The 144179-nt window shown below is 42.6% G+C and overlaps 1 protein-coding gene and 1 pseudogene across 1 annotated transcript; one reads left to right on the forward strand and one right to left on the reverse strand.

Annotated features, from left to right (window-relative positions):
* Positions 1–1854: 1854 nt before the first annotated feature.
* LOC104678040 lies at positions 1855–2354 on the reverse strand (annotated as a pseudogene).
* A 17404-nt stretch (positions 2355–19758) lies between these two features.
* On the forward strand, positions 19759–116016 carry LOC115895506 (laminin subunit alpha-3-like). The gene is made up of 9 exons (XM_030926088.1): positions 19759–20283; positions 42894–43046; positions 86333–86450; positions 87823–87941; positions 89618–89788; positions 92706–92797; positions 97669–97784; positions 101559–101677; positions 115732–116016. The coding sequence occupies exons 1-9, from the start codon at positions 19990–19992 to the stop codon at positions 116014–116016; spliced, it is 1467 nt and encodes a 488-aa protein (XP_030781948.1). The 5' UTR covers positions 19759–19989.
* Positions 116017–144179: the final 28163 nt, after the last annotated feature.

Here is a 144179-nt window from a genome sequence, read left to right on the forward strand (position 1 = left end):
GCAAATTTCATTTTGTTTATGGCAAAAACGGATCTCCCGCCCCCATGGCTGAAATGCAGAAAGTAATATTTTTATTAACATTTGACTTTTGGGACCCTGTTTGGCAATTCTATAGTAATGTCACAAACTATATATAATATACCAGATTACAGTGTACATCTCAAGTGTGGCTGGAGCCTCATTCTTTCAGTGAGGGTTCCTTAGTGGGCTTCTCACAGCTTAGAGGTAATATGGCAGCTTAGAGTTGCAGGAACCTCAGTGGGCTGAACATCAGATGATGAGCCACATGGGGGCAGAAGCTGTGTGTGCCTCCTGTTGGCAGCCGCGATGCCAAGTCCAGAGGCTAGCACGTCGTTGGTGTTCACTGAGCATTTCTGAATAAATGAATCCTCAGAGAGTATCTGAGGATCCACAAACCTCTCAAATATGAAACTAAAGTTTCTGATGCATTTTCTTCTAACGAGATTGGGAGCCTATGATTTTGCGGTTTGTCTCATATTCAGAAATCTAAGGCATGTGGCCACCAGCTTCCAAGTGAGGCCACAGGGCAAGTGACAATAAAGGATATCATCCTATTTTCACAGGAGGAATATTGCCTGGTAGAACAACTATCACAGCTTCACTGAAGGCAGCACCTTCTCCCCTCCACCCCGCAAAGACCTGCCACTATGGGTCCCCAGCATGGGGCTTGGAGGGGCCTGAGGGGCCTGAAAGTACTTGCTAAGGGGCCATGACTCCATCTTTGTGTGTGTCTATGTATGTTTTAAATTAAATGATCACGTGTGTGTGTGTGCGCGCACACACGCGTGTGCATGCGTGTGTGGTGGTGATGGTGAGGGCTCAGGAATTTTGAAGTTGTACAAGGGACCTTGGAATTTTACAGGATGTCTGCTCCCCCTTCCCCCACTGTCCCAGTGATGCAGGTCAAACTAAGCTCAGGCCCCAGCCCTTCAGAGGGCATGATTGGCTTTGAGGCCTTCTATGAAGGTGTAGAATTCTTAGTTCCCCCAGCAAGTAGAATGGGGCTGGAGAAGGAACAAGACGTGGGAAACACTAGGGTAGAAATCCAAGTGATTTCATTGGAAAGAGAAATGTCAGAAGCTCTCAGAAGAGCCACGATCAAACATGCCTTCTGGACGAAAAGGTTCTTAGAACATCCACCTTCAGTCTGGTGCCAGAATTGTGACACAGCGGTAATGTGCTGATCTCAGGGTGGAACGCGTGCCCTGAGTCCTTCCTAGGCAAGTCCTGTGCCTGCTGGGGCTCAGCAGGTGGCCTAAGGGCCAGACTACTCTGCTCAATCATGAGGCTAGTCAGGCTCACTGAGTGGGCAGGGATCTGGGAAGCTTCAAACAGGAAATGAAGAAACCTAAAGTCTGGTTCAGTGTCCCAGGGGGATCTGGGGAAGACAGTAGGGGGAGGGTAATCAAGGCAGACCAACTGGCGAGAAGAGATTAGGGCAGTGACAGCTTCCGTGGAACTCCTGAAAGGCCTTCCAACACCCTGGGGCCCTGGCAAGGTCAAAAAGTGGGAAGCAGTGAGCTATGTCCAGTGCAGGAGGCCAGCAGGTGGAAGTAGAAATGCAATCTCTAAGGACTGATGCAAAGAATGCTTCCAGGTTCTGAGAAATTGGCATCCCAGGCAGGCTCCTGGACAGAAATTCAGACACAATGGGTCAAGACCTGTGTCCAGAACTGCACATAAAGGCAATCACTAGCTTTAATTGGAGGTGTACTATGTATTAGCATTGCATTTGGTCCTTCTAATTATTACTTCCTTCAGTATTCACAAATCTTTTTTTTAATTTTGTTTTTGGCTGTCAATTTATTCAATGCAAAATAATCCTCTCCAGTTTTACTGAGGAGGCTGACCACGTCCACGACCAAATCTGCCCCTGAACTGAAATTCAGTTGCTGACCCAGCCCCCAGCCTCGGCTTTCTTGTCGGCAACCAGGGGGCACAGCACTCTGTCTGTCGGTAACTCTGTTGGCTTGCCCTCTTGTGAGTCTTGCAAGTTGCTCACTCTCCAGGCCTTTAGGCCAAGACCTGCCAGTCTTTGGACAGCTGTGGCATAGGGTGGCAGGAACAATCTCCGGAGGGAGATGAAGGTAATCACAAAGATACTGGATACCCTCATTGGTAAGTTACCAATAGAAATGTCTCCAGGCAAACTGTTCCTTCACATTGCCTTTGGACTTGAGAGACTGCATGGCCTTCATGACACGAAGGTTGGGCACATTTTTGTCTGCCAGCTCTGGGTGCTTAGGCGTGTGGACATCCTTCTTGGTCACCATGACTCCCTCCTTAAAAAGGAATTCATAAATGGCAATCTGGTTCTTCTTAAGCATCAACATCTCGGCAGCTGTAGGGTCTGGGGCCGGGGCTGGAAAGAATATTTACAAATCTTATGCCATGGGCGTTTTGAGGATTTGGGCTGTGCAGGGTGTGCTTTGTTAAACAAGTGCCTGAAGACACTATGCTTGTGAAAAGTCATCACCATTCTCTTAATCTCAAGTACCCAGGGACACGTACACTGCCAAAGGTCGCAGGGACCTCTGCCTAGGAAAGCTAGGTATTGTCCAAGGTTTCTCCCCATGTGATAGTCTGAAATATGGCCTCTGGGAAGGGAAAGACCTGATCGTTCCCCAGCCTGATACCCGTGAAGGGTCTGTGCAGAGGAGGATTATTATAAGAGGAAAGAAGGCCTCTTGGCAGTTGAGATAGAGAAAAACATCTGTCTCCTGACTGTCCCTGGGCAATGGAACATCTCGATGTAAAACTGGATTGTATGTTCTCTTTACTGAGAAAGGAGAAAACTGCCTTAGGGCTGAAGGTGGGACTTGCTAGCGCAATGCTGCTCTTTATGCACTAAAAAGGTGTATGGAGATATTTACATATGCATATCAAGGCACAGCACTTTTCCTTAAACTTCTGTCACAGACATCTGTATTCATATGTCTTACTGCTGACCTTCTCCCTACGATGATCCTATTATCCTGCCACTTCCCTTTTTCTAAGATGGTAAAGATAATGATCAATAAATACTGAGGGAACTCAGAGACCCGTGCTGGCGTGGGTCCTCTGTATGCTGAGCGCTGGTCCCCTGGGCCCACTTTTTCTTTCTCCGTGCTTTGTCTCTGTGTCTCATTTCTTTTCTCAAGTCTCTCATTCCACCTAACGAGAAACGCCCATAGGTGTGGAGGGGCAGGCCACCCCTTCATATCTCTACTAAAAAAAATACAAAAAATTAGCTCGGTGTGGTGGCGTGCACCTCTAGTCCCAGCTCTGGAGGCTGAGGCAGGAGAATTGCTTGAACCCAGGAGGCAGAGGTTGCAGTGAGCCGAGATCACACCACTGCACTCCAGCCTGCAAGACAGAGTGAGACTCCATCTCAAAAAAAAAAAAAAAAAAAAAAAAAAAGAAAGAAAGAAAAGAAAAAGAAAAGAAACTGAGGCTTAAAAAATTAATTGTCAAATAAAGATGTAATATATTAAAGTGCTTTATGTGATGATTTGATATGCGTATACAGTGTGTAGTGATTACTATAGTCAAATTAATCCATGCGTCCATCACCATCCATGCTGTACATGAGATCCCCAGAACTTGTTCCCATGGTAGCTGAACCTTTGCAGCCTTTGATCAACATCTCTCCATTTCCTGCACCCCCTGGTCCCTGGCAACCACCATTCTACTCTGGTGGTAGGTCCAGCCCTGCAGCAGACACTTTCCCATACATAATATCATTTAACCTTCACAATATCTTTATCATCATTTTTTATTTCAGGTGAAGGATTGGAAGCATAGAGAGACTGAGTGACTTGCCTCAACTCACACAGGAAGGAAGCAATAACCCAATTAATGGGACCGGGACACGTGTCAGAGCAAACCAGCAGCAAGACTGCCCTGAAGCTGATGTTCCATGGGAGAGCAAGAGACCTAAGCATTAAGGATGTAATACTTGCTATATGCTTTTAGTCCTCCTTAGCCTAAAACCTGAGTTAGTGACGATCTCGTAAGACGGAGAGAAATTTTGAAGACATACAACTTCAAGGAGTGTGGCTTACGTACTAAGTGCTGGGAGTAGCTTTCACCTGAAATAACCCAAAGATGCATTTGTTCTTCATAATGCATGAGTCACGGATCTAGACCGTACATTGAGTTCATATTATTAAAACAACCACCTTACACTCATGTCTCCGTGCAGAGGCAGCTAAATCAGTAGGTGCTATTGTGGAGTAAGTGAAATGAATTTTAACTTTAGCATATGTGTCATTTCTTTTGAGTTGTCTAAACTTGGGTGCAATTACTCATACTGAGCCAAGAGAAAGAAGCAGGTTATTTCATGCCCTTTTAAAAAAGGCTGTAAAACTCTGATTTTTTTTTTTTTTTTTGAGACAGAGTCTTGTTCTATCATCCAGGCTGGAGTGCACTAATGAGACCATGGCTCACTGCAGCCTTGACTTCCCAGGCTCAACCCATCCTCTTGCTTCAGCCTCCCTAGTAGCTGGGAATATAGGCGCAAGCCATCACCCCTAGCTAATTTTTGTACTTTTTGTAGAGATAGGGTCTAGTCATGTTGCCCAGGCTTGTTTCAAACTCCTGGGCTCAATAATCCTCTTGTCTTAGGCTCCCTAAGTGCTGGAATTATAAGTGTGAGCCACCGCACCTGGCCCAATTCTGATATTTTGTATTTCTTATATGTACAGTTGAATGAATAGTAAAGATTTAACATAGTATTAGAGCATCATAAGGTTAGAAACTATCAAGTAATAATAATCAACAAATGATTAAAACATTTTTTTTTTCTTACAGAGTCTCTCTCTGTTGCCCAGGCTGGAGTACAGTAGCGCAATCTTGGCTCACTGCAAATTCTGCCTCCTGGGTTCAAGAGATTCTCCCGCCTCAGCTTCCCAAGTAGCTGGGATTACAGGCGCCTGCCACCATGCCTGGCTAATTTTTGTATTTTTAGTAGAGATGGGGTTTCACTATGTTGGCCAAGCTTGTCTCAAACTCCTGACCTCAAGTGATCCTCCTGCCTCGGCCTCTGAATGCAGTCAAAGTGAATTGACCAATATTTTATAATATGCAATACAACTGGGTTATGAGAAAGATGATCACATAGTTGGATGTCATGGCCATATGAAATTGCTAAAAAAGTTTATAAACACTTTCAGTTTTTGTGTTTTTCGTTGCAGCAACAAACAGTTCATCCACTGGCACTGATTGAGAGATCATACTTTATTTTAAATAGGCAGGACCACTCTGAAACCATCTCAACAGCTGAAAAACTAACTTTTGTGGCTTTTATTCCTTTTTAAATTCTTTTTGCTTATCAATGTTAGTGAACTTTTCAATACCCAATGAGAGGATTAAATAAACTTCTTCATTCAAGGTAAACCACACTTTTTCCAATTTAGACATAAGGGAGAAATGATTTCTTCTAAGATCAACCTATAGAAGGTACATAAAGAATGAAAAGAGAAAATATAAAATATAACCCATAGCCAAGGGGAAAAATGAGGTCAATGCTATGCTTAAAAGGAAGATTCATCCTGGTGCTACTTAAAGAAAAAAAATTGTAAAAACAAAAAAGTAAGATTCATAAATGGTCAAAACCCACTTTCAGAGAAAACTATGAACTATGACTCTCATAAGATAGCTACAAAGTATCTGACTTGTAGAATTCTCGTAGGTGCAGACTGAAGACTCTCATAAGATAGCTACAAAGTATCTGACTTGTAGAATTCTCATAGGTGCAGACTGAAGACTCTCATAAGATAGCTACAAAGTATCTGACTTGTAGAATTCTCATAGATGCAGACTGAAGACATCTATTTTTGTAGAATTGTTCTTTCTGGCACTATTCTTGATGCTTTGGCAAAAAGCATATTCACACAAAGTTTTTTTAAACTTGGGATGAAGTTAATGGAACATTTTGGCAAATGCAAAAAACAGGGCATGAGACTCAAGAGATCAAATTTTACTTTTCCCTAGATACTTACTAAGGAGCAAAAGCCAAAAAATAAGAAAGAAAAAAAAAAAAAGAATTAGAGACAAACTTAATTTTGTCTTCTTGAAGACACTAACTACATAGAAAAAAAAAGTCAGATTCTAAAAGCTCAATTTCCCAGAAATGTCTGAAAGTAAACTATTCCTTAGTCAAATCGGAAATAATATTTTGTATTTCACTTACGATGCATTAAATCATTTAAAAATGGAACCTACACATAGGTGACATTAATCAGCTCATGTTGGTGATTAGGAAGAAGAGGCAAGACTTTTTTCTTTTTTGAGGCAGAGTCTCACTCCGTCACCCAGGCTGGAGTGCAGTGGAGTGATCATAGCTCACTGTAGCCTTGACCTCTTGGGCTCAAGCAATCAAGATTCTGAGTGTTTTGGTTGTCTATTGTGGTATAATAGACCACCTTCAAAACCAGTGGCTTAACACAGTAAGTATTCATTTGCTCATGACTCAGCAATCTAGGCAGCTGGGCAGTTCTGCTGGTCTTGCCTGGAAGTCTGTCATACAGGTACTATCATCTGAGGGCTTGAATGGGACTGTAACATCCAAGACGGCTTTACTCTGCCACGTCTTGTGTGGTCTCACATACTCCAGGACCACTTTCTACATACCTTTTTTCCTCTAGCAGTAGTTGGACTTCCTCACAGCATGGAATCTGAGTTCCAAAAGTGAGGTTTTGTTTTTTTGTTTTGTTTTTTTTTTTAGACAGAGTTTCGCTCTTGTTGCCCAGGCTGGAGTGCAGTGGCGCAATCTCGGCTCACTGCAACCTCCGCCTCCTGGATTCAAGCGATTCTCCTGCCTCAGCCTCCCGAGTAGCTGAGATTACAGCCTCCTGCCACCATGCCTGGCTAACAAAAGGGAGGTTTCTAAGAGGACTAGAGCTTTTCAAACCTCTGCTTGCATCATGCTAGCTAACATCCCATTTGCCAAAGCAAGTCATATGACCAAGGCCTGCCTCGGTGTGAGAAGGAACAACACAAGCGTATGAACTCTAACGGGCATTGTTCATTGGGGCAAACAATGTTAGCAGTCTATCACACTAATAGGGAAATGTTGAAGGTTATATAAATGCAAGTTCGGTTTTTCTGAATAAGGCAGAATCCGATTACCCAGAAAACTATTTGATGTTTCAGAGTTGTGTAAAACAGCACCAGTCTTTGGGAATGTTCTTAATCGTTTGTGGGGCTATACAAACTCACAGATTAGACCAATCAAGCCAATTGATCAACCTATCCATATTTATTAAGCACCGACTGGGTAATTATCACTATGCAAAGTAGTGTGGAAGATGCATTTTTCTTGCATGCAGGGTACCTACAATGGAGGTGGAGAATATAAATAGTAAAATTAATATTGGAAATACTGTAAGACAGAATACAACAAAGTGCTAAATTAGATCGTATAGAATGTAAAGTAGTAAAGAATTTCAGACTTCTAGTCATGACCTATTCTGATGAGGCCTTCAACACATGGAGACATGGTCTAAGAGATGTAATAAGGCATTAATAATCCAAATCTGAGCATATACACTTGACTACAGCAACCATCTGGCTCTTCTGGTCCTTCTCTCAGGGACAGAAGACAATGGCTTCATGAACACAGAGATCAAGGGAAATCAGCTGCTTAAACAAAGGTGGTTAGACTTTCTCAAGCCTGATCCTTGTTCTTGGAGAAGACAGGGCTCTTGTAACTCAATTTTTCAGTATCTCCCTGGTCTTCCTTGTCTTTTGTAACCAACAATGTGGCCATGGGCAACAATCAACTGCACTGGGAGAGGATGACAGCTGAAGAGTTGTGCAGAATGGGAGGAGAAGTAATGGCATTTGGAGCAGCAAATCCTCCCAGATGTGAGGTACTGAAGACCAGGGAAGAAAGAACACCGCCTCTTTTCTAGGCTACGCCGCTTCTTTCATACCATAAATATTTAAGTAGCTACTTGTGTGCTAGACATTCTGCTAGATCACAGGGCTACAAAATAAATGAAACATGGTGCCTGCCCCAAAGAGTTCATGGTCTAGTAAGTAGACAGATAAAAGCACTACCAGGGAGGCCTGAATAATATGTTATGTGAGCACAATGGCAGGAGTGGCCAACTCTGAGAATGAGGGGAGAGTCTGGGGCAGGGCCAGGGAGAGCCTACTGTATTAGTCAGGGTTCTCCAGAGAAACAGAAGTGTGTGTATGTGTGTGCACATGTATGTGTGTGTGTATATATATATATACTCTTCTGTATAAAAATAATAAACCTATCTATCTAAATCCACATATATGGATTTATTACAGGAATTGGCTCATGCATTATGGAGATCAGAAAGTTCCTCAATATGCTACCTGCAAGCTGGAGAACCAGGGAAGCTAATGTGTGATTCAGTCCAAGTCCAAATTTCTGAGAACCAGGGGAGCCAACTGTGTAACTCTCTTCAAGACCAAAAGCCTGAGAATAGGGTGAGGGTGAGGAGTCACTGGTGTAAATCCTGGAGTCTGAAGGTTGCAGAACCAGGAGCTCTGATGTCGGAAGGTAGAAGAGCATGGATGACCCAGCTCAAGAAGAGACAGCATGGTCACCTTTCTTTTGCATTTCTGTTCTATCTGGGCCCTCAATGCATTGGATGGTGCCTGCTCACATGCGTGAGGGCAGATCTTTACTCAGTCTACTGTTTTAAACATGAACCTCTTCCAGAACCATCCTCACAGACACACCCAGAAATAAGGCTTTACCAGCTGTCTGGGCATCCCTTAGCCCAGTCAAGCTGACATGTAAAATTCACCATCATATCTGCCAAATGAGGCAATGCCTGAAGTGAATTTGGGAGAATGGTTTGGGGTGATACGAGTAGCCAAAATGGAGAAGGGCAACCCTAGCAGAGGCATGGCCATGTGCAAAGTCATGATGGCACATTGTGGGATGGGGAATAGTTTGGTAAAACTGGAAAATAGGGTACAATGCAGGCAGATGAAGGATATAGGGCAGAAGAAGGCTAAAGTCAACATATGAACCCTTCAACTAAAACGACTTTATTCTAAGTGGAAGAAACATTAAATGGTGTTAGCCACAGGAGAGAGATGATCAAATTTACATTATAGAAAAGCACTGTTCCATAGAACTTTCAGCAATGATAAAATGTTCTGTAATCTTTTCTATTGAACATGATAACCAATAAACACATGAGGCTGCTGAGCACTTGAGATGTAGCCAGTGTGACAGAGGAACGGAATTTTTAAATTTTTAAATTTAAATTTAGATATCCAGATGTGGCTCTTGGCTGTCATATTGGACAGGTTGACTCTAGAAAAATCCCTCTGGCAGCCATATGGAAAATGGATTGGATGAGGACAAGACCAGAAGAAGATAGAAGACTTGGTAACAATTCAGGTGAGAATTAGTATCAAATTAAAGCTGAAGCCATGAGAATGGAGTTGAGAAGACTAACTTGAGAACTACTTAGGAAATGAAAGGGACAGAATTTGATATCTCATTTGACACGAGGAGGCAGCCCTGATCATGAGAAGAAGAGTGGTATCAGGGGTAGGGACAAAGAAGTATACTGAGGAGGATGAGGAGGCCAAATCTACAGGTTGCAAAAGCCAAGCAGTCGAACTTGGATTGACATGGTAGGTGGGAGGAGGAGGTGGCAACACATACATCTTTGTCTGGCATATCACGCTGCTCTTTCTTTAATGCGCAGGACGGATTGTAAGGAAGAGACAATGGAGGCAGAGAAAGCAGTAGGGAAGCTATAGAGATAATTCTGGCGTGGTTGAGTGTGGTCTGGACTAAGGTAGTGGTAGCAGGAGGGTAGATACCTGGGTGAATTCAGGCTAATGGTAAACAATGTCATTTGAGCATAAAGGATTATGGAAAGAGAACAGTCAATGAGAAATCCATGTTTCTAATCTGATAGGTGAAAGGAAAAGGAAAAGTGAATTAATGATTGTTAAGAGCCTGCGAATTAGGCACTGTGCTGGATACTTTCACAAAAGTGTCGTCTTTGGGATACTGGACAAATTGGTGGTGTCACTGATGGAAATGGATAGGCCCAAAAGGGAGCATGGTTAGGAAGTTCCACTGAATATATTTTTTGCATTTTATTTATTTATTTTTTCATTGAAAGATACTCAGATATTTTCTGTATTTTAAATTAAATCAAATTTTTTTAGAGACAGGGTTTTATTATGTTGCCTAGGTTGGTCTCGAACTCCTGGACTCAAGCGATCCCTTCAGCCTACTCCCTGCTTCCCAGAGTGCTAGGATTACAAGCATGAGCCAGTGTGTCCAGTCCTGGTCTCTCTCTCACTCTTTTTCTTTTTTTTTTAAAAAGGAGTTTTGTTCTTGCCACCCAGGCTGGAGTGCAACTTCTGTCTCCCGGATTCAAGCTAGTCTCCTGCCTCAGCCTCCCTAATAGCTGGTATTACAGGTGCATGGCACCTTGCCCAGTTAATTTTTACATTTTTAGTAGAGACGGGGTTTCACCATGTTGGTCAGGCTGGTCTTGAACTCCTGATCTCAGGTGGTCTGCCACCTCAGCCTCCCAGAGTGCTGGAATTACAGGTGTGAGCCACTGCAGCTGTCCAGCCCTGATGACTTTTCATTGACTCAAAACTTAGTCATATGACTAAGTTACTTAGATGCAGTAACTACTTAGATGCAGGTAGTACTGGGAAATGTAGTCTTAGAGCAGGCAGCCATCTCTCAGGAACTCTGTACTGCACCAATCCTTGCTGGGTATACCTTTGATTCTGTCCCATTCCCATTTACTCCACCTCTTCAGGGCCACACATGTAGCATATTCATATTTTCCAGTTGTTTTACATGCTGGGAGCAACCATGCCCTGGCTATCTAAACAGCTACCCTCAAAGTCTTCTGAAATTTACTTCTAGAAAAAACACATTGAATGAGATAAAGAAATAAATAACAAGTCCCATAGACTAATTAGGTCATCAATAAATCAAGAGTAAAAATGTAGAGAAATGGGGAAGTTGGATCTACATTGCCTTTTTTTTTTTTTTTTTTTTTTTTTTTTTGAGACGGAGTCTCGCTGTCGCCCAGGCTGGAGTGCAGTGGCCAGATCTCAGCTCACTGCAAGCTCTGCCTCCCGGGTTTATGCCATTCTCCTGCCTCAGCCTCCCGAGTAGCTGGGACTACAGGCGCCCGCCACCTCGCCTGGCTAGTTTTTTGTATTTTCTAGTAGAGACGGGGTTTCACCATGTTAGCCAGGATGGTCTCGATCTCCTGACCTCGTGATCCGCCCGTCTCGGCCTCCCAAAGTGCTAGGATTACAGGCTTGAGCCACCACGCCTGGCCTACATGGCCTTATTAAGAAGTGTGTGTTGAAGGAGGCACCTCTATTTGTTCTTTGAACTGCTCAGTATGATGTGGGCTGTTACAAAGCATGAAATGGTAAGAGATTTCAGTTGTATGGTCTACAAAATTGCCTATTAGCCCAATATTCCAAGACTCAAGTGAAATTAATTCAATCTGAATTCTGACAGATATTTACCAACCTGCTGCGTTGTATAAGGTGCTTCTATGGAAATCTTAAAGGAGAAAAAGAAAAAGAAAAAATCCCGGGTCAGCCCTTGTCCTCAAAGAGTCTAGAGCTTTTATTGTTAAATAGACCTTTATTGAGCCTGTTTTTGTCGAATTCTTACAAAATGCATGTCTCTGAAGCGATGTATTTTGGACATAGAAACAATGTGCAGTGTAGGCCAGGGTGTGGTGACTGATACCTGCAATCCCAGCACTTTGGGAGGCCAAGGAAGGAGAATTGCTTGAAGCCAGGAGTTCAAGACAAGCCCTGGCAACATAGCAAGACCCTGTCTCTAAAATAAATAAATAAAATAAAATAAAATAAAATATTAGCTGGGCATGGCGGTGCATACCTTTAGTCCCAGTTACTTGGGAGGATTGCTTGAGCCCAGGAGTTTGAGGCTGCAGTGAGCCATGATCACACTCCTGTACTCTATCTAGCCTGGACAACACAGCAAGACTCTGTCAGAGAGAAAGAAGGAAAGAGAGAAAGAGAGAAAGAGAGAAAGAGAGAAAGAGAGAAAGAAAGAAAGAAAAGAAAGAAAGAAAGAAAGAAAGAAAGAAAGAAAGAAAGAAAGAAAGAAAGGGAAAGAGAGGGAGGGAGGGAGAGAGAGAGAGAAAGAAGGAAATAAAGGAGAATGTGAGAGAAAGAAAGAAGGAGCAAAAGAAGGAAAGAAGAGAGAGAGAAAGAAAGAAAGAAAAAGAAAGAAAGAAAGAAAGAGAAAGAAAGAAAAAGAAAGACAGGCAATGCAGTGTGGTTGAGCACTAGGTGTTGACATATTTTTACCCTGCTAACAGTGCTACCTCCTGTGGACTCGAATTCTTAAACTTAGGGCAACTAAAGAGGGGAAAATGTGAAAATAATGCAAAAAGATATTTTACAGACTGATTTCTAATTTTCTTTTTTTTTTTTTTTTTTTTTTTTTTTTGAGACGGAATCTCGCTCTGTCACCCAGGCTGGAGTGCTGTGGCCGGATCTCAGCTCACTGCAAGCTCCGCCTCCCGGGTTCACGCCATTCTCCTGTCTCAGCCTCCCGAGTAGCTGGGACTACAGGCGCCGCCACGTCGCCCGGCTAGTTTTTTTTGTAGTTTTTAGTAGAGACGGGGTTTCACCGTGTTAGCCAGGATGGTCTCGATCTCCTGACCTCGTGATCCGCCCGACTCGGCCTCCCAAAGTGCTGGGATTACAGGCTTGAGCCACCGCGCCCGGCCTAATGATTTCTAATTTTCAGTCAAAAATCTCTGCCAGATTTTGAGTCAGAGTTCATGTCGAGAGAGTGAGGTCTCTATGCCTTAAATCTCCACTAAGGCTGAAGCAAGATGATTGAATTATGCACTACTTTATTTTTGCTCATTTGCAAAATGAGAATAATGGCTTTCAACCACTTACCATGCAGGGTAGCTCTGGGCTGACAGAAAAAAAAAGGCATTGTAAAGACAAGGTACTATTACTTAGGTGTAGGCTTTCCTTTATCCTAGAACTACTGCTAGTAGTAACAGACACCTGGGGTGGGAAAAAAAAATCCTCCTTAATAACAAATGTATAAAATAACTTGCTCTGCCCAGCTGTGTCTTTCACAGAAAGGCCAAATGGGACTGTGTGAAACAAGAGCTGATGAGAAAATTCATGCAACTAGAATGTGAATTTTCGAAGCTTTTTAATTTAACAGCTATAAAATAAAAATAGAAATGGTGTCTTGCTATGTTGGCCAGGTTGGTGTTGAATTCCTGGCCTCAAGCAGTCCTTCCATTTTGGCCTCCCACAGTGCTAGGATTACAGGTGTGAACCACCTCACCCAGCCTGGAATGTGAATTCTTCATAGGGAGTTTGGCAGAGTTAACTATCAGGGAGTGCCCTAACAGGAAGTACCATTGTCAAGGTTCTGATGAAAGCTGGAATCTGCTTGCAGTGAGCAAAAACACTTGGTATAATCAGGCTGAGAATTCTACTCTGGTTTGGTTAACACTGGGGTTTCTGAGCTCAGAAGATAAACCAGACAGAGGCCATGGGCCAAGTGAGTATCCCTACTTTACAAGAAGTCCTTAGATCAGGGGACCTGGAACAGGGAGGTCCACACTTTAAAGAGAGGTGGAGATGTGCTCTAATCCCAGGCAGGCACATAGCTGGGTTCTGGACACCATCTCATGGTAATGAGGGCTGAGCAAGTGAACAAGTCCTTAACCTTGACTGTCTTGTCTAGAAACAAAAGTGGGTGATCTTAGATTTGTGTTTCCTGATGCCCAGGGGTCTAGGGGTAATTCTCAGTTTTCAAAATGATTAATAGAAACCTTGCCTTTATTTAGAATCTGACAACATAGGCTAAAGCAACCACACTATCTTCACTCTGAACTGAATGATTTCAGCTCTGTGTAGTCATGCTAATTGTTTCATGTTAACCAAAAGCCTACATTTCCACAATTACATAGATATTTAATAACATAGAAAAATGCTTGTTAAGAAATACCCTTGGTGAAACTTTCTTTTTTTTTTTTTTGGAGACGGACTCTCACTCTGTCACCCAGGCTGGAGTACAGTGGTGCGATCTAGGTTCACTGCAACCTATGCCTCCTGGGTTCAGAATTGTTGAGGCAGCAGTTCTCCTGCCTCAGCCTCCCGAGTTTCTGGGACAACAGGCGCACGCCACCACACCCAGCTAATTTTTTGTATTTTTAGTAGATATAGGGTTTCACTGTGTTGCCCAGGCTGATCTCAAACTCCTGAGCTCAGGCAACCCGCCCTCCTCGGTCTCCCAAAGTGCTTGGATTACAGGCATGAGCCACTGTAGAAGAGTAACCAAAAAAAAAAAAAAAAATTTTTTTTTTCTTGGATGGTAGAATTGCAGGGTTCCAAAAGATGCTTTCCATCCTAGGGTTTGCAATGATGCTAACAAATTGGGCGGCAGAACTTTACTCATTGTCTAGTTTCCTCTGGTTTTCTACGTACCTTGCTGGGTGTGTGTCATGACAATAAGTAGAAATGCCTTTAGTCTTTTGGTTTTGTTTGTATTCTTTTGGTTGCTGTTGGTGATCCACACACTGCTATTGGCTCAGAACGATGTTATTGTTTTCTCTGTTAAATGATGATGACACAGGTTAATTTCTGCAACCTGACTGATTATTAAGTGAAACCAAGCCAGTAACAAGTCATAGTTTAACCATGCAATTTAAAAAAGAATGGTAATAATGAGCAGGACCCAGGGTTTCTGATCCCAGTTCACATTCCTAGGAGAAATTGAGAGGAGAGACGGGAAGAGCTGCCATACTGGGGAGCGAGTAGAAAAGGAGGAGAAAACCTATGTTTTGACTAAAAGGAAGAGTAGCCACGAGTATAATGTTAGGTCAATCACTGTATGAAAGGGACATTATTGCGTTTGTTATGCCGTTGTAAGACACAATGCGTTTATCACCCATGCCTGTCTAGGTTCTTGGCTCTAAGGACATTCTTTTTAACAATGGCATGCATGGCAAGTTCCACTTCCATCTTAAGATTTGAAGGATGTAGCTCTGCATGAATCACTTCTGAAGTACTGGGATGTCAGCCAAACCCCAAAATCACTTGTGTGAGTTTGGATTTGTTTGCACCCAACAATGCACGTATGTCCCACCCTCCCTTTTAGGGTGAAGTAAACCTCTTGTGCTTGGGACACATCTGTAGCCTTCACACCACAGATGGGCCTCACGCAGGTGTTTTCCTTTTGTCCTCTCAGAGTCCTCCTAGAAGCACAACTGAGAATCAGATGTCTTGGGTCCAGCTGATTATTCCTGTTTTTCTTAAAATATGGGTAAGTCATTTACTTTCTTTAAGCATTCTCTTTCTACATTAAAACTTGACAGCCCCAGCCAGGTGCAGTGGCTCATGCCTGTAATCCCAGCACTTTAGGAGGCCAAGGCAGGTAGATCGCTTGAGTCCAGGAGTTTGAGACTGGCCTGGGTAGCGTGGCAAAACCGTGTCTCTACCCAAAATACAAAAAGTTATCTGGGTATGGTTGTGCGCACCTGTAGTACCAGCTACTTGGAAGGCTGAGGCCAGAGGATCACTTGAGTCCGGGAGGTGGAGGTTGCAGGGAGCTGAGATTGCACCACTGTACTCCAGCCTGGACGACGGAGTGAGACCCTATCTCAAAAACAACAATAAAAACAAAAACATGACAACCCCATTTTGCCTTAAAAATATGTGTGCCTTATATTTGCTGCTTTAATGTCTCAAAGCGCTTGCTCATAACATTCCTTCATTTAAACTTCGGAACAGTCTTCCTCCTCCCACCCACCAAAGTGTCCTCATTCTCATTACTCATCTTTATATCTCTGGTATCCAGGCCTGTGGAGTGTAGTTGTTTCCTGGATGTTTGCTTTAGACATATAATCTTTAGAGAGATGACTCTACTAGCAAATATTAACTTTAGATATGTAGCTTTTATTTGATCATCTTTATAGCTGTTCTCAGTGCGCAAGTACACTTATTGTACTTTGACATCACAAAGTTATTTTTAAACTGCAATGACAACATGAAGTCATTGATATCACTTATACTCTGACTAGGGAATGTAATAAAACACACTAAAGAGAAATACTGTCATTGTACAGTACAATAAATTTATATGTCATGCTGTTAAGTGTTGCCGTTTATAGCAAAATATGAAGCCCTGTAAGGACAAAGGCTTGATTTGAATCCAGGGATGGTCATAGCTGCTGCCGAAGTTTCTGAGAGCATCACAACATCTCAGCAAAAGGACTTGGCAGTGTTGAAGAGTTACTGGCCAGGGCAGAAAACAGCTTTTTACATTTAGACTTTGCTTTCACTTTCACATGTTAATAAAGTAGTTTTTGAATCTTAGCCATTTGTTGAATGCTTTCCTACAAATAATCTTGTCTGAGAGGACTTTAAAAATTATATAAAATCTTTCTCACTTTTTTTTTTTTTTGAGTCGGAGTCTCACTCTGTCACCCAGGCTGGAGTGCAGTGGCGCGATCTTGGCTCACTGCAAGCTCCGCCTCCTGGGTTCTGGCCATTCTCCTGTGTCAGCCTCCCAAGTAGCTGGGACTACAGGCGCCCACCACCATGCCCGGCTATTTTTTTGTATTTTTAGTAGAGACGGGGTTTCACTGTGTTAGCCAGGATGGTCTCGATCTCCTGACCTCGTGATCCGCCTGCCTTGGCCTCCCAGAGTGTTGGGATTACAGGTGTGGGTCACCACGCCTGGCCACATTTCTTACGTTTAGTAGATATTTCAGTTCTGCAAAAATTCTTAATAACAGCTTTAAGATACAATTTACATACGATAAATTCATAAAGTGCACCATTCTGTGGTTTTTAGTATATTCACACAATTGGTGATGTGATAGTGGTGATGCATAACCATCACCACTATCTAATTCCAGAACATTTTTCTCCAAAAAGAAACCTCATGTCCAATAGCTGTCACTCCCCATACAATATGTGGTCTTTTTGGTCTGACTTCTTTCACCTACTATAATGTTTTCAAGGTTCATCCATGTTGTAAGCATGGATCAGAACTTCATTTGTTTTTATGTGTGATAGATATTCCATTGTATGGATATACCAAATTTTGTCTATCCATTCATCAGTTGGTGAACATTGGGTTGTATTCATATTTTGATTATATGACTAATGCTGCTATGAACATTTATGTACAAGTTTTTGTGTGGATCTATGTTTTTTGTTCTCTTGAGCATGTTCTTAGGATTGGAATTGCCAGATCACATGGTCATGTTACGTTTAAGTTTTTGAGGGATTGCCAAAGTGTCTGCACCATTTTACATTCCCATCAGTAAACTGTGAGAGTTCCAACTTCTCCACATCCTCACAAATACTTGTTATTATCTATCTTTTTGATTATAACTATCCCAGTCTGTGTGAAGTAGTATCTCATTGTGGTTTTGGTTTGCATTTTCCTGATGGCTAATGATGGTGAGCATCTTTCCATGGTCATCCTTATCGACCATTTTTATATTTGCCCACTACTTTTTAAAAAATGGTTGAGTTGTAAGAGTTTATTCTGGATATGAATTTCTAATTAGAAATATGATTTGCAAATATTTTCTTCTATTTTGGAGATTGTCTTCTACTTTTTTTTTTTTTTTGAAATGGATTCTCACTCTGTCTCCCAGGTTGGAGTGCAGTGGCACAATCTCAACTCACTGCAACCTCTGCCTCCTGGGTTCAAGCGATTCTCCTTCCTCAGCCTCCCTAGTAGCTGGGATTTCAGGTGTGCACCACCATTCCCAGCTAATTTTTGTATTTTTAGTAGAACATTTTGCCATGTTGGCCAGGCTGGTCTTGAACTCCTGACCTCAGATGATCAACCCACCTTAGCCTCCCAAAGTGCTGGGATTACAGGCATAAGCCACTGTGCCTGGCCATCTTTCACTTTCTTGAGGGTGCCTTGGAAGCACAAAAGTTTTAAAATTTGATAAGCTTCAAATGACCTTTTTCTGGTTTTGTTTTGTTGTGTGTGTGTGTGTGTGTGTGTGTGTGTGTGTGTGTGTGTGTGTTTTGAGACAGATTTTCGCTCTGTCGCCCAGGCTGGAGTGCAGGGCCATGATCTTGGCTCACTGCAACCTCTGCCTCTGGGATTCAAGCAATTCTCTTGCCTTGGCCTCCAGAGTAGCTGGGATTACAGGCATGTGCCACCATGTCCTGCTAAGTTTTGTATTTTTAGTAGAGATGGGGTTTCACCGTGTTCCCCAGGCTGGTCTTGAACTCCTGACCTCAGGTGATCCACCCACCTTGGCCTCCCAAAGTACTAGGATTACAGGCATGAGCCACTGCGCCCAGCCCAATTTATCTTTTTCTTTTGTTGCTTGTGCTTTTGATATCATAGCTAAGACAGCATTGCTAATCCAAAGTCATGAAGATTTACTCCTGTTTTTCCCTTAGAATTTTATAGTTTTATAGTTTAGCTCTCTATATGTAAAATTTAGAGATCTTAAATCCATTTTGAGTTAATTTTTGTATATAGTATGAGGTGAGGATCCTACTCAATTCTTTTGGGATATCCAGTTTTCCCAGCAGCATTTATTAAAAATATTATTCTTTTCCCATTGAATAGTCTTGGCACCCTGTTGAAAATCCAGTGACCATAAATGTAAGGGTTTATTTCTGAGCCTTCAATTCTAGTCCATTGATCTATGTTTATCCTTATGCTGGTACTACACTGTCTTGATAACTGTAGTTTTGTATTAAGTTTTAAAACTAGGAAGCATGAGTCCACTGACTTCATTCTTTTTCAGAACTTTTTTGGCTTTTCTAGGTCTCTTGCATTTCCACGTGAATTTTAGAATCAGCTTGTCAATTTCTGCAAAAAAAAAAAAAAAAAAAAAAAAGTTGGGATTTTGATCCCTATCAAAATCCATTGTGTTGAACTGTAGGTTGCTTTAGGAAATATTGCCATCTTCACAATATTGTCTCCTAATCCATGAACATGGGATACTTTTCCACTTATTTAGGTCTTTTAACATTTCTTTCAAAGAGGTTTTGCAATTTTTATTGTACAAATATTGCATTCCTCTAATAACTTAGAGGGCCTAAGTGGGTTCTGTTTTAGTAGGGTGTTCTCCATGTAAGACCAAACATCAGTCTGGGGAGACCGGGCGGGGGTGGGGTGGTCTCCTCTGTTCTGAGGTCAGCACGGCAGGTGGCGTACCTCACTCAATCTCTCTTAGCTTATCTGTAAAATTTAGCAGATTAGCCATCTAAAGGATTTCCTCTAAGGTTCGTTTCCAGGTTGGCAAATTACAACTCGCATTATTGGCTGTCTTTTAAAGATGTACGTTCCACCACTCCCAGTTCCCTGGCTCAGCCTGTGCCTGCAGTGCCACAGGGATCCTAGGTGCATAGTGTTGAGGAGTTGATGGATCAACACTTGGCTGGGAAATCGAAATGTCTTTGATGTGAGTTCTGTAGGTAGTGGCAGTTTCCTCTGCTCTCAACCGAATTCATTTGCAAGCCTCCTTTACTCCTAGGTCACAGGTGGCTTTTCTGGCTTTGACCTGAGCGGTGAGTATCCAGAGAGGAGAACGATCTAATTAATTTCTGTCCTGGCGCCTGGAGGGTTCGAAGATCCCAGGCTCCCGCTCTGGCCGCCTGGGTGGGAGCCCGGGAACGCCTCTCCCATTCCCCGCCCGCGAAGTTTGCAGCGCGCCTCGCGCGGGAGAGACGCCGTCTGCTGGCCCGCGGCTGAGCGCTGTCAGTTCCTGATCCGGCGGGTGCCCGCTCCAGCCGCGGCAGGTTCCCGAGCTGAGCGGCTACCCCCACGCCGCGGGCTTCCAGCGCGTGGAGCAAGGGGAGCGGCCCCGGCGCAGTCCATACCCGCGGCTGCGCTAGTCCCGGCGCTGTAGGTCGGGGAGGCGCGGGCGGAGAGCGGCGGTGCCCCCGAGCCCCTCTGCGGACGGCGCAGGCGGGAGGATCCTGCGCGGCGGGATGGCGGCGGCCGCGCGGCCTCGGGGTCGGGCACCGGGGCCAGTCCTGCCGCCGACGCCGCTGCTGCTGCTGCTGCTGCTAGTGCTGCCAGCCTGGGGGGCGACCGCTCGGGATCCCGGGGCCGCGGTCGGGCTCAGCCTTCACCCTCCTTACTTCAACCTGGCCGAGGCAGCGAGGATTTGGGCCACCGCCACCTGCGGGGAGAGGGGACCCGGCGAGAGGAGGCCCCGGCCCGAGCTCTACTGCAAGTTGGTCGGGGGCCCCACCGCCCCAGGCAGCGGCCACACCATCCAGGTGAGGGCGCCTCGGAGAGAGCCGGGGTGGGCGCGCCTTCTCCTTCCCGCGCCGGCCAGACACCCGGAGAAGGGAACGGGCCCCTTCCCCACGCGCGCTAGTGGTTCCGAGCGACCGGGGAGGGCAGCCCCCATCCCCGCGCGCGAGGGCCCACAACCCAGGAGCGATCCCGAGAAGCACCGCCTCGGCACCACCCGCCCAAGGCCAGGAGGGGGAAGCACGCGAGGTGACCGGAGGCTGTGGTCAGGTTCGGGCAGGTGGAGGGGAAAGTGTGAGGCTGCGCTCTAAGAGATGCAGGCGCCTCGGCCCTTCCCGCCTCCGTTATCCACGGAGCGTGCCGCCAGGCTTGAGTCCCCGAGGGTTCAGGGGCGCCTCCTGCCCCACCTCCCATACCTTATTCGGAGGAGCTGGTAGCAGTTACCTTCTGTGTTGTATTTTGAGAGAGAATTGTTAGGTTATAACAGCGGTATCACTCTGATGTTACTGAAAAGATTCACTTCACCGCACTGCCTGAAGTGCCACCATCCACTGGGGGCGAATGAGACCTTAGGCGGGCAAAGATAGAAATGGCTCTCGGAGATCCGAGCCTCACCGCGAACAGCTGGGGCAAACGACATTGAGGTGCAGCTTAAGCAGCATCTTGCAGTGCCTGGCCCTTACTCACAGGTCTCACTCTGTGGCCACGCTGGAGTGCAGTGGTGCGATCACGGCTCCCTGCAGTCTCGAACTCCTGGGCTCAAGGGATCCTCCCGCCTCAGCCTTGGGCGTAACTGGGACTACAGGAGTGCAATTGCCTGGCATTTTTTTTTTTTTTTCTTGAGACAGAGTCTCCCACTGTCACCAGGGCTGAAATGCAATGGTGTGATCTCGGCTCACTGCAATCTCCGGCCTGGCAAATATTTATTTATTTATTTATTTTTCTGTAGAGACAGAGTCTGGCTATTTGGCCCAAGCTGGTCTCAAACTCTTAGCCTCAAGCTGTCCTTCTGCCTTGACCTCCCAAAGGGTCAGCAGAATTTGAATCTAGTCCTGACTTCAAATCCTCGACACTAAGCCCAAATTGCCTTCTTCTTTTGCAAAGTATTGTTGAGGATGTTGAGGAATAGGAAGTGTAGTGGGAAGAGGGAGTGATTTTGGAGCTTGGGTTCCAAAAAAGCAAGGCTGTCATTGGGTGACTAGATTAGTGCTTTAGAAACTCTTTTGACCATGCACTTCCATAAATGACAAGTTCTTGAACATGTAGTGCCATATGTGCTTACTTATAAACTATATGCATGTATTAACATATTGATATGTGTTGCACATATTTTAAAATATGCAAAAAGAGAAATCTAAAAGATACAATAACAATGATGAAAATACTTTTTACCATATTTCTATATTATGTATATTATAAAACATGCAAGAAATGAAACTAAAAATATAAAATAACAATGATGAAAATACTTTTAATTTTATCAGTCCCAAATAATTTTGCTTTCTCTATTTTATGAGTGTGTGTTTATAAACACACAAATATGCAAATGTAATTGTGTGTATAATTATTTTTGAGAAATTTAGTTTAGCTCTTATAACAATTCAGTTTTTATTTTTATTTTTATTTTATTTTATTTTATTTTTTTTTGAGACAGAGTCTCGCTCTGTCGCCCGGGCTGGAGTGCAGTGGCCGGATCTCAGCTCACTGCAATCTCCGCCTCCCAGGTTTATGCCATTCTCCTGCCTCAGCCCCCCGAGTAGCTGGGACTACAGGCGCCCGCCACCTCCCCCGCCTAGTTTTTTTTGTATTTTTTAGTAGAGACGGGGTTTCACCGTGTTAGCCAGGATGGTCTCGATCTCCTGACCTCGTGATCCGCCCATCTCGGCCTCCCAAAGTGCTGGGATTACAGGCTTGAGCCACCGTGCCCGGCCCAGTTTTTAATTTAATTTTAGTTTTGAGACAGGGTCTCAGTCTGTCACCCAGGGTGGAGTACAGTGGTGTTATCTTGGCTCACTGCAGCCTCCACCTCCCGGGCCCAGGTAATCCTCCCACCTCAGCCTCCCAAGTAACTGGGACTACAGGCACACACCACCACGTGTGGCTAATTTTTGTATCTTTTGTAGAGACAAAGTTTTGCCATGTTGGCCAAACTGGGCTTGAACCCCTGGGCTCAAGCGATCTGCCCACCTTGGCTTCCCAAAGTGCTGGGATTATAGGCATGAGCCACTGCACCCAGTCTGATTTTATGTTATACTTGATTTTAGTGGTTGTTATAGCTGAAAAGATACCTCAAAAAATATGTAGATTCAAATGGAAGAACTGCATTGACCAATCACATAATTTACAGAGTTCAGTGCAAAGTGGAAATGTAGAACCCTCGTTAAAAAATTATTTTAAGTATCAACATGGTGACAGCACAGCATTGAAGTGAGGGGCCCTTCAAAGTGTAGGGCTCCATGTGACTGTACAGGTCTTTTGCTGTCTAAGCTCACTAAATCATGGTACTATAGCTCTAGCTCTGCCCCATCCTTCAGTTAGCTAAACATTTTTAAAAGTAGAAACTTGGCCGGTAATTGTTCACTTCCAAGTTGTATTCAGCACTTCCTAGTAGAAAAGTATTACATTTTGATTTTTTTTTTTTTTTTTTGAGGTAAAGTCTCGTCTCTCCCAGGTTGTAGTGCGGTGGCGCGGTCTCGGCTCACTGCAACCTCCACCTCCTGGGTTCAAGCAATTCTCCTGCCTCAGCCTCCCAAGTAGCTGGGATTACAGGCACCTGCCACCATGCCCGGCTAATTTTTGTATTTTTAGTAGAGACGGGGTTTCACCATGTTGGCCAGGCTTGTCTCAAACTCCTGACCTCAGGTGATCCACCCGCCTTGGCCTCCCAAAATGCTAGGATTACAGGCATGAGCCACTGCACCCAGCCTGTTTTGATGTTTTAAGCAATAGATTCAAGACTCGTTGTAAATCTTTTGTTGGAAAATATTAATGTTAGAATTTTTTTTTCCATGAGAAAAGACTTATTTCTGTCATTCTGATGCTTGTTTTCTATATGCCTTATATATTTTTTGGCTACTCTCAATTCTTCTATTATTGTCTTCTGGTTTAATTGATTTTTACCATTTTGATTCTCTCCTCATTTCCTTTTCTATATATATTTAAGTTTTTTTAGTACTTAGTCTGAGGATTACAATTAATATCCTAAATATATAACAATCCAGTTTGAATTGATACTAGCCTAACTTCGATAGCATCCCAAATTTTGCTTCTATATAACTCTGTCCTTTATGTTATTGTTGCAAATTACATCTTTATACATTGTTGTTCATTATTATAAATTTATAATTATTGTTATTATATATGCATTTGTCTTCTAAATAATATACAAAAACCAGTTAAGAACCAAAAATATGGTGAGGCATGGTGGCTCACGCCTGTGATCCCAGCACTTTGGGAGGCCGAGTCGGGCAGATCGCCTGAGGTTGGGAGTTCAAGACCAGCTTGACCAGCATGGTGAAACCCCGTTTCTGCTGAAAATACAAAAATTGGCCTGGTGTGGTACAGGAGCCTGTAATCCCAGCTACTCGGGAAGGTGAGGCAGGAGATTCGCTTGAACCCGGGAGGCAGAGTTTGCAGTGAGCTGAGATCGCGCCATTGCACTCCAGCCTGGGCAACAAAGCAAGACTCCATCTCAAAAACAAAACAAAACAACCCCAAAATACAGTAATACTGGTCTTTATGTTTACATATGTAGTTACCCATACTGCTGTTCTTTCTTAGTATGGCTTTGCATTACTGTCTAGTGTCTTTTCATTTCATCTTGAATGACTCCTTTTAGCATTTCTTGTAGAGTAGATCTGCTAGCAGGATTCCCTCAGCTCTTGAGAGTGAGACTCTGTCTCAAGAAAAAAAAAGAAAAAAGAAATGTACAGTGCATTATATACTGAACACATTTGGCATGCTAAACAGTCCACTGGGACACAGACTTCTGTAGCCTTTTATATTACAGAAATAGTAACTTGTTATAGTACTGTTTTCATAACTAGATATTATTTGTTTAAAGATACTTTTTTATCAGCTCAAATAACATTTTGGGGGGAGATTTTAATTTTTAAGGGTAATTTAGTGGCAATAATACATTTTTCCAGATCATATATTTATTCCTGGTTGTAATTTAGGCATTTATGAAACCTGTGTTAACCTCAGCATTCTGGAACCATTTGCCTAGTTAGGAAAAGATTTACTAAGTGGCACCTGACTGGTCTAAGTCAATGGAACTGCCTATGGTTGTGCTATATACATGGATTCCTGGTCAAGTGCGTGAGTGGGGCTGCCCGGGCAGGGCTGCATCTGCTCACAAGCAGGGAGTCTTTTTCTGCTTTGCAGTAAAGAACTGTTTGAATGAGGTAGTAGGGCACTGATTAGATCCCTCATGTCAACAGGGTGGAAACTGCCCTGAGGAAAGCCAGCTTCTTGAGTCCCATGTGTCCTGCCAGTTTCTTAGCGTCAAAAACATATTGTATTCCCTCAGTGGTTTTCCCATCCTAGAAGCTCAGAAAATACATGTGGAGTTAATACATGAATATTAACTGGAGAGAAATACGGGTTTAAAGTGATTATGCATATCTTAATTGTGAGAGGTGGGAAATAGAAGTGAGTTCTCCGTTACTTTCAAATTACACCATATATTGTGCATACTGTGTATAGGAGTGATACCAAATACAGGGGACAGAACGGCAAGAAGGAGGAATGGTCTAGTAACGAGGGGCTCTTCTCCTCTGCTGAATGTGGGGTATTGATTTAACACACACAGACAGCACTTACTGATGCTTGGCACAGGTCTAAAGCATATTACACATTGACTTCTTGATTGTCACAACAATTTATGAATGTATGAAGGAGGTACAATTAGCATGCTCCTTTTACAAATGAGGAAACTGAAGCACACGGAAGTTAAGTGATGTGTCCAAGATCATACAGCTAGTATGTGGTAAAGCCAGATTTAAACCCAGGTACTCTGGTTGCAGAATTCACGCTCTTACCTGCTATACTGTGCTGTCACAGACGTGCTGACTACTTCCTCTGAGTTCCAGGTAAAGTTTGCATTGCCTTGCTAATTCCACTCATCACCTTGGAGCCATTCATTTTCAAGTCTGTCTCCTTATTAGGATCATGAGCTTCCTGAGGGTGGGGCCCTGTCTTCCTGTTCATGTCTGGACAGAGTATTGAGATTCCCTATAGAGAAGAATTCCTGTGCAAAGTATGCTGCACTGTTTCCTTGTGGAAGCTTGTCTTAGACACTCTATCAATGCTTTTTGAAGAAATATTCAAAAGGCACCACCACCATAGACTTTACTTATCAGAGCAACACCCTGCTGGAATTGCTGTTTGATTTTAAAAGTACCTGAATTTCAACAATCTGTCTTCTGGAAGACAGGTGTGGCTCTGCTCTGTCTGATGCAGTGACTGAGCCCAGTGCCTAGGACTGGACTCCCAGAAGCTGGAAGAGGCAAGGAAGAATTCTTCCTCTACAAATTTTAGAGGCAGGGCAGTCTTGCTGACACCTTGATTTTGGTCTTGTAGCCTCCAGCATGGTGAGAGAGAAATTTCAGTTGTTCTAAGCCGCCCAGTTTGTGCTACTTTGTATGGCAGCCTTAGAAACGAATGCGGTAACTAGCTTTAACCAGTTAACCAGCGGTTGTATTGACCATTCAGTGCGTGTGTGTTATCCCCGTATGGGAGAGCAGCAGAGAGGGGACACTGCATGAGGCTCTGTGTGTAGTTCTAGGGTCTTGGTTTGTGAGACTTTGCAACCTGATGACTCAAAATGTGACTCCTAAAAAGAATGAGAAGAGCTCTAGGCTGAACAAATATTTAGAGATCATGCACGTTAAGAGTCATCCTTAAGGCCAGGCCTGGTGGCTCACACCTATAATCCTAGCACTTTGGGAGGCTGAGGCGGGTGGATCACTTGAGGTCAGGAGTTTAAAACCAGCCTGGCCAAATAGAAAAAAATTAGCTAGGCATGGTGGTGTGGGCCTGTAATCCCATCTACTTGGGAGGCTGAGGCAGGAGAATTGCTTGAACCTGGAGGTGGAGGCTGCAGTGAGCCAAGATCACAGCACTGCACTCCAGCTTGGGTGACAGAGTGAGACTATGTCTCAAAAAAAAAAAAAAAAAAAAAAAGAGAGAGAGAAATATTTGCACTTCTTTATGGCAGTAAGCTGTGTTGTGTGTGTCTTATCCCTGATCCTTGCTTAATGCATGTGGGGTGGCCCAAGTTTAGGGGTGGTGCATACCTGTGAGCCTTGGATCCACTATTTGAACAGAGCCCAGTGGTTGGATAATTCCTTCACTACTAGTGAGGGCTCAGAGGGCTGCTTCAGGGGAGGGATGGAATTGTGAAATGAAAGCTCCTATTCCCTGTGTCCTGTGATTGGCTTTGCAGAGACTAAATATTGCAAAACATTTGTGTGCATGAAAGACATTGGTGGCAAAGATTCTATGCAAGATAGTTTGCCTAGTAATTTGATAAGAATGCAAACATTTCAGACTTTTAAATTTTCTTACATGTTTCCAGGCTGCTTTCCTGTTTTATTGTGATGACTTATCACTTACTGTATCTTTAATGTGCCACTGAATTCTAAATGTTTTTGATGAACTAGAAAAAGTAGCAGAATGTTCTGGGAGACTTCATTAGGAAAATCACTAAATAAGCTTGTTATAAACTTGCTGAGTTATCTTTCTTTCATTTTATTTCATTATCTTCTAGGTAAACTTAGTAGACTTTTCTTTGAATAAAAATATAGCTGTTAAAGTAAAATTTTCTGATAGAAATGCTAAGAGCAGGTGAAATCCTTTTTTTTTTTTTTTTTCCTTTTGAGACGGAGTTTTGCTCTGTGGCCCAGGTTGGTGTGCAGTGGTGCGATCTTGGCTCCCTGCAACCTCTGCCTCCCAAGTTCAAGCAATTCTCCTGCCTTAGCCTCCCAAGTAGCTGGGACTACAGGCATGTGTGATCATGCCCAGCTAATTTTTGTATTTTTAGTAGAGATGGGTTTCACCATGTTGCCTAGGCTGGTTTTGAACTCCTGACCTCAAGCAATACATTGGCCTTGGCTTCCCAAAGTTCTGGCATTACAGGTGTGAGCCACTGCACCCTGATAGATAAAATCTTTATTCTCTCTCTCTGAGCAGGTGCTGGCTTAGGAGAGACTCTTTCAACCTTTCCTATACTTAATGTTACCTGAAGCATCCTTGTTTTCTTTGATCACTTGCCTTGGTTCTGGGGTGTGGTCTTTCTCTGGCTACTCCACATGTGACTGTCACCGCAGTTTAAGAAAATTGTAGCTGAAACAAGCCGCAGTAGAACTGCCTGACTAAATATGAGGAAGAGGAGGCCAGGGGCCTTTAGAATCATTACAAAGATGTTTGTAAGCAGCGGTTCTCCATCTTCATGGGAGATTAAATAAGAAAGAGCGTGTAATGTTGCAGCACTAAGTACTGGGGTTTGCTACAGAGAAGAACTTCCTGTGCTAAGCGTGCTGCACCACTGAAATGATTTCTGAAGAGGAGGGTGAGGAGTTCATTTGTAGATCAAAATCCTCTGTGTGATCTTTTAGGCCCCAACATTTGCAATTACAGGGCTTTACTTGGGAGGCCTCATGGGGGACAGCTGCCCTCCCCACACCTGACTTGATGCACAGTGAATGCATTGCAATTTTCTGGAGGGAGTTTTGGTCAAGGATGCAGGCTTTACTGGCCCAGGAGCCTCTCATACGCACATCTGCATTCCTGACCCAGGAGCCTCTATTCTGGGGGCTCCCTTATCAGGAGCCTTGGCTGAGGTTCTTCCCAGGTGCCTCCACTGAGACTTCCTTACTAGTGCACCATACAGTTTGGGAATCCTTCATCCAAAAATCCGAAATCCCGAATGCTCCCAAATCCACAACTTTTTGAGTGCCAGCATTTCATTCAAAGGAAGTACTCATTAGAACTTCCTGGATTTTGGAGTTTTGGATTTGAAATGCTTAACTGGTAAGTATAATATAAATATTCCAACATAAAAAAAATCTCAAATCTGAAACCTTTTTGGCCTCAAGTATTTCGGATAAAGGATACTCAACCTGTGTCAGTTTGCTCAGGCTGCCATTACAAAGTACTACAGCCAGCGTGGCTTGAACGGCACAGTTTGATTTTCTCACAGCTCTGGAGGCTTAGAAGTCTGAGGCATGGGTCTGGCTGGTTTCTTCTGAGGCCTCTCTCCTTGGCTTGTAGACGGTCACCTTCTGCCTGTGTCTTCACGTGGTCTCCTCTCTATGCGTATGTGTCCCCATCTTCTCTTCTTATAGGGATTCCAGGCATATTGGATTAGGGCCTACCGTAATGACTTCATTTTACCTTAATTATCTCTTTAAAGGCCCTGTCTCCAAATACAGTCCTATTCTGAGGTCATGGGGGTTAGGACTTCAATCTATGAATTTGTGGGAGGGGGTGGGTATTGGGGGGAAATGGAACATTGGGGAACCAGCCTGTTTCTCTCTCTCTTTTTTTTTTTTCTTGAGACGGAGTCTTACTCTATCACCCAGGCTGGAGTGCTGTGGTGCAATCTCTGCTCACTGCAAGCTCCGCCTCCCGGGTTCGCACCATTCTCCTGCCTCAGCCTCCCAAGTAGCTGGGACTACAGGCACCCGCCATCATGCCCAGCTAATTTTTCTATTTTTTGTGGAGACAGGGTTTTACCGTGTTAGCCAGGATGGTCTCAATCTCCTGATCTTGTGATCCTCCCAGCTCAGCCTCCCAAAGCGCTGGGATTACAGGCGTGAGCCACTGCGCCGGGCCTGTCTTCTCTTTTATCTCTTGCCTGCACTGTCACAGTAAGTTAATAAAGTCTGGGTTGGTGCTTCATTTGGACTCATTGTCTTAATTTACCACTTTAACAGCTGGAAGCTCAACAGAGGCTGGAAGACTGACTTTTGAGGTGATTCTTAAAGTAGATTCCAATCAGCTAATAAGAATGGTGCTGCCTGGAGACTTGTGTGCCCACGCACTTGTGGGTAATGTCCATTCACTTCTATATTTAGCAAATATTTTTTGGCATCTCCTATGTGCCAAGTATAGGGGATGGTGATATAAGGGGCTGGAAGTATAGTTACAAGGTAGAAAAGGCCCCTGTCCTCACTGAGCTAACGTCCCATGGGGAGACTGTAGCCATTGAGTAAATATAATAATCATAGGTTGTTATTTTGCCTTAGAGAGAATAAACAGGATTCTGTGATAAAAATTAAAGAGAAGATGATGGCCGGGGTGCAGCGGCTCACACTTGTAATCCCAACAGTTTGGGAGGCTGAGGTGGGCAGATAGCTTGAGCCCAGGAGTTCAAGACCAGCCTGGGTAACATGGTGAAACCCTGTCTCTACAAAAAAAAAAAAAGACAAAAATTAGCTGGGCATCGTGGCATGTACCTGTAGTCCTAGCTACTTAGGAGGTTGAGATGGGAGGATCACTTGAGCCCAGGAGGTTGAGGCTGCAGTAAACCATGACTGCATCACTACACTCCAGCCTGGGCAACAGAGAGAGAGATAGAGAGAGAGAGAGAGAGAGACATTGAGAGAGAGAGAGAAAGAGAGAAGAGAAAGAAAGAGAAAAGGAAGGAAGGAAGGAAGGAAGGAAGGAAGGAAGGAAGGAAGGAAGGAAGGAAGGAAGGAAGGAAAGAAATGATGTTGGTGCAGAAACTGAGGGTTGAGAGGAAGACAGCCTCACAAAGAGGTTGGGAGAGGGCGACCCCGGAGGCCTGAGTTCCCTGAGGCGGGAACATGCTTGCTGTGTTCCAGGAACTCAGAAAGTCACATGACTGTTGTTGTTACATGTTTTGAATGTTGTCCCTGAGTGAGATCTCTGTGGTCTTTCTAGAATTTATACAGATTTCATTTTATTTTGGTATGTATTGATAACCTTTTCTGGTCTTCAAAAAAATTTAAGTGAGCGATAAAACTAAAAAAGGTTGAGATGAGGGAATTGGGAATGTGGGAAAAGAAAACAGGAAACAGTGTAATTGTTTCATAAAGGGGTTAAAATAATAACTGAAATAGAACTGAGAGGGAAAAACCTGGTTTGAGGAATGAGTCAGGTTGGGGTCAGACTATCTCCTTGAGGAAGGTGTCTGATTCTCATAGATCAGTAGTTGATGGTTGAATGGGTAAACTACCAGGAAAGACCTATTTTCATAAATCTAGGCTAAGAGGAAGTACTTTGGGTTTGGGGTATTAATTGGGCACGCCTAGATGTGACCTGGCCCACCGTGTAAACTTGCGTTTGCTTTGGAGCAGATGACTTACATGTCATTAAAGCTGCCAAACACCCCATTGACAGTAATGTCAGAAGCATTCGAACTAGAGAAACTCCATCTTGAGTGACAGCTAGGAAAATGAGGCTGGGACGTGCTGGCCTGCATTCCCAGAAAGCTAGGTATTCCTAGCCTGGAGATGCTTACAGTTAAGGGAATAGATTGATAATGTTTACTAAACAGACCCGGACTTGGGAGTGTCCTAATGTCCCGATATCTTGAGAACAAAGGCATTCCTAATTTTGCTTTAAAGATACTAATATTGATTCTTGCAAAATACAGTAATTAAGAAAATTAGTCCTTTATCACAAACCCTTGTAGCAGAGCACATCTCCCCATGATCTTTTTTGATCCTATATAAAATATTTTATTTATCCTTACCTAAAGATCCATGATCTTTTTTTGTCCTTACCTTACCTAGGTAAGACGTGTTCCTCCTCTTACTTTTGGGAATGCCCTACTCTGTTTATGAAGTAGCTGTTCTTTCACCACTTTACTTTCTTAGTAAACTTGCTTCTGTCGCACACTGGACTTGCCCTGAATTCTTTCTTGTGTGAGATCCAAGAACCCTCTCTTGGGGCCTGGAACGGGTCCCCTTTCCTATAACAGTAACATGCCAACACTACACATAGGGAACAGGAAAATAGAGAGAGAAGTAGAAGGAAGAGGATTGCATGGAAACCATTGAAAAATTGGGCTGTAAGTCTTCCAGAAATAACTTCTTGAGTTCTTTCAAGAAGGAACCAGTTGGTACCAGGAGCCTAAAGTAGACGTACGGTGTCATGATTAAGAGTATGGGCTTTGGAATTAATAGAGCTGGCTTTTTTTTTTTTTTTTTTTTGAGACGGAGTCTCACTCTGTCGCCCAGGCTGGAGTGCAGTGGCCGGATCTCAGCTCACTGCAAGCTCCGCCTCCCGGGTTTACGCCATTCTCCTGCCTCAGCCTCCCCAGTAGCTGGGACTACAGGCGCCTGCCACCTCGCTCGGCTAATTTTTTGTATTTTTTAGTAGAGACGGGGTTTCACCGGGTTAGCCAGGATGGTCTCGATCTCCTGACCTCGTGATCCGCCCGTCTCGGCCTCCCAAAGTGCTGGGATTACAGGCTTGAGCCACCGCGCCCGGCCTAGAGCTGGCTTTAAATGTATTCCTTCCCAAAGATATGACTTTGAGTGAGTTAGTTATTTAACCTTTATGAGCCTTGGTTTCATCATCTGTAAAGTGAGGACACCACATGGTTATTATGAGGATTACATGAGGTAGATCATAATGCATCTGGAACACAGTTAGTGTTCAATAAATGGTAACTTTTTTCTTTTCTTTTTTGAGGCACAGTCTCACTCTGTCACCTAGGCTGGAGTGTGGTGGCACGATCTCAGCTCACTGCAGCCTCTACTCTCTGGGCTGAGGTAATCCTCCCACCTCAGCCTCCTGAGTAGCTGGAACTATAGGGGCGTGCCACTATGCCCAGCTAATTTTTGTAGTTTTTGTAAAGTTGGTGTTTCGCCATGTTGCCCAGGCTGGTCTCAAACTCCTGGGCTCAATCTATCCTCTCGCCTCTGCCTCCAAAAGTGCTGGGATTATAGGCATGAGCCATCACGCCCAGTCATAAGTGGTAACTCTAATTAAACATTGTTGAGAAATCTATTTTGGTAAGAAAGTCAAAATAAGACATTGATAAAAGGGGTCAGATGTGATGAGGTGCAGAGATTAGGAGAATGAGGCACTGTTACCTGGGAAACCTCTTTTTGAATGGAAATAAATCATAATGAAGAAATATATTGTGACCACAAGAATAGCTCTCATTTTCTCTTTTCCTCTCTAATTTGGCCATGATAAGCAAGGAAGGTGAGTACCTGAGAAGTCACTGAAACTGGTGAGACTCTGCCCAGAGATAGAAGAGCTGAGTTGGGCATGGGTGGAGCTTTCTGGCCAGAGTGGGCAAGTGGTCAGAAGTTAGGAGCTGAGAATAGGTTCTGGGGAGGCCCTGAGGAATGGACCACATGGATTTCCATTAGGGTAGAAAAAGCGAGTCTAGATTTCATTAGCCTGTGCTTTCTAATAACTGAGTTTAGTGACATAGGTATCAGTCTGCAATTACTGCATTCCTTCCTGTGGTTGGTTAAAAACTCCTGAGTAAATAAATTTTACAGTTTCTGCCATTTTAATTTCTGAATCAAATCAACTAATACTGAGTGCCTACCCTGTGCCAGATACCTATCTAGGTTTATAGTAGTGAGCAAAGTTGATGAAGTCCCTGCCCTCAGGGCAGTTACAATCCAATAAAGAGGATAATTTAAAAAGGAAATGATTTGCAATTCCTGCTGAGGATGAAGAGAATCGGGTAGGGGGACAGACACGGAGGTAGAGGGCAGCACTGCTTTAGATGGAGTTGCTAGGGAAGACTGCCGAAAAGAGACTTCAGTCAGGGAGAAGCATGTTCCTGGGAGAGGGAACAGCATGTGCAAAGACCCCTGAAGCAGCCGTGGAGTGACTGAGAAACAGCGAGAGAGTCAGTGTGGGTCAAATGGAGTGAGTGAGGGGAAGTGCGAGGTTGTTTCAAGCACATTTGTTTTAATCCTGATCGGAATGATCTAGTAGAAGGGAAGAACTGAGATGCAGTGGGGAGAGAGAGGAGAGAGCGAGTGAGAGAGAGAGAGAGAGAGAGAGAGAGTGTCAGAGGAGGGGGACTTTAGAACACAGAGAGCTTCTCCATATCAGTGGTAGGCAGGTGTATGGGTACAGATGTTGTGAGGTTGGTAGATTAGGAAGATGAGAAAGTTAAGCAAATTCACGAGGTGAGGGGAAGGGGGTGGGAGTTTGAGGAGCAAGGAGAATGTGTGAAATAACTTCCAGGAGAGTGAAAGAGTAAATATAGTGAAACATTACATCAATATAGAAAAACACAGTTCTCAGTTGTCTGTGGAGGGAGAAGCCTAACGGCAAGCATCTTCCTTCCTAAAGGAAGCATCTTTCTTCTTATTTTTAAATTTTAGAGACACCATCTTGCTCTGTTGCCCAGGCTGGAGTGTAGTGATGTGATCATGGCTCACTGCAGCCTCAAACTCCTGGGCTCAAGGGAGCCTCAGCCTCCCAAGTAGCTGGGACTACAGGTGTGCACCACCATGCCTGGCTAATATTTTTTTTCTTTTTTGTGGATATGGGGGTGTCACTTTCTTGCCCAGGCTGGTCTTGAACTCTTAGGCTGAAGCAATCCTCCCACCTTGGCCTCCCAAAGTGCTGAGATTACAAGTGTGAGCCACCACGCCTGGCCTAAAAATATCTTTCTTACCTGGTTATGTCTGACTCACAAGCTGGTGGTGCCCAGCAGGGGAGATACATGTTTTCTGGCCAAGCCCAAATCTCTGTGGTGCCTAAATCTCCGAGGCACCAGCAGATTGAGATGCTACACCTCATACTGCTAGACAGTTATTCCCCCTCTTCCTTGTCTCTTGTCTTCCCTTCTTCAGCATCCCCTCTTGGGCTAATTCTCAGGTTCTATCTTGGCTCCATCACTTAGACCAATTGCTCCACCTCTTTGTGTCTCTGTTTCCTTCTCTGTAAAAGGGTCTGATGCTTGTGTCTACCTTGTAGATTTGCCATGGAAGTTGAGTTAATGCATATAAAGTGCAAGGGGCCACGTCTGGCACATGGATGTTTCCTTTTGTCATTACTACCATCAATGCAACTACTTCTATGACTGCTGCAGCACTGTCTATGGCTGGTGGTGCACCCAGATGTGCCAGTCGTCATTGCCTCTGAGGTTCCCAGACTGCAGTGGGTAGAAGAATCCTTTGGAGTGCTTTTAAAAAATTCTGATGCCCAGCTCCTGCCAGAGATGCTGATTCTAAGTCCAGAAGGGTCTGCATTTCCAGCAAGCACTCCAGTGCTTCCAATGGTGGTATGATCACACCACCTGGTGTTTACTTCACGGATGACATCTCATTTAATCTTCAAACCACAGCGTAAGATAGGCAGTATTAACCCATTATAATAAAGAGAAAATGGAGCTCAAGGGAGGCTACATAATTCAACTAACATTCCATAGCTGTAACTGGTAGTCATCAGGATTTGAATTTCCATCTATTCTACTCCAAAATGTAGAGTAGTTAAATGAGTTAAAAGGAATGAGTTGAAATGAGTTCAAAGGACTCCCCCACCTAGAATTTGGAGTTTTGCAGACATTTGCTTATCTGCTTATTTTTTAAAAGGGGTGTGTGTGTGTATTTTTAAATACCTGGAACCAACTTTGAGTTCCTTGTTTTAGCTGTCTCAAATCCCTATCTCTAGGAACTAGGCACATTAGAGATGTCATCTTCTACCCCGTGGTGCCGTGAAATCTTGTGTGTGGGAGTCACAGAGCTGAGTGTTCACTACGCACTCCAGTATATTTAGGAAACATTCAGGAGATTCACAGAACACTTGCCCAAATCATCAGTAACCACACCTAAATGCCTTTGTGACTCTCAAAAGGGAGAATGCTCTGAACAAGGTCTTTGCAAAAGAGCAATCCCAAGTTAGGAAGGGAGTTCAGGATGTTCTACACATCAGGCCTCCCGCTGGCTTGGGTTTGGGCACTGGGGACACCGTGGCCTCCAGAACCTTAGTGAGTGATGGCTAGGAGCAGAGGTTCGTAGCAATATGAAGGTGGTAATTTGTAGTGGGGCTGTTGATGGATGAGCGTTGGTTAAATGCTTATCTTGCCAGGCTTTTTTGTGCCTGCCACAAGGGCGTTCATCTGAACCTCCGCCAGACAGGTTTCTCTCCCCAGCTGGGTCTCTTCCCATACATCTGGTAGTGGGCAGGCATATGGAAAGTCACATAATTGTCATTCCAGGACTGCTTCACATTGTCCAAATCTAAGACAGCACCTTTTGATGTAGCTCACAAGGGCAGCTTGGCCAGGAGGAAAGTGTTCCAGGCCATAAGTAACATTATCAGGCACACACACAGTTCCTGGTCCCAGCACGACCTAGCTGTGTGGTTTGAGATGAAGCACGTCACCTCTGAGCTGTTTCTTCATCTTTAAGTTTTGAATACTTTGATATACATTTCACAGTGTTCTGGTGATTAAGCAAAGTAAAGCACAGTGTTCTTCACTGGGCTCCCGCACCCCAGTGCTAGCTTGCCCCAGCATCTTGTGGTAATGTGCAATGGTTGAGTTACTTCTCTTCCTCCTACTAACTTTCTTTAGGGACAGATCCAACTCTTAGTGTTTGTTTGTTTGTTTTTACCACAGTATCTGACATAGTGCTCTACACATGGTAGGTAATTTGGATAAGTTGAATAAATGAATGAATGTTCAAACAAAATCCCCCAGAAACTATGTTAGGGAACACTGCTATAATCATCCTCTAGCTTCTTGGAAGAATATAGTATTTACATTGTGAATTCAGTTATAAAGTATTACATGTGGAAGGCTTTTTAGTTAAGAAGGATGATGAAAAGTGTTAGGAACTAGGAGAGACTACTTTTTTCCATCCTTCTGAAAAACGGTAGGTCATTCTGTGGGCTTCTGGTTTATTCTCTGGAGACTGCCAAATTTGGAGCTCAGCTCTGCTTAGTTGTTTATAGGAACAGTCCTATCTCCTTTCTTCACAGCCCCTTCCGTTACATTTTCTATTTCCCATCTGAATAGGCCAATAATATAATAGCCTTGGTGCAATTCCAAGTGTGAGTCCCTTGTTCTGTTTATCTTTCAGTATTCTCATCTCTCTGTCTAGAATGGCATTTGGTACAGAGTAGATGATTATCATAGGTTTGTTGCATGGATGGATGAAAAATTGAACATGGGAGTTCTCTTCTCTGTTGCTTTTCTTCTTGGACTTTTTTTTTTTTTTTTTCTTGAGATGGAGTCTCTCTCTGTTGCCAGGCTGGAGTGCAGTGGCGTGATCTCGGCTCACTGCAACTTCCGCCTCCTGGGTTCAAGAGATTCTCCTGCCTCACCCTCCCGAATAGCTGGGATTACAGACGCGTGCCACCACGCCCAGCTAATTTTTGTATTTTTAGTAGAGATAGGGTTTTGCCATGTTGACCAGGCTGGTCTCAAACTCTTGACCTCGTGATCCGCCTGCCTTGGCCTCCCAAAGTGCTGGGATTACAGGCGTGAGCCACTGTGCCCGGCCTTCTTCTCTGACTTCTATCAGTTTTTGTCCTGCTTTATTTATTTATGGGTGTTTTTAAAATATCAGACATCAGGCACAGAGTTAGATTGTGGATGAGTCATAACCCTCAGTTTATGAGATATTTATATACACAAATATATATTCCATACATCTGCCCACTACCAGATGTATGGGAAGAGACCCAGCTCAGGAATATATTATCACTATATAAACACACACACACACATATATATGCACATATATATGTACACATACACACACACATATATACACACACATACACACACACATATATATACACACACACATATACATACACCCCCCCCCCCCATATATTTGAGACAGGGTCTCACTCCATCATCCAGGCTATAGTGCAGTGATGCAATCATGGCTCACTGCAGCCTCCACTTCCCAGGCTCAGGTAATCCTTCCACCTCAGCTTCCCAAGTAGCTGGGACTACAGGCACATGCCACCATGCCTGGCTAATTTTTGTATTTTTTGTAGAGACAGGGTTTCGCCATGTGCTCAGGCTGGTCTTGAACTCCTGAGCTCAAGCGATCCTCCCATCTTGGCCTCCCAAACTGCTAGGATTATAGGCATGAGCCACTGTGCCTGGCCTACATATATATTTTAAATAGTAATAAGCATTCATGAACTTGCTGCCAAAACCAAACATAGAGCCTGGATAATAATTTATGTCTAAGCGTATGGTCTTCCCACCCCCTTTCCCTCTGTCTCTTAAATTCTGGGGAAATAATAATCCCAAATCCTTTATTAATTAATACTTTGCTTTTTTTATATAGTTTTTATTACATCTATATGTATTGCTAAAAAGTAGGTGCTTTTTATTTTGCTTGCTCATAACTTTATAAAAATTATATCATGCTTTTTTCACTTAATATTATATTGCTAAGATTCATCAATATTGTTTCATCCATATTGTTTCATTGTATATATTCATTTACTCATTATTGCTTATATAGTTATTAATTGTGTGAATATACCACTGTTTGTTCATCCACCCTCCTGTGGCTGAGCAATTAGGTTATTCCCAGGAATTTGCTCTTATGAACAGTGCTGCTGTGAATAGTGTCGAATATAATACCATCACATTTGTGCAAGTTTATTTTTGGTTTATGAGTTTGAGAGTAGAATGCCGTATCATAGGAAATGTGAATTTCAACTTTAGGTGGTAATACTAAAACAGTTTCCAAAGTTTTTGTACCAATTTATACTCCTACTATGGCTTTTCTAAATCTGGTTATCATCAAACTTTAAACTTGGGTCTACTGAATAAGTATAAAATAATATTGCATTGTGGTCTGCCTTGGTCACTAATGATGGTGATGGTGAACATTTCTTGAAATGTTTATTATGTTTATAAATGTTTACTGTGTTTATATGTGTTTCCCCTTCTGTAAAATTTCTGCTTTTGCCCATTTTCCCATTGAACTATTTATGTTTTTCTTATTGATTTGTAGGATTGTTAGGAATTTGGTATGTGTTTCTGATTAGAGTTCTTTGTTGACTTTAAGTTCTTTGATCAGTTATTGATTCTTGTGTAACAAACTACCCCCAAAACTTAGTGGCTTAAAACAACAACAGTTTTGGCCGGGCGCAGTGACTCACGCCTGTAATCCCAGCACTTTGGGAGGCTGAGGTGGGCGTATCACCTGAGGTCAGGAGTTTGAGACTAGCCTGACCAACATGGAGAAACCCCATCTCTACTAAAAATACAAAATTAGCTAGGCATGGTGGCACATGCCTGTAATCCCAGCTACTCGGGAGGCCGAGGCAGGAGAATCACTTAAACCCGGGAGGCAGAGGTTGCAGTGAGCCAAGATCACACCATTGCACTCCAGCCTGGGCAACAAGAGCCAAACTCTGTCTGAAACAACAACAACAACAACAACAACAACAACAACAACAACAACAACAACAGTTTTTTCTCTCACAATTCTGTGGGTTGACTGGGTTCAGCTGGGTGGTTCTGCTCCATGGGTTGTCAGTTGGGGTACCTCACTTAGTTGCATTCAGCTGGTGGCTAGGATGGACTGGATGGCCTAAGAAGGTCTCACTAACATGTAAGGTATATTGTTGCTCTCCCATTTGTCCTCTCCAGTTGGATATCTTGGACTTTCTCACAGAATGGTGATTTCTGGGTGGTTGGACTTCTTGCCTGGTGGCTGGCTTCTGAAAGGAAGCAAGCAGAATCTTCTAGCCCTTTTAAGGCCTAAGCTTGAATGTCCCACAATAACACATGTGCTATAACAAAGCAAACAATCAAGTCAGTCTGGATTCAAGAGGAGAGACTAGCCTCCAGGGCAAAGAGCATCCACCTTTTGATGGGTGAAATGGCAGGCATGGAGAGAGAGAAGGAATTGAAGGCAATCATAATTGGAGACTGTTTATCACTTTTGCGTTGTAAATATCTTCTAGTTTTAACTTTTCACTTTTTAAAGGTGTCTTTGATGAAGCGAACTTCTTTATATATATTTTATTTATTTATTTATTCTTTTGGTAGAGATGAGGTTTTACTATGTTGTTCAGGCTGGTCACCAACTCCCTGGGCTCAAGGAAACAAAATTCTTTTTTTTGAGACAGGGTCTTGCTCTGTCACCCAAGATGGAGGGCAGTGGTGCAATTTCAGCTCACCGCAAACTTCGCCTCCCAGGCTCATGCAATTCTCGTGTCTCAGTTACAGGCATGTGCCACCATGCCCAGCAAAAGGAAGCAAAATTTTAATTTTAACATAGTCAGATTTATCCATCTCTTCTTTTGTAGTCAATGCTTTTTGTATCTTGGGTTAAGAAACCTTTCCTTGCTCTTAGTTCTAAAAGGTAGTCACCTTTTTTTCTACCATGAGATTTTGAAGTTTTATTTTTCACACATACGTCCTTATTTCATCTGAAGTTGAATTGCATTTGTGACTTGAGTAGAACTCTGATTTTATTATTTCCCCCTGGATCTAGAATATTCCTTCTTTTCCCAGTGGTCTGACATACCACCTGTGTTATACAGTAAAGCTTCTTAAATGCGTGAGCTGTCTGTTTTGTCCCATAGATCTGTTTGTCTCATTTTGCCTTTCCTTAATTACAATAGCTTCATAATAAGCCCCGATTCCTTGAGGGGCAAGTTTCCTCCTCCCAGTCTTCTTCTTCAGCAATATCTTGGTCCTTTAAAGTTTCATATAAATTTTAGAATTACCTTACTGTAATTCAAACCTTATTCAGGTTTTCACTGGCATAATATTGTCTCTATAGCTTAATTTGGGGAGAATTGATAAGTTTTTGATATTATCTTCTAGCTAACTCTCCATTTATGTAGATTTTCAAAATTCTGTTAATACTGTTTAAAATTTTTATTTGTCAAATTTCTTTTAAGATACTTGATGTTCTCTGAGACTCTTATAAATGGCGTTTTCTCTTTAATTAAATTTTCTAGTTGTTTGCTGCTATTCTACAGAGATGCAATGACTTTTGTATTTTAATCTCATATCCAGCTACCTTGCTAAAAATCTCCCAGTATTTCCAAAATTCTCTTTAGCAGATACATTTGGGTCTTTATTTTCTTTTTTTTCTCATTTCCTTTTTTTTTTTTTCCAGAGTTAAGTTCTCACCCTGTCACCCAGGCTGGAGTGCAATTGTGTGATCAGAGCTCACTATACTACAGCCTCAAGCTCCTGGGCTTACCCAGTCTGCTGAATGACATGGACAGGAGCTGCGGAAGGACTGGTATATCAGCAGAAAGGCTAAGATGATTCTAAATGAAAGAGGCCTTCAGGCTATTGTGAAGGCTACCATTTAAAACAAATTACAGGAAATAATGTATGTTAGTGATTAGGCACCGATGTGTAATAAACCAGAGTTGTAGCTGTTAGAGAGTTACAGGGTAGTGCTTACTCGTTATCCCTGGACCCTGGACGTAGGTCCCGGTTCTACCATTGACCAGTGGTGTGGTTCTTGGGAAAATTACTTAACATTCCACTGTCTTTCCTCATCTGTAAAATAGAGGTGATAATAATAATCCTAGTATGAAATGTAAACTGGGTGGTGCTCAGTGCATAATAGGTGCTCTATAAGTGTTCATCTTAATTATTATTATTATTGTGAAATTGAGAACCACTCTAACAACCTAGAAAGCACCTTCTGCATTCCTCACGTCTGTAATGTGGAGATGGAGATAAATGTAAATCGTAAGCTTTCTCATTTTGGGGAGAGATTTTGCTTCTAGCCAGATGTAAATCTTCTAAACTTTGAGGAATAATAATTAAATTCCCTCATCAAATAGCTAAATGTTCTGGTAAAATGTTCTTTAGGGAGAAATAAAGATCATACTAATAGTAAATGTTTAGATGTCCTAGCTTAAAAGTTATTCATGGCTGGGCACGGTGGCTCATGCCTGTAATCCCAGCACTTTGGGAGGCTGAGGCAGGCAGATCACCTGAGGTCAGGAGTTCGAGACCAGCCTGGCCACCATGGAGAAACCCTGTCTCTAATAAAAGTACAAAATTAGTCAAGCGTGGTGGTGCATGCCTGTAATCCTAGCTACTCAGGAGGCTGAGGCAGGAGAATCGCTTGAACCTGGGAGGTGGAGGTTGTGAGCCAAGATCGTGCCATTGCACTCCAGCCTGGGCAACAAGAGTGAAACTTGGTCTCAAAAAAGAAAAAAAAAGTTATTCATTAAGCACCTTATTATGACAATGCATTTTATAGAAAGAACCAACATTTTTGAGAAATGGCTGATGGAATTATTCCTTGGTTGAGTTTCTAGTGGGCGCAAGGCAGTGTGTTGGGCTGAAGTGATAGAGAGAAGAGTGGGAAACACATGGCCTCTGACCTTAGGAAGTAGCGGGGCCACATACACTCAAGGCGCTGCTTCCAAGTTATAGACATATTTTTGTATAATGTCGAAAGATAAAGATCTACACAGATACCTCACCACGCATGAAAGAACCATGAGTTGTGTACTAGATGAAAACATGTGGTCACACCTTTGGTTACATACCAGCATCAAATTTCTCTCTGAACACTTAAGAATTAACTTCTAAGATGCTGGCTGGGGCAGAACCACCTCTTTGTCACAGCACATTCCTTGGGAGGCTGTGGGTATAAGTTTGCCTCTTTGTCCCCCTCCTATGTGATGGTTATACTTTAAGGGCATTTAGTTTGGGAGCTGATAGTTCAGTATGGGAAGTCCATCCCTGGGGAAGCATGATCCTCTGACCCACTTAAAATACATTTGACATAGAAGAAAGGCCTATGTTCAGGTTTTAGATGGTAAATGGCTGCAAAATTATGCAAAAACCAAACCAAAACAAAAACCAGGATCAAAAGAATCTTTCTAGCAAGAAAAAGAGTAATTCAATAAGGAGTTAGAGATTGTAATACCAAGCAGATTATCACTGCAGGTAAAAATGGATCCCCGTCTACTGACTGAATTAATTACTGACTTCTCAGTGCTGGTATTCACAGTCAGCCACGTCTCTCCGTGTACCTGGCAAGCCTTGTCTCTCGATGCTTAGGTCAAACCGGACCATCCGGCCCCTGTGCCTTTGCTCGTGCTGGTTCCTCTACCTGCAACACTTTCCCTGTTTGCACTCACTGCCACTTAGCAAAGTCCTATCTGTCCTCCCAGGCACTGGACATGCCCTGTCTTCCACCATGGAATATCTACTGCCATTGGCCACAGCCATCTGCTCCGTGGAGGCACTTGCTGTACACCCCTTCCCTGATGGTTGTTCGGATCCTCGATGCCCCGCTGGGACTGTGGGGAGGGATCTTTTTTGTACCCCAGTGCCGCAGACAGAATTGCACAGAGGATGACTTAAAGAGTGAAGTGAATTTGTTGAATTGAAAACCTCTTTTCATCCCAAATACAACAGGCTCTTCTTGAAGTGTTGTATGAAACAAAAACATAGCTATAAAGATGGAAGATAAATAGACCCCATATCCTAAAAACACCATAAACAGAGGTATAAATTGGTGATAAGATTTAAGATAAATGAAAAAGAGAAAGCCTTCCTACTACTTCAGAATATATTCCAGTGAATTTTAACAGCTGACATCTCCAAGCTGTGTAAGATGGTCTTTCTTTGGTTCCGTCTATTTGCTATATGGATAAGAAAAAATTACTTGAAAGTTAAAAAAAAATTTTTTTTTTTTTTCAGGGCCAGTTCTGTGACTATTGCAATTCTGAGGACCCCAGGAAAGCACATCCTGTCACCAATGCCATTGATGGATCTGAACGTTGGTGGCAAAGCCCTCCCCTGTCCTCAGGCACACAGTACAACAGAGTCAACCTCACCTTGGATCTGGGGCAGGTGAGCTACACTTTCAATTGGAATGGGAGCATGAGCTTAGATCACTGTTTCCATGGGGATTTCTGATATAATAATTATTGTAAAAAACAAACTTCAGTTTTAATCCCCTAATCATTGTTAAACCTGTTAGATTAATATTTGCTTCCCTTAAAACCCAGAACAGGCCAGGCACAGTGGCTCATGCCTGTAATCCCAGCACTTTGGGAGGCCGAGGTGGGTGGATCACTTGAGGTCCAGCCTGACCAACATGGTGAAACCCCATCTCTACTAAAAATACAAAAATTAGTCCGGTATGGTGGCAGAGGCCTGTAATCCCAGCAACTTGGGAGGCTGAGACAGGAGAATCGCTTGAACCTGGGAGGCAGAGGTTACAGTGAGCCAAGATTGCACCATTGCACTCCAGCCTGGGCAACAGAGTGAGACTCCATCTCAAAACAAAAACAAAAACAAAACCCAGAACAGTGCCTGGCAGCATGCAGATAGATCCCCATCCCTATCTATCAAATGAGTTTAAAAAATAGTTGTAAATAGTTGCATTGGCAAAGATATTTTTATTATTCTTTTTAATTGTGGTAAAAGAGACACAACATAAAATTTGGCATCCTAACAATTTTTAAGTGTATGGTTCAGTGGCGTTATGTACATTGACATCATTGTGCAACTATCGCCGTCATCCATCTCCAGTACCCTTTTCATCTTGCAATACTGAAACTCTGTACCCATTAAACAGCAACTCCCCATTCCCCTTTTTCCTGCTGCTTGCAGCCAACATTCTACTTCTCTTACTGTGAATTGACAACTCTAGGAAGCTCATATAAGTGGAATTATATAGTATTTGTCTTTTTGTGACTGGCTTCTTTAACTTGGCATGATGTTTTTAAGGTCTTGAAAACATCAGGGTAAGTGAAAGAAGCTAAGCATAAAAGACTATCTTATATGAGTCCATTTATATGGAATGTCCTGATAGGCAAATCTATGGAGAAAAGTAGCTTAGTGGCTGCCTAGGGCTAGGGGTTTTGGAGGAAACTGGGGAGTGACTACTAATAGGTATGTTTTTGGAGAGAGGGTGATGAAAATGTTCTAAAATTGATTGTGATGATGGTTGGACAACTCTGTGAATATGCCAAAGACCATTGGCATGTACACTTTATATGGGTGAACTGTATGGTGTGTGAATTGTATCTCAATAAAACTGTTAAGAAAAAAAAGGATTCATGGAAAGAGAGTGTTTCAAGTAAAAAAAAAAAAAAAAAAAAAAGAGGGAGAAAATAACTGTGTCAAATACCGTTGATAAGCCAAATAACAAAAGATGGATAACTGACCAGTAAATGACCATTGGATTTGCCAGTGTGGAGATCATTGGTGACTTTGATAAGACAGAATTGAAAAGTTAACTGTAGGGAAATCAAGAGAGAATGTGAGAGGAATTGAAGCATCTAATACAGAAATCAGTTTTAAGAGTTCTGCTCAATGGGGCAAAAAGAAATGGGGGAGAATCATTGAAAAGCCAGGTAAAGAGAAGATTTATTTGTTTATGATAGAGACAGCAACAACATGCTTGTGTGCTTGTATGCAGATGGTAACGTAAACAGGAGGAAGAAGACTGCTGCTATTATTACCTGAGTTTGTTATGTCAATACTAATACTAAAACTAATGCTAATACTAATGTTAATGTTTATACTCTTCTTTTTGCTGGAAAGAGTTAAGCATAGAGTACAGTTCATATAAAAATACTACTTGAAAGAAATAAAAAGGTAAATGCATCCCATAGTATAGAAATGGAATGATACTGTGAGATTTCTTTTTTTTTTTTTTTTTTTTTTTTGAGACAGAGTCTTGCTCTGTCGCCCAGGCTGGAGTGCAGTGGCCGGATCTCAGCTCACTACAAGCTCTGCCTCCCGGGTTCACGCCATTCTCCTGCCTCAGCCTCCCGAGTAGCTGGGACTACAGGCACCCGCCACCTCGCCCGGCTAGTTTTTTGTACTTTTTAGTAGAGACGGGGTTTCACCATGTTAGCCAGGATGGTCTCGATCTCCTGACCTCGAGATCCGCCCGTCTCTGCCTCCCAAAGTGCTGGGATTACAGGCTTGAGCCACTGCGCCCGGCAAGTACTGAGATTTCTTAGAATGTGTTCTTTTCATTTTGATTGGGCAGTTTTGTGACAGAAGGGCTTTCAACCTCTTTAGTTCATGTGTTTTGCTAAATTAGACCTCTCCTGAGAATATTTTCACCATTAATTTGTATCTGCAGGAATTCACAGAGAGCCTTCATGATTCAAAAGACTCTATACGCCTCCTTTCAACTATAAGTTAGTCTTATCCCTCTGATACCTAACCTCTAGCATTCATTCAATAGCTTCTGACAATACTAACCAAGAATTACCTACCATATCACTTCTTTTTTTTTTTTTTTTTTTTTTAGACAGGGTCTCACTCTATTGCTCAGGCTGAAGTGCAGTGGGCAAACTCGGCTCACTGCAACCTCTGCCTCCCAGGCTCAAGTGATTCTGCTGCGTCATCCACCCAGGTAGCTGGGACTACAGGCATGTGCCACCATGCCTGGCTAACTTTTTGTATTTTAAGTAGAGACAGGGTTTCACCGTGTTACCCAGGCTGGTCTTGAATTACTGAGCTCAGGCAATCTGCCCACCTCCGCCTCCCAAAGTACTAAGATTACAGGCATGAGCCACCATGACCTGCCTATATCACTTATTTAACTGAGGGTTTTTGTAGTTAACAGGGAATTTTAATCCATCAAAATGACCCATACTGAACTTACCCATATCTGCTGGATTGTTCTTTTTTCTTTAAAACTCTTTTTTAAACCTACTTTAAAAGCCCCCTTTTGATGTACTGAAAAATTTCCTAATTAAGACAATTAAGAAAACATCAACATAGGAACAGTTCAGTACTTTGCTGGTTGCTGACAAACTTGAGTCATGATATGCATATTCATGAGGCCTGTGTCCACCCACCTGCTCTGCGAGCCAGCTGAGAGTGTGGGTTCTGGAGTCAGCCTGGCTCAGTTTGTGCTGATTGCTCTGCTCACTTGCTGTGTGGCCTTAACAAACATATTTATCTGCTCCCTGCCTCAGTTTCCTCATTTATAAAATGAGATAACTGTGCATACCTCATAAGATTATTATAAGTTCTAAATGAGTTAATTGCTTCATTTAAACTTCTTTAGAGCAGTCTAAAGACTGCTCTAAAGTTTTTTTTTATTTAATAGAATAAAAGTGAACTTATTTAATAAAATAAAGTGAACTTTAATAAACTCTCATTAAAAAGAACAGACTGATCACATTTGCGCCTCTAGAAAACACTACCTATAATGCTGAAGAAAATACTCTAAGAAAGTCTAGGAGCAGGAAAAGCACGATCAGTTCTGTCAGATTGAAGATATTTCTTTGCTCTTCTGTGTTGCAGCATGACATGTTTTAACAAGCATGTTGTGTCTTGTAAGATTCCTATTTTTTGCCCCATTGGTAAGATCTGTGTTTTCTTCCTTTTGCTGAAATTAACCATAAGAATATCACTGAGAGGTTAGATTTCATAATTTAATAGTAACATTAAGACCTTAGAGGGAGAAAAGTGGGAATTTTGATGCATGGTTGAGAAATAAAATACGGATCATAAATTTGTTACTACAAAATCACTTCTTTTCACCTGCTAAGAACTGAAATTTGATTCTGATGTGCTGTCGTCAGTCTGACAGCTTGTGCTGTTGTGAGGGTCTTATTTTCTTTTAGACTGGTTGGTGTCTTTCATTTTTATTTTTTTGGCCAACAAGTTTGACAAATAAAAACATTAACTTCTGGACTTGATCTTTTTTTATTTTATTTTTTTTGAGACAGAGTCTCGCTCTGGAGTGTAGTGGTGTGATATCGGCTCACTGCAACCTCCGTCTCCCGGGTTCAAGTGATTGCCTTACCTCAGCCTCCCAAATAGCTGGGATTACAGGTGCCCACAACCACACCTGGCTAACTTTTTTTTTTTTTTAGTAGAGACGGGGTTTCACCATGTTGACCAGGCTGGTCTCGAACTCCCGACCTCAGGTGATCCGCCCACCTCAGCCTCCCAAAGTGCTGGAATTATAGGCATGAGTCACCGTGCCCGGCCCCCGGATTTGATCTTAAAGGACAGTTTCCCCTTAAAAGGTGGTAAATGTAGGACAGTTCTGTGATTCACTAGAGGCATCATACTTTCTGGGGTTGTTCAAGTTCATTTAATTATACATTATGTAGTAGTTTCAGGCTGTAGAATGAGAACACCATCTCTTTCAGGAAGATTTCGTATCATCTGGCCAGATATAATGAGTTCAGTTTTACATTTAAAGCATGTGGATGTCCAATTTTTAAAAGGAGAATCTTTGGAATCTAGGAACCTTTGTTCTTCCTGGACTCCTGGTGGGGCATGGGCTTTGGAGATCTCTCCCGTGAGATCGGAAGGTGTAGCGATGGTTTCTACATACACACCCTGGACTTCCTCCAGAATCCAAACACCAGATTTCTACTCTACGGGCTCCCTATGTTCGCCCTCCTGCTCCCTCCCCTGGGTGAGGTATAGGGAAAACACAAGGAGGTGGGTGTGGAGGGGGTTCCTGTGGTCCGTGACTTCAGCCCCCACAGAGCAAGCCTGACTCATTTTGTTCCAGGGAACAACAAAATTATCTGGAGAAGAATTTTGAGGCTTGTATGCAATGTGTAATGTTCCCAAGAGTATAAATTTGTTATTTTAACCTGTTAGTAGTAAAAATAAACAAAGACAATCACTCACCCCCAACACTAAGCCCTGAAAAGGATTGAGTGTTGGCTTCAGAGGATGGAGGTGTGAGGAGAGAAGGTGACGTTGCCCCTGCTCTGCAGGGCTGCAGGGGAGTGAGGCCTGGAGACAGCAGATGTGGCTGCAGGAACAGAGCTGCTGAGATGGTCCTTTGGACCTTGTAGAGGCAAAGGCTGTGATGCCCATGGCTCCCTGGTCCCCCTCTGAGTGGCAGCCTGGATGGACATTTCCCACACCTGTTCCCTTGTCCCATCTCAAGGGCCTGCATCTGACTCTGCTTCCTGTCTGAAGGCTCTTTCTAGAGCCACAGGAGCTTCTAAAAGCTGTGTCTAGAGCAGCCTGCAAGCCCAGCACTTAATACCCCAAGGGGCAATCCTCATTCCACGAGGGATGGGAGTTGGTGGGAAAATACCGCATTTCCCTGCCTCTCAATGGGCCAGTTCTAAAGTGCCTTCTACATAATTCCTCAGAGTGTCCCTGGTAGAATGGAGTCTCTGTTGGGTTGCCTCTGGTGGCAACCCACTCATTAACACATTGATTTTTGGCTTTTCTTGCTCCCTTATGTTCCTCTCTCCCCAGTTTGTGCTTCTTGAGGTCAACTCTTAAATAAACTACCTCTACTCAAGTCTTTGCCTCAGGGCTTTAGAGAGGGCCCAAACTAAGACAGAAGAAAGAAAATCCAGATGGACATAATAGTTCATACCTGCAGCCCCAACCACTCAGAAGGCTGAGACACGAGGATCACTTGAGCCCAGGAGTTTGAATCCAGCCTGGGCAACTCAGTGAGACCCCATCTCTAAATAAATAAATAAACAAATAAGGAAAGCAAGCCTAGATTGAGACCCTGAATCCCCCTGCAGATGTTAACACAGGCAAATACTATGAAAATGTTATTTAAAATGCAAAAAATAGAAAATTCAGAAATTGTTTCTAAAGCTCCAAGGTGAAGTATAATAGGGGAAACTACATTATAAATTTTAAGGAAAAATATTAATAGGTCACAGGAGAAGTGTCCCATTACTCTACCTTTCTCATTTTTCATGAATTCATCACAGACAGTGAACTCCCCAGGGGCCAGATGCAAATACAGGATCTAATCATCTGAGAGTGAATTCAGTATGTAGTTGCCTTCTAGAATCTTTTTTTTTTTTTTTTTTTTTTTTCTGATTCCCTTAAACTTTCGTGAGGCTTTGGTGGATGAATCCAAAAACATTCTTTATAGCTGACTCAGATGTGGAGGGAGGCCTGGGCTAGTTTCTGATACTTTTTGGGCTTGAGGACTTTGGAGATTAACTTGGCTCTACAGATGGTTGACTGGTGAGGTCACTAAGGAGGGTGACTCAGCTGGGTCCCTGGGTGGACACAGCCCAACTCAGAAGGTGGATGGCTCTTGGTTTTTATTTTATTTTATTTTTTATTATACTTTAAGTTCTAGGGTACATGTGCATAACGTGCAGGTTTGTTACATATGTATACTTGTGCCATGTTGGTGTGCTGCACCCATCAACTCGTCAGCACCCATCAATTCATCATTTATATCATGTATAACTCCCAATGAAATCCCTCCCCCCTCCCCCCTCCCCATGATAGGCCCCAGTGTGTGATGTTTCCCTTCCCGAGTCCAAGTGATCTCATTGTTCAGTTCCCACCTATGAGTGAGAACATGCGGTGTTTGGTTTTCTGTTCTTGTGATAGTTTGCTAAGAATGATGGTTTCCAGCTGCATCCATGTCCCTACAAAGGACGCAAACTCATCCTTTTTTATGGCTGCATAGTATTCCATGGTGTATATGTGCCACATTTTCTTAATCCAGTCTGTCACAGATGGACATTTCGGTTGATTCCAAGTCTTTGCTATTGTGAATAGTGCCGCAATAAACATACGTGTGCATGTGTCTTTGTAGTAGAATAATTTATAATCCTTTGGGTATATACCCAGTAGTGGGATGGCTGGGTCATATGGTACATCTAGTTCTAGATCCTTGAGGAATTGCCATACTGTTTTCCATAATGGTTGAACTAGTTTACAATCCCACCAACAGTGTAAAAGTGTTCCTATTTCTCCACATCCTCTCCGACACCTGTTGTTTCCTCACTTTTTAATGATTGCCGTTCTAACTGGTGTGAGATGGTATCTCATTGTGGTTTTGATTTGCATTTCTCTGATGGCCAGTGATGATGAGCATTTTTTCATGTGTCTGTTGGCTGTATGAATGTCTTCTTTTGAGAAATGTCTGTTCATATCCTTTGCCCACTTTTTGATGGGGTTGTTTGTTTTTTTCTTGTATATTTGTTTGAGTTCTTTGTAGATTCTGGATATTAGCCCTTTGTCAGATGAGTAGATTGCAAAAATTTTCTCCCAATCTGTAGTTTGCCTGTTCACTCTGATGGTAGTTTCTTTTGCTGTGCAGAAGCTCTTTAGTTTAATTAGATCCCATTTGTCAATTTTGGCTTTTGCTGCCATTGCTTTTGGTGTTTTAGACATGAAGTCCTTGCCCATGCCTATGTCCTGAATGGTATTACCTAGGTTTTCTTCTAGGGTTTTTATGGTATTAGGTCTAACATTTAAGTCTCTAATCCATCTTGAATTAATCTTCGTATAAGGAGTAAGGAAAGGATCCAGTTTCAGCTTTCTACTTATGGCTAGCCAATTTTCCCAGCACCATTTATTAAATAGGGAATCCTTTCCCATTTCTTGTTTCTCTCAGGTTTGTCAAAGATCAGATGGCTGTAGATGTGTGGTATTATTTCTGAGGACTCTGTTCTGTTCCATTGGTCTATATCTCTGTTTTGGTACCAGTACCATGCTGTTTTGGTTACTGTAGCCTTGTAGTATAGTTTGAAGTCAGGTAGCATGACGCCTCCAGCTTTGTCCTTTTGACTTAGGATTGTCTTGGCAATGCGGGCTCTTTTTTGGTTCCATATGAACTTTAAAGCAGTTTTTTCCAATTCTGTGAAGAAACTCATTGGTAGCTTGATGGGGATGGCATTGAATCTATAAATAACCTTGGGCAGTATGGCCATTTTCACGATATTGATTCTTCCTATCCATGAGCATGGTATGTTCTTCCATTTGTTTGTGTCCTCTTTTATTTCACTGAGCAGTGGTTTGTAGTTCTCCTTGAAGAGGTCCTTTACATCCCTTGTAAGTTGGATTCCTAGGTATTTTATTCTCTTTGAAGCAATTGTGAATGGAAGTTCATTCCTGATTTGGCTCTGTGTTTGTCTGTTACTGGTGTATAAGAATGCTTGTGATTTTTGCACATTAATTTTGTATCCTGAGACTTTGCTGAAGTTGCTTATCAGCTTGAGGAGATTTTGGGCTGAGACAATGGGGTTTTCTAAATATATAATCATGTCATCTGCAAACAGGGACAATTTGACTCCTTCTTTTCCTAACTGAATACCCTTGATTTCTTTCTGTTGCCTGATTGCCCTAGCCAGAACTTCCAACACTATGTTGAATAGGAGTGGTGAGAGAGGGCATCCCTGTCTTGTGCCAGTTTTCAAAGGGAATTTTTCCAGTTTTTGCCCATTCAGTATGATATTGGCTGTGGGTTTGTCATAAATAGCTCTTATTATTTTGAGGTACGTTCCATCAATACCGAATTTATTGAGCGTTTTTAGCATGAAGGGCTGTTGAATTTTGTCAAAAGCTTTTTCTGCATCTATTGAGATAATCATGTGGTTCTTGTCTTTGGTTCTGTTTATATGCTGGATTACGTTTATTGATTTGCGAATGTTGAACCAGCATTGCATCCCAGGGATGAAGCCCACTTGATCATGGTGGATAAGCTTTTTGATGTGCTGCTGAATCCGGTTTGCCAGTATTTTATTGAGGATTTTTGCATCGATGTTCATCAGGGATATTGGTCTAAAATTCCCTTTTTTTGTTGTGTCTCTGCCAGGCTTTGGTATAAGGATGATGTTGGCCTCATAAAATGAGTTAGGGAGGATTCCCTCTTTTTCTATTGATTGGAATAGTTTCAGAAGGAATGGTACCAGCTCCTCCTTGTACCTCTGGTAGAATTCAGCTGTGAATCCATCTGGTCCTGGACTTTTTTTGGTGGGTAGGCTATTAATTGTTGCCTCAATTTCAGAGCCTGCTATTGGTCTATTCACGGATTCAACTTCTTCCTGGTTTAGTCTTGGGAGAGTGTAAGTGTCCAGGAAATTATCCATTTCTTCTAGATTTTCTAGTTGATTTGCATAGAGGTGTTTATAGTATTCTCTGATGGTAGTTTGTATTTCTGTGGGGTCGGTGGTGATATCCCCTTTATCCTTTTTTATTGCGTCTATTTGATTCCTCTCTCTTTTCTTCTTTATTAGTCTTGCTAGCGGTCTGTCAATTTTGTTGATCTTTTCAAAAAACCAACTCCTGGATTCATTGATTTTTTTGGAGGTTTTTCTGTGTCTCTATCTCCTTCAGTTCTGCTCTGATCTTAGTTATTTCTTGCCTTCTGCTAGCTTTTGAATGTGTTTGTTCTTGCCTCTCTAGTTCTTTTAATTGTGATGTTAGAGTATCAATTTTAGATCTTTCCAGCTTTCTCTTGTGGGCATTTAGTGCTATAAATTTCCCTCTACACACTGCTTTAAATGTGTCCCAGAGATTCTGGTATGTTGTATCTTTGTTCTCATTGGTTTCGAAGAACATCTTTATTTCTGCTTTCATTTCGTTATGTACCCAGTAGTCATTCAGGAGCAGGTTGTTCAGTTTCCATGTAGTTCAGCGGTTTTGATTGAGTTTCTTAGTCCTGAGTTCTAGTTTGATTGCACTGTGGTCTGAGAGACAGTTTGTTATAATTTCTGTTCTTGTACATTTGCTGAGGAGTGCTTTACTTCCAATTATGTGGTCAATTTTGGAATAAGTGCGATGTGGTGCTGAGAAGAATGTATATTCTATTGATTTGGGGTGGAGAGTTCTATAGATGTCTATTAGGTCCGCTTGGTGCAGAGATGAGTTCAATTCCTGGATATCCTTGTTAACTTTCTGTCTCGTTGATCTGTCTAATGTTGACAGTGGAGTGTTGAAGTCTCCCATTATTATTGTATGGGAGTCTAAGTCTCTTTGTAAGTCTCTAAGGACTTGCTTTATGAATCTGGGTGCTCCTGTATTGGGTGCATATATATTTAGGATAGTTAGCTCTTCCTGTTGAATTGATGCCTTTACCATTATGTAATGGCCTTGTCTCTTTTGATCTTTGATGGTTTAAAGTCTGTTTTATCAGAGACTAGGATTGCAACCCCTGCTTTTTTTTGTTCTCCATTTGCTTGGTAGATCTTCCTCCATCCCTTTATTTTGAGCCTATCTATGTCTCTGCATGTGAGAATGGTCTCCTGAATACAGCAGACTGATGGGTCTTGACTCTTTATCCAGTTTGCCAGTCTGTGTCTTTTAATTGGAGCATTTAGTCCATTTAAGGTTAATATTGTTATGTGTGAACTTGATCCTGCCATTATGATATTAACTGGTTATTTTGCTCGTTAGTTGATGCAGTTTCTTCCTAGCCTCGATGGTCTTTACATTTTGGCATGTTTTTGCAATGGCTGGTACCGGTTGTTCCTTTCCATGTTTAGGGCCTCCTTCAGGGTCTCTTGTAAGGCAGGCCTGGTGGTGACAAAATCTCTAAGCATTTGCTTATCTGTAAAGGATTTTATTTCTCCTTCACTTATGAAACTTAGTTTGGCTGGATATGAAATTCTGGGTTTAAAATTCTTTTCTTTAAGAACGTTGAATATTGGCCCCCACTCTCTTCTGGCTTGTAGAGTTTCTGCCGAGAGATCTGCTGTTAGTCTGATGGGCTTCCCTTTGTGGGTAACCCGACCTTTCTCTCTGGCTGCCTTTAAGATTTTTTCCTTCATTTCAACTTTGGTGAATCTGGCAATTATGTGTCTTGGAGTTGCTCTTCTGGAGGAGTATCTTTGTGGCGTTCTCTGTATTTCCTGAATTTGAACGTTGGCCTGCCCTACTAGATTGGGGAAGTTCTCCTGGATGCTATCCTGAAGAGTGTTTTCCAACTTGGTTCCATTTTCCCCCTCACTTTCAGGCACCCCAATCAGACGTAGATTTGGTCTTTTTACATAATCCCATACTTCTTGCAGGCTTTGTTCATTTCTTTTTCTTCTTTTTTCTTTTGGTTTCTCTTCTCGCTTCATTTCATTCATTTGATCCTCAATCGCTGATACTCTTTCTTCCAGTTGATCCAGTAGGTTACTGAAGCTTGTGCATTTGTCATGTATTTCTCGTGTCATGGTTTTCATCTCTGTCATTTCGTTTATGACCTTCTCTGCATTAATTAGTCTAACTGTCAATTCTTCCACTCTTTTTTCAAGATTTTTAGTTTCTTTGCGCTGGGTACGTAATTCCTCCTTTAGCTCTGAGAAGTTTGATGGACTGAAGCCTTCTTCTCTCATCTCATCAAAGTCATTCTCTGACCAGCTTTGATCCATTGCTGGCAATGGGCTGCGCTCCTTTGCAAGGGGAGATGCGCTCTTATTTTTTGAATTTCCAGCTTTTCTGCCCTGCTTTTTCCCCATCTTTGTGGTTTTATCTGTCTCTGGTCTTTGATGATGGTGACGTACTGATGGGGTTTTGGTATAGGTGTCCTTCCTGTTTGATAGTTTTCCTTCTGACAGTCAGGACCCTCAGCTATAGGTCTGTTGGAGATTGCTTGAGGTCCACTCCAGACCCTGTTTGCCTGGGTATCAGCAGCAGAGGTTGCAGAATATAGAATATTGTTGAACAGCGAGTGTACCTGTCTGATTCTTACTTTGGAAGCTTCCTCTCAGGGGTGTACTCCACCCTGTGAGGTGTGGGGTGTCAGACTGCCCCTAGTGGGGGATGTCTCCCAGTTAGGCTACTCAGGGGTCAGGGACCCACTTGAGCAGGCAGTCTGTCCCTTCTCAGATCTCAACCTCTGTGTTGGGAGATCCACTGCTCTCTTCAAAGCTGTCAGACAGAGTCGTTTGCGTCTACAGAGGTTCTGCTGCTTTTTTGTTGTTGTTATTTATCTGTGCCCTGTCCCCAGAGGTGGAGTCTACAGAGACAGGCAGGTTTCCTTGAGCTGCTGTGAGCTCCACCCAGTTCGAGCTTCCCAGCGGCTTTGTTTACCTACTTAAGCCTCAGCAATGGCGGGCGCCCCTCCCCCAGCCTCACTGCTGCCTTGCGGTTAGATCGCAGACTGCTGTGTTAGCAATGAGGGAGGCTCCGTGGCCGTGGGACCCTCCTGGCCAGGTGTGGGATATATTCTCCTGGTGTGCCCGTTTGCTTAAAGCGCAGTATTGGGGTGGGAATTACCCGATTTTCCAGGTGTTGTGTGTCTCTGTTTCCCTGGCTAGGAAAAGGGATTCCTTTCCCCCTTGCGCTTCCCAGGTGAGGCGATGCCTTGCCCTGCTTCAGCTCTCGCTGGTCGGGCTGCAGCAGCTGACCAGCACCGATTGTCCGGCACTCTCCAGTGAGATGACCCCAGTACCTCAGTTGATAATGCACAAATCACCGGTCTTCTGTGTCGCTCGCGCTGGGAGTTGGAGACTGGAGCTGTTCCTATTCGGCCATCTTCCCATTATCCGGCTCTTGGTTTTGACTCAGTCTTTCTGGATTCCTGAGGGATTGTATAGACTATAAGCTTCAGGAGGCCAGAGACTATGTCTTCTTTTGTTCACTGTGTTCCGTTCACTACAAGATGTTTTGCTCCCAACATCTTGCACAGTGTTTAGCATACAATGGTTGTTTAATAAATATTTGCTGAGTTAATGTAGAATGAGCCAAGGATGATTCAGCATCAGCCTGAACTTTCCCAGGGTATAGTAGTAATGGAAACATATCGCTGTGAGACCAAATCTCTGGGTGAGGGTGGAAGAGTTTTAGTTCTGTAATTAATTACAGTTGGTTCCATTTATGACACTTGAGTCTCTCTGCAACATTTTAAGAGTATTTTATAGCTATAACAAAATTAGAAAATACAGAAGATTATATTTAGAACAATTTTGCTATTAATAATTTTTTTTGTTTTTTTTTGAGATGGAGTCTCACTCTGTCACCGGGCTGGAGTGCAGTGGCACAATCTTGGCTCACTGCAACCTCTGCCTTCTGGGTTCAGGTGATTCTCCTGCCTCAGCCTCCCAAGTAGCTGGGACTACAGGCGTGTACCACCACACCCAGCTAGTTTTCTTGTATTTTTAGTAGAGACGGGGTTTCACCATGTTGACCAGGATGGTCTCGATTTCTTGACCTCGTGATCTACCCGCCTTGGCCTCCCAAAGTGTTGGGATTACAGGTGTGAGCCAATGAATGTGTTATTAATGAACATCATCATGAGGCACAGCTCTTGAAGTCAAACAATTCATTAGTGGGTAGAAAAACAGGTGCCAATAAAATCCTCTGGGCTACTAGGCATGCAATATCATCCTTTATGATCCTTTAGTAACTTCAAACTATTAATTTGCCTTTGAAGTAATTCATACATTAGGAAGAATCTGGAAATCGGGTGTTTTCTTTTAATACATGAAAAACTCAGTCTGGGTGTGGTGTCTCATGTCTGTAATCCTAGCACTTTGGGAGGCCAAGGTGGGAGGATTGCTTGAGGCCGGGAGTTTAAGATTAGCCTGGGCAACACAGTGAGAGCCCATCTGTATAAAAAAATAAAATAATTAGCCAGGCATGGTGGTATGTACTTGTAGTCCCAGCAACTCAGGAGGCTAAGGTGGGAGGACTGCTTGAGCCCAGGAGGTGGAGGCTGCAGTGAGCTCTGATAGCACCAGTGAACTCTAGCCTAGGTGACAGTAAGACCCTGCCTCTATTAAAAAAAAAAACCCTCTCTTTTTCTTTTTATTTCTTTTTTATTTATTCTTTTTTATTCTTATTCTTATTATTTATTTATTTATTCTTATTTCTTTTTATTTCTATTTATTTCTTTTATACACAAACACACACACACACACACACACACACACACACACACATTCTATTGGTTCTGTTTCTCTGGAGAACGCTGATTAACACTGTGGCTAAATATAATGAAGGTATATTTCTCATCATGTCCAAACACGGCTGATCCTGGTTAAGCAGTTCCCCTCCAAACAGTGGTTCAAAGACGTAAACTCCTTCCATAATTGGGTCTGCCTTTTTCAACACGTGGGTTCCCAAGTTTGCCCCGTGGATCATCTTTATTCCAACCAGCCCGAATGAGGAAAGAACACAGAAGGGAGGTTTGTGTGGGCAAGACTAGAAGTGGCACATCAGCTAGGTAGGTTGATATTGGCTGTGGTGGGAGCATTTACACTACGGAAATCAGCAAATGTTACAAATCAGGGCTGCTCCTTTCCAAGAGCCAGTTTACCCAGCATCCCTCTCGGTCTCTTCCATAGCCCTCCACTTCCCTCTCCCTCCCCACTTACCATTTAGTAAACTCATTATGTCTTGTGCCATAATATCTCTGGAGTCTGGCTCCTCCTCCGCCTTGATACTGCACTATTGTAGTGGAGACCGTGGCAGCTCTCCCCATGATTAGTCTACCAGTCTTCTAATTGATCTTAGCATCTACTCTCAGCTCACCTTGTTTTAGAATCAGCCTGAAAGGAACAGAATCCATAGTGGTGAGGTGAGAAAGATTAGAAACAATCAGGTTGGCAGTCTTCCAAGGGTCTACCTATCAATCAATCTTCTCATTACTACCAGGGCAAAACAAAGATCTCAGTATGCTGTTCTCCCTGATTAGTATCCTTTAGTGGTTTTCTATTACTTTTGGAATGAAGTCCAAGTTTCTTAACATGGCACATACGCTCCTTCAGTCTAGCCCCTAGACTTTTTGTCAGCTTAAATGGTACTTTCTCCTACAAGCCCTATGCTATGTCAGTAGGGACCTAACTGTAATTCCTTGAATATTCCATGATGTTCCCTGGCTCTGGGCATTATTTTGGTGCTATTCACGGTTCTTGGAATTCCTTCCCAGACACCTTGCCTGGTCTGGCTACCTTCTTCCCAAGATAACTCAAATATTGCCTGCTGGAAACCCTTCCTGACTGCCTGCTTCCTTCTGAACTGTGTCTGTTTACTCAGAGGCATTTGCTAAGCTGTGCTGTAAAGGCTGATACACCGTGTGCTCCTTAAGCTCAGGGGCTGTGTGAACATATTCTTTTTGTATCCATGGGGCTTAAAAGTGCCAGAATATACTGTGTCCTCCACTGAAATGGAATTAAATGGAAATGTGAATTTCAATACTGTTGTTTTCTTATTATTCCACTGGGTTATATGTCTTGCTATCATCATGGACAGCTCTCTTCTATTTTAAGCTAACATTTACATTTGTTGGTTTTCATAAAACTAGCACCGCAAATATAACAGACATAACAGAAAATGAATTAAATATGTTTCCTTCCAAAACACTCAGAAGGCTGTAGGCAGTCAACATAAATCCAAGAAATAGGAACAAAGATGAAAACTGTACTAGGGAACAGCAACAGTAGGAAACAAAACACTTTCTTCTGGAACATTCTCTCACTGTATACAGATAGATGTTAAGATGATAAAATGATAAACGGAAGTCACTGTGACCTCCTCGGTGAGTCTTATGATGCAACTTTGGGTCAACACACAATTATGACTGGCATTTGGTCACTTCCCAGGATCAAGGCTATTGTAAAGTCATCAGAGGGATCTTTCTCATCATGAAGGGTGAAAACCAGAGTTTAGCATCACATGGGAAAGGCAGCCTGTGGGCTGGGGAGAGGAACCAGAGCAGGTAGCCTGAGGGCTGCTGAATCAGCCCGCTTTTTATGGGTTTCTTGTATAACTTGACAGCAGACATGCAGACAAGGTTCATTTCTTGAGAACTCCAGGACCATGGTTCATGTGGCCTATGCTGATGAGAGAAAAATGAGCTGTACAATGCCCCTGGTGCCTTTTAGAAAAGGTTGATCCCATTTCTCTGAGGGTTGTCCATGCAGTTAAGAAGACAGAAGGAAGATGGCATGCTGTGGAATTGGTAGTGCGATGTCCAGGAAGGAAGAGCCCAGGCTGCTGTGCCAATCTTTGGTTATGCAGGGGTGGTCAGGGCAGGAGAGAGACCCAGGCATGGAACTGTGGCAGACTGGTATAGGGTATCCAGGATCTAATGGTAGGCTTGGCAGGTGGAGAGGACCCTGCTTATGACTAGGGACTCCTGTGAGTGTGTGTGAATGTTCTTTGACCATTGTAAAGCACTCTAGTGCTTTACATTTACATATCACCTATGATATGGAATTTTATTATTATTACCTAGAGAAATTGTCATTGATCCTCTTGTTCCCCCTTTTAATGAGCTTAGGCTGCCTTATCTCTTCTGGGGAGTGAAGTATCTATAAACACATTCACACGAAAGTTCTGGGAACTCAGTACTGATGTTACTTCCCAGAATATTTGCATTAAAAAAAAATTTCTATCTTTGACATGAAACTACTACTCTGAATTTATCCAAAGGAATTCATGAGATAAATACTCAAATGTCTGATGCAGGATATTCACCAAAGCATTATAAAAATAGCATCCAGTGGGAAACAATCTCATGTCCAATAAAAGGGGACTGACTCAGTTAGTGGATTAATAGGCACCATATGGTGCCATAGAATGGTCTTTATCGACACAACATGTGTCCATACTATATGGTGAAGAAACAGACCAAAACTATATGTAAACTAGCTAGATCGTATGGAATGATCACATTTAGTAGGAAAAAATAATGTGCCTGTATAAGCAAAGAACAAAGTGAGGAAAGAGATACTTGAATATGCTAAGAGTGTTTCTCGGTGGATGGGGAGATCATCGGGGATTTTTACTTTCTTCTGTAAATCTCACAGTGTATGTCAGCTTGCTGGCTCTGGGTTTTTACCTAGGTAAACATCTCACTCCACAGCTTCCTAGCTGTGTGTAACCGGATGATCTAACTAATGTCTCAGGGTCAGTATCTTCATCTGAAATACAGGGATAAATCTAGCACCAGCCTAGGAGGGTTCTTGTGAGAAATTAATCAGATAATACAGAAAAAGCTCTCAGAATAGTGCCTTACATGCTGTAAGAACTCAGTCCATGTTATCTATACTATCTGTATTTTTTAAAAAATTTTTGTTTCTATAGGTTTTGGGGGAACAGGTGGTGTTTCGTTACATGAGTAAGTTCTATAGTGGTGATCTGTGAGATTTTGGTGCATCCATCACCCAAGCAGTATACACTGCACCCAATTTGTAGCCTTTTATCCTTCATCCCCCTCCCACCCTTTCACCCAAGTCCCCAAAGTCCATTGTGTCATTCTTATGCCTTTGCATCCTCATAGCTTAGCTCTCACATATGAGCGAGAACATATGATATTTGGTTTTCCATTCCTAAGTTACTTCACTTAGAATAATAGTCTTCAATCCCATCCAGGTTGCTGCGAATACTATTAATTCATTCCTTTTTATGGCTGAGTAGTAGTCAATGGTATATACATATACATCTGTATTTTCTACAATGAGCATGTATTACTTTTAGAATTAGAAATACAATAAAGCTGTTTTGTCTTTGGAGAAAATAAAAGGTTCTATAGAAAGAGGACAAAAGGAACAATGATTTCTGGTAGGATCTGAGTTATCAATGAAAAAGCTTCCTTGGAGTTTTCCTGATGTCCTCTGTCTCCCCAGTATGAACTATTTCCTGATGCCCTCCTTGCCCTATCTCACCTCCTGCCACCCTGTCCTCCTGATATGAGCTTCTGACTGTTTTGTCTCAGAATGAGGCTGGCTTGCTAGAGATCTTTCAATGCCAACAGAATCAGAAAAATACTCAGTAAATGGAAATTGATTTTTTAAAAAGAGCATATTTCATTCCTTAGCTAATCTTGAAAACTACTTTATGTGCTTCTTCCCTTGTGAAACTTTTGCAATTTCAAGCACATTTGGGCTTTAAATCATGGCCATTTTCCTATTACTATTAATGGCAAGCATATATAAGGAAACACTGAATTTCATGAATTCTTCATGATAGTTCATGGAAGCTTGAGTTAAATGTGGCGTCTCAGGGGAGTCAACTGTGCCTGGCAACTCTTCTCCTCTGCCCGCCGTCCTCAGGGCATCTGCCCAGCCCCCACAGAGCCCCTGCTCCTTCTCATACCTGTGACCCTGCAGCCTTCCTGCACCACCAAATGGTCTTCCTTCACTCTTTCCTTCCTGATGCCTCTTTTTCCACTATTCCTGTTTCTGTGATTCACCTGTCTCTCTTTTTCACTTTCTACTCCCATTGCATTTCCTTACTTTAGGAAAAAACAAGAACCAAACCAAACCGCGTTTTCTAAGTATAACAGTATAACTCACCATTCTTTTTTTTTTTTTTTTTTTTTTTTTTTTTTTTGAGACGGAGTCTTGCTCTGTCGCCCAGGCTGGAGTGCAGTGGCCGGATCTCAGCTCACTGCAAGCTCCGCCTCCCAGGTTCACGCCATTCTCCTGCCTCAGCCTCCCGAGTAGCTGGGACTACAGGCGCCCGCCACCTCGCCCGGCTAGTTTTTTGTATTTTTTAGTAGAGACGGGGTTTCACCGTGTTAGCCAGGATGGTCTCGATCTCCTGACCTCGTGATCCGCCCGTCTCGGCCTCCCAAAGTGCTGGGATTACAGGCTTGAGCCACCGTGCCCGGCCAACCATTCTTTTTATTTTTATTTTTTTGACAGAGTCTTGCTTTGTCACCCAGGCTAGAGTACAGTGGCATGATCTCGGCTCACTGCAGCCTCCGCCTCCCAGGTTCCAGTGATTCTCCTGCCAAAACCTCCTGAGTAGCTGGGATTACAGGCATGGGCCACCATAGCCAGCTAATTTTTTTGTATTTTTAGTAGAGATGGGGTTTCACCATGTTGATCAGGCTGGTTTTGAACTCCTGACCTCAGGCAATCCACCCTCCTCGGCTTCCCAAAGTGCTGGGATTACAGGCATGAGCCACTGTGCCTGGCCTAACCCACCATTCTTTTCTGGTGGTCACTGCCAGCCTTGACGAGGGCGCCATGCTGTGTCCTTGGCAGAGTGGTGGCGTGCTGAGTCGCTGGGGGTGTGTGTGCAGAGAGGGGAGTGGAGGTGGGTGGGGAGTGAGCTAAGGAGGTCTGGGGCTCCCCCATAAGCGGGGCTCCAGCAAGACCAAGCTCTTTGCCTGTCTAGGACAGTTGTACTAGGTCCCCCAAGTGGCCTCGGGGCACAGACAGTGTGACCATCCTGCCTCCCCAGGAATCCCACAGCTCACTCTAGACCAGAGGGGCCAGGTTTTGTCTCCTCCACCTGGCAACTCCTGCTGCTCTTCCTCACAAGGTTCCCTTTGGTCTTGGCAGCCTGCAGATAAGGATGTTTTATGTGCCCGTGTCTCTCTCATTTGAAAGCAAATTCCTGAGCTATTGCACTTCTCTCTTTAATTTTCAAACCACAAATGCAAACATTCTATGGCTTAGGAATTCCAGATTCAGCGCACCATGCATAACATACTCTGTTCCATAGGTTTTAAACACTTTGAATGATAAAATTGTGTGTTTACCTTTATCGCTCCTCAGCATCACAGAATAACCAGCATAACCAGCATGGAACATTCAGTTCTTTCCCCTCCCCTCACAGTCATCCTTGCTGGGCAGACTCTCACCATCCCTCGAGCTGCCTTTTGCACCAAGTATCCTGGGAGCTCCTGGGAGCTCCCAAAGAGATGGGGAGGGCGAGTCGGGCAAGGAAGCCCAGAGCTGGGAGATGCAGTACTCTTCCCCTTGTTGGAATCAGTTTAAATTGCCATCCAGGTGGGCTCAGGCAGCTGAAATCCAGGTGTTGTCTCCAGCACAGGGTCCCAGGTGGGCAGAGCAGCTGGCACAGCTCTAATGAGGGCAAGAATGCCCAGCCAGAGCCTGGCCCAGGCGAGATAAAGCACATGAGAGCACAGTCCAGCCTCCTTGCTGTGGAGTGAGGCAAGGGCAGGAAGACTGTGTGGACGGCTGTTGTGTAAATCTCTGTGTTTCATGGGGAGGGCATCGCACCCGCACTGCCAGGGTTGGGTGTCTTTTGGCTTAGGCCCTGGGCAGGGCTGGGCCTGAAGGTGCCTGGTATTTAGAGCAGGTGGGCCTGACACCTGGCTTGGGTTGCCCCTACTTGCTTCTGTGGATAGATGGCTATAGTGTTCACACAAGCCCCAGTTTATTTATTTTTTATTTTTTTTGAGACAGGATTTTGCTCTGTTGCCCAGTTGGAGTTCAGTGACGTGATCTCAGCTCACTGCACCTCTGCCTCCCAGGTTCAAGCGATTCTCGTGCCTCAGCCTCCCCAGTAGCTGGGATTACAGGCGTCTGCCACTGTGCCTGGTTACTTTTTGTATTTTTAATACAGATGGGGTTTTGCCATGTTGGCAAGGCTGGTCTTGAGCTCCTGGCCTCAAGTGATCTGCCTGCCTCGGCCTCTGAAAGTGCTGGGATTATAGGAGTTAGCCACCGTGCCCGGCCCATTGCCCACTTTTTAATTAGGTTATTTATTTGTTGTTGTTGAAATGAGTTCCTTGTAGATTCTGGATATTAGTCCCCTGTCAGATGCAAAGTTTGCAAATATTTTCTCCCATTCTGCAGGTTGTCTGTTCACTCTGTTGATTATTTATTTTGCGGTGCAGAAGCTTTTTGTTTAATTAGGTCCCAATTATATATTATTGTTTTTGTTGCTTGTGCTTATGAGGTCTCAGTCATGAATTCTTTGTCTAGGCCAAAGTCCAGAAAAGTTGGAATAAAACCTAAAGACAAAGTATAAGCCTCATTTAAAAAACCAGATTTAACAGATATCAGCTTACTCTTTTAAATTGTTTTTAAGGCTTTCTAAATGCTGACTCTCGATTTCTTTCCTTGTTTGACTGATTGATTTTTGAGATGGAGTCTTGCTCTGTCTCCCAGGCTGGACGGCAGTAGTGTGATCTTGGTTCACTGTAACCTCCACTTCCTGGGTTCAAGCCATTCTCCTGCCTCAGCCTCCCCAGTAGCTGGGACTACAGGCACATGCCATCACACCTGGCTAATTTTTGTAATTTTACTAGAGATGGGGTTTCTCCATGTTGGCCAGGCTGGTCTCAAACTCCTGGCCTCAGGTGATCCACCTGCCTTGGCCTCCCAAGGTACTGGATTATGGGCGTGAGCCACCTCCCATGGCCCCTTGTTTCATTGTGGATGAGTAACAAACAGTTCCTGGACCAGCACTGGTCCATGGACCACACTTTGAGTAGTGCTGCTCTAGGCCATGTACTGTAACTTTTATTTTCTTTCTTTTTTCTTTTATTTTTGAGACAGGATCTTGCTCTGTTGCCCAGGCTGGAATGTAGTGGTGTGGATCATAGCTCACCGCAGCCTGGAACTCCTGAGCTCAAGTGATCCTCCTGCTTCAGCCACGCCAGTAGCTAGGAGCACAGGCACGTGCCACCACACCCAACTATTGATTTTATTTGTGTAGAGATAGGGCCTCACTATGTTGTTCAGGCTGGTCTTGAACTCCTGGTTTCAAGTGATCCTCCTGCCTCGGCCTCCCAAAGTGCTGGCACTACAGCTGTGAGCCACTGGTGCCTGGCCTACTGAACTTTTTCTTCAGAGCTATCGTCGTCCCATCCTGAAAAGGCCTCCTCTTCTCTGCTACCTCACGTCTCTTCTCTTGCTCAGATTTGGTGATGTGGTTCAAGATACATTGGTTAATTATTTGAAAATTTAAGCAGCCCAAGCCCTCTTGTGACCCAGATAGTCTCCCTTCTCTCTGTCCACTCACCCCCCATTCTGTGCCCAGTGACCCAGGCTGGTGACCTTCCTGGACAGCAGCAACAGGCTTGGGGGGAGGTATCCCAGGTGTTCAGGGAGTAGGAGAGCAAAGACAATGGGGCATTTGGTCCCCCAGCTGCCTCTGTTGGCCCATAGGCTGCAGTATCCCAGCTGTTTCATCCTAATGGGGATCTTGGCTCCTGGCAGGCAACTCACTGTAAGGTTCTAGCTCTGTCTGGGATCCAGCATCTGTTCTCTCTCCTTGCCCTTCAGCTGAGGGTAGGAGAGGTTCTCAGATCTTCTTAGCTCTGAGATGCTTCCCCATCACCAGAAGTCTTCCCTCCCACTGCCCACGACTTTGTCAATGCTGTAGGTTCTTTATTAAGCTCTCCTCAATCACTTCCTTCTAGGAGGTTCTGACTATCGCTGGGACTATGAGTGACATGCAGTATTCTGACTTGCTTTTCTACTGGTTGAAATTTGCCAAAGCTTTCCAGTTGTCATCTCTTAAAGAATGAAGGGAAAATGCTGGTGCACTGGCTCACTCCTGTAATCCCAGTACTTTGGGAGGCCGAGGCAGGCGGGTCACCTGAGATTAGGAGTTCGAGACCAGCCTGGCCAACATGGTGAAACCCTGTCTCTACTAAAAGTACAAAAATTAGCCAGGTGTGGTGGCGTGCATCTATAGTCCCAGCTACTCAGGAGGCCGAGACGGGAGAATCACTTGAACCCAGGAGGCAGAGGTTGCAGTGAGCGGAGATTGTACCATTGTACTCCAGCCTGGGCAACAGAGCAAGACTCTGTCTGGAAAAAAAAATAAAGGAAAGTATTGAGGGGTGACCATACTGAAGTTTTTAAAAAGTGCATATGATGTATTCAGTGTGTGTGTATGTGTGTGTGTGCGTGTGGAGAGAGAGAAAGAGAGATCTCAATTGAATTATGACTGGAGTACAGAATAATATTCTGTCCCTTTGTATATCCCCAACACCTAGGAAAATGTCTGGTGTATAGAAATAATCCAGCAAATGGATACTTCATGTACGAACGAATGAAGATACAGACTTCCTTGCTTGTGTCTGCCCTATTCTCATATGTCCCTCACATACCAAAGCCATACATATGCAACAGATAGTAAAAAGATTTGTCTTTTATAACTTAGAACACACTGAAGAAATAATGAAAAGGTTGGATCTTTGGTCATTTATATTTAGAGTATTAACTGTATTAATTTAAATATTTCAAAAATAGATGGTCGGGAGAAAGTATGTTGCTCTTTTGTGGTAGATAATCTTGTAAGTCTTCGAAAACTCTTCAACATCTGCTTCAAAAGGTAATCATTTAGAATTTAAGAATGATTATATATATATGGCAGATACAACATAAATTTACTGTTAACGTAATTCACATGCTAGAAATTGACCTAAGCACTTTACCATTATTAACTCATTTAATCCTCACCACAAGCTTATGAGGTGGGTCCCCACATTCTAAAAGGGGAAAAGGGAAGCCCAGAGATGTTTTGTAGCCTCACAGGGTTGTATGGGATAGACCCAGGATTTGCTCCCCCCAGTCTGGTGCCAGAGCCAGCCTTAGGCGCTGTGTGATGGCAATGTACGTGACGCTCCTGTCCTGTCTGTGCTGGGCTTAGCTGGAATGCTCATGACCCGTGTGGGTGTTTGGTCATAATTGCTGTCCCTCTTGCAGGATGCTGTCATGATGTTGTTCATCACCGCCCACTGTGTTCCCCTGCAAAGATCCATCTGGACAATCCCTTTAGTCCCGGAATAGTTGTGCTTCTTTGGGACATTAAAAAACAAAATAAAACAAAAATGTATGGACCCTGGGATTATGTTTCCCTCTTTTTGCTGGCTACTAGAAGCACAGGGTCAAATGTATGGCTCCACCATACAGGTGGACAGAGCTTCACGGCCTGCATTATTTTGTGTGCAAACCTCATTATGGGTTCAACATTTCATCCCTATCTGTAATTTTGCTTTTACTCCTTTTTTTTGTTTTTGATTTTTGGTAATTTCACATTGCCATTTTCTTTCCATCCTTATACACTGACCTCAATCTCCTTCCTGCTCTTTTTTTCTTTTTTTTCTTTTCTTTTCTTTGTTTTTGACTTTTTTTTTGAGATGGAGTCTCGCTCTGTTACCCAGGCTGGAATGCAATGGTGCGATCTTGGCTCACTGCAACCTCTGCCTCCCCAGCTCAAGCGATTCTCCTGACTCAGCCTCCTGAGTAGCTGGGATTACAGGCACCCGCTATCACGCCCAGCTAATTTTTGTATTTTTGTAGAGATGGAGTTTCACCATGTTGGCCAGGCTGGTCTTGAACTCCTGACCTCAGGTGATCCGCCTGCCTTGGCCTCCCAAAGTGCTGGGATTATAGGCATGAGCCACTGCACCCAGCCTTCACTCTTTTTTTCTTAAACAAAATGGGATGTAGATGAATACAAGCAATATATTGATGAAACAGTGAAATACAATTGCTGTTTTCATTTCAGTGATGCATTTTTTCTTACTTAGAATATGCTGTCCAGGCATATTTTACCTTTATGATTATTCTAAGCCCAAAAAATTTGTATATTCATACAGAAGTATTGCTTTTTTTATTTATAGTGTTAAATATTTCTGAGTCATTTTCAGAAGTATAGTGCAATTCTGCGGAAGACACTCTAACTTTATGAGCTTACCAAGGCTTATTTCTTGGTTTTTTTCTTTTTTCTTTTTTTTTTTTTTTTTTTGAGACGGAGTCTCGCTCTGTTGCCCAGGCTGGAGTGCAGTGGCCGGATCTCAGCTCACTGCAAGCTCTGCCTCCCGGGTTCATGCCATTCTCCTGCCTCAGCCTCCCTAGTAGCTGGGACTACAGGCGCCCGCCAGGTCGCCCGGCTAGTTTTTTGTATTTTTAGTAGAGACGGGGTTTCACCATGTTAGCCAGGATGGTCTTGATCTCCTGACCTCGTGATCCACCCGTCTCGGCCTCCCAAAGTGCTGGGATTACAGGCTTGAGCCACCGCGCCCGGCCTCTTGGTTTTTTTCTAAGTGGATTGTTACAGAGAAGCTCAACAGCAAGTCGAATGACTGAGCATCAAAGGCTGTCTGAAGGCGGTGCCAGGTTATAATTTTCCTTTTACAACCTCTAATGGACAAAGAACTTGCTTTTACTCAGCTGTTGCCTTTTAAAATTGATTTGGTTGTTTTCCCCTTGAGCAAATATATGCTTTAATTATAAGACCTCAAGAGCTATTGTACTACTTCATTCCCAGAGAAACTTTTCTTTTGCTCTTAAATGTTTCCAGTGACAGTGGGATAATAACATGTGTGTTGCTTGCTGAGAGTGGGATTCTAAATATACAGGGATTCATCCTAAGCATCTAGAACATGACATTTGTCTTAAGGCATTCTTTTAAAACACCCCTCCTACCCACGTTGTACTTCTTCCTAGCCATTATTTCTCTTCTTTTTAAGATTTATTGCTTGCTTTGGAGGACAGCTGGGGACTAAAGCATGTTCTACAGTGAAATTCTTTGCTCAATGTATTATCCTATAGCAGATAGACCTGCACAAATACACCATACTTTGTACTAACTACCTGAAGACAATTACTTTGCTCCCCAAACTGGTGTGTAGTCATGGCGTGAAGAAGACATACACTTCACAGGCAGGAAAACAGGGCCAGCTTTCCAGGGAGATGGTCTGGCAGCCGTTGGCATGGTGTAATTTCAGGAGGCAAGAGTAGGTTTCCCACGAGCCTGGAATTCCTTTAGCTGAGGATAAAGCTTTTTTAAAAGGCTAATGTCTTTAAAGATGGCAACAACAGACACTGGGGACTACTAGAGGAGGGAGGGAGGGGAAAAGGGTTGAAAAACTACTGGGTACTATGCTCACTACCTGGATGATGGGATCTGTTGTACCCTAGACCTCAGCATCATGCAATATACCCATGTAACAAACCTGCACGTGCACGCCCTGGATCTAAAGTAATAGTTGAAATTATAAAAAATGAGATAAAAGGCTAATGTCTTTAGAAGAGGTGATACATTGACTTCAGAGTCACATGAGATCAGCTTTCCTTAGGAGAAAGGGCAGCCCTGGCAATGTGATTCTGATGGAAAAAGGGTGTATATTATGGGCTGAACCAGCACTTCCCAAACCTTAAAGTGCATCTGGATCGTTTATTAAAATGATGATTCTGATTCACAAGGTGTGGCTGTGCCTGCAGATCCTGCATTTCTAAGACGCCCCCCTGGTGAGGCCAAGGTTGCTGGTCTGTGGGCCACATTCTGAGCAGCCAGAGGCTGGAAGGGCTCAGAGGGAAGAGAGGAGCTGAGGCAAAGGCTGGGGCTAGCAGCAGGATGGGCAGTGGGGAAGAGGCGAGAGCTTTGGTGCAGAAAGGTGGGGGCCGGGCGCGGTGGCTCAAGCCTGTAATCCCAGCACTTTGGGAGGCCGAGACGGGCGGATCACGAGGTCAGGAGATTGAGACCATCCTGGCTAACACGGTGAAACCCCGTCTCTACTAAAAAATACAAAAAACTAGCCGGGCGAGGTGGCGGGCGCCTGTAGTCCCAGCTACTCGGGAGGCTGAGGCAGGAGAATGGCCTAAACCCGGGAGGCGGAGCTTGCAGTGAGCTGAGATCCGGCCACTGCACTCCAGCCTGGGCGACAGAGCGAGACTCCGTCTCAAAAAAAAAAAAAAAAAAAAAAAAAGAAAGGTGGGGTCCAGGAGGAGGAGGGGGCAAAGCCTCCCAAATGACTTTGAGGGTGGGAATGAACGTGGTATGTTAGGGACACACAGACCTGAAGATTGGGGTAAAACTTCTCACAGCCAGCTAACTCTTTCTATTCCTTCCGTTTGATCAATAAATAGAAATTGGCTTTCTTGGGTATGTTCATGAGGGTGCTGGAAAATCAGTCTGTGCAGCAATCCCTCGTGGAACCACTCAGGGAGGAAAGGCTCCTTGAAGAAGGGACCTGCAGGGCAGGCAGGTTTTCAGCATCAAACTCCCCTGCCTTGGCTCTATCTCACCCTGTAGCTGTTTGGGATACCAGGGAAACTAATTGCTTCAGAGCACAGGCTTTGGAATCCTCTAGATGTAGGTTTACGTCCTTGCTTTGTTACCTACTTACTGTGTAACTGTAAACATGCCATGTGTCTTCTCCAAACTTCAGCTTCTGCATCTAGAAATTAGAGATAATAATAGTACTGACATACTAGGGTGTTGTAAAGGCCACAAAACATGTAAGCATTAGTATCTGGCATAAACTAAATCCTCAACAAGTGCTAGTTCTCCTCTTCCTTGTCCTTCTTACTATTAATTTAATGATTCTGCTTGACTAATCCTTCTGGCAGATGCCACTGTTTTTGCCTTTTATTTGCCACTGCAATCACCTGCCCACCTATCCTCTCTTGACTTGCATTTCCTCAAGCTGAAGAATCCCAGCAGATAGAGCTCCAGGTTTGGGACTAATCAGCAGCCCAGGGAGCCAAGCAGAGGAGGCCTGGGTTTCTAGTTCAGTGGGCAGCGTTTGCCTTCTGGGGTTTCACATGCTTCCTGGAGAGTCAAATGCATGCACAAAGATTATGGTATCCCTGATAAGTGTAACTACCATGGAGGAAGGTATTATCTTTGCTTGGAATATTTTAGGAAGTGTATTAGTCCGTTTTCATGCTGCTGATAAAGACATACCTGAGACTGGGTAATTTGTAAAGAAAAAGAGTTAATGGACTCACAGTTCCACGTGGCTGGGGAGACCTCACAATCATGGCAGAAGGCGAAAAGCATGTCTTACATGGCAGCAGACAAGACAGAATGAGAACCAAGCAAAAGGGGTTTCCCCTTATAAAACCATCAGGTCTTGTGAGACTTATTCACTACCATGAGAATAGTATGGGAAAAACTCCCTCCATGATTCAATTATCTTCTACCAGGTCCCTGCCATACCATGTGGGAATTATGGGAGCTACAAGTCAAGATGAGATTTGGGTGGTGACATAGCCAAACCATTTCAGGAAGGTTTCGCAAAAAAGGACCTTTTCCATTTGTCTTTAGAAGATAAATCGGAGTTTATTGGGCCCTTTTCATAGGGTGACCAGTTATCCCAGTTTGCCTGAGATTGAGGGATTTTGGAAATGCAGGATTTTTAGTGCTAAAACCAGGACAGTCCCAGGCAGACTGGAATGGCTGGTCATCTCTACTAGACTGTCATGACCAGGGCTACCTGATCACGAGTCAAGGTCATGAGTACTGATCATCAGTACTTCCTGCTGATCTACCGAATTTGAGCTCTCTGAATTTCTACTGAGTTCGAATTTCCGGGATTATAGCCTGGGAATCTGAGTTTTAACATGCTTTCTGGTTGCTTCTAATGTACACTTAAGTTTCAGAGTAACACTTTCCCTGCGTCAGGGATACACTCTGTCTTCTCTCAGCCACGGTGATCCTCCATGGCCAGCGTGGGACGTGTGAGTGAAGAAAAAGTGACGCAACATCTCTGAAGTCTCAACTTCTACCACCACTGATTTCCAACTTAGCCAGTGGGGCCAAATTGGTATGCAGCGGGGTCACCTAAGCATCATTGTCTGTACTCCTGGCTCACTAGGATTTCCAGGTCTCCTTCCAGCCTCAGGGTATTCTGAACGTCCTGTGTCTTTAACAGAAAACGTGACCTTGGGGCCTGCTTTGGTTCCCCATGCACCACAGTTCCTTCCCTCTGCCTCAGTGATGTCCCAGACAATACAGCCTCCATCAGTTTGTGTCCTTGGGTGAGAAGAGCATGGAGCAGAGCCCACCTTCAGTACACATGGGGCATGGGTGAGATGCAAACATATTGTTTGAAGTCACTGAGGTTTTGGCATGGATGGTCACTGCAACCACAGTGAACTTACCATGACAGACACAAACTCCATTCTGATGGAGAGTGCCTATAACTATCCTCAGTTCCTTAGTTGTAGGACAAAAGGCAGATGGACAGAACTTTCCAAATTGATTCCCTGGAATGGAGCAGAAAAAAAACCAAAGATTTCCTTTTAGAACTCCACGAACAGAAACTGAGATTCTGACTGAACTACAATAAAAAGACAGCCCCATGTGGCCATCTTTAGGCCTTTGTGCCTGTGCACCAGGAGTTTCAAGGAGCAACCAGTCCTGGGTTTAGTTTATGGAAAGGTCTTTCCAGCCTGAATAGAATGCTGAGAAAAGAAGCCAGAAGTTTACAGGGTCATAGAGATACAAGGCAGAGCCGTGGGATCTGGATGGCTGGCAGGAGTAGGACCCGGCCTTCCAGATGGATATTTTAAAGCTCAGAAAGGTTTCCCAAATTTGGGGTGGATTTATTCCCTGGGCAATTGAATTGCAATTCAAGTGGAAGCTGTCTTCTTTCTTTACCAGTGAGGCAGTTAATGTACCTATTTCTCTTAGCTAACAAGAATGAGTTAAAGAATCTCAAGTACTGACTGCCAAAACCACAAGAAGGAAAGGGTTCCTCATAGACTGCATGTGACTCTGCCTTGGGTACATGTGCCCATTGGCAATTGCATTTATGAGGTTCTCCCTGTGGTGCCATATTCTCTCCACCCTGAACCAAAGGTGGCTCCCGAGGCTGGCCTGGAACCAGGACTAGGGGCTGACAGACATTTCAAAAGATTCCCTGGGATTTTTGCCAAGTCATTTGACTAGAACATGCAGCAATATATATTTTGTGATTACTAGAGACTGCTGTTCCGTTTAGTTTTGAGTCATTCTGTCTCCATAGGAAGAAGTCATTAGAGAATTGTAGAGCTATGCATGTTGGCTTCTAGGAGTGAGCTGCTCATACGTCTTGGTTCCTAGCGTGTTGTGAGCTGTGCCTGTATCTTGTTTTATTTCTGTTTTCGTCTCTTGTCTAAGATCCCCACTCCTGATCCCTTCTCCTTTGTAAACACCTGCTCTAACCTCTTTGCTACTTATCCTTAAACACGCTTATCCCTTGAGCAGCGCTCACTGCTGTGGGCTGAGCACCTACTGTGTGCTGTGCTCTGTGTCGAGAGTCCCGCAGGAATGGGCTCTTACTCCTCATGCCGACCGTGTGTGCTGCATGTGCTCTGATGTCTTTCCATGCAGAGGGACCCCCTGGACATGCTCCCAGCCTTTCTCTGCCCATTTTCTGCCAGATGGTGAGTGTGGAGTCTAGAGCTGGGCATGCACACCTCTGCCTCCTCCCTTGGGGGCAGCCCAGTGCTCTTCTCTGCTTAAGTGAAGCACATGGGCTGCCCAGCCACAGGGTGTATCAGCAACTACAACCTGCATCCTCTAAGACCCGCTTCCCCAGAAATATGGTCTTTTGTCCTCATCTGCCCTGCTCCTCTTTCTTACTTCTTAATTGGTTCAGAACCAGATAGGGATGAGGGATGGTTTTTATTGGGCCCTTTCAAAACCTTCAACATTAAGTATTATTATTATTTCTTTATACAGACAAGGGTAGTAAGGCACAAGGAGATTGAGTGAATCTCAAAGCTTAATTTCTTAAGAGATGGCACAGCTTGGAAACTAGCACCAGACATTCTGGCTCCAAATTCTGCACTCTCAACCATTACAATACACTGCCCATAAAATATGAAGTGCTTTTTTTATGTATGTATTTTTAAACTTTGTATAAATGTGCTATCACATCTAGTTTGACATTTTCAATTTTCCTGTGCTTTCTATTATGTGGATTCACCCATATTGCTGGATATGCATCTATTTCTTTGCTTTTGACGACTACAGGGTGGTATTTGTATGGTCAATTAGTGAGACGATCTTTCACATTGATCATATTGTCCCATTTCTTTTTTTTTTTTTTTTTTTTTTTTTTTTTTTTTTTTTTTTTTTTTTTTGAGGCAGAGTCTCACTCTGTCGCCGGGGCTGGAGTGCAGTGACCGGATCTCAGCTCACTGCAAGCTCCGCCTCCCGGGTTTACGCCATTCTCCTGCCTCAGCCTCCCGAGTAGCTGGGACCACAGGCGCCCGCCACTTCGCCCGGCTAGTTTTTGTATTTTTAGTAGAGACGGGGTTTCACCGTGTTAGCCAGGATGGTCTCGATCTCCTGACCTCGTGATCCACCCGTCTCGGCCTCCCAAAGTGCTGGGATTACAGGCTTGAGCCACCGCGCCCGGCCGATATTGTCCCATTTCAACATTAGATTATTTTATATAATATTGCCTTGGGGGAAATCATATACAAGTATAAATGAGGTGTGTACCGAAAGTTACATCAGATATTTCAAACTTAAATTGCATTTTTTCCAATAAAAATGTTACAAATTAGAATTCTCCTTTAAGCTATGCCCAAAAATCTCATCTAGTCCCATGTAGTTATAAAAGCTTTAATATTTCACATTTGCAAGATAGAGTGGTAGAAGCCAATACTGATCTTGGGGGAAAATCCTAAATCCTAAATCCTCTCTGTGTAGCTTTGGATTACAGGGAGCGCAAAAGGCTCCCAGGATTGGGAAGAGCTTAAGGAAGGAAGACAAAGGGATGAGAGATTAAGGGAAGGGGTGGAGCTGGGTCCAAGGAAGGTGTGCAGGGCAAGACCTGTCGTTGTGTGGACGCTGGGGGTGAGGGACCTTGGGGTTTCCCATACTCCAGCCCAGAGGCCTCTCTCCAGAATGCTCAGCCACTACCACCTACCCTCTTAAGACCCAGACCTAATTCCCCAAGAAATAGCTGGATTGTTTTTAGTGGGATAGTCCTTGCTGGCATGGAAAATGCTTCCCCCACCCTCACCATTAGTCCCCTCCTCCAGTGGACAGAGTAGGATATGCTGTCCCCAGGCTCGCTGAATGTGCCCAGAGCCAAGACTGCTGGCTTCAGTTTCTCTGTTTAACCCACACCTTCTGAGGCGGATCTGTCTGGCTTACCTGTCCACCTCCCTGACTCCTGTTATACTCCATGTCCTTTCTGGGGTAGGCTGCCATCCCTGCCCTAGTTCCCAGCAGTGACATCCCAGAGCTAGATTTCAGGAAACTGAGGCTCAGGGACATTCCAGTCAAGTCACCTGGCTCCCAGCCTATGCTGATGGGACAGAAACCCAGTTCTGGTGTGCGTTGGGCATGGAATCCACCTGCACTCCACTTCCCAGCCACCTTCCCTCACCCCATTCCGTGGTGACCTTTCTTAACCCCCCTGCCCTGCAGTGTCACTCTGACCCACACATTTGTTCTGCTATGAAAAATGCCTGCTGGGGTCCTTGGGAGATCCAGAGCATTTATGTGGGGGCATTTGGAACTCAAGGGAAGTTCCGACATCCTGATCCAAGAGTTCACCTGGGATGTGCCTTCTTATCACAGTGAAAGTGACTTTGAGCTGTCCTGTTTTACACCAAGTAAGTGGAATCCTTAGGGTTCTGGCTGACTCCCAGCATCGCCCTCATCCAGGCAGGATACCTGCCTTGCCCTGGCCCACAGTAGCATGCGCTCAGAGGATTCCTGCTGCAGGTGAGGAGTGAGCAGGAAGACTGAGTGCGTGTCTTGTATTCATAAGGCCATGTGCATTCTAGATTTGATTATTTAATCACTCTTGTGAGGAGTGTTTTAAAGGAGAAGTGCAGTGCTGCATCAAGCACAGAATGCAGACAACTACCTAGAGGGACTGCTCCTCGGAGGCCTGAGGTTAAGTAGGAGTTATCAGGCTCCAGGGGACTGGGGTCAAGCTTCAGTTTGGGTCACGCTGAGTTGGGGCGGAAGTGCCATGCCTCCAGGAAATCCGGCACTGAAGTCTATGTGAGAAGTCTGGGCTGGAGATTTACATCAATCATCGGTGGTGTAAGATGGAAGTAGAGTGTGGAGGGAGGCGAGCCTGGACGGGGACCTGAACTCTGAGAGAATTGGAGGAGCAGAGGGGAGTGAGTCCCCGCACAGCGGTTGAGGTGTGGATGTGTTGGGAGAAGAGAGGTGGGGTAGGGCTGGAAGAGGATCTGGATGGAAGGAGAGGTGTTTTCTTTTCTTTGGGTTGGGAGAGACATTTGCCAGCCGATGATGGGTGGGTCCAACAGAAGGCAGGGGAGTGCAATTCAGCAAGAGGAGGGAGGGATTGGCTTTTGACAGGAAGAGGTTCCTTCCTTCCTCCGTCTGGAGAGAAGGAGCAGATGTACAGATGCAAATGCATTCGTAGACTTGGGAAAGTAAAGGAAGCCATTCCTTTTTTTGTGGTTTTGATTTTGCTAGTGAAAGAAAAACAGGACTCATTGAGGGTGGAGGGAGCAAAGGTGGGAAGTGGTGGGAGTTTGAGGAGCATGGAGAATCAGGCCCAGAAATGAGCAGAAGTGAAGGAAGCAGCACAGTCAGGACCACCCAGCAGCAGAAGGCACAGAGCCCACCTGTGAGGACACGACTGTGTTCGAACGCTACCTGCCATGGCTAGTCCTGACCGCATGTCAGCCCTGAGCCTGGACAGGGGACTCAGCACACCCCTGTTGGGATCAGCCACTGTCCCTGGAAGTGAGATGTCCCTGGAGTGCTGCCATCACAGCCACTTCCAGAAAGAATTCTTCAGTGTCTCTGCCTTTTTGCATCACTTGCTCTAGATACAGACGCTTGGAAGGAATCATGCAATTCACTGAGCCCAGGGTGTACATTCCTGCTGCCTTACCTGCCAGGGGAGCTGAAAAAGCTGGTATTTTCAGCTTCTAAAGTTGGAGTTGCATTCTATTCTCAGCAAGATTCATACGGTGCGAAGGGGATTCAGATCCTTGGAAGTCAAGCAAAAAAGACAGACACCTGCACCATGGCCTCCTCTCTGGCCTGACTCTGGACAGTTGCCCAGAGTCCCTTGTGCTACATCTAAGCACCCAGAGAAGGGCCTCCTAATCCTGGAACTGTGACCTTCTTAGAGTGCGGGTTGGTGCCTCTGCAGATGCACAGCCTCTTACCTTATTTGGGTTTGTAATTGTGACAACCAACAAAATATCCCCTTTGATTTTCCAGACACCCCAGACCACGGTACAACAACTACCAAATTAAGGGATATAGTGTTCAGAAAGCAAAGGCAGCTTTTGGGCAAAGGGCAAGTTTCAAGAAGAATATTTAATCTGTAGCCCGGCTGATTTGAAGTGACACTCTAACATAGAGCTCATTCCCAAAATAAATATTCTGACTAATAAAAGTGAACATACTGAGCCATTTTAAGTGAGCTTCATTATGCCCTTTAGATATGTAGTCAGAAAGGTTTCTGAAGTGTCCTGACATGAGTAAGGGCATTGGAAAAGCAGCAAAAGATAATTTCAGCCTTAAGTAAAACTGTGAGTTAGCCAAGGATCCTGAATCCTAAGAAAGATGTAACAGAGGGAGAAGGGAATAGATATGACAATTAAAGGTTGGAAAGAACCATTATGAGTGCAGACTAGAAATGTTAACACTCTTTAGATAGAAGCATATTGGCCAAGAGGAGGAAACTGGAGTGTGATGGAGGGTATGAACTTATTTATGAAAAGCGACAATAACATCATTTAGAATCTGACTTAGGACAAATTATCATCACTGAGAAATATTTTGCTGAAGCCTATTCTGGTGTAAGCCACTTATAAAAATCCATATATTTTTAGGAGTTGTTTGGTCTAAAAAATATAAATAGATTGAAGGAGGATTTAGGTAACTCAGTTGCTGGTTATTAAAGTTGAGTTAGTTAAATCTCTTTGTTTTGGAAGAACGTGACTATGGAATTTCCTTTGTTCTGTAAAGTTTGTCAGACACATTCTTAGGCTACTCATCCGTTCAGTGAGTGAATTGAATATCATACCTAATTTTCTCGTAAATTATCAAAAAAGTGTGAATGAGAAAAAGTGAGTTTTACAAGGAGAACCAGGTCCCAGACAAAACACATCCATGACAGTTGAAAGTCATTACAGAGAGTAGGATAAACTACAAGACTCAGTTATGAAATTGAGCTCAGAGCTGTTGGATTCTGGCTGACTTCAGTTTATTTATAGTCACCACCAAATCTATTTGTAAATTGTTAGTTGTAGATAAAATGCTCTTGAGTAGCAGTTTGGTCTCAAGTTCTGCACTTTAAATCTATTTAGGGAGTAATGATTAAAGACCACAAGGACTGAAAATTATGCCATATGTCATCAACCCTTCTCTTTCCTCCCCTAGAGTTCAAAATTTATCAGTATAAAATCTAGGTGTCATACCTAACAACTTCCCCTTTGTCTTACCATTTTTTTTTTCCCTGAAATCTTTCATTAAGATTGTCATTTTCCAAGTTGTTGTGGTGACCCAAATCTTTAGACTGAGTTTTGGTGTAGAGATTTTATTTCTCAGGCTCCTGTGGTTCTTTTACATTAGAAAGTGAGACACTCTCTCCTCTCCTTTCCAGTTTCCACCCTAATCTTTGCCTCCTGCTGACTTGAATCTCGATTGCTTAAAAGAACCTAGGGAGACAGGACGTGGGCATTTAACTTCTGGGCAGGCTGCCATGTGGGACGAAGAGTAGAAATCTGTGGTACTCCACAGGGGAAGGAGGGCTGATGAGAGAAAGTTTTTGACAAACATGGAGGAAACCTGTAATGGCCAGAACTTGTCAGCAATGCAGTGAGTACCCCTCAGAATGAGATGCTAGAGTGAGAGGGGACTTAGGGACCTCTTGAGCCCCTTCCTCTAAGTTTCTGGAGTGATCCACCTTCTCTCCTGTAGGTGAGCAGGTACTTCTGGAACCAGTAGGAGGAGCTGAGAATCCTCCTTAGACCTAAACCAAGCACACTCTTTCTGATAGTGCCAGGGCCTGAGTTTTTCAGCAAAGTTGATGACAAACCCAAAAGAAAGAAGTGTTCTTGCTGAACTATTGGCAGATGGACTCTTTGGGCCAGGATTAAAAGGATCCCTTTTCAGGCTGGCTAGGTTATATTTTCATCCCTGGCCTTGGTTGTTTTATGAGGATTGTACCTCATTTTGTAAAAAAAAAGTCAAACTAAGTTACTAAACTGCAGTTGAATTTTACTCAATTGCCATCATTTCTTCTCAATTAAAAAAAAGTCTATAAAATTGGCTCAGTTGATAAGTTTTTCAAATGGACACCAACCACAAAGTAAATTTAATTGCTTGGTTCTATATTTAGTGACTTATTTTTTTCATAATTTGTATTTGTATTTTGTACATGGGTAGTAGGGAGATTTGTAATTTAGTTAATAAAAATAAATGTTTTGGCCAGGTGCGGTGGCTCACACCTGTAATCCCAGCACTTTGGGAGGCCGAGGCGGTTGGATCACGAGGTCAGGAGATCTAACAGAGTGACTAACACAGTGACTAACACAGTGAAACCCCATCTCTACCAAAAATACAAAAAATTAGCCAGGTGTGGTGGCGGGCACCTGTAGTCCCAGCTACTCGGGAGGCTGAGGCAGGAGAATGGCATGAACCCGGGAGGCAGAGCTTGCAGTGAGCCGAGATGGCACCACTGTACTCCAGCCTGGGTGACAGAGCGAGACTCCATCTCAAAAAAAAAAAAAAAAAAAAAGTTTCAAAGTGTCTTCCCCAGGTTACTTATTAATTACAAATGTAAAAAATGTAACTTATGATGGGGAAATATGATGGACATCTTTTTAAGCAAGTGATGAAACTTGGCATTGTCAATAATAGAACAGCTTGGCTTCACACGCCTCTTGCTGACATCATGAAAAGGAAGTGCCACCCAGCTAGTGATTTGGCCAAGAATGCCCCACCTGACAGCACTTTGGGAGGCTGAAGTAGGTGGATCACTTGAGGTCAGGAGTTCGACACCAGCCTGGCCAACGTGGAGAAACCCTGTCTCTACTAAAAATACAAATATTATCCAGGCGTGGTGGTGCACACCTGTAATCCCAGCTATTTGGGAGGCTGAGGTCCAAGGATTGCTTGAACCCAGGAGGTGGAAGTTGCAGTGGGCTGAGATCGTGCCATTGCACTCCAGCCTAGGGGACAGAGTGGAACTCTGACTCAAAACAAAGAAAAAAGAATTCTCCATCTGAGTCAAATCATGAGAAAATAAGCAGACAAATTCAGACTGGGGGATGTTCTGTGATTCTGTGACCAATTCTATGATGGAACGTTATGACTTAGAACAGACTGTGGGACATTTTGGACTCTTCAAAATGTCAGTGTCAGGAAGGTTGAAACATGTTGGGGGACTGCTGTGGATCAAAGGGGACAAAAGAGACCTGACAACTCACTGCCATATGTAATCCTTGATGAAATCCTGAAATGGGAGAATAATGCAATGGGGATTATTGAGAGGATCAGGGAAATTTGAATATGGACAATGTATTAAATACAATTTTGAATATATGGTAAAATTTCTTAAGCATGAAAATGTTGAATTTATGTAGAAGAAATATCCATGTTCTTGGAAGATAACATGCTGAAGTATTTAGGAGGAAAGTATTATGATGTCTGTAACTTCCTTTCAAAGAATCAAAAATGTGTGTGTATGTGTGTGTGTGTAGAGAACAAAAAAATATGGCACATTGTTAACAGTGAATCTAGGTGAAAAGCATATGAGTATTCATTGTATTGTTCTTTAGGGTTTCCTATAGGTTTACAAATTATGCAAAATAAAAAGTTGGGAGAAGTAAATTATGAAATGCCACCTTGTGGAATAATATGTTTATTAAATTATAAAGCTGTTGACAGACTGATCTCACTTTTATTACAAACTTGGAGTTTTCTGGCACAGGGAGTACTCTTTAGCTGAGTAGGAAGCTTATTTTGGATGTGACTTTAAGTGTACTTGCACAGTATTTTGCACTTTCACAATCCCATCTGTTAGTTTCATTTCAATTCAACAACATGTATTAAGCCCCTTTTCTGAGGATACAGGAGTGATTCAGACACAAAGATGGCACAGCCTAGTGGGAATGACAGATGAAAACAAATATGTACCACAGTGCATGACAGGTGCTCTTTTAGAAGGAGAATATCAAATTTGTATGAAATAGATATTATTCTTCTTCATTTTCTTAAAAAATATCTGTTTTGATCATTTTATGAGCAAATAAATGAAATCTCAGAGTAAGTGATGTACTTGGAGTCACATAGCCAGTGGGTTACAGGGCAGAGATTTTCCCCCCAGGGGAGTTCATTCTACTACAACTTAGCTTAGACACCAAGGTAGGACCACTATGGGGTTCAATTCTGTCTCTGTGTTTGCCAGCTGGTACCTGCCCCTTGAACTCAGTAGTAGTTACACAGCTTTACTAGCCATCCATCCATCCACTCATTTATTCATTCATACCCATGTACTGAACACCTGTTACATGCAGTCAGTCCAGGAAAGGCCTGAAATGAACAGAGGACAGGCTATACCAAGCTGTGATTTCAGAGGCTTCAGAGCATGCAGCCCTGCGGCGAGAAACAAGGATCAGAGGACACCCTCTTGTCTTCCCTACTTACCTTGAAGTCTTTTGAAGTCGAAGTGCCTCACACTCTCCCTTTTATGATCATTATCTGCTTTACTAAAACATTATTTAAAAGACTACTTTGTTTCTCTACCTAAACAATCACCAACACACTTCAAGCTATCTTTAGCTTATTACAAAAGCACATGGAGAGATTACAACTCAGTCCCTCTCCATCATTTCTCCCCTTATCTCTGACCCCCAAATATGATCTCTTTGAAAATGCACAACTTTGCCTTTCTACCTACAGTGGCTCCATAGCTTGGTGCTTTCTAGTCTCACAGAGGGTCCTCGTTTATATCAGCAAATCTCTAGCATCACTCATGTGTGCTTTGAAGTATTCTCAGTGGCCAAAGAGTAAGCATAAGTACTGAGAGTGAAAAAGGAATGTTAACAGAAGGAGTGATTCAACAAGCATATAATTTAAAATTACCAAGCAAAACAGAATGAATCCCTACCTATTGGCTTAACATGCCTGAACCGGGCTGTGAACATACTTAGGAGACCTCTCACTCTGCCTCACTATGACATTTTGAATCTGCAAGTGTCAGAGGAGATTTGCCGCAGAGCTGGAGGCCTTGGCAAGATTCCAGAGCATGTTACACAGCAGGGGTGGCGATAAATAACACGTATAGTCGCTTGGTGCAAATGGGATTCAAACCAAAAAGATGCACCCCACCAATATATTCAGAGCACATAAACATACATTGGGGAACCTCAGAAATAATTCCTAAGACAAAAATGGGAGGGAAACATTGAAAAGTGGCATGTTCTAGCTAGTTAGTGCTGGAAGATGAGTTGGTGCCATCAGTGGACTTATTAAGTTAGGCCTGGGTGGCAGGATACTGTAACAGGCAGAGGGGAACATCAGTTGCTGCTAGAGTTGGGATTTTTAAGTGTCATAATGCTTCAAAGGCATCAAATGTTACCTAGAAAAAAGATGAAACTAAACAAAGAGAGGCTGCCTTCTGAGCCACTGAAGCTACTTTGTTCACATAGCTTTGCAGTGGCAGAAACTATAACTTTAGAAAACCAATGCCCTCAATTAACACTTGAGATATATCATAACATAGCGCCCCACCCTGGGCTCTATAGAATAGAACTTTAGCATATTAGGAAATAATGATGTTTGGCACTTCTCTGATGACTTCTTCCCCTCAAGATGAAACAGATCAAATATTCGGTACCTATTAGGTCCTGTGACATTGCAAACACTCAGTGGGTGGAATACACTTAGGCTCAGTGTTTTTATTCCTGCAAGGTGTGGGCTGGTTACTTAACCTCTCTAGGCCAAACTTTCCTCAACTTTAAAGTGGGGTTAATAAAACTCCGCTTCTTATTGTGAGGTCTAAATGAGAGAATGTTTGTGAAGTGCTTAACATGGTACATGGAAAGACAGTATTCATTAAATCATGACCTATTAGATAAATAGTTGAGAGGGGTATGTGTGCTATGATTGTGGGAGTTTGGTGGAAGGGATTAAGAATGCTTTGAATGATTACTGTATTCAAAAAAGTTTCATTTGTAGTCTATCGAATTCACATAATTAACAGTGGCCTTATTTTGATGTGGTCTGAGAGAGATGTGCGAAGGGTTTTTAGTGAAATATATTTGCTCTGATTTTCCAAACAAGAATTCTTGGATTTCCTATGAATTCCTTCACTACATAATAATGGGATGTGTCTTTGGAAATTGTTACACCTACCTTTACAGTATTGCTTTATGATTTTCAGAGTACCTTATAATTCCTAATTAGTTTTTATGAGGTTGGATCACTTTTTCCGCATGTTGGTATACAACTTGGGAGTGTTAACCTGAGCCCAAATAAGCACTTTTTTCAAGATCAAAGAGCAAATGTTTGATAGGGACAGAACTGGCTGAGCTTAGGGTTTCCAGTAGTCAGTGTGACAATTCTTCCTTCCTCAGAGATAAGTAAAGGGGCTTCTTTGAGCAAGAGGTAAATCTCTGTGCCTGAAAGGAGTGGTTCTCAAAGTATGGATGAGAACCTGTGAGGGTCCCCAAGACCTTTTGGGAGGTCTACAAGGCCAGAGGTCCTCCTTCCTCTATTACAGATCTATGTGAGGCCAGATCTTCAAATACTTCAGCCAAACAACATATCACATCAGAGTGAATGAAGAAACAGGTGTGGGAATCCAGCTTTCTCCTATTAAGCCCAACACTTAGCGAGCTTCACAAAAATGTAAAGCAATGCCACTGCTCTCACCAAAAATTTAATGTTTTAGAAAATATAGTTGGCCGGGTGCGGTGGCTCATGCCTGTAATCCCAGCACTTTGGGAGGCTGAGGCGGGCAGATCACGAGGTCAGGAGATCAAGACCATCCTGGCTAACACGGTGAAACCCCGTCTCTACTAAAAATTACAAAAAACTAGCCGGGCGAGGTGGTGGGCACCTGTAGTCCCAGCTACTCGGGAGGCTGAGGCAGGAGAATGGCGTGAACCCGGGAGGCGGAGCTTGCAGTGAGCTGAGATCCGGCCACTGCACTCCAGCTTGGGCGACACAGCGAGACTCTGTCTCAAAAGAAAAAAAAAAAAAAGCAAAAAATTAGCCTGGTGTGGCGGCGGGCACCTGTAGTCCCAGTTACTTGGGAGGCTGAGGCAGGAGAATGGCGTGCACCCAGGAGGTGGAGCTTGCAGTGAGCCGAGATCACGCCATTGCACTCCAGCCTGGGCAACTGAGCGAGACTCCATCTCAAAAAAAAAAAAAAATAGTAATTTTTAATAAAAATATATTTATGCTAACATGTAAAATGTTTATTATATTAAATGAATTAATAGTATATCTATCTTAAAGTTGTTTAACTTTAATTTTAGATATGGTGCATATCAATAGATAGAACTCATACAAATGAAAGCTTTTTTAGGTCTTCAATAATTTTTAAAAATATGAAGGGGGTCCTGAGAACAAAAAGTTTGAGTCTCATTGTCCTAGATACTTTGGCTTCTGTTTTGGGGTTTGGAATGTTTACATTAGCTGGCAGTTCTCAGACTTAAAAAAACAAAAACCAAACAAACAACAACTCTTATCATACTATTGTTTGTGAAAAATATTAAGATGAAAGTCCTTTTTTTTTTCCCTTGGGAAAAAAAGGAACCCACAGGGTCTGAGCACTCCCTCCTCCCCAACTAGAGGAGCCTGTGGTTCAAAGGGCTTTACTGGGCTAGAGGGGAGTGCTCCTCAGACAGTCACCGGGAAATCTGTTGCCTGAGGTCAGGGAGCCTGGAGTGGGGTGGAGATAATCCTCACTCATTAATACATTAGCATAGATTTGTTTAACACTGGGTTCAATGTCATACCAGGCTCTTTGGGAAATAGAACCTCAGGGTTCAAAACTGAAGCCAAATAAGTTTTTTTTTTTTTTTTTTTTTGAGGCGGAGTCTCGCTCTGTCACCCGGGCTGGAGTACTGTGGCCGGATCTCAGCTCACTGCAAGCTCCGCCTCCCAGGTTCACGCCATTCTCCTGCCTCAGCCTCCCGAGTAGCTGGGACTACAGGTGCCTGCCACCTCGCCTGGCTAGTTTTTGTATTTTTTAGTAGAGACGGGGTTTCACCATGTTCGCCAGGATGGTCTCGATCTCCTGACCTCGTGATCCGCCCGTCTCGGCCTCCCAAAGTGCTGGGATTACAGGCTTGAGCCACCGCGCCCGGCCAAGTTTTGGGGGAAGGAATGGGAATAAACTGCAAAGGCTCCTGGCCATGGACCTGAAGAGTGGGAGGTGAAGAAAGCAGGACTGAAGCCCCACTTTATCTCTTCCATACTTTTGCATCATCCTGGCCACGGGCAAAAGAGTGATGAGGGTGAAGGAGAAAGCTGTTAAGAGGGAGAACAATCAGGAAAAGATGAGACCAGAGGAGATCCACAGGGAAGGAGTGCTACCACTCCATCAAACAGCTGCTCGGGTTTCAGTTCTGGCAGCCGTGATCTCTCCAAGACCTGGAACCAGGTTTAGGACACTGCTGGGAAACACTCTGGGCTGTTCTGTTGGTTCTTGGCCCTGGGAGGGCTTAGCATGTGATGACTATTGCTTGCCGTCAGACTTTTCTGAATGCATAGACTTTAAGATGCACTGTAGACTGATTGAAATGGAATGGCATATTGGTTAAGGTATGACAAAGATGATATCAATGTCTATATTTGGTGGAGAAAGAAAGATAATGATTTTTGTTTTGAATTTGATCAGCTTGAGAGGCTGCCACTGGGTAGAGATGTGGAGGGGTGGCCTGCCCCTCCACACCTGTAGGCATTTCTCATCAGGTGGGATGAGAGACTGAGAAAAGAAAGAGACAGAGACAAAGTATAGAGAAAGAAAAGTGGGCCCAGGGGACTGGCGCTCGGCATACGGAGGACCCCACACTGGGCTGGCACTAGTCTCTCCTGAGTTCCCTCAGTATTTATTGATCATTATCTCCAACATCTCGGAGAGGGGAATGTGGCAGGACAATAGGGTAATAGTGGGGAAAGGGTCAGCAGGAAAACATGTGAACAAAGGTCTCTGTGTCATAAACAAGGTTAAGAAAAGGTGCTGTGCTTTGACGTGCACACACATAAACATCTCGGTGCATTAAAGAGCAGTATTGCCACCAGCTTGTGTCACCTCCAGCCTTATGGCTTTTTTCTCCTATCTCAGTAAATAGAACATACAATCGGGTTTTACACCAAGACATTCCATTGCCCAGGGACCAGCAGAAGACAGATGCCTTCCTCTTATCTCAACTGCAAATAGGCCTTCCTCTTTTACTAATCCTTCTCAGCACAGACCCTTTATGGGTTTTGGGCTGGGGGACAGGTGTCGGGCTGGGGGATGGTCAGGTCTTTCCCTTCCCAAGAGGCCATATCTCAGGCTATCACATGGGGAGAAACCTTGGACAATACCTGGCTTTACTAGGCAGAGGTCCCTGCAGGCTTCCGCAGTGTATTGTGTCCCTGGGTACTTGAGATTAGAGAATAGCAATGACTTTTAACCAGCATATTGCCTCCAAGCACTTTTTTAACAAAGCGCATCCTGCATAGCCCTGAATCCATTAAACCTTGAGTCAACACAGCACCTGTCTCTGCGAGCACAGGGTTGGGGCTAGGGTTACAGATTAACAGCATCTCAAGGCAGAAAAATTTTTCTTAATATAGAACAAAATGAAGTCTCTTATGTCTACTTCTTTCTACATAGACACAGCAAGAGTCTGATCTCTCTTTCTTTTCCCCACAGAGATGTCCAATAGACAGTTAGGAGTCAGGATCGGGATCTTGGGCAAGGGGTTGTGGTGGGACATGTTGCCTTGGGAATCAGCATCATATAGAGATGGTGGAAGCTGTGAATCGATGAGATGACTTTAATAACGGTGTCTCCTTTGTTTTATCAGCTCTTCCATGTGGCCTACATTTTAATCAAATTTGCAAATTCTCCTCGCCCTGATCTTTGGGTCTTGGAAAGATCTGTAGATTTTGGAAGCACCTACTCACCATGGCAATACTTTGCTCGTAAGTAATCTTGCCTACTATGTTATGTGTGGCTTTAATTACTTGGAACAGATCAAGACTATGGATTTAATTAGAAAATTAATCTTGGCTGGGTGCAGTGGCTCACCCCTATAATCCCAGCACTTTGGGAGGCCAAGGTGGGTGGATTATCTGAGGTCAGGAGTTCGAGACCAGCCTGGCCAACATGGAGAAACCCTGTCTGTACTAAAAATACAAAAATTAGCCAGGCATGGTGGCACGTGCCTGTTGTCCCTACTTGGGAGGCTGAGGTCGGAGTATCATTTGAATCCAGGAAGCAGAGGTTGCAGTGAGCCAAGATTGTACCACTGCACTCCAGCCTGGGCAACAGAATGAGACTCCGTCTCAAAAAAAAAAAAAAAAAAAAAAAGAAAAGAAACGAAAAATAATCTCTCAGTATGACTAGTTAGGGACTGGTCACTTTTAACCTCTAAATTACTCTCAGAACATTGGCTGGGCGTGGTGGCTCATGTCTGTAATCCCAGCACTTTGGGAAGCCAAGACAGGTAGATCACTTGAGGTCAGGAGTTCGAGACCAGCCTGGCCAACATGGTGAAACCCTGTCTCTACTAAAAATACAAAAATAAGCAAGGTGTGGTGGTGTGCACCTGTGGTCCCAGCTACTCAGGAGGCTGAGGTGGGAGAATTGCTTGAATCCAGGAGGTGGAGGTTGCAGTGAGCTGAGATTGTGCCACTGCACTCCAGCCTGGGCAACAGAAACTCCATCTCAAAAAGAAAAAAAAAAAAGAATATCCCCATTTCTCAAGCATGTGTTCAAGGATACCACATGCAGAAATGAAGTAGAAACTGCTTTTATGATAACAGTTCTTGGCACTATTTGGGAGCACCTGTAAGACGGTAGAAGCTGTGAATCGATGAGATGACTTTAATAACTGTCATCTCCCATCTTTTTCCTTTTATGCAGAATTAGAAGCTAAGTTCCATCTTTATAGATCCTATGCTGTGCTTTACTCACCTCAACTCTGTTACCTTCACTAATGAAGAATGTCAGGGTTTCTAAACCCTGTGATGAGCAGAGGTGGACAAGAATTTTGCTTATAAAGGCATTGGGTTTTCCAGTAGGTTTCCTTAGAAGATAAACTTGCCTAAGTAGGAGTGTGGAGTTAGCGCTGCATCTCCAAGCATTGCCACTGAAAGTCAACTGGCCTGAAATGGCTTGGTATTTTCTTTCATGAATTAAAAACTCCATTCTCAGCTTTTCTCTAAAAGTTTTAAATGCCTTTCTCTTCTTTCTTTCTTTGTGTATTTTCTTAAGGAAACGTAAGTCTTCTTAAGAGATTTGCAACAAAATGATAATATTTTGTTATATAATGTTAAAATATTTTCCTTCTAGATTCTAAAGTAGACTGTTTAAAAGAATTCGGGCGGGAGGCAAATATGGCTGTCACCCAGGATGATGATGTACTTTGTGTTACTGAATATTCCCGTATTGTACCTTTGGAAAATGGTGAGGTAAGTAGATTTGGAAGACTGGGAGAGATAAGACTCAGAAATGAACATGAGGATATCCAATTTTTCATAATTGCGAAACTTGCACTTTCAAGGACATCTAACATAGATCAAGATGGAAACAGGGCTTGGGACTGAACAGTTAAGGAATCACATTGAGTGCTCCCAGAATGAACCAGGTTGGAAATTCTGTTGGGGGATTTTAGTTATCCCCAGAAAGTCAGGATTCTTTTTTTTTTTTTTGAGACGGAGTCTCGCTCTGCCACCCAGGCTGGAGTGCAGTGGCCGGATCTCAGCTCACTGCAAGCTCCACCTCCCGGGTTTATGCCATTCTCCTGCCTCAGCCTCCCGAGTAGCTGGGACTACAGGCGCCCGCCACCTCGCCCAGCTAGTTTTTTGTATTTTTTAGTAGAGACGGGGTTTCACCGTGTTAGCCAGGATGGTCTCGATCTCCTGACCTCGTGATCCGCCCGCCTTGGCCTCCCAAAGTGCTGGGATTACAGGCTTGAGCCTCCGCACCCAGCCGAAAGGCAGGATTCTTGATTCAAGGCCCACAGGTCTTGAACTGTCCTTTCTGGTGATGTTTTTAGAAAGTCGGTTGCTGGTAACTGAAATGATGACCCCTTACCTCTTCACCCATGATCCCATGATCCCCCGTAAGAGTGAGAAGAGGAGGGGCTGGTGGTAGCAGGTAGATTTTCTCTATACTCTCTCTTCCCTCATCTGATGACTAGATGTAGGGGATCCAGAGGAGGACTCTGAGGTCCTACACAATGGCTGCATCTCTAGATGGCAAGAGCCTGCTTCCCTGAATGACTGCATGGCTGCATGGAGCTGATCCTACCTGATCTCTGATCCCTTTTGGTAGAATGGGTATAATCTGTTGGAGAGAAAAAATTGCTGTCCCTGTGGGGTTGCATTTGGCCCTTGTAAAGTTAGCTTGGCTATTGTTAAGGGAGATGGGCAAACACAGGCGAAACAATCAGCGAAGATTTCCCTGGCAATTCTGAGGCTATAATGAATATGAACTGAGTTTTGAGTTTCAAATAAACTTCCATCAAAGGTGTCAGCCTCCCTCTCTTTAAGTAGAGAGACCTTACTTGAGCATGTGGATGTGGTGTCTTCTGACAACTCATGAGTGGTTCATATTTCCAGTGGCTGACACTTGGGCTTCATCACTTTGGGCTTTAAAATAAAATGGAGGGTTTACACAGATTTCTCCCCCCCCTCCCCGATTACTGTCAAACTTTATATCTAGAGATTTCCTTTTTTCAACCTCATGTAGATGTTTGGGTTTCTTTAGCTTTATTTCTTTGATGCAGCTTAACAAAGGTGTGTCCTTATATTTACAGATTTTAACATTATGTTTTCAACATTTCATAGTGTTACAGTCCCACAACTACACTGATAGAACAAAAGCTTTGAAAATGAAATGATAACATCTCTCAAGAGTCCAAGTTTCAAAGACATATTGCCAGACCTTGGAACCAGGAAGTATGAGAGATGATGGGACTAGCAATGATGTTTTTAGACATAAACAAGATCCAAAACCCCCTACAAATACCAAATGGCTTAGAGAAACCAAATGCCTTGGGGCATGTGAGTTATTTTTGCTTACTTGCTGCTAAATTTTGATAAAAGGAACCTTTTCCCCCTTTATGTGTGTGTGGTCATTTTAGGTTGTGGTGTCCTTGATAAACGGTCGTCCAGGTGCAAAAAATTTTACTTTCTCTCACACCCTGAGGGAGTTTACCAAGGCAACAAACATCCGCTTGCGTTTTCTTCGAACCAATACGCTTCTTGGACACCTCATCTCCAAAGCCCAGCGAGATCCAACTGTCACTCGGCGGGTGAGTAGTCAGAGCATTTGTTTTGTTACTTTATTTATTCATTTTTTTTGGCTTACCAAATTAATTGCCTCGAACTCTTTTAAGTAACCTTTATAGCCTGTAATGATGTAGGTGTGGGAGTTGTTGTCTGAAATACTAGATATAATTAGGAGTTTATATCTAATGACGTATAAAAATGGCTGTTTGAAGAAAAATCATTATATTCAAAGAAGATGAAAGGCAAACGATTATAGTCAGTCTGGTACTAGTCTGGATGGGATAATTAATACTACAGCCAACAATCCCAAAATCTCAGTGGCTTAACAAAATAAAGCTTTGTTTCTTGCTCATATTACAGTTTAACATGGGTCAGCAGGTAGGATCGGCTTCACACAGTCATTCAGGGAAGCAGGTTCTTTCTATCTAGAGATGCAGCCATTGTGTAGGACCTCAGAGTCCTCCTCTGGATCCCCTATGTGTTGGTCATCAGATGAGGGAAGAGAGAGTGTAGAGAAAAATCTACCTGCCTCTCATCAGTGGTTACTTCTATGGGCAAGAACTGGTCATATTATAGCCTCACTTAGATGCAAGGAGGCTTGGTGATGTCATCTAGCTGAAATGGAGGCACATAGGTATTGGTGAGCACTAGTACCCTCTCCTGTGTTGGAGGTACACCATGAACATCTCTCACTCTCAGGTGTCAGGGCAGTACACTTGTCTCCTGGGCACAGAGGGAGCCCACAGAATCAATATATTGAGCTCACTCTTCTTCCACCCTCTGATCTGCTGGTGCCTTCCATTGGTCAAACCAAAAAAGAAGCCAGAAAGAAAGACAGTCCATTGGTTGCAGCCATAAAGTTCAGCTCCCAGGCACAGGACAGGGTGGAGAAGGAGGAGAGCAGACCCGGAGGGTGAATGGAAGATGCCCAGTGCACCTTATAGAGTTTGGCTTTTTATATAGGTAACATCAGAGACCTGGGAAAGGAAGGGAGGGAAAAGTGTAAGTATTGCCACAGTTTTGAGCATTTGACAGAAAGGCAGGCACCTTGGGTGTAGGTGGCCTATCTTTTGCATTTTTTGCTCTCCTCAGCTCCCTCTGAGCTTCTGTGTAGTTGGGTACTGTGTTGAATCTGAGGATGGATGTTTGCAAGGGAGGGCTGGACTTTCTCATAAACTGTAGCCCGGCTGTGTTGCTGTTCCTCCATGTGCCCTGGAGCACTGCCACAAATGTACCTTACCAATTTTTTTTTTCTTAAATTGTCTTTTTGGGGGTTGCAAGATTTGCAGTCATGTATATCTATGTATATTACTTTTCACTTAGATGAATACAGGCCTCTCCATTAAATAATTATTTTATGGAGTGTATCACATACATAATACATAATCTTAACCCCCCAAGTTTAGGTTGCTTCTCTCATGGAGGAATATGATACCAGCTACCTTATGACACACATCACGTGTGCTGCTGGGTGAAGGCTGACTGGGGTTTCTCTTGCTGCTGCTGCCCTTAACACGTGTGGAGGGGAACTTTTACAGTGGCCAGCAGGAAAGCCCCTGAGTCTTAATTTGTCATGGAAAGCCCTGGTAATACTGACTTTATCTGTATTAACAAGGGGGGCTGTTAATGCCTTCAGACTAAGATGTTTCCAGGAAGCATTGACACTTTAACAGGTTTTAATGAGGGAACCAGAACAGAACCCCAACATTAAATCAATAGGGCTCTTTAAGGCAACCACACTCAACAACAACAACAACAATAAAGGGACAAAAACCCTCTTGTCCTTGTGAATTCAAAGACTTCTCGCTGACAGATATTCTTCTCACTGGCAGCATGGCCTCAATGAGAAAGATTGTTCTACAGTCCTCACATTCCTCCCAAATCCTGGGCAGTCTCCTGCCAAGTCTGAGAAGGAAGGGAGCTGGCAGGAGGAGCTGCCTATTGTCACCACTGCAGAGGCCTCCAACATATTGGAGAGGGGCCTTGTCAATGAGAGGATCTATACATATTTGTGGCCTGGTTTAGGGGCCGATCTTCAGCTGGATCTGAGCTGGCTCTGTCTGGCCTTTCTGGAGCTTGAAACTTTGACTCTAGTCTTTCCGACCCTGTGCTAGGAAAGCTTCAGCAAATCCTGGTGGCCCCTCCAGTCTCAGGGATGCATTGGATCCATCTCTGTAAATATTGTCTCCCTTCCTGGAACCTGGGATAGTATTTTGCACAAAGCAAGTGCAACATTTTTGGTATAAAAATTTAGTTTTGATAAATAAATATGTTCAATGTATAAAATTCATTTGTATAGAACATAATGTAAAAATTATTTTAATTTACATAAAAAATAAACTTGGACGTTCTTAATCCCTTTCCTATAGGCGATAAAGTATGATTCTTTTCTAAGGCAATTTCCCTTCATGAACTTCAAGCATCTGATTTTTTTTTTTTTTTTTTTTGAGACGGAGTCTCACTGTGTCGCCCAGGCTGGAGTGCAGTGGTGCGATCTCGGCTCACTGCAAGCTCCGCCTCCCGGGTTCCCGCCATTCTCCCGCCTCAGCCTCCGAGTAGCTGGGACCACAGGCGCCCGCCACCGCGCCTGGCTAGTTTTTTGTATTTTTAGTAGAGACGGGGTTTCACCGTGTTAGCCAGGAAGGTCTCGATCTCCTGACCTCGTGATCCACCCGCCTCAGCCTCCCAAAGTGCTGGGATTACAGGCTTGAGCCACCGCGCCCGGCCTGATTTTTTTAAATGTACAAATTCAGCAGTATGTTATTACATTTTATTGAGGAATGTGTTTATTTTGTAAGACATGTTACATCCCAGTGTAGGGCTCAAGAATACGGAATTTTAAAAGGGAAGCAGAGGCAGCAGATGTGGGTTAAAGACTAGTAAGAGAAAGTTTTTGTCACTGTTTAGTGAAACTTGCATGTTCTGTGTTCTGTCGTGCAGTATTATTACAGCATAAAGGACATCAGCATTGGTGGGCGGTGTGTTTGCAACGGCCATGCTGAAGTGTGCGATGCAAACAATCCTGAAAAACTGTAAGTACACTGTGCAGATTTTTTTCAGCCTTACTATGAATAAGTCTAATTATTTCAGTGGATGTATGCATCCCATTAAATGTTTCTAGGTTCCTGTCCTCAATAGGAATGATTCAGGATCAATGAATAGGTGGGGGTGTGTGCCTCCTCTCCACCAACTCTCCACTTTCTTTCATATAATCGCTATGGGCCCTGGCAGACATGGCTAATCAATCACAGCACTCTGGATAATCTGTGTCCCAGCCACCAAATCACCCCCAAGACATACCTCAGGCAGCCAATTGATTAGAGCTGGCAAGAGAAATAACACTTGTCATTCCTGATTTAATGGGATCGGGGTATACATTTCAAATCCTTGTTTTTTAAATTGTGGTGAAATACACATCAGATTTACTATTTTAACCATTTTAAAGTGACAGTTCAGTAGTGGTAACTATGTTCACATTGTTGTGCAACCAATCTCCAGAACTCTTCATTTTGCAAAATTGAAATTCTATACCTGTTAAACAACTCCTTGTTTCCTCTTACCACTGGCCCCTGGCAATCATCATGACTATCCTAGGTACCATATAAGTGGAAGCATACAGTATTTCTCCTTTTGCAACAAATACTGGCTTATTAAATTTGTCATCACTTATTTCACTTCGCATAATGTCCTCAAGGTTCATCCATATTGAGCATGTGTTAAAATTTTCTTTTTGTTCATAGCTGAACAGTATTTTCTTGTATATATGTATATACTACACTCTGTTTATCCATTCATCTGTGGATACACATTTGGGGTGTGTCCACCTTTTGGCTATTGTGAATAATGCTGCTGTGAACATGAATGTACCCTTTTTGTTTTTAATTTGAGTATATTTTGCATACAATAAGATGCATGAGTCTTAAATGTTAAGTGTTCAGCAATACATTTGTGTTACCACTGCAAGAGGGATACTTTAAAGGGCTGGAAATTACAGGATGCCAGATATAGTAATCATTTTATCTCAATGTTTAACTTAAAGTCTACAATGTTTCATGAGCAGCATTTACCAGAGATATATTTCACTTTTAGTCAGATTCAGGCTTGTGCCTCTTTAGGTCAAGCTTTGTGTTCGGGCAGAATTGCTAGTTCTCAAGGTCTGTGATGTGCTTTGTGGGGCCCTTCTCCTTGACCATCCATAGCCCTTAACGTTTTTGTCCCCACTTCAAGGATCCAGCAGTGCTGTTGAGGGAGCTCACACACCAAATGATTAACCTTTAGTGGAAAATGAGTTGTTTATTAATGGTTAATTTATTTCCACCCTGTAATGTCCTGTCTCCCTAAGACACTAGAAATCGGGTCAAATAAGTTCTGAGTTGGAGAGAGGAGAGAAGAGGTTCAGCTAATGTCCCTGAGCCTGGAACAAAATAGTGCCATGTGGGAAAGGAGTACATGCTATCACAGAGGGCAGGAGCTTCCTGCTTAGAAAGGCTACTGAACCCTGGAGACCCTGGCCGAGCTGAGGAGTTCTACACCAGGTGGTTAATTCTCCCAATACACATGTATGGAGGTCTCCCTAAGCCTTAGTGAAAGGCTCAGTTTGGCAGCAATCCACTTCAACATGACTGCCTGCCTTTTCTTGTCTGCTGGTTTGCTTCTGCCCAACAGGCTGACCTTGAACAAATGCTGATGAAATCCACATCCATGATGAGGTAGCAATCTTATAATAATTTAAAGGGATTCAGAAACTTAATGGATAGAGCCAAGCCCAGACTATCAAAAAAGTTACTGGCTACTGAGGCAGACCTCAAGAAGAGGGGTTGTTAGCCAAGCATGTGTACCATGTTGACCTTGCTGCATGGATATGTGGAAGGACCTCAAATTTAATTCTGAGCCTCCTAGCAGCCAACTCAAAAAGGGAAATCTGCTTGGTTTCATATTTCACTATGATCACAAGCTAAAAAGTAATAAGTTACTTAGAAAAAGCATGATTGTTGATACTAGTCTCAAATAACAATTTTCCCTAGGAGTGGGGAGGAGTGATCATCACGAAGGGAATTCTCTAATCAATGACATCTTCAAATAACATCTTTACAGCAGATGTATTATTAACCATCAGCCTGGGCTGCAAGAGAGGAAAAGCAGTGATTTGGCAGTGCCAGTGGGAGTCAGATGGGTATCCAGCTCCTTTTTTTGCTATGCTGAATTTTAATCCCCCTATGTGTGGATTTGGACTACATGTTCTTTTTTTTTTTTTTTTTTTTTTTTTTTTTTTTTTTTTTTTTAAGACGGAGTCTCGCTCTGTTGCCCAGGCTGGAGCGCAGTGGCTGGATCTCAGCTCACTGCAAGCTCCGCCTCCCGGGTTTAGGCCATTCTCCTGCCTCAGCCTCCCGAGTAGCTGGGACTACAGGCACCTGCCACCACGCCCGGCTAGTTTTTTGTAATTTTAGTAGGGACGGGGGTTTCACCGTGTTAGCCAGGATGGTCTCGATCTCCTGACCTCGTGATCCGCCCATCTCGGCCTCCCAAAGTGCTGGGATTACAGGCTTGAGCCACCGCACCTGGCCTAAGACTACATGTTCTTGAAGCATTCTTGCCTAAATAATCTTGTAGTCTAGCTAATGCCAGATGTTTAATTGGCAATGAGCTGAAATTGCCTCTCCAACAAGAGCCCATTTGGATGCCAGTTGTTCTGTGCTGCCAGGTAGATCTATGTCCATGTGCTTTACCAGGCAGTTGAGTATGGAGAGGGATGATACCCTCTCTTGGGAATAGAACTGAGTATATTCCACACCACCTTCCCTTAGAGAAGAGTTGATGGAATCCCTACAGGCACAGCCAAGAGCCTTCTTAGACAAGGCGTTTTGCTGTTGTTACTGTTTTAATAGTCTCGGGTCTTTATTTGACTCAAACTGAACACTGCAAGTTTCTCGTATTAAAAAAAAAAAAAAGCTGTTTGCTCAATGCCGCACAAACGGCAGCATGCGGGGACACCCCCACTCACCGTCCCCCAAAAAACACAACCAAAACCCAAAACCTCTTTCATATTCACGGTATTCATGAAGCACCAGCTGTGGAGTCAAGCATCTTGGTTTGGATTTAGTCTGTTTGCCTACAATCATGACCTTCGTCAAGTGAGTTTATCTCTGAGCACCAGTATCCTCATCCGCAAAGTGGGGCAAGTTCCATCTACCACAGTGAGACAGGAAAGGGGCTCCAAAACAGAGCTGCCATCACAGTAGATGTTGTAAGGGCTGGATGAAGAACTCCAGAAGCCTGGTGCTACCAGCCCACTTCACCTGAGCCACAGCATCGCAGGCTCGGGAGTGTCAGGACTCAGGGGGGCCCTGGATACAGTGCCTGCACCCAGTCCTTCCCCAACCACGTGGCAACCATGTGCTCCCAGTGGTGGTTGCCTCCTCAGTCCCCTCCGAGCCTCCCCGCTCCCCACTCCCTGCCCCCCGCCTCGCCCCGCCCCAGTAACTGGCTGAAGCAGCCGGGTGAATTGTGGGTCCAGGAGCCCCAGACTCTGAGGCCTGGGGACTGGAGAGCAATCCTAGGCTGTGCGTCCGTGCCCTCCTCCAATAGGGAGGCGTGTGCTTCTCCGTGAACCCAGCCTCCTGGACCAACCCAGCCCGGAATTAGAAGCCTACCATGCCGGCCTGAGGCACGCCCCTAGGAAAACGACCACTGCCCAGCTCCGATGCCTACCCCGGGCAACCCGAACTGGGTTCCACCTTACCTCAGGCCCTGGGCCTCGCCTCGCTCACGCTCCTGGGGCTTCAGGCCGTCTTCCCACCCCTTCATGCTCCTGGCTCCCTCCTGGCTCCCATCCTTCCAGATCCAGCAGCTCTTCCCACTCCCTCGGGCCTCCAGCCTGCTTGGCGCTCTCCAGCAGCCCGGGCTGCAGCCGGATTCCCACCTCCAACCCTTCCCCTCTCCTTCCTCCTCCCCAGTCCCCTCCTCCTCCTCGGTCCCCTCCCCAGCCCCCACCCTCACTGCCACTAGACCCTGCTTGGCCTCCTCCAGCTCCCCCCAGCAGTTGCCAAAAAGATAGTTCTGAGGTCTCAGGGGGCTCATCCATCGAATCTTCTGTGGGGTGGTGGCGCGCTGTTAGGTGAGAGAGAGAAGGCAGACAAAGAGGAACGACTCCTGCTCCGCAGACAGCTACGCAAGACCAAGACGGAATCACACCAGTGCTGGACAATGGTTTTGAATCCTCTTTCAAGCACAGAAGGAGGGAGCTCAAAGCTTGGAGTTCCGATCCAAAGCCAAGGCTGAAACAATTTCATTTTAACCTGGAATGTTAAGGCAGATGTACACCTTTTTGAACTGAGACTTTTAACCCTTTGCCTCGCTGAGTGGTCTCAGCTTTTGGCTCCGTGATGGAGCTGGCGCCGCCTCTGGAAGCAGAGCCCTCTGGGATCTTATTAGCAGCTGGCTCTTGAATCGTGTAAATCTCTGGGCATGACCACAGGTTGAGAGTGAGAAACTTGAGCAAATCTTTGTTGTAGGACTCCAGATCTTTATGCAGCTGTGATACTTAACACATCTCAGTAAACTCAGCACTTGAGTGCCCCTGTGTTCATTTATGGTAACAATGGGATAGAGAAGACAGAGTTGGGGCCTCAGAGACAAGTGAGGTTGGAAGTCTGGCTCTCCATTTATCACTGCCTGACCTTTGGCGGGTATCTTAATACCTCTGAATCTCAGTCTCACCATCTGTAAAATGGAGATAATACGCAGGATATGGGAGGCTTAAATAATACTTGCAAAGTGTTGTGTTCTCCTGATTCCTCAATGAATGGTGCCGTGATGACTCATGTGTCAGTTTCGCACATATAGGATCAACTGATCCTCATCAAAACTTTTCAATAACTGAGATGCACTTCGCCCACATGCCCAGGTTTCGGTGTCAGTGCCAGCACCACACCTGTGGGGAGACGTGTGATCGCTGCTGCACAGGGTACAATCAGAGGCGCTGGCGGCCCGCTGCCTGGGAGCAGAGCCACGAGTGTGAAGGTGGGTATGGGGCTGGGGTGGGGGCCACACGTGGCCTTCTCCTCCTCTCCCTGGGGGCTGAGGCAGTTTTCCCCATGCTAGTGAGGAGGCTGAGGTCATGTCAGTCTTAGGGGCTCAGGTCTGTCTATTGTAATAAGAACCTCACAGACTGGAGGGAAAAGTGCCCTCTGAATTCAGATGTACATATGAGAAGAAAAAGAACAATAGTGACGATGACCATGCATGATGGGGCTCAGTGCTTTAATGGATTGACCTCTCTTTTTAGCAATCATAAATATGAGGCAGCCACTATAAAATTTTAACCCCTTGTCCATTTCATAGGATATGATACTGGATAGCAATCAACTATTTTGAGGACCGAGGTCCAGAGAAGATGGCAAGGTTGAGTCTAAACAGGAAACTGGGAGTACTGGAGTATGGAGGGCTAGGAAGAGTAATGTGGTAGGATTGAGGAGGATGGAGGGGACCAGAGAAGGAAGAAAAAAAGACAGGAAACTGCTTTTAACAGTGTGACATAAAGTAAGAAAAGTATTCTTTTTTTAGGCCTGACGTGGTGACTCCTAGCACTTTGGGAGGGAAAGGTGGGAGGGTTGCTTGAGGCCAGGAGTTGGAGACCAGCCTGGGCAACATAGTGAGACTCTGTCTACAAAAAATTCGAAAATTAGCCAGAGGTGGTGGTGCAGGCCTGTAGTCCCAGCTGCTTGGGAGGCGGAAGTGGGAGGATGGCTTGAGCCCAAGAGTTGGTGCAGTGAGCTCTGATCCTGCCTCTGCATTCCAGCCTGGGTGAAAGAATAACATCCTGTCTCAAAAAAAAAAAAAAAAAAAAAAAAAAAAAAAGACGAAAGACAACTGTTATTTTTAACAAACAAACCCTAAGACATCCAACTATAGATTTTCTTCTAAATCAATCTTCTTGGGAAGGTACATATTTATTCCAATTACAGAAAACATTTCATTCACTGCAACCGCCGCCTCCTGGGTTCAAGTGGTTCTCCTGCCTCAGCATCCCCAGTAGCTGGGATTACAGGCACCTGCCACTACGCCTGGCTAATTTGGTTTGTTTGTATTTTTAGTAGAGATGGGGTTTCATCATGTTGGCCAGGTTGGTCTTGAACTCCTGGCCTCTTGTGATCCGCCTGCCTTGGCCTCCCAAAGTGCTGGGATTATAGGACTTTATACTTTTTGACCAAATAGTTTTTATAACTATTAAGAGATAAGACTGATGATCTCTTATGGCCAGTAGACTTATGTAAAAGGTATTTCCAGTGCTCTTCCAAGGGAGTTTTGAGAGATGCTAAAGTTCTGGGATGGTCTTGCAGCCATTTCAGGCAAATGCTCTGGCGCATCTCTGAGTCCTGGTGTTTCTCGGATGGCCGCCTCACTTTATAGTCACAGCTAATCGGTTCCTTCTCAATGACTTCCCCATGCCTCACCCCAGATGAGGGGACCAGAGAAAGATATGATAAAAATAATCAGGGGTTGTTTCTTCACTGCTTTCAAACACTGATTTAGGATATTTTTGATTGAATTACATGAATTCCAGTATTTGCAACTTGATTAGTTTTCCAAACTAATGGAAGCCTTTGTAAATAACATGCTTCACTCCAACACACACGAAAAAAATTAAACCTCCTTTACTGAGTTTTTATCCTTTTAAAATGTATCAAATGGTTAAAAGTTACAAAAATAGTGCATGGAAGTCAGACCTATCAGGTTCCATTTATTAGGTGCTTTCTAAATTCCATTTGAAATATATAATTCAAAATGAACAGACTTCTTAAGAAATAACTGATGTAGTAAGTATAAATGCCTTGAATTTTTAAAATCATGGCACCACAGAGAAAATGAAGATAAGAAAGCATTCAGCCTGTTTTACAAGTTATAGGGTAATTTGTGTAATATCTAATTAAGTTTTCCTTCACGTAGTCACCTGGGAATTTGATTAAAACACACAAATTACTAACAAGAACTTGGACATTTTGATGTAATTGGAATGTAATGGATATATAGTCTGCCTAAGAAAGAACAAGAATTTTACTCATGTTAAATCTTTTTCATCTTGGCAATGATGACAATCCCAAATGAGTTTTAAATTATACTTTATAATTTTAGAAGTATTATATACTACTTGTAGATAACTTGGAAATTCAAAAAAGATAATAAAGTAAAATCACCAAGAATTTACCCCAACAGAGTGTCTTAGTTTGTTCAGCTGCTGTAACATCTGGGTAGCTTATAAACAATAGCCTCAAAGTTCTGGAGGCTGGCAAGTCCGAGATGAAGGCACCAGCAGATTCGGTGTCTGGTGAGGGCCTGCTTTCTGGTTCATAGATGCCACTTTCTTGCTGTGTCCTTACAAGGTGGAAGGGGCAAGGCAGCTCTCTGAGCCTCTTTTATAAGGGCACTTATTGCCTTCCAGAGGGCCCATCTCCTAATAACTGGTGATTAGGTTTCAACCTGTGAATTTGGTGGGCGATGCGGGCATAAGCATCCAGTCCATAGCAGAGAGCTACTATTAATATTTTGTTAGATATGTAGTATTTTTATACATACTTTAAATACTCAAGATTATATAATCTAATTTTATATCCTAAATTTTTTCACTTGATATTTTTAGATATTTCCCCATATTTTCCCAATCCTTAAAAATGCTTTGACATCATTTTTGATGGTACAGGGTTTTGTTCCAATCTGACAAGTGTTTGTTGAGGACCCACTGTGTGCTGACAACTGCTCTATTGCAAACAAAACACATGCAGCCCTTGTCGTCATAGAACTTAGAGTCAAGCAAATATACTGTTGCTTGCTTAGTCGTTCCCCTGTAATTAAACTTTAAGATTATTCCCAGTTGATTACCAGACAGTGTTGAACTGAAAGGTTTAGAGTATTGGCTAACAGCATAGGTTCTGCAGTCAAACAAAGACAGGTCAGAATTTCGCTTCTTCTGGTTATGAGCAATGTAACGATGGGCATATTCCTCAACCTCTCTAAGCCTCAGCTTTCCAGTCTGGGCTATAGGGATAACGGTACCTACTTTAGAGAGTTACTGTGCAGATTAAATGAGATAATTCATGTAAAACACTTTTCACAGGGTGTCAAGAGCTCAATTACTATTGTTAGTAATAGTTTATAGTGGTAGTAATAATATTCTCTTCATTCACAAAGTTTAATTGACATTTTGACAGTGAAAATGTTGGTTTCAAGGATTCTCCTGCCTCAGCCTCTCAAGTAGTATATACACATATTTTTGAGACGGAGTCTCCCTCTGTCGCCCAGGCTGGAGTGTAGTGGTGAGATCTTGGCTCACTGCACCCTCTGCCTCCTGGGTTCAAGCGATTTTTCTGCCTCAGCCTCCTGAGTAGCTGGGACTACAGGCGCATGCCACCATGCCTGGCTAATTTTTGTGTTTTTAGTAGAGACAGGGTTTCACCATATTGGCCAAGCTGATCTCGAACTCCTGAACTCTTGATCCATCTGCCTTGGCCTCCCAAAGTGCTGGGATTACAGACTGAGCCACCATGCCCAGCCCCAAGTAGTATTTTTTTTAAAAAAGGGAAACTTCTCCCATTGAATATCAAATGAAAGCAGCTCTAAACTGTATCTTAGTATAGCCTGGACTTTGTGTAAAAATCTCGAAAAATTTTCCACTAAGAGTGTCCTGGGTGTTCCAGAATAGACTTTTTTATAGCTCAATTAGCAGTAATACTATTTACGCTATTTACTAAGCTTCTGATAGTAATGATGAGAATATTGACTTAGTATGCTTTTTTTCAGCATGCAACTGCCACGGCCATGCCAGTGATTGTTACTATGATTCAGATGTTGAGCGGCAGCAGGCAAGCTTGAATACCCAGGGCATCTATGCTGGTGGAGGGGTCTGCATTAACTGTCAGGTGAGGCACTATTTAAATCAAAGGGGATGTGTTGTCATGGGGAATGAGTATTCCGTAAGCTTTGCTCCTGAAGCGATACCGAGAAAGTGATAGGCAATTGAAAGTGTTTTCTGAGACCATTTATCCACTGTTGTTCACACAAGGTTTTGTTAGCTGGATGTAATTTAGGGATTGTAGGGAAAATGGACTGAAGTATGTTTACCCACACTCCTTTGATCAGTTTCTCCATTTAGATCTTTGCCCAGATGGAGAGGAGGATTCCCGGCTGTCATCTCTGACTGCTATCCATCCATCTTCTGATAGGAAAGCTCTAAGATAGGAGGGCAAGTAGTTGTCAATGTTAGTGCTGACCCTACATCTTGTTTTCAGACAGACTGAGTGTAGACTCAGTGAGGAACTGCATCATGATCAATTAATGATGTCTTTCATAGACATCAAATATGAAACACTAATTTTTCATCACTTCTGTAGGACAACTGGTTTCACTGGAATTTAGTTAAGGGAGTGTATGGTAGAGGAGGATATATCTTCGTTGAGATATTCATTAATGGTCCTGTCAAATGTTTATGAATTTGGTCTACATTGTCATTCTTTCTTGTGTTCTTTTAGATGTTTTGTTATATACCACTGAAGAGGCATTCTTCACATGAGATGCCCATTAATATGAAACCAGGGCTACATACCCATAGGGAGAGCCACCATTCTTCAGTTGTCTCCCTCTCCATACTTTTATATCATCTGTTATTGCAGATAATTAAAATATAAGTAAAATATAAGTCATAGGTTTATTATGAATCACAAGGTTTCATGTGTAAGTGAGATATCTTAGGATAAGGCTAAGCACTGTAAGACCTTCAAGTGATTTGTGTGCACATGAAGTTGCAGAAACACTGGACTAGAATGTGTAGGTAGAATCTTTTCTGCAGATGAAAGGTCAAGCCCCTTCAATGTGTCTTTAGAATACTTTGTTATCCTTCATCATTCTCTCAGTGATACTATGTTTTGTACTTTGCTATTCCAGAAAACCATCAGTGTAGTCTTTTTTTCATAGTGGCTCTGCAAAAACTTTTTTTTTTTTTTTGGCTTATGAAATTACTGAACTCTTGTTTCATTTGTTTTCCAACGTAAACTTAAAATGCCTTTTACTAAGTTAGATATTTAGGTAGCGTAATTAACTTTAAAATGTTTATTGTGGTGAAATAGACATAACATAAAATTTACAATTTTAACCATTTTTGAGTGTTATTTTAGCAGCATAATTAACTTTTATATTATATTGATAATCAAAAGACAAGGAAAGAGTTCTGCTTCTTTTACAGTTTAGTGACTGCTGCAGGACTCAACCCTCCCACGGAGGATTGGTCTGTATTGATTGTCTTTTTGCTTAAGAATGGGGCATATTTTAGGGGTTCATATGATAAACTGGGCAAAATACAAAAGACAAATAAACAACAAAACCACAAAAACCATGATCTGAAAGCACTGAAGAGTAAAAATAAGCAGGAAGGTACTGGAGGGGAGCTGCAACTTGGCAAAAGGGATCAGCATAGGGTAAGTTACATATCTTTATGACTTTTACCCAGAGGGGAAGCCAAAGTTGGTCCCATGTGGTCTGACTAAAATCTCTCTACAAATATGGAACCTTTGTCTTAGAGCTCTGTTCTCTGAAGAACCAGAGAGCAGAGCTTAGGACAACTACAACTTGTGGAAAGTTGCTGGGGAGTCCAGGAAAAGAGAAATCAAGAGCAGGGAAATCCCTAATTCCATATATAAATTCTTCTCAAGTTTCTGACTGACTCCTCAGTCCATTTTCCCTACAATCCAAGCACAGGATGGATTTCATCTGAGACTAAAATAATTTACTTGACATTTCAGTTACCACTTAAGGGTCAGAATATGCAACTTGAGTAAAGTTAATAGTCTCATAAAGAAAAAAACCCCATTTTTTTCAAGGAATACACTAATGGATTTGGAATCCCTAAAGCAATATTCACAATGTCTAGGATATAATCCTAGATTTTGTAACATATGAAGATTCAAAGAAAGTGACCCATTCTCAAGAGAAAAGACAATCAATAGGGATCAATTCTGACATGCCCCAGATGTTGGAATTAGCAGTTAAAGATTTTAGAGCTGCTATTATAATTATTCTCAAGAGAATAGATTAAAATATGGTCACAATGAATGAAAAGATAATAAATAGGAGGGAAATAAAAACTGTAAAATGATCAAAATGAAAATTCTATAACTAAAAAATGCAATATGTTAAATAAAAAATCCACTGGAGGGGCCGAATAGCAGAATGGAGGTAATAGAAGAAAGAGTCAATGAATTTGAAGATAGATTAGTAGAATTTATCTAGTCTGAAGAAGAGAAAGAGAAATACATATATTTCAAATGAACAGAGATTTGGGAACCTATAAGACAATAGCAAAAGATGTAAGGAACATGTAATTGGACTCCCAGAAAAAGAGAAGAGACAATGAATCAGAAAAAAAAAGTGAAGAAATAATGGTAGGAAATACCTCAAATTTTGCAATATGCTAAGATTCAAGAAGCTTAATGAACCCTAACCTGAAGAAATACAAAGAAAGTAATTCCTAGGCCTAGTAGAGTCAAACTGCTGAAATCCAAAGACAAAGTGAAAATCTTGAAAGTAGACAGAGAAAACATTACAACATAGTGTGACTGTGGACTTTTTATTAGAAACTGTAGAGGTCACAGAACAATGGAATAATATCTTTAAAGTGCTAAAAGAAAAAAGAACCATCATCCCAGAATTCTGTATTCAGTAAAAATATCCTTCAAGAATAAAAGCAAAAAGAAAATTGTTGGTAGATAAGATAAAACTAAGAGAATTTATTGCCTAAGAGACCTACACTACAAGATATGCTAAAGGAAGTTATTTAGGTTAAAGAGAGGTGATACGAGATAGAAACTCAGATCTTTAGGAAGAAATGAAGAGTATGGTGCATGTCTGGGCAAATATAAAGTACTATTTAAAAACAAATTCTTGGCTGGATGCGGTGGCTCATGCCTGTAATCCCAGTACTTTGGGAGGCCGAGGTGGGCAGATCACATGAGGTCAGGAGTTCGAGACCAGCCTGGCCACTATGGTGAAACCCTGCCTCTACTAAAAAACACAAAAATTAGCCAGGCATGGTGGTGTGCACCTGTAATCCCAGATACTTGGGAGGCTGAGGCACAAGAATCACTTGAACCCAGGAGGCAGAGGTTCCAGTGAGCGAAGATCACACCACTGCACTCCAGCTTGGGCGACAGAACACGACTCTCAAAAAAAAAAAAAAAAAAAAAAAAAAAAAAAATTCTTGGAAGTCCTAGCCAGAGCAATCAGGCAAGAGAAAGATATAGAAGACATTCACATAGGAAAAGAAAAAGTCAAACTATCTCTCTTTGTTAATGATATGATTTTATACTTAGAAAACCTAAGGACTCTGCCAGAAGCCTCCTGGAACTGATAAACAACTTCAGTAAAGTTTCAGGATACAAATCCATGTACAAAAATCAGTAGCATTTCTAAGCACCAATAATGTTCAAGCTGAGAGCCAAATCAAGAACATAATCTCGTTTACAATAACTGCAAACAAACAAACAATTAAAAAAATCTCAAATCTAGAAATACATCTAACCAAGGAGGTGAAAGATCTCTACAAGGACATCTATAAAATACTGCCAAAAGAAATAATAGATGACAAAAACAAATGAAAAAACATTCCATGCTCATGGATTGGAAGAATTAGTATCATTACATTGACCATACTGCCCAAAGCAATCTACAGATTCAACACTATTTCTATCTATGTCATTTTTGACAAAACTATAAAAAACTATTCTAAAATTCAGATGAAGCAAAAAAAAAAAAAAAAAAAGAGCCCAAATAGCCAAAGCAGCCCTAGGCAAAAAGAACAAAGCCAGAGGCATAACATTACCTGACTTCAAACTATACAGAATATAAAACTCAAAAATAAAGCCACACACCTACAGCCATCTGTAGATTGAAGATCAGCCATCTGATCTTCAACAAAGTTAACAAAAATAAGCAATGAGGAAAGGACTTTCTTTTTTTTTGAGATGGAGTCTCACTCTGTCACCCAGGCTGGAGTGCAGTGGCATGATCTTGGCTCATTGCAACCTCTGCCTCCTGGGTTCCAGCGATTCTCCTGTCTCAGCCTCCCAAGTAGCTGGGACTACAGGTGCATGCCATCATGCCTGGCTAATTTTTTATTAGTAGTAGAGATGGAGTTTCACCATGTTGGCCAGGCTGGTCTCAAACTCCTGACCTCAGGTGATCCAACTGCTTCAGCCTCCCAAAGTTCTGGGATTACAGGCATGAGCCACCACACCCAGCAAGAAAGGACTTTCTTCTTTTTTTTTTTTTTTTTTTTTTTTTGAGACGGAGTCTGGCTGTGTCGCCCAGGCTGGAGTGCAGTGGTGCGATCTCGGCTCACTGCAAGCTCCGCCTCCCGGGTTCATGCCATTCTCCCGCCTCAGCCTCTGAGTAGCTGGGACTACAGGCGCCCGCCACCACGCCTGGCTAATTTTTTGTATTTTTAGTAGAGACGGGGTTTCACCATGTTAGCCAAGATGGTCTCGATCTCCTGACCTCGTGATCCGCCCGCCTCGACCTCCCAAAGTACTGGGATTACAGGCTTGAGCCACCGCGCCCAGCCGGAAAGGACTTTCTATTCAATAAATGGTGCTGAGATAGTTGGCTCTCCATGTGCAGAAAAATGAAACTGGACTCCTACCTTTCACCATGTATCATAAAAAAATTAACTCAAGATGGACTAAATATTTAAATATAAGACCTCAAACTATAAGAATCCTAGAAGAAAACCTAGGAAACACCATTCTGGACATTGGCCCTGGGAAATAATTTATGGCCAAGTCCTCAAAAGCAACTTCAACAAAACAAAAAATTGACACATGGGAGCTAATTAAACTAAAGAGCTTCTATACTAAGAAGAAAAACTATCAACAGAGTAAACAGACAGCCTACAGAGTGGGAGAAAATATTTGCAAAGTGTACATCTAACAAAGGTCTAATATTCAGAATCTATAAGGAACTTAAATAGTTCAGCAAGCAAAAAACAAATAACTCCATTAAAAATGGGCAAAAGACATGAACAGACACTGCAGAAGACATACAAGTGACCAACAAACATATGAAAAAATGCTCCATATCACCAGTCATCATAGAAACGCATGTCAAAACCACAATGAGATATCATCTCACACCAGCTAGAATGGCTATTATTAAAAAGTCAAAAAACAGCAGAGGCTGGCCAGGTTGCAGAGGAAAGAGAACACTTATACATTGTTGGTGGGAATGTAAATTATTTTAGCCACTATGGAAAGCAGTTTGGAGATTTCTCAAAGACTTTAAAATAAAACTACTATTCAACTCAGTAATCCTATTACTTGGCATATATCCAAAAGAAATAAATTATTACACCAAAAGGTCACATGCACTCATATGTTCATTGGAGCATTATTTACAATAACAAAGACATGGAATCAACCTTGGTGCCTATCAGTGGTGGGTTGGATAAAGAAAATGTGATACATATACATGATGGAATATTACACAGACATAAAAAAGAATGAAATCATAGATGCAGCTGGAGGTCATTATCCTAAGCATATTAATGCAAAACCAGAAAACCAAATGCCACATGTTCTCACTTACAAGTGGGAGTTAAACACTGGGTGCTCATGGACATAAAGGTGGCAACAATAGACACTGGGGACTACTAGAGAGGAGAGGGAAGAAGGGGGACAGGGTCAAAAAACTAACTATTAGGTACTATGCTCAGTACCTGGGTGGCAGGATCAATCATATAACAAAGCTGAGCCTCATGCAATATATCCAGCTAACAAATCTGCACATGTACCCCCAAATCTAAAATTAGAGTTGAATTTTTTTTTTGAAAAAAGAATTTTAGGAAACTACCTACCTTCCCAACCCCTCTTATTTCCAAATATCTGCCCTTTTATGGTAATACAGTGATCTGTAATTATTTTCCTTTGCTCAATCCCATTTGTAAATGTTTTAGAGGAGAGAATAAATAATGGAAAAGGAAAATAAAAGAATATTTTGTAAATAATACTTCAATATAACTGGAAAAATTAGAGTATGTAGGGCTGCTTACAACAAAATTTATGACGTCTCATGGTATTTATAAAATGCATGTAAATATAATACATATGCAGCAATAGCATAAATAATAATACAGTATTAACTCTAATTCGATTGTGAGCCATGAAGGATATACATCGTAGTCCCTAAAACAACTGCTGACAAAATAATGCAAAGAGGTACAGCTAAAAGGCCAATAGATACATTTAAAGATAATTTTATAAACATTCAAATAATCCAAAAAATAGATGAATGGAGGAACAGGGGATGAAATGCACGCACGTGCGCAAGCACACACACACACAAAACCACATACACACACACCAGACACAAAAGGAAGGGGCAAGCAGAAAGTAGATACAAATAGTGGTAGACCTAAATCCAGATATATCAAAAATACACAAAATGTTAATGGACTAAACACTCCAATTCAAAGGCAGAAGCATATAAGAATGAATAAAAAAGCAAGACTCAACTATGTTGTTTACAAGTACTTACCTTTAAATATAAAGACAAGTTGAAAGTAAATGAATGGGAAAAAATATACTATGTAAACACTAAACATTAGAAGGATAGAGTAAAAATATTAATATCAGGTAAAGTAGACTTTAAGACAAAGAGCATTGACACAAATAAATAAAGACATTTCATAATGCTAAAAGTAAATTCATCAGGGAGACAGTAATCATAAGTGTGTTTGCATCTAATAATAAAAATTTAAAATACGTGAAGCAAAATTTGACAGAATTAGAGGGAAAAGTAGACAATTCTATGATCACAGTTGGGGATTTAAATACCATCCTATTGGCAATTTATAAAACTAGACAAAAAATCAGCAAAGACATATGATCTGAACAACACTATCATACACTTTACCTTAACTGATACTTATAGAACAGTACACCTGACAACTGAAGACTGTGTATTCGTTTTATGTGCATATGGCACATTCACCAAGATAGGCTATTATACAAGTGTAGCCATAATGCAGATCTCATTACATTGAAAATGATTGAAGTCATATAATTATACTATGTTCTCTGGCCAGAGTGGAATTAAATTAGAAATCAACAGGAATAAGATCACTGGAAAAATGCTAATATTTGAAACAACACACTTCTAAATAAGCCATGGTCAAAGAAGTTAGAAGGGAAATTAGAAAATATTTCAATTTAAATAATAATGAAAACATTACACATCAAAATTTGTTGGATGCAGCTAAGCAGTACTTAAAGGGAAATTCATAGCTTTAAGCTTGTGTTAGGAAAAAAAGTCTAAAATCAATATCCGAAGGTTCTACCTTAAGAAGCTGGTAAAAGAAGACCAAAGTAAGCCTAAAGTAAGTAGCAGGAAGAAAGCAATACATTCAACAAAATTTAACAGAGAAAAGAATTCAAAAGAGAAAAGAGGTAAACAATAGAGAAAAACAATAAAGCCAAAATCTGTCTTTTGAAAAGGTCACCAAAATTAATAAACTCCCAGTTATTGTGATCAAGAAAAAAGAAAGATTACAAATTAGCAATCTCATATATAAAAGTGGTGTGTTACTACAGTGGCTACAGGCTATAGACTTTAAAAGGAAAATAAAATAATACGATGAACAATTTTATGCCAACAGAATTGACAACCTAGATTAAATGGACACATTCTTGAAAACTATAACTTACTAAAACTGATACAAGATGAAGTGGAACATCCAAATAGATGTTATCTGTGAAAGAAGTTAAATTCATTATGAAAATTTTCTGACAAAGAAAATTCCAGGCCCAGATGGTTCTATTGGTGAATTCTAAACATTTAAAGATGAAACAACATTAATCTTATACAAGTTCTTTCAGAAGACAGAGGGGAGAACACTTGTCAACTTGTTTGATGAGGCCAGCATAACCTTAATACCAAAACTTGGCAAACACCACGTGAAAGAAGATAGCTGATCAATATCTGTCACGAAGATCATAGATTCAAAAATATGAAAAACAAATCCAGCAACATATAACAAATATAATACATTATGAAGAGTAAGATTTACCCCAGGAAAACAGGTTGATTGAACATTCAAAAATCAATGTGTAATTTATCATATTAATAGAATAAAGGAGAACAATTGTGTAATACCATTAAACAAAATTGATACCTATTTTATAATAAAAACTCTTAGCAAGCTAGGAATAGAAGTGAATTTCTGTAATCTGATAAAGGGCATTTTTGAAAACCCTATGACAACTAACAGCCTATTAATGATAAAATATTGAACTTTTTTCTTTGAAATACTGGGACAAGGCAATCACCATTTGTGTTAAACAATGCCCTGGAGATCCTAACCGTTGCAATAAGGCAAGAAAAAAAAAAAAGAGACATTTAGATTGGAAAGGAAGAAGTATAACTATGTTTTCAGATGATACGATGTTTTATTTAGAAATCCTAAGGAATATACAAAACAAATACCAGAACTAATAAGTGAATTTAGTAAGATTGCAAGATACAAGGATAATATAGAAATTAATTGTATTTTATATGCTAGCAGCAAACAATAGGAAAATGTAAAAATGTAATTTAAAATATTGTCAAATTACATGAAATACTTAGGAATACATTTAACAAAAGGCATGCAAGACTTCCACACTAAAACTAAAATAATTGCTGAGAGAAATCTAGAAAGACCTAAATAAACAGAAAGGTGTAAAGGTTTATGGATTGGAAGACTCAGTATTGTTAACTTGTTGATTCTTCCCAAGTTGATCTTCCCAAGTTGATTTAATGCAGGCTTTTGGATAGAAGTTGCCAAGTGGATTCTAAAATCTATGTGGATGTGTAAATGTCCTAGACTGTCCAAAGGTGTCTTAAAAAAGTAGAATAAAGCTGGAGGGCTTACATAATCTTACTTCAGTACTAACTATAAAGCTACAGTAATGAAAACGCTATATTGTGATACTGACATAAGGATAGAAAAAGATCAATATAGCAGAGTGGGGAGCACAGAAACAGACCCACACTTTTAAAGATATTTGATTTTTTATTTCTTTTTTTTTTTTCAGAGACAGGGTTTTACTCTGTCACCCAAGCTGGAGTGCAGGGATGTGATCATAGTTCATTGCAGCCTCAGACTTCTGGGCTCAATCAGTCCTTCTGTCTCATCCTCCCAATTAGCTAGGACTACAGGCAGGCACTATCATGCCTAATTTAAACAAAAGTTTTTTGTGTTTTAGAAATGGGATCTTGCTATGTTGCCCAGGCTAGTCTTGAACTCCTGCCCTCAAGCAATCCTCTTGCCTTGGCTTCTCAAAGTGTCAGGATTATGAGCATGAGCCACAGCACCTGGCCTGACATTTGGTTTTTGATAAAAACACCAAAGCAATCCAATGGGAGGATTGCTCAACAAATGGTTCTCAGACAACTGGATACTTAAAAAACAAAAACAAAAAAAAAACCCCCAACCCCTACCTCAAGTCATACACAAAAATTAAATTGATATAGAACTATATTTTTGTGATTTGAGGATATGCCAAGTTTTCTTACATCACAAAAAGCAATAGCCATGAAAAATTGACAATTTATATTTTATCAAAATTAAAAATTTCTGTTCAAAACAAAACATGCTATTAAGAAAATGAATAGGCAAGTCACAGACAGAAAATACTCACACAACATAAACCTGACAAATGGTTGGTATCCTGGATATATAAAGAACTTCCACAGCTCAGTTATAAAAAAAAAAAAAACCTCAAAAAAATTCAAAAGATTTGAATAGTTACTTGACAAAAACAGATAAATAAATGGCCAGTAAATGTACATCAAAGAGCTTAACATTGTTAGTCATCAGAGAAATGCAAATTAAAATTACAATGACATACCACTACATACTCCCCAGGATTACTGTTTTCTCCTCAGCTTTAAAGGATGACTCTTATTAAAAAGGCTGACAACATCACATTTTGGTGAGGATATGGAATAACCACACCTATTCATGCATTGTTGATAACAATGCGGAATGGTACAACTGCTTTGGGAAAACGGCCATTTAAAAAAAATAAAACTAAACGTACACCTACCCTATGACTCACAATTTCCACTCACAGGCATTTATTCATAAGAAATGGAAATGTTTGTTTTCAAAAAGTTTATAGCAGCTTTATGCAAATACCCCCAACTAGAAATAGCCCAGGTGACCAACGATAGTAGAATGGATGCAGAAACTCGGGCATAACTATAGAATGGGATTCTGTGGAGCAACAGAGAGGAAGAAATTACTGATGGACACAGCGACATGCAAGAATCTTAAAAACATTATGCCGAGTGAATGACGACTAAAAAACCACACACACACAAGTATCAGGGCCATTTGAATGAAATTCTGAAACAGGTAAAAGTAGTCCATAGTGGAGAAAATCAGAACTGTGGTTGACTCTGAAGAGTTGATGATGGGGATGGACTGTGAAGGGGAAAGGGGAACTTTGGGGTAATGATAACTGCTCTATATCTAGATAAGGAATTGGGTTTCACAGATGTATGCATTTGTCTTGACTCAGTGGATGTGCAATTAATAGTTTTGCACTTACAAGTTTTTTGCACTTATAAATTTTAAAACAGAAGAAAAAACTGTAAACAAATATTGAATTCCAGCTAGTTAAATGCATGGTGAAGTATTTAGGGGAAAGTGACTGATAGCTGCAATTTGTTTTGAAATGCATAAGAGATAAGATGAATTAGTGGATGGATAGAGGAATGGATGGATGGATAATTATATAATAAAACAAATGTGGTAAAATATTAATGGTAAATTCTAGGAGGGGGAGTGTAAAGGTGTTCACTGTAAAGTTGGGAATTTTTCAAGATAAAATGTTGAGAGTAAAGAGTAATGAAAGAAGAAGCCGCCAGAAGCACAAAATTTTTGGATTGACTCCTTCTTGATTTCTTTCCCTTTGGTTAAATATTGATGCTCTTAACTAAGATTGAAGATTATCCCTGTTGTTTGAGATGATGCATGAAGATACTTTATCTCCATGAACTAAAACAAAGTCCTTCACCTCTTCCAAAGACATGTGACTTCTGATCTAAGTTTTTTTTTTTTGAGACAGAGTCTCACTCTGTTACCCTGACTGGAGTACAGTGGTGTGATCTCGGCTCCTTGCAACCTCCTCCTCGCAGGTTCAAGCAATTCTCCTGCCTCAGCCTCCTGAGTAGCTGGAATTACAGGTGCGTGCCACCATGCCCGGCTAATTTTTATGTTTTTAGTAGAGACGGAGTTTCACCGTGTTGGTCAGGCTGGTCTTGAACTCCTGACCTCATGATCCACCCACTTCGGCCTCCCAAAGTGCTGGGATTGCAGGCGTGAGCCACTGCACCTGGACTGATCTAAGTCTTAAACTCACTCCCTAGTTGTGTCTTTGTTATGTTGGTTTCACTATTTCCAGACTTTAATTTTTCTTTTATTTTCCCCTTCCTTTCCCTTCTTCTCTCTTCCCTTTCCTTCCCAAGGAGCCCAGTGTAGCTGGAGGGGAGTGAGTAGGGGGTTGATGAATCCGGAGGGTGACAAAGGCCAGATCATATCGGGCCTTATAGGCCTAAGTAAGGAAACTCCTCCAGAGAGAGGATGACTGGTGAATGGGCCACCCCAGAGTCTCTGCGTGCTTGAGATTCACAGAAATGGAAGCCAGCAACAGAGTGGTGAAGGAATTGAGAGAAAGACAGAAAGGCAGAGGGATGGAGGATTTGCTTGAAGGCGGAAAAGCAACTTGGAAAAGTTCTTCTTGAAGGAATTCAGACCTAAAGCTGATCAGAGCAGGGCCTGGTTGTAGGTGAGCATTCCATAGAAAGCCTCCCTCAGTAGTGCCAAAGGACGGACTAAGTAAGGTGGGGAGGAGTCGGGCTTGCTACCTGTGCAGATTCCATTAGCACCCTCGTTAGTTTGGGCAGCTGGGGTTTGCTCTTAAGTGTCAGGCAAATGCAACTTCAAGTTCCCACTGCTCCCAACAAGATCACCTCTCCCACACCTCCAATATGTCCTAAAAAACTGTCATTTAAAACAGAAGAAGAAACCTGTAAACAAATATTGAACTCCAGCTAGTTAAATGCATGGTGAAGTATTTAGGGGAAAGTGACTGATAGCTGCAATTTGTTTTGAAATGCATAAGAGATAAGATGAATTAGTGGGTGGATAGAGGAATGGATGTCCTTGGGTCATCACCACTGTCCCTGGGTTTCGACCTGGCCTTGGTCCAACCAGGACCATGGTGTCCATGGATAACGTGGTGTGTCTTGCCCTCAGGGTGTGCAGATATTCTGGAGAACCACTGAGATTTCAAGGCAAACTACAGGCATTATTCTTTCTACAGAGTACTCTAATTTGTTGCTCTCTTTCAGTCTTTCATTGCTATCCTTTGTGTCTTAAAAATATAATTTCTCTGTAGCAGGTACTTTATTAACCACTTTGTAGTAGAGGGGGAAACTTGGGCTGCCCAATTCAGAGAACATTTTTTCATTTCCCACTCCAACAATAAAAGATTTGGGAGCCAAAGTTAACCTAATGTCCTCTGTCTATGGTAAGAAACAGTGGCAAACAACAGATGTGAGGGTTAATTGATGTTGGAGGGGAAGGTGAGCCACAGCTGTTTCTGATTTACCCACCATGTTTATGCATGTAAATTTCAAGTCACAGAAGTGGCCAATGTGGTTTTAGACCTCAGCAGTAAAGTGAATTCAGATTTTAGCCTATGGGAAAAGGAGTGGTAATAAAGAAAAGTCTGTAGTTAATAAAATTATCTAAAACAGGAGAGGATACAGAATGGATCTTTGTTCTCCCCTCTGTGTTTCTGTGCAGACTTTTGTGTGGGTCAAAGTGTGTTTTTGTTCTTGTTAACTTCTTATTGCCTTTCTTTTCATTAATGAAAGAACATTGTCCTCCTAATTATTTCCAAATTAGAGCAAAAGAGGCAGAAATGCGCTAGATCCATAGTTCTTGGAAACTGATGATGCATGTTGGGTAATTTAATTTTGTGGCAATTACAAGGATTAACCATGAACTGGAAAGAGCTGCCTAGTATTGTACTTTAAAATGAGCTCCGTGTTGTAATCCCAGCACTTTGGGAGGCTGAGACGGGTGGATCACGAGGTCAGGAGATCGAGACCATCCTGGCTAACATGGTGAAACCGTCTCTACTAAAAATAGTACAAAAAACTAGCCAGACGAGGTGGTGGGCGCCTGTAGTCCCAGCTACTTGGGAGGCTGAGGCAGGAGAATGGCGTGAATCTGGGAGGCGGAGCTTGCAGTGAGCTGAGATCCGGCCACTGCACTCCAGCCTGAGCGACAGAGTGAGACTCCGTCTCAAGAAAAAAAAAAAAAAGAGCTCCGTGTATGAGACTTATGCCTCCATTTTCCATTCATGAAACAGAAGTATTCAGAAAAGGTTTTATGACTAAAGCACAGATAAAATTAGAACGAAGAGAGACAAGGATCTGTATATGTTATTCCTTCCAAAATTGGAGAAGATGTAAATGCACACATGATCCTTGGGTTAAACTGCAGGCGATTCGTTATCCATTCGTCAGTTCTTCTGAATGAGGCTATGAGAACAGTCGTCTTCAGTGTTTTCTCACTCACATGTCAGGTGCTTCATTAAAGCAAATTCTTCAATCAGAGATAAAGCCTGGGCTTGTCCAGTAGATGGAATGTTTCCTTTCCTCTCCCAATAAGAAAAAAATTCCTTAGCCAAGATTAAGCCAATCCTATGGTAAATTTTGGTCAAGGTCAAGATTAATGCTTTTTTTTTTTTTATTTCAGTGACTTCAAAATTACAATTGTATATGACAGAATTATTCCTCTGCATGAGTAGCACAAAATAAGGAGAATCAACTTCCCCAGAACCCTTCCTTTTAAGTTTCTTTTGTCTCTTTCTAGCACAACACAGCGGGAGTAAACTGTGAACAGTGTGCTAAGGGCTATTACCGCCCTTATGGGGTTCCAGTGGATGCCCCTGATGGCTGCATCCGTAAGTTTCATTTCAAGTTGGTGTATCTTAGTCTGTGTGTACTGCCTCAACGAAGTCATCAGGCTAACTTTGGATCAGTTAATAACTTCCTTCATGCCTTCTCTCTTCAGAGTATTAGTTGTGCTCGCTATGTGACCTCAGTCACTTACACAGTCTCTTTGAATTTTGGATTTATTGCATGTAAATGGAAATGATAATATATTTCATAAGATTAAATAAAACGCAATCAAAAGCATGTAATAAAATACTTACCACCGGGCCTGTCACATATTAGCCCTGTGATAAATGTTAGTTTCTCCATTTTCTGTTGTTTTGACATGTTTCTATGATCTCTAATAATTTCAATTTTTGGGCCAGAGGTGGTGGCTCATGCCTGTAATCCCAGGACTTTGGGAGGCTGAGGCAGGTGGATCACTTGAGGCCAAGAGGTCAAGACGAGCCTGGTTAACATGGTGAAAAACCCTGTCTCTACTAAATACAAAAAAATTAGCCGGGCGTGATGGTGCTCACCCATAATCCTAGTTACTGTGGAGGTGGAGGCATGAGAATTGCTTGAACCTGGGAGGCAGAGGTTGCAGTGAGCCAAGGTCGTGCCACTGCACTCCAGCCTGGGAGATAGAGTGAAACTATGTCTCAAAAACAACAACAACAGCAACAACAAGTGAATTAGAACAAGACAGCATAGTAATGAGTTCATAAGGATTTAATAATAGTCATATTGTTTAAAATAGCTAATATTTGTTGAGTACTTGCCATATGTGAGGCATTACCTAAATACTTTCACAGAGGTCTTGTGTAATTATCACAACAAATAGGACATTGTATTATTATCCTCATTTTTAGATACGGAGAAACCAAACAATATGTTTTGTCATCTAATTTAGGCTAGGTGACAAAACCACTAACTGCTAGATCCAGGATATAGTTTTTTTTTTGTCTGACATGACTGTGCCATAACTATTCTATTACACAGAATGCCTCTAGTTTTTTTCTTGTAGAATTATGAATCTTGTGTCAGATTTACAGACTTTTCCCTACATGTGCAACCTATACCCTATTCAATGCTTTGTTCTTTTAAGTTGCCTGATGGTCACAGTTGGAAAGCAATTCCAGTCCTGAAGTCAATCCTGTGCCCACTCCATGATTAATCATATCATTAACATTTGAGGGCATTAAAGTCCAAGGAATATGTAGACGGATTTACTTCTCTCTAGGGCATTCTTAGTTGCTAAAAAAATGTGTTTTCACTTTTTTTCCTTCTTCCACATCATGCTGCAAAGTATGTCCATCGCCTGTCTTGTGCCTACAAAGAATAGGCATAGGGAAAGGAAAAGAGGACATTGCCAATGTAATTGTACCTCATTAGGAGCCTCACTGTTTCATCACCTTTCTAGTTTTTTCATCATTGAAGTGGTCCACAGAGGTATTAGAGGCTTGGTGTGAAGGATCAGTAGGACGCATGAATTCTAAGCAAATTAAGCAAAGGGTACCAGGATGCCAGGTCTCCCAGGTCTTCATGGGAATTGTATTCAGATGAGCTGTGACAGTATTTTCCCTGTCCAGGATGCACCTGCCAGGTCAAGGGAGGCCCCCAAGTGGGAGGTCAACAAACTTCTTATACTTCAACTACGTCTTACTGCAGTGCAAGCCTGATAATCGTGCCTGATAATCATTTTTGGTTACAAAAGCTGCCTTCAGTAAGCCATTTCACTCAAATTAACATTTGGGTTATGGGTCTTGGTCTGCTGTCCACAGATTATATCTCCATGTCTAGGCACTCCACACTTGTGCCTGTATCATAACTGTGTATTGATGACCACTTTGTGGACATTCACAGTTGGTTCATAGCTAGAAAGGGCTGTGCCCAACAGCGCTAAGGCATACACCCCCACCACACCCCCAGCCCCTCTCACTGTAGTCTGTGCAGGCCTTGCCTCTGACTCAGTGAGCTGGGCAGTGCTCAGTGGGATAAATGACATCCATGAGAACTTCTGTGTGGACACTCATTACAGCTGATCTCTGACAGCTCATGAGCTTCAGGCAGTGAGAACCATCAATCAGGTGTGAGGTGGGAAATAGGCTGTGCCCTTTCAAGAATACCTATAGACCAATGATCAAGTGTGGAACGTTTGCTGGGAAGTGTTGGAACATATTTACTTTGTTAAGTGCAGTGAAGGACTGATCCTTTGAAAACTGGATTTCTCTTAGCCTGCAGCTGTGACCCTGAGCATGCGGATGGCTGTGAACAGGGCTCAGGCCGCTGTCAGTGCAAGCCAAATTTCCATGGAGACAACTGTGAGAAGTGTGCAGTTGGATACTACAATTTTCCATTTTGCTTGAGTAAGTACCTGCTGCGGAACAAGAGGCCACCCTTTTTGGTCCAGAGCTGGCTTTTGTGCATTAACCTCTGAGGCATGGTGGACAGGTAGGGAAGGAGAGACAGAAATGGGGCCAGATGAGTTGTATTTATGTAAAAGTGTTTCTGAAAGTTTGGAACACAAATTTTATATTAGTACACTTTATAGTCTTACTTATCTCCAAAGTGTTACGTTGTACCATAGAAATTGCCATCTCAGTAGGTCAAAAAGGTCAAATATTTTGCAATTTCAACTTAATAATCCATGTGTGTGATTTTTCCTCCTAAACGGAGGGGAAATATCATGGGCTTCCAGATATTTGTTTGCATGCATATAGTGTGTGCTGTGTTTTAGGAGCCCGGGGAGACATGTTTCCTCTCTCCTGCTGTGTAAGAGGCCAAGTTTTAAGCACGCCTACTCCACCCCACTGCAGTGATCTAAGTGAACATCTCAGCATCACCAAGAGAAAAAAATATGTGTCTGTCAGAAACACTGTAGAGCATGAAACAGGAGTATCTGTGAAACCAGCTACGCAAACCGTGATGCGTGTTGGCTCTGTTTATTGTGCAGCAGTGGGAAAACTGCACTTTGGGCTTAGGACAAAGAAACACTGTCTCAAGGAGAGCCTGTCTCTCTGTATCACTCTATCAGATGTTTCCTGGCCCTACCCTCCTGACTCCTGCAGAGCCATCATAGGAAACTCATATTGGGTTGTGAGGACATGGGGGCAGGACTCACATGAATGGGTAACTTATATGTTCTCATTCACATCTGCCACCTCAGGTAATTGTTTAAATTGCACCCACTTTCTCTGTGCAGATTGTCCTACTTTGGTTGATGAGACACCACATCAGAATTTTATCAATGTTGAATCTGTGTGTCTTGATAGAAGGCTGAACGAAATTATATTTGCCTTTTTTTTTTTTTTTTTTCTGAGACAGAGTTTCGCTCTTGTTGCCCAGGCTGGAGTGCAGTGGTACGATCTTGGCTCACTGCAGCCTCTGCCCACCAGGTTCAAGCGAGTCTCCTGCCTCAGCCTCCTGAGTAGCTGGGATTATAGGCATGCGCCACCATGCCCAGCTAATTTTATATTTTTAATAGAGATGGGGTTTCTCCATGTTGGTCAGACTGGTCTCGAACTCCTGACCTCAGGTTATCTGCCTGCCTTGGCCTTCCAAAGTGCTGGGATTACAGGCATGAGCCACCATGCCTGGTCTGCCTTTTTAGTGAAAAGAAGAAGAGGAAGAAGCCTGAAGTAGTTTTATGGCATAAACAAAATGTCAGGAAAAAAACATGAAAGAAAACATTTTTTTAAAGCCTTGACTTTATGTTAAAAAAACCAATAAAGATGTTAAGGAAGCCAAACTCATCCTTGCTCAGGCTGAGACTTTGCTATTGTGAGCACGAAACATTCATTTCTGTTCATTGTTATACAAATGGGAGTGTCTGACCAGTCTGGTTTCAGTTACTAAACACATTTGAGATATAGCAATATCGCCTTTCTTTAAATTAATCTCTATATGCTACTTTTCACTAAGTGACAGAGGGTGTCGTCTTAGTTAGTACAACTTAGTGTTTTGCTTTACTATCTCCTTAATCATCCTCTGTATTTTTAAATAAACTATCTTTACAGAAATTCCCATTTTTCCTGTTTCTACTCCAAGTCCAGAAGATCCAGTAGCTGGAGATATAAGAGGCAAGTAACCTCCCTTTTGGTTTAACTCCAGTGAAAATGTTATGCCCTTATTCTTTTCCTTCTTCCTGTGCACACTGCCACATCCAAGGCCAAGTCTCCCTTCCTAGAGCATGGTAGGTGCCTTGCAGGTGTCTCCTAGTTGACCTACTACCCACCCATCAGTCCCCACTCCAGCCTGTCTCTTACGAGGGCACTACCTGACGTAGGAAACTGTGCAGAGCTTGGATTAGATATCACCAGCTTGCTCGAAGACCTTCAGGGGCAGCCCGTGGTCTGTTGTCTTTTTTTGAGTTCCCTGAAAACAGACCCTGAGAAAGGAATGGAGAGCAAGTCATTTATTTGGGAGGCGATCCCAGGAAGGGAGAGAGTCAGGGAGTGGAGGGGACCATGATAAAGGTGCGATGGCAGGTAATGGCAGTTATCTGCCATTAATGGAGGCATTAGTGCTTCTGGGGCATTCACTGGCACTTATGGCTTGCCCTTCAGGAAGGCTGAGGAGCTTCTGCAGCCCCCAAACAAGCCCCTGGCAGAGAGTAGCAGTGGTGTGCAGTAAGCAGTCTCTGGGGGTGGAGGGGTGAGTACCAGAGGGTGTGGGTGTTACATTTACCTAATCATTCGTTCCATAAATATTTTAAGATTCCCTGTTATGTGCAAAGTACCATTCTGGCTGCTGGGGACTTAGCAGTAAACAGAATAGAAAAGAATTCCCAGCTTTCTTGGAGCTTATATTCCTGTGGAGGGACCCAGATAGTAACATATATAATACAGAAACCCAGGCAAGGAAAATAGCTAATTCATTAGACTGTGAGAGGCAGAGTTGTATTCCGAACGTGGGTGCCAGTTTTAAGGGGGAGCTATTCACATCATAGGTATAAACTAACTCACGTGAGAAGATTCCAGTCCTCTGGGCTGGGTTCTGGAGCCATGGGGAGTTTCCTACATAAACCCTTTATGGCATCTGCAGGGATGCACAGGTTCTCAGAAGGGCACACCGGCACCAAGGGAAGGACGCAGCACATGCACACAGCCCACGACTGGGCACCATCTGACTCATGCTCACATCCCCTGAGTTTGCCTCTCCTACCCTAGGGTGCCAGCAGAGGCCTGGTAGTCCCTGGGGAGGAGGTAGTGCCAGGCATGTGTGAGCACGGGTTCCCCTCCTCCTGGCCAGACATTCCCATTTGTATAACGATGAACAGGAATGAATGTTTGGTGCTCACAATAGCTAAGTCTCAGCCTGAGCTGAATGTTTCGTGCTCACAATAGCTGAGTCTTAGCCTGAGCTGAATGTTTCGTGCTCACAATAGCTGAGTCTCAGCCTGAGCTGAATGTTTCGTGCTCACAATAGCACGGTGTGGACCAGCAGAGGAGATGGTTTCTGAAGAGCTCGCCTTGGCAGTGAAGTTCAGGCTCTACAGCAATATAGTAACTCAGGTATGGTCTGGAGACAGCTTTGGTGATAAGTGCTGCTGGAAAAACAAGGCAGACAGGAGGTTAGGGAATGTGAAGTTTACAGATTTAAATTAGGGCAGTCAGGGAAGGCCTCACTGAAGCAGGTACAGGAAAGAGCAAGTGCAAAGTCCCTGGGGCAGGGGCAACCCTGGGCCAAGAGTGTTCAGCGAACAGAAAGAGGCCAGGTGTGTGAAAGTGGAGTGAGGGAAGGTGAGACTGGTAGGAAAGGAAGGCACCAGGGCTCGAGGGAGGCCCTCGTCAGCCACTAGAGAGACCTTCCCTTTTACGCTAAATGAGACAGGAGCCATGGAGACTTTTGCACAGAGAAGTGACGTTATATAGAAGGCTCTTTGGGTCCACTGTATTGAAAGAAAGTCTCAGGAAAAGAGAAGAGAAGAAGCAAGGGGGCCTGATGGGAAGCTTTTTCCATAATCCATGAGGAAGAGATGATGGTGGCTCAGACCCAGGTGGTGTCAGCAGAGAGGACAGCAGTGGACAGACTGTGGATATCGTCTGAAGGTAGAACCAACAGGATTTGCTGGGGGATTGCTAGACCAGAAGTAGAATATGAGAGAAAGAGAGGGCTCTGGGTTGACTCCAAGGCTTTTCAGTTGAGCAAATAGAAGGAAGAAGTTGCTCTTTGTTGAGAGGGAAAGACTAAAACAAGAGAAAGTAGAATGCATGGGCCAGAGGAGGGGTGGGCAGAGGCAGTGGTGGGAGCTCGTGGATGTTCTCTTCTGGCTGGTTTTTGTTTTCTCTGTGGAATAACAGACAAGGTGAGAGCAAGAAGCAGGAGAGGGGAACTTGGGGTTGAGTAGGGAGAAGGTATAAGAGTCATCCAGGAATGTAGGGGGGAGGATGGGCTTGGGAAAGTCGTGGGATTGCTGGGTGGCGCCAAGGGCTCCCTGGAGGTCAGTTATAACAGGACCTCAGTCCTGACGTCATTCCCTGCTTCTGCCCTACCCACACTCCTCCTCAGTCTAACCATGGTGCTGTGCGTTATTGCACTGTGTGGGGGACTGTCTCGTGTCAGATACTGGGCCACTTGAGGACAGCAGCTCTGCAGGGTGGGGCATTCACGTTGGCTTAGAGACCTGCCCGCTAAGGCTCAGAGAGGGCCAGGCACATTCTCATAACTCAGTTTGGAGGCTCTGCACAGATGCCAGTTGTGGAGAATTTAAGGAATGGTGACTACTGAAGAGAGTTGCAGTCTTGAATATTTACCATAATCTTCATTCATTAAACTTTTATTACGTGCCTATGCTGTGCTAGTCACTGCCAGGCAGCTGCCTGATACACAGTTCCTCCTGCCTGGGAGCTCCCAGTCTGAGGAGACGTAGGACGGTCAACAGTTCTAATGGCAGGAGTTAAGTGCCATGACAGCATATGGGAGGGGCAGCCTTACAGCCAGGGTGAAGGTAGGAAGGAAGGAGGCAAGGAGGGAGGGAGGGAGGGGAGAAAGGAGAGAGACAGAGTCCTGGAAGAGCTTCCCCAGAGCAGCAGGTGGAGGTATCTGAGCTGAGTCTTGGAGCATGAAGAGGAGTCAGTCAGGCAGAGGGGCAGGGAAGAGAAGCCATGGGGCTAGGAGAGAGGGGATGGCAGACAGGTCATTGGGACTGAAGCATGGGATAGAGAGAGGAAGTTCAAGGGAGGACCGAGAGGAATAAGAAAAGACCTGAGTGGGCAGCCAGTTCAGATGTGTAGGTTTGCAAAGCACAGCTGTGCCTCATCTAAGGGGCACCGCAATTATGGAAGACATTGCAGATTTCCATATTGATGATGATGATTTTATAGCAGGTGACAGGAAAGCATCTTGAGGAAGGGGCACCTTTTTCTAATTTGCACAAAGATGCCCCATGGGTTGCTGGCAGCCTGGAAAATGTTGAAGGATCTACTCTGTCACATGTGAAGGACTTCGTATTGTGTCCTGCAGACATTGGGTCACTGTCAAGGGATTTAAAACTGGGAAGTGATATGAAAAGGCTGATGTTTTTGAAATATCACTCTTGACACCAGCATGGAGAATGAATCAGAAGGAGAGAGATAGGAAGCAGAGAGCCTCCTTAGGAAGTTCTCAAAATAATCCAGGCAAACAAAGATGAGGTCTGGAACTCTGGCAGTAGAGAGGGACTCAAGGGATTTTCTTGAAATATAATCACTGTGACTTAGGGATGAGGTGTGGGATGTTCTTTCTTTTTCTATTTTAATCAGAATTATTTGCACCTTAATGCCAAGGTAAAGCCCAAGTTTCTCTCTGAATCTCAATACCTCGTTTAATGCCAAGACTGTAATTCACGGTAAAATATTCTCTTTCCCTGTGGCATTCATTCTCAGCCTACAGGGCTGTGGCATTAGGACCTTGTATGGCAGCTGTGATGGACGGACAGGGTGGTTGGTGCTCGTGCCAGCCTGGGTTCCAAGGCTTCCCTTGTCATGAATGTGTCCTTGTCACTTCTGAAAAGGAGGAAAAACTTTGTTCTACCCTCTTAGGTCCCATGGGTGGGCCTAGAAGTAAATGAACCTAAGACAGATTAACAGCAAAAAAGCATACAAACTTATGTGATATTTTGACATGTACATGAGAGTCTCTAGAAGGAAAATCAAGACCAGAAAAAGCCATTAGGCCCCAAAGCCTATGTATCGTACGTGTTTACACAAAGAACAATGCAGTATGGAGTGTGACAAGACAACAGAGCTTGGGCTAGTGGCTCTACATTGTGGGACCCTGGCTAGGAAGCACTGGGGGAAACTAAGCGTTATTTTAGTGGGTTTCTTGGTGCAGATCCAATCCAGTCGACTCCCAGTCTCCAGTGATAAGTATGCCCTCCTCCTGGTACAAGGAGGGCAGGCACCTTTCCCCTGGGAAATTTTATGACCTGCTTTTAGGTAGAAAGAGTGAGATCAGAGAACGCTTCCTATATCTGCTGCTTCTAAAGTGCCTTTGCTGGAAGCAGTCAGTATGCTGAAATGGCATATTCTAAACCCCTTCACTTCCAATGCTGTTTTTGTCAAATTAGGCAACTGTTTGGTTTAAATATGAACAAGTTAAAGATCACGTAAAGACTCTAAAGTTGTTCTCATTTACTGTGAATTTTTTCTTAATTATTGTATTAGAAAAAAATAATTCCACAACTTTGTTACTAACCTTTTATTTGAAAAATTAAGGGTTTAGGGCAAAGGGATTTGGCTACTTTTCATACTAGCTACTATTTTAACCCTTGTAGAAAATCTTTCCAAAATGCATGAGACTTTCCTTCCTTGGTAAGTAGGGTGGACTCAGTTGAATCTTCGAGTCTTTTAGGATCTTCCTTAGGGGACTGGTTGCAAATTTAGATATTAATGTAATTTATAGAAATACAGTTGCTTTCAGGGCCAGGCATGGTGGTTCACACTGTAATCTTGCACTTTGGGAGGCTGAGGCAGGTGGATCACCTGAGGTCAGGAGTTTGAGACCAGCATGGCCAACATGGTGAAATCTTGTCTCTACTAAAAATACAAAAATTAGCCAGATGTGGTGGCGCACGCCTGTAATCCCAGCTACTCAGGAGACTGAGGCACAAGAATTGCTTGAAACCAGGAGGCAGAGGTTGCAGTGAGCAGAAATCAAGCCACTGCACTCCACCTGGGCAACAGTGTGAGACTCTGCTTCAAAAAAAAAAAAAGAAAAAAGAAAAAAAAAAAGAAAAAAGAAAAAAAAAAAGAAAAAAGAAATACATGCTTTAAATATGTGATTGGTTTGAATATATATGCTAATCCAGTACATACTCTGAAAGTTGCTTTTAAAATCGTTCTCAGCTTGTATTTTTAGTATAATAGAAAGAACATGGGCTTTGAAATCTGGCAGTCCTGGGTTCAAATTCTGACACTGCTTCCCTGGGTGTGTGACCTTAGGCTATTTAATTAACCTTTCTGAGCATCTTTTATTTTTTCATCTATAAAATACTGACCTGTCTTACAGGCTCTTATTTGACTTAATTATTATTTTGAGCAATATCTATTTCCCAAGGAATACTGTGCACTGGCCCTGGGGGCCTGTGGTGAGCTCTCACTAAGTGTCCAGTCTGCTGGGTGATTTACTTATCTATTTCTGGTTCATAAGTCACCCCAAAACTAAGTAGTTTAAAAGAACAAGGGTTATTTCTCTCAATTGTTTGAGTTGGCTGGGCAGGTCTTCTGCTGGACTTGCTGGAGGGTTTTCTGGGGCTGGATTTAGTTGGGACATTTGGGAGTCTCTGTCTTTGTGGCCTTTTGTCCTCAGGGAGGCAAGACTGTGTCCCTCCATGGTGGTCTCAGGATTCCTGGAGGGCAAGAATGGAAACGGCAAGGCCTGTGGTGACCTGGACTCAGAAGTCACATGACAATACTTACACCTCATTCTAGTGGTCAAAGCAAGTTACGGGCCAATATACGATCCCAAAAATGAAAGCATTGTGAAAGAGAAGCAAAGTTAAGATAGAGAATAAAAGGAGGAAAGTGGGGGCCATTTATACCGACTGGTCAGGGGGACCTTCTGAGGAGCTGATGTTTGAACTGATGCCTGGTAGATGAGAAAGAGTTGACTGTGCTAACGACTAAGGGAAGTGCATACCAGGTGGAGGGACTGGCCTGAGCAGAGGTCCTGAGGTGGGAAAGCCCTGGATAGAGGTACTAGAAGCAGCCTGACTGTGGGGAAGGCCAGTGCTGGGAGGGTTAAGTGAGACGATCCAAGGGAAGCCCCTGAGGTCTGGCATGTAGTAGAACTGAATTGATGTTAGTTTCTTTTCTTCTAAAAATTAGAACGAAGAAATATGTTTAATTCATGACTGTCACGAGATGGGAATCTATTAAATTGAAGTTACACTTTACAAAGCTCAGCTTTAGAGGGAAAAGAAAATGTTTCCACATGAATAGATGTTAAAAGAATGGTTTGCAAATGAATGCCTACCCCTACATGTTTTTTTTTTAATGATATGTCTGACCTTTTGTGAATTTTTAAAAATTTCCCTTCAAGATGTAGTCTTCTGAGTTAAGAATGTTTAATAGCCATAGATAATTCATAATCTGTATTTCCATGATAGAAACCTAGAGGAAGGGAGAAATTAAGAAAGGGATGGAAGATGGAGACCCCTTCTGAAAATTTCCTGTCTTCCGCAGGGTGTGACTGTAATCTGGAAGGTGTTCTCCCCGAAATATGTGATGCCCACGGACGGTGCCTGTGCCGCCCTGGGGTTGAGGGCCCTCGATGTGATACCTGCCGTTCTGGTTTCTACTCGTTCCCTATTTGCCAAGGTAAGTGGGCAAAACATAGCATGTTCATAATCAACCCCTCCAGATAAATTTCCTTCTGAGGAAATGCAGATCTTTCTGGCAGAGCTGTGTGACTTGCAGTTTAATAAATGAGCCCCTGGCTTATATATGGATGTTACACGTGACTGTCCTACCTGGACCTTGTCATCTCCCTTCTTTCCAACCTTACGCTGCCTCCTCCCTGGTAGTTAAGCACATGGACTCTGAAATAATCTGTTTGGGTTCAAATCCTGGCTCCCGAGAGGAGGTGGTATCTGAACAGCATTTAGGAACCTGCCACCATTTCTCAGATTCTGTTAGGGTGGGTCTCTGGATGCCAATAGGGTTTGCAAATTGGAAGTGTGTGAATAAGATTAGTAAGATGGGAAGGTGGATAGAGAAGGAGGCAGGGTGTTCTAGAAAGAGGGGACAGCGTGTGCAAATCATAGAGACATGAGACCACAACTGCCCCCTCTTCCCCACTTGTTTGTATCCTAGTATCCCATCCTAGCAAGAGTTGCTGAGGGGGATGAAAGGTGGGAGGAGGAGGTGTCTGGTCCAGTCCCTAGAGCATGGCAGGTATGCACTCAACGTTTCGTGAGTGAACACATGAATGAATGAATTTGCCCAAATTATTCTTCCCTGCCTCCTTTCTACTGTCTGACATTATTCTTCTTTCTGCAGACAATGGTGTAGGGGAAGGGAGAAGAAAGATGAGAAGATTATTATCAGTCTGGGATCAAGGCAGGAAATAAAACACCACTTCAGACACTACAAACAGAAAGAGATTTACTCTAGGTAATTAGTTGCTAACCCAGAGGAGTTATTAAGAGCCAGAGCAGCAGGTTCTAGGCTGGGCTTCCAAGGAGGCCTCTAATGGAATGGCTGGGTTTTAAGCCCAGACTGCCATGGCCCAGTGCAAGGATGGGAGGCCCGTGATTGGTACCTTCATCTCTTGGCATCCAGGAAGCCAGAGACAGGGCACAGCTGCATAAATGCTCCACCAGCTACAGGATGCAGCCTTCTCCTTATTTCCCATCTGTCTAATCTTATTCACACACGTCCAATTTGCAAACCCAATTGACATTCAGAGCCCTGCCCCAACAGAGTCTGAGAAGTGCTGTCTTTAAATTTTCTAGCCTCTGAACACTGGAGGAGTTTAGAATAGGTATTAGGTCATCTCACCTGCAAGGTCAGCCACACTAAGGAACTGTGAGTGTGAAAAACTCCCTCCCCTAAGCTGGAGGACAAAGTAGTGAAGAGCAGGGGTGGCACTAGCTGTCAACTTGGGCAAGTTACTTAACCCCTGTGTTCCTCAATTTCCAAAAAATAGTGCCTGTCTCATAATTCATTGTTGTGAGGGTTACGTATGTACTGACAGGTAAAGCTGTTAGAACTGAGGAAGTACTTGTTTGTAAGTTAATATTCACTTTCACCTTTCTTCTCCTGACCTATACTTCCCTCTGCATCATTTTAAGAACTTGTAGTGTCAGTTCCAGCTGTCTTCCTGTTTGCTTAAATGCCTGAATCCCATACCCCAAACCTTTCCTTTACCTTCTGGCTCCTGGCATGCAAAACATTCTTGTGGCTGAAAATATCTCAAAGGTTTTCTTTTTTTCCTCCTCTTTACCAGCCACAACTTTAGACTCATTCTGATAGAATGAATTACAAATATTCTAACTTAGTCATTCATATGGACAAAGCTTGTGTTTATGAATACAAACATAATGAATAATACAACACTTTAAGAATGCTCTTTTCTACATTTCTCCACTACTAGAACTAATTTATTTTAAGGTAGGTAGAAAATGCATGAATGTATTCACGATAAAGCAAAGGGGAGGAAGGACTTCCATAACAACAGAGTAGGGAGCTTGGTAGATACTCTTTACAGTAAAACAGAAATTTAGCCAGTGAAAATTATTTTAAAAAATTGTTTGAAGTCTCTGTTAATAGTCATAAGAGCATATAGCAAATGAAGAAACACTTACTTAACAACATTTGAATCTAGGTAAGAAATGAGTCTCTGTTACATTTCAGCCATGACCCCCTTCATTATCCACCCTCAACTCTGTTTTATAGAAAGTCTACCCATATGTGTTGCCAAGAAGATGGGCACTCTCTTTACCCTTTACCCCAGTTTGGGGCTATGGTTTGTTTCATTTTGGTAGGGGCAGGCCACTGATATTTCTCATCCTTCTGCAGTCCTGTATAGCAGAAGCCCTATTCCAGGTGGGCTCAGCAAAGAGGACCAGCTCTTTCTTACCCACCACCCCTCCCCTGTAGGGTAGGAGCTCTAACTTAGGCACTTCAGGGTGAAAATTTTGGGATCCCAATCACCCCTACCCAAGCTGGCTCACAGAATAGGGGTCCATGGTGGAAGAGGAAAACTGAGAAGACCACGGCACCACCTCCACCTGTGTCCACTTGTAGAGCAGAGCAGAGCTTCAAAGAAACAGGGAAGTGTGACCCATACATAGGGGAAAAAGAAGACAATAGAAACCACTTTTGAATGAGACAGATGGTAGTCTTAGAAAAGACTTTAAAGCAGCTATTATAAATCTGTGTAGAAGACTAAAGGAAATCATGGTTAATGAATTAAAGGTGTGATGACAACATTTCATTGAATAGTGAATATCAACAAAGAGATAGAAATTGTTTCACAAAATAACCAAGTGGAAATTTTGGAGTTGAAAAGTATAATAACTGAAATGAAAGATTCACTAAAGTGGCTCAACAGTAGGTTGGGCTAGCAGAAGAATCAGCAAACTTAATGACAAATTGATGGAGATTATGCAGCCTGAAAACAGAAAGAAAAAAAGAACGAAAATAAATGAACGGGCAGTGGTCAGTGGCTCATGCCTCTTATCCCAGCACTTCGGGAGGTTGAGTGGGGCAGATCACTTGAGGTAAGGTGTTTGAGACCAGCCTGGCAAACATGGTGAAGTTCTGTCTCTATTAAAAATACAAGAATTAGCCAGGCATGGTGGCGGGTGCCTGTAATCCCAGCTACTTGGGAGACTGAGGCAGGAGAATTGCTTGAACCCGGGAGTCAGAGGTTGCAGTGAGCCGAGATTGCACCACTGCACTCCAGCCTGGGCAACAAGAGTGAAACTCTGTCTCAACTAACTAACTAAATAAATAAATAAATAGAACCTGAAAGAAATATGGGATACCATTAAGCACAACATATGTGTAATGAGAGCATCAGAAAGAGAGGGGAGAGAAAAATGAATAGAAAAAAATAGTCAAAGAAATAATGGTGGAAAACTTACCAAATTTAATGAAAAGCCATCTATACATTTAAGAAGCTTAATGAACGCCAAGTAGCATAAATACAGAGGGATCCACAGCCAGACTTATTATAGTTAAAATCGTAGTTAAAATTTTGAAAGACAAAGAGAAAATCTTGAAGGCAGGAAAAAAGACTCATTATATACACAGGAACCCCAGTTAGAATAACAACTGACTTCTTATTAGTAACAATAGAGGCAAGAAGGCAGTGGGATCATATATTCTAAGTGCTGAAAGTGGAAAAACCGTCAACCGAGAATCTTCTGTCCATCAAAGTTACGGTTCATGATCAAGGCTAAGTAAAGGCTTCCTCAGATGCTTCCTTTACTCTGTTACAAAAAGTAACAGAATTCACCCAACCTGACTTATAAGAAATAATAGAAATAATAAAAGATGTTCTTAAAGCTGAAACAGGCATCAAACAATAATTTGAGTAACATGTAAAAATTACAAAAGACAGTATAATTGAATATTTTTATACATTCTTCTCTTGAGTGATTTTAACAGAAAGTATACAAGCTATATATACAAATATATACATACGTACATAAATATTGGGCCTATAGCATATAAAAATGTAATATGTTTGACAGTAGCACAAAGGAGATGGGTGAGAACAAAGCTGTATTGCAGTAAGAAAATGACACAAATCTATAGGAAGGAAGAAATAAAGAGAACTAGAAAGGATAAAGAGAGTTCATAAAGACACTCTATCAATATATGCTTGCTCTCCTTTCTTCTATCATCTTCCTTAGAAAACATAGATTATATAAATTAATAATTATAAAAATGTGTTGCTGGGTTTTAATATATAGAGACATAATATGTATAATAACAATAGTATAAAAATGGTGGAGAGGGAACGGAGCTACATAGGAGTAAAAGGTCTATTTTACTGGAACTAAATCAATATAATACTGAAGTAGATTCTTTTTTGTAAGCCCTAGAGTAACCACTCATATAATAACTCAAAAATGATTAAAAAGTCATTAAACAGAATACAGATTACACTAGAAAATATCTAATACAAAAGAAAGCAATAAAGGAGGAATAGAGGAACAAAAAATACATGAGATATATGAAAATAAAATGCAAAATGGCCAAGGTAAATCCAACACTATCAATAATAACATTAAACATGAGTGGATTCAACCTCATACTGTAAATAAAAATTAGTACAAAATGGATGAAGAAACTAAATGTAAGAGCTAAAACTATAAATCTCTTAGAATAAAATAAGGGCATAAATCTTCATGACCATAAATTAGGCAATTGTTTCTTAGATATGACAACAAAAGCACAAGCAGCAAAAGAAAAAATAGATAAATTGGACTTCATCACAGTTAAGAACCCTTGCACTCCAAAGGACACTGTCAAAAACGTGAAAAGACAAATAATAGAATGGAAAAAGTTATTGCAAATCATATATCTGATAAGGCACTAGTATCATATACATATGTAATATATAAAATCTGGATATATTATTATAAAATAATCCACATATATGGATATATTATTATTTTTACAACTCAATACTTAAAAATTAAAAATAATTAAAAAGACAACCTAACTGAAAATGAGTAAAGGATTTGAATAGACATATCTTCCAAGAAGATATACAAATGGCCAATTGGTACATGAACAGATGCTGAACATTATTAGTCATTAGGTAAATGTAAATATAAACCACAATGAAATACCATTTTATATCCACTGGAAAGGCAGGCAATAACAAGCATTGGCAAGGATGTGGAGAAATTTGAACCCTCATACATTGATGATGGGAATGTGAAATAGTACAGTGACTCTGGAAACAGTTTTGCTATTCCTGAAAAAGTTAAACATAAAGTTACCATGCTACCCAGCAGATCCCCTCCTCAGTGTATATCCAAAAGAAATGAAAACACATCCACACAGAAACTTGTATATGAATGTCCATAGCAGCATTATTCAAAATAGCCAAAATAGAGAAACAACCCGTATGCTCCACTGATGAACAGATAAATAAAATGTGGTATATCCATACGATAGAATATTATTTAGCAATAAAAAGGAACGAAGTACTTAGGCATGCTACCACATGAATAAACCTTGAAAACATGATGCTAAATGAAAGAAGTCAGTACAAAAGTCACATATTGTGTGATTCATTTATATGAAACGTCCAGGATAGGAAACTTTATAGAGATTGAAAGCAGATTTGTGATTGGGAGTGAAGGTAGTGGACAATGTGGATTGGCTGTTAATGAATATGGGATTTCTTTTAGAGGGAATGAAAATGTTCTAAAATTAGATTGTTTCAAAGGTTGCACATCTCTGTGAATATATTAAACAACATTAAGTTGCACACTTTACACTTTAAATGGGTGAATTATATGGTATATGAATTTTATCTCAATAAACTTGTTTGAAAAAGATAAGGCAGAGGTGGGAGGTGGAATCCCAACACACTAAAGAAGGGGTCTTCCTCCCCAGTCAGTTGTCAGCCTTATCTCTTTGTAAATTTGATGCTCATCTCTCTTATGTTTTATAGTGATGATCAAATAATGTACATTTGAATTTCAGAGTTAAAAGGAATTGAAATCACAAGTACTTATTTTATAGCAGCCATTCTGAGACCCAGGAGAATACGTAGGGAGTAGATAGTTGCAGGGTGGTGAGTAGCACCCACATTTTTTTACTCTCAGCCTGGTATACAGCAGGAATTCTATTCTATTCTTTAAACCCCTTCCTCACCTAGTGATCTCGGACATCAAGAAGCATGAGGGCTATTCTTCTAAGGCTGAGCTTTTCATACTGCAGTTCACTGTCCATTAGTGGATAGAGAAATCAGTTTAGAGGGTATGGGCCAGCATTACAATGAAATAGAATAGAATAAAAATTATTAGAATGCATCATAAGTAGTAGAGAAAATAAATCTCTTGCAAAGTTCTTGTTCATAGTTATTTATATTTTGCTAGATATCTCTATCATCTATTAGTGTGTGTGTGTGTGTGTGTCTGTGTTTATTGGGTTATAACGTAAAATGTATTTTTTACTGTGAACGTAGCTAAAAAGTTTGGAAACTGCTGTACTAAAAGATCCTGAAGGATTTTATCTGCACTTCTGAGTATGGGAAGTAGTTTGCCGCTTTCCTTTTCTGAGTAGTTTGTCACTTTTCTTTTATTCTGCTCTTTGGTCTTGTGGCTTCAGACTCTCAAATAGTTATAACCTGAAGTCATAGAACATTTGGGTGAATTTTCTCTCATTCAGCTGGAAACTGTTGCTCAGTAATTGTAGCAATAATCTGATGAATCCATTTTCCCCATGAAGATATTCTTGTGCCAGTATACACTGCATAATTCCTTCCTAAACCTGTTTAAGGGGCAGAAAGCACTCTGCCTTATTTTTTACCATTATCTATGAAGAGCAAGGACCAAAGAGACAAACATGAAGAACTAGTTTGAGATGCATGTCCTGTTTTATCTTTAATCCATGATCTTGTCTTTACTATTCTTCCTTAAACCCTGCGAGGAGAAAGGACGGTATAAATTTCGAAGTCCTATAATCTTTACGTAACTCAGAGTGTGGAGACTTCAGTCTGACCTTACCAGTAAGCTACCTAGAAATGTAAGCAGCAGACACAGTTACTTTTTAAAGATGTTTGGCTTTGATTAATAGGTTGAGCTTGGGGTCCTTTGTCGGGGGGAAAATGATAGATAATTGGGATTTCACAAATGTATATAATAGGCCAGATGTAGTGGCTCATGCCTGTAATCCCAGCACTTTGGGAGGCCAAGGTGGGTGGATCACTTGAGGTCAGGAGTTCAAGACCAGCCTGGCCAACATGGTGAAACCCTGTCTCTACTAAAAAAAAAAAAAATACAAAAATTAGCCAGGTGTGGTGGTGCATGCCTGTAATTCCAGCTTCTTGGGAGGCTGAGGTGGGAGAATCGCTTGAATCTGAAAGGTAGAGGTTGCAGTGAGCTGAGATCGCACCACTGAACTCCAGCCTGAGCATCACAGACTGAGAATCTGTGTAAAACAAACAAACAAAAAAACAAACAAATGTGTATGATAATCTGCCTTTCATTAGAGTCACTCTTTCAAATGAGAATCATCTGATATTCTTCATATGAGTAGTAAAGAAAACTGCTTGAATTTAAAAGTAAATACAAGGAAAATATTTAAAAACCACCCATATCACTCTTTTTGAAAATGTTAACATTGAAGTATTGGCCCTGAACAATGATATATACAAAATTCCAAGGTCAAGTCACCACGTGCAGATTTTCAAAATAAATGTCCAATAAAATAAAACAGTTTTATTTTATGACACTCTAGCGTCTCACACTCAAAGGATTATGAAAAGGTTAGGAGAGTGGAGGAGAGAGAATCTGGGAAGGGGTGGATATCTATGGAGGAAACTGTTGCTGTGAACTCTTTACCCTTCTTCCTTGCCTCAGAACGCATGAGGGACCTCTGATGTGTCTTAGTCCGTTTGGTATTGCTGTAACAGAGTACCTGAGATTGGGTAGTTTATAAAGAAAAGACTTTTATTTAGTTCACCATTCGGCAGGCTGGGAACTTCAAGAGCATAGCGCCACATCTGGCTGGCTTCTGGTGAGGGCCACATACTGGGGCAAAACATGGTGAGGTGGAGCGGTGAGTGAGCATGTGCAGAGATCACACGGTGAGAGAGGATGCAAGAGAGAGAGAGTCCAGGAAGCCAGACTCACTTTTATAACAACCCACTCTCACGGTAACTAATCCAGTCCTGTGGGAGCAAGAATGCAGTCACTGTCTTTGGAGGGCATTAATCTGCTCGTGAGGAATCCACCCCCACGACCCAAACACCTCCACTAGGCCTCATCTTCCAACACTGCTGCACTGACAATGAAACTTCAACATGAATTTTGGCAAGACAAACCACATCCAAACCATAGCATGTGGGATGCCTCAGGAAGGGCAGAGGTGCTTCCGGCCAGACTTCGGCTTGGAAAACCCAAAGGCTAAGAGCTGGATGCTTTTTTGCTTGAGGCAGAGCAGGGAGAGTGTTCCTGTGCTGGGAATGGCCTGTGCTTAATGTGCTGGGGCAAGGGATGTGTAGGTGTTTCCCACAGCCAAATGTAGGGGAATCCAGTGCGTGTCTTAGTTCCTGCCCAATAGGTCTGCTCAGACACATCAGGAGATCCTACCCAAAGCAGCTGAAGTTTTTGTCCAGATGCTTGTTTTAAAATAGAGAGTATTAATAGGAAATTTGGGGTTCAGTAAGGACAGCAGACTGGGAGACAACTGCTATTGAGAAGATACAGTTCCCAGAGGAGGGGCAGAGCATGCTGTACGGGCCACATGGAGAAGCGTCAGAGTCGGTTTGGAGGCAGAGGGAGGGGAAGGAACTGTAGACAGAGCATTTCCATAGTCAAGAATGGGCAGGGATAGGCAGGTTTAGGATTGGCTAGTTTGAATATTTCAGTGGGCGCTGGGACATAGAGGCTGACCCTAGTTGTCTGGTACCTGGCCCTGGGGTGATTAGGGCAGGGAACACCAGAGTATGAGAGCTGGTAAAGGAGGCAGTGGGGCCGTGCTCTGGATTGGCCAGTGTGCATTCCGAAAGCAGCTCTCTGGAGGGTTGTTTATTGTCTCTGGGAATTGGCTCACCCTGGGAGGGGCAGTCCCTCCAGGGTCAGCAAGGCCTCAAGATTTCAAAGCGTCAGAAACAGAAAATAAAAGAAATGGTGAGTCCAATGCCCAGGGGCTGAAGCAGTTGTGGGCTGAGGAGAGAGTCACAAGCAACAGAAATAGAGAGGCTTCCATCCCTGGAGGACAAGGGAATAGCAGGAGAGTGGTGCTCAGCAGACGACCACCAAGAGACCCTACACAGCATCCTTGGAAGAAGAGCCAGTTTGAGATTAGCATAGGGCTGGTCCAAGAACAGTTGTGTGGGGAAAAGCTCTTTCCTCTAATTGTGGTTTTCCTCTACTCTTACACCGCAACAACCATCAACACAGAGAAAATGTCTGTGACCAAATGTGTGGGGGTCTTTCCCCATCACCAAGCAGCAGCCACCAGCCAAGTGTCCTCCAATTCAGTTCTGACACTGCTTACCTGAAGACAGTGCCAGATCCCACAGGTTGAGGGCTCAGTCCCCAAGATTGCTCCCTCCTTCCTTCACCATCAGCTGCAAGCCTGGGCCTCTGGAACATCTGACAGAGCGGCTTCAAGTTGGGGTTCCCACAACCCTCCTTTGGATTCAGTTAATTTGCTGGAGTGGCTCACAGAACTCAGGAGAATACCAAATTACATTTACTGGTTTATTACAAAGGATTTTGCAAAGATACAGATGAAGAGACACGTAAGACGAGGTGTGAGGGAAGAAACTGGGAGCTTCCATGCCCTCCCTGGGGACCACCCTCCAGGAACCTTCACATGTTCAGCTGTCTGGAAACTCTCTGAACCCTGTACTCTTGGGTTTTTCAGGAAGCTTCCTGACTTCAGCATTCCTTCTGCCAGGGCATGGACTTGACCCTCTCTGGGGAGAGTCTTAAGACTCAAAATCACAAAGGTCGGGGAAGATTAGTGTCCTGCCTTGGGGCAGGTTAAAAGAGGGCAGGAGAAGGTCAGAGGCCTGTCCCAAGGCCTAACACACCCAACATCATAACAAAAGACTGTAACAAGTGCTATGAGAGTTACTAGCCAGAAACTGTGGGCAAAAACCACTATATATCATGACACCACAACAGTTCTTTCCTTTTCCCTCTTCTTCCTCCCCCACCAAGTTGAAGCCAGCTGTGGGGAAAGAACACCCACTCCCACCCCCAGCCCACTCCTACCACCCACCTCTCCACCTTCCTTGCCCACTGTGGGATTTTGGTCTGAATCAGGTCTGAGCTGGAGGACAGGAGATTCGCCTTTAAACTGGATTTCTACTTACTTTCTGTTCTCTTACCTAAGAGTGTGCTGACAAACCCTACAACTCCTAGAGTTTTCATCTAGGTGCAGGGAGACAGTCACCCACACTACAGAAAATTGAAAAGGGCCGTGGGAGTTAGTTGACAGCGGGAGTTGTGCTTGTTGAATACACTAATTGTCTAACAGTCAGTTGCATCTCCATGTGGCTTCATTTACCATGGCTTCCTTAAAGGGACTCCATGATTTTGATTTGTTTCTAGGGAATTCTATTATTTTTAATATTCTGCTTATATAAGTGTAGATTTCCTAAAAACCCACAAACTCTCAACATTATTTTCACAAAAATCCCGATTTTTAAATGTATGTTATAATTCTTTGACCTTCAGCAGAGTATTATTCCCATCCAGTTAGAATTTGGTTATGTGGCCACGTATCTGGAGCAAAAGTAAAAACCAAGCAATTATGTCCCCACCGCCACAACCTCTGTCAAGTGGAAAAGCATAGCTCCAAAGATGCATACAGAAGGAATCCCATAGGCCCTCTCGCAGCCTAGTCTCCCCTTCCCTTTTAAAAAAATAATTGTTTTAAATTTAGTTATTTGTTTTGCAAGCCAATTGCATGGCAAATTAGAAACATAAAATTAGGAGAGAGGGAAAAGATCACTGAGGCGAAACATTCATAGCAAGGGAGAAAACAGACAGGCAGACATGAAGCTTAAGATGTACAGCAGCCTGGGGCCACTGAATGAAGGGCAAACAAGCTAACCCAATTCTGAAGATCCTGAGGGTATCATTATTAGATTAAGTAAATGGACATTTATAGTGATAGCTGTAGGTCATGAAAAAGAGTTAAATTATTCTAATATACCTGCTTCATTGGGAAGGAGAGTATAAAATACATTTGAGTAAGAGTACTAGATTAAATAGTTAAAATATTAATAGTTAAAATGAGTACTAGATGAAATAGTTAACTAATAGTTAATAGTTTGGTGATTAGAGAGTCAGTTATGACTCTACAGTTTCACGTGACAGAAAACTAGATCTAAACTCTTTAAGGCAAAAATAACTTCTTGGTAGTAATAGAAAAGTCCAGGCATATTTGGTTTAGCTTGATCTAGGGGCTTAAAAGATTGTTTTTCTTTATCTATACACTCTGCTATCTCGTATATTGGCTTCATTGTTAGGCCTCAGATGATAGTAAAATGGCAGCCAGCAGCTCTTAGACACACATTATTATGGACTGAATTGTGTCCCTAAAAATTCATATGTTGAAGCCCTAACCCCCAATGTGACTGTATTTGGAGTAAGAAAGTAATTAAGGTTTAATGAGGTCATAAGGGTGGAGCCCTGGTCTGATAGGACTCATGTCTTTATAAGAAGAGACACAAGACAGCTTCTTCACTCTCTCTCTCCCTCTATCATGTGAAGACACAGTTACACAGTGAGGAGGTGGCCATCTACAAGCCAGAAAGCAGGCCCTCAGCAGAAACTGAACCAGCCAGCACCTTGATCTTGAACTTCCCAGCCTCTAGAACTGGAGAAATAAATTCCTATTGTTTAAGCCAGCCAGTCTATGGTATTTTGTTATGGCAGCTCAAGGTGACTTAATACATATCCTTCTAGGTTCAAGACTAGGAAAAGAGTATGCTTTCCACCAGGACACATCTGGTTCTGATTGGACCACATGCCAGTTCTGGAATTAGTCCTGTGGCCGTGGAATTCAGTGCATTGATTGGCCAAGCCTGAGTCTTCCCCCATATCCACAGAACTAGAAGTGGGTCAACACCATCTGAGCAGCATGAATGGAGCAAGGGAAGAGAGGTTCCCCCATGGTAAAATCAGGGTGCCATAGCCAAGACAGGGTGGCAAAACTATGTGTCAGTAAAATCCTCAGCAATTTGAGAAAATATAGTTCCCCAAAGTGACCAATCCTGAGAAAGATTGGGAAACCCTGTGAGGTTTAACTGTAGCATTCTTTTCTTTAAGAAACTGACATCTGACATCAAAAGCTCTTTAATCAGCTACAGTACATGAAGATAATGTCGTATCTCTTATTTTAAATGGTTGGAGCCAGGACTCCTTTTTAAAAATAAGTGTTTATCTTCCCATTGATTTTTTTTTTTAATTTTTAAAATTTTTAGATGGGATCTCACTGTATTGCCCAGGCTGATCTTTAACTCCTGAGCTCAAGTGATCACCCCACCTCTGCTCCCAAAGTGCTGGGATTATAGGCGTGTGCCACCACGCCTGGCCTCATTGATATTTTTGGTAGAGTTGATTTGGACCTCTGCTTCTAAAGGTCTACCAGACCCTTCTGACCTCACCAGAAGCATGAGAGGGAAAAGACTATCAAGCCTCTCAGAGAGGGGCTGGAGGACATCAGCAGGCATGCTTCTGGCTCCGGCAGGTGAATGTCTGGGGTCAGCCTCTGCTGGATTCTCTGTGGTCTAAAGTCTTGGCTCAAGTGAAGGACTAATACATACAGATCCAACCTCGGAGAAACCTGCCCATGCTTAAGAGCTGTTTTCTGAGCTGTGCAAGAAATTTACTGCCTCGTGTGGTGTCGAGGTGTACCTTGCAGTTTGTTGTTTAGGGTTTGAACCATTCTGGTAAGAGTTTGGGAGGATGCAACATTTTGTCTGTGATGGCATCCCTTGTCTTGTAACTACCTTTTTTTCTGATAGCTATTGTGATTTTTTTTTTTAGAGGGAATTAATTACTTGACCCACTGAATTTTACAACCAAATCAACATGGCTCACAATGGTGTATCAGCTGGCCCAGTATATTCTAGCCAAAAAGTGCTCTTATAGCTTTGCTCTTTCTTGCTTTAAAAATTTTCAAAATCTGGCCGGGCATGGTGGCTCACACCTGTGATCCCAGCACTTAGGGAGGCCAAGGTTGGCGCACCACCTGGGTCAGGAGTTCTAGACCAGTCTGGCCAATGTGGGAAAACCTCGTCTCTATGAAAAAATACAAAAATTAGCTGGGCATGGTGGCACATGCCTGTAATCCCAGCTACTCGGGAGGCTGAGGCACAAAAATTGCTTGAACCTGGGAGGCAGAGGTTGCAGTGAGATAAGATTGCACCACTGCACTTCAGCCTGGGCAACAGAGCGAGACTCCATCTCAAAAAAAAAAAAAAAATTCAAAATTTTCTTTAAAGAGAATTTTAAAACCCTTCTAAGCTGCTTTTGCCAACTGCAGTCCTGGATTTATGTTTTGCATTAAATTAATTTACTCCAGACTTTTCTAAGTACAATGCGGTATTTTTTTCATTTTGACTTTGACTCACTGAAGTGCCCTATGGTTTTCTTTTTTGGGGAATTAATCAAATTAATATATATATGAGACCATATTGGAGAATTGTCTATATGTATATAAAATATGTATTTATGTTTATGGGTTTTTTGACTCTGTCTTCAACCACAGAATACAACTGTTAATTTGGTTATTTAGGGGGTTTACTCTTCCCTCTTTCTCCTCCCCATCCCTCATTCCTGCCTTCCTCTCCTCCTTTTTCCCCCTACCCTTCTTCATTTTTTTCTTCCTCTTCCTCTTCCTCTTCCTCCTTCCTATTCCCCTTTACCCTTCTTTTCTGGAGCAGCTTGCTAGGTAGCAGCTAGCTAGTACTCAGAACAGAGGGTAGGAAGGCAGCAATGTGGAAACGGGTGGTCCTTTCATGACATGAACTGAAGGTACCTGGAAGTGCAGCTTCCCCCAGCCCCACCCATGTGACTTGACCCAGGGCCCAGAACCATCCCCATTAGAGTCTGATGTAGCCTTTGGGTTGTGGTATCAGGGTTTTCTTTAGAAAAGTCCTATAAATATGTTGCCAGTGAGAGATATAGTGTTGCTTCGCTCATGAGCTTATTACTGCGGGTGAAGAGGAAGGCACTATTCATGGCAATACCTGTCTGATAGCAATGTTGCAAGATACAATGAGATAAGGCATATCAAGAATTATACAGGGCTGGACCTGAAGAAGGATTTCAATAGTTTCTCATTCTCTCATGTAACAACCAGCTATTTGGCAGGTACTGTGGAACAGGGCTACATTTAATCCTGGAAGACATTCAAGAGCATGACAGACAAGCCCCTGTCCTCTAGGACCTTTATGATCATTATTTTAAAGACGTTTTTTAGTGATCCTTATTTTATATTCTTCTTGAGAGTAAGTTTCTTAAAGCAGAAACAATGAGGAGTAGACAAGAAGAAGTAAAATACTCCAGAAACTCCAAAGGACCTGGAGCAAAACAAAGAGCAAAACTGAAATATTTTTGAAGCCTTATAGTATTTCCAAGAGTGAGAAAAGGGCTGCCAATGCTTGAGTTGGTGTTTGGGATTTGGCAGTTTTTACTAATAGTTGGATTGAAATGAGAAGTGTGTTGCCAGATTAATTCACAATTTTAAAACACTGCAAATGCTTTTAAGGTCAAGCCTTTGTTTTTACCTCCAAAGAGTAACTGGGTCTTCTGGCTCCCCAGATAACCCCTGTGGTCCTAAGACCAGTGTCTGTGTCACTCTCGTTATGCTGTGGAGCTGCCACCACTGTGCTCCAGGCAGCTACCCTAATGCCTGCATGGATGTTTTCCTCTCTGCATTCACTTTCCTTTAGGGCAGAAATAGCAGAACAAGCCTGTAGTAGCCAGGGTTCTCCAGAGAAACAGAACCAATCAGAGGTGTGTGTGTACATATAGAGGAAGATAGAGAGGCAGAGAGAGAGAGAAAGATATATATATATATTTTAAGGAATTGGCTCATGAGATTGTGAGGGCTGACAGGTCTGAAATCTGTAGGTTGGACTGGCAGGCTGGAGGTCCAGAAAAGAGTTGATTCTGCAGCTCAAGTCCAAAGACAGTCTGGAGGTAGAATTCCTCCCTCTTCTTCAGGGGACATTAGTCTTTTTATCTTAAGACTTTTAGCTGATTAGATGAGGCCCACCCACATGATGGAGAATGATCTGCTTTATTCAAAGTCTACTGATTTAAATGTCAATCTTGTCTAAAAAATACCTTCACAGTGACCTTTAGGCTGGCATTTGACCAAACATCTGGGCATTATAGCCTAGTCACGTTGACATATAAAATTACCCAACACTAGTTCTTGCCTTGCCACCTTGGCACTCATATACATTTCTTGAAACCGTACTTAATCATCAATAAAGAGTATAACAAGACACAATTCTGACTACCATGATACAACTATCCTGTATACAATTGAAAATGCACTAACCCTTTCCCCAGAAGAAGAAATAAAGTCCTTGGGTAACGTTCGAGCTTCCCCTTGATATCCTGTAACTTCAATACTGTGGTATTAAGTCAATACGTCTTAGGTTGAATGATAAGGAGATGAGAGAGTGAAGAAAACAAAAGATGACTTTCCTTTTATTTTTAGTTGACAAATAATAATTGTACATATTTATGGGGTACAGAATAGAATGCAGCCATAAAAAAGAATGAAATCATGTCCTTTGCGGTGACATTGATGCAGCTGAAGGCCATTATCCTAAGTAAATTAACACAGGAGTAGAAAAACCAAATACTGTACGTTCTCACTTATAAGTAGGAGCTTAACATTGAATACACATGGACATAAAGATGAGAACAATAGACACTGGACACTGGGAACTTCTAGAGGGAGGAGGATGAGAGGTGGGTGAAGGCTGAAAAACTACCTATCAGGTACTATGCTCAGTACCTGGGCGATTTTTTGGTTTCATACACCAAACCTCAGCAACATGCCATTTACCCATATAACTAACAAACCTACACATGTACCCTCTGAACCTAAATGAAAAGTTGAAAAAAAAGTTATCTGCATTTTAGAGCCTAAAAAATTCCATGGGGGCACAGGTATCCCTTTGATACACTGATTCCCTTTTCTTTGGATAGATACTCAATAGTGAGGTGGCTAGATTATATGGTAGTTCTACTTTTAGTTTTTAAATAAACCTCCATACCGTTTTCCATAATCGCTGTACCAATTTACATTCCCACCAACAATGTATAATAGTTTTCTTTTCTTCACGTCCTTTCCAGCATTTGCTATGTTTGGTCTTTTTGATGATAGCCATTCTAACTGGAGATGGTATCTCACTGTGGGTTTGGTTTTCATTTCCCTGATGATTAGTGATGTTGAACATTTTTTCCGTATACTTGTTGGCCTTTTGTATGTCTTCTTTTGAGAAATGTCTATTTATATCCTTTGCCCACTTTTAAATCACATTATTTGATTTTTTGCTGTTCAGTTGGAAAACAAAGATTTTTGTTTCACATACATACAACATACACATATGCAGAAAAAACATATTCATAACAAAATAGGAAGAAATACTCACTACAATTACAAGTACTAATTTCTGTAACAGGTCACATGGTCATAGCTGGTATAAGTTGAGCATCCCAACTACCAAAATCCAAAATGCTCCCATATCCAAAACTTTTTGAGTGCTGACATGATGCTCAAAACAAATACTCATTGGAAAATTTTGGATTTTGAATATTCAAATTTGAGATGCCCAATCAGGTATAATGCAAATATTCCAAAATCTCAAAAAATAAAAAATCTAAAACATGTTTGGTCCCAAGCATTTCGGATAAGGGATACTCAAACTGTATTTGTAACTGCCTTCTTCTACCACCCATTCCACATTCCCTTTGCCCTCAGCAAGCACCTCATGGTTCTTTACCTGGGGAAGTGACAGAAATCTTCATTCCTGAAGGGTCTAGGACATCAGTAGTCTTGCCTGAATTGGGTTGTAGTTTTCTATTGACTTTAATCACAAGACACGGTAATACTAAGAGACACCTTAAGTCATCTCCTGTATTCTAGACATATTCTTCCTTACTTCCATTTTGGAAGAGCAGTTCATTTTCCCCTTGGTAATTAGTGGAACACAATTGCTTCTATCTTTGTTGATTCAGAGAAATGAGGAAACCGGGTAGCAGTCTTAACTTCCAGTTCAATAGAATGATCGTCATGTCTCCTGGTAGAAGCATTTCTTCCTCTGGAACTAAGACCTCTCGACCACTGGAGCAGAAGGCAGCTGGGACTGGAAGCTAGTGGATCACTAGGGTTTATAGTGAGTGATGCCACTCCCATTTCTACCTCTTGATTCCTGAACTTGTGAATCTTGGCTATCAGAGAAACCAGATGTGATACAGTGATTCAGAGCAGATATTGCCTTCTGGAGAACCTTGCCTTAGCCCCGCAAGGTACTGCCATCTAGCTGGCACTGTAACTGGGTATTCAAAAGGCCATTCCACTGTTGTATTCAGCCACCTGTTCAGGATGGTGGGGAAAGTGGCAAGATTAATGAATTCCATGACCGTGGGCTCACTGCTGCATTCCATTTGTTGTGAAGCAAGTTCCTTGATCAGAAGTAATGCTATGTGGATACTAT

Source organism: Rhinopithecus roxellana, chromosome 21, assembly GCF_007565055.1.
Source record: "Rhinopithecus roxellana isolate Shanxi Qingling chromosome 21, ASM756505v1, whole genome shotgun sequence".
In the NCBI taxonomy this organism is placed as follows: Eukaryota; Metazoa; Chordata; class Mammalia; order Primates; family Cercopithecidae; genus Rhinopithecus; species Rhinopithecus roxellana.

Bases quoted from the DNA above. Each gene is read 5' to 3' on its own strand.
- LOC115895506 (XM_030926088.1), top strand. From the start codon at position 19,990: ATGGCGGCGGCCGCGCGGCCTCGGGGTCGGGCACCGGGGCCAGTCCTG. The intron at 86,451-87,822 runs GTAAGTAATCTT...TTTTCCTTCTAG, and splicing joins ACCATGGCAATACTTTGCTC to ATTCTAAAGTAGACTGTTTA. The intron at 97,785-101,558 runs GTGGGTATGGGG...GCTTTTTTTCAG, and splicing joins GCAGAGCCACGAGTGTGAAG to CATGCAACTGCCACGGCCAT.